The 144,179-nt window shown below is 41.0% G+C and overlaps 7 protein-coding genes and 1 pseudogene across 14 annotated transcripts; 2 read left to right on the top strand and 6 right to left on the bottom strand.

The window, feature by feature from the left end:
* Positions 1–71,433: 71,433 nt before the first annotated feature.
* On the top strand, positions 71,434–74,960 carry foxf1 (forkhead box F1). The gene is made up of 2 exons (XM_026999521.2): positions 71,434–72,736; positions 73,786–74,960. Exons 1-2 carry the CDS (start codon positions 71,755–71,757, stop codon positions 73,947–73,949), a joined length of 1,146 nt encoding a protein of 381 aa, XP_026855322.1. The 5' UTR covers positions 71,434–71,754; the 3' UTR covers positions 73,950–74,960.
* Positions 74,961–77,191: 2,231 nt separating this feature from the next.
* On the bottom strand, positions 77,192–81,126 carry mthfsd (methenyltetrahydrofolate synthetase domain containing). 2 transcript variants are annotated; one of them, XM_026999594.2, is made up of 8 exons: positions 80,949–81,126; positions 80,746–80,849; positions 80,539–80,652; positions 80,045–80,158; positions 79,815–79,905; positions 79,611–79,723; positions 79,031–79,156; positions 77,192–78,032 (listed from the first exon to the last, which is right to left on the bottom strand). In XM_026999594.2, exons 1-8 carry the CDS (start codon positions 80,974–80,976, stop codon positions 77,445–77,447), a joined length of 1,278 nt encoding a protein of 425 aa, XP_026855395.2. In that variant the 5' UTR covers positions 80,977–81,126; the 3' UTR covers positions 77,192–77,444. The 2 variants fall into 2 exon arrangements, with proteins under 2 accessions (XP_026855395.2, XP_026855394.2); XM_026999593.2 differs by lacking the exon at positions 80,539–80,652 and adding an exon at positions 80,383–80,496 and having other exon boundaries at positions 80,949–81,123.
* A 1,576-nt stretch (positions 81,127–82,702) lies between these two features.
* gas8 (growth arrest-specific 8) lies at positions 82,703–88,886 on the bottom strand. 2 transcript variants are annotated; one of them, XM_026999445.2, is made up of 11 exons: positions 88,736–88,886; positions 88,431–88,520; positions 88,049–88,246; positions 87,727–87,933; positions 87,553–87,607; positions 87,128–87,333; positions 86,693–86,860; positions 86,360–86,446; positions 85,970–86,179; positions 85,609–85,674; positions 82,703–83,065 (listed from the first exon to the last, which is right to left on the bottom strand). In XM_026999445.2, exons 1-11 carry the CDS (start codon positions 88,736–88,738, stop codon positions 82,916–82,918), a joined length of 1,440 nt encoding a protein of 479 aa, XP_026855246.2. In that variant the 5' UTR covers positions 88,739–88,886; the 3' UTR covers positions 82,703–82,915. The 2 variants fall into 2 exon arrangements, with proteins under 2 accessions (XP_026855246.2, XP_026855247.2); XM_026999446.2 differs by lacking the exon at positions 86,360–86,446.
* A 1,565-nt stretch (positions 88,887–90,451) lies between these two features.
* LOC113570876 (dysbindin domain-containing protein 1) lies at positions 90,452–106,825 on the top strand. 5 transcript variants are annotated; one of them, XM_026999571.2, is made up of 4 exons: positions 90,452–90,786; positions 94,003–94,146; positions 100,056–100,193; positions 105,780–106,825. In XM_026999571.2, exons 1-4 carry the CDS (start codon positions 90,756–90,758, stop codon positions 105,929–105,931), a joined length of 465 nt encoding a protein of 154 aa, XP_026855372.2. In that variant the 5' UTR covers positions 90,452–90,755; the 3' UTR covers positions 105,932–106,825. The 5 variants fall into 5 exon arrangements, with proteins under 5 accessions (XP_026855372.2, XP_026855371.2, XP_026855370.2 ...); XM_026999570.2 differs by having other exon boundaries at positions 90,454–90,786; positions 105,777–106,825; XM_026999569.2 differs by having other exon boundaries at positions 90,456–90,786; positions 94,000–94,146.
* A 1,224-nt stretch (positions 106,826–108,049) lies between these two features.
* LOC113570874 lies at positions 108,050–118,176 on the bottom strand (annotated as a pseudogene).
* A 194-nt stretch (positions 118,177–118,370) lies between these two features.
* def8 (differentially expressed in FDCP 8 homolog) lies at positions 118,371–127,746 on the bottom strand. 2 transcript variants are annotated; one of them, XM_026999566.2, is made up of 12 exons: positions 127,594–127,746; positions 126,382–126,501; positions 124,589–124,686; positions 124,012–124,161; positions 123,376–123,517; positions 122,465–122,629; positions 122,050–122,177; positions 121,663–121,776; positions 121,383–121,463; positions 120,524–120,664; positions 120,011–120,120; positions 118,371–119,636 (listed from the first exon to the last, which is right to left on the bottom strand). In XM_026999566.2, exons 2-12 carry the CDS (start codon positions 126,485–126,487, stop codon positions 119,555–119,557), a joined length of 1,317 nt encoding a protein of 438 aa, XP_026855367.2. In that variant the 5' UTR covers positions 126,488–126,501; positions 127,594–127,746; the 3' UTR covers positions 118,371–119,554. The 2 variants fall into 2 exon arrangements, with proteins under 2 accessions (XP_026855367.2, XP_035381630.1); XM_035525737.1 differs by lacking the exons at positions 126,382–126,501; positions 127,594–127,746 and adding an exon at positions 125,585–125,731.
* Positions 127,747–129,058: 1,312 nt separating this feature from the next.
* Positions 129,059–134,568, bottom strand: LOC113570868 (tubulin beta-3 chain). The gene is made up of 4 exons (XM_026999550.2): positions 134,380–134,568; positions 131,172–131,280; positions 130,770–130,880; positions 129,059–130,388 (listed from the first exon to the last, which is right to left on the bottom strand). Exons 1-4 carry the CDS (start codon positions 134,434–134,436, stop codon positions 129,313–129,315), a joined length of 1,353 nt encoding a protein of 450 aa, XP_026855351.1. The 5' UTR covers positions 134,437–134,568; the 3' UTR covers positions 129,059–129,312.
* Positions 134,569–142,503: 7,935 nt separating this feature from the next.
* mc1r (melanocortin 1 receptor) lies at positions 142,504–143,418 on the bottom strand. The gene has a single exon (XM_026999552.2). It carries the CDS (start codon positions 143,416–143,418, stop codon positions 142,504–142,506), a length of 915 nt encoding a protein of 304 aa, XP_026855353.2.
* Positions 143,419–144,179: the final 761 nt, after the last annotated feature.

Here is a 144,179-nt window from a genome sequence, read left to right as displayed (position 1 = left end):
TCTCTCCTCTCATTATCACACACGCCCTTCTCTCCTCTCACTATCACACACACTTCTCTCCTCTCATTATCACGCACGCCCTTCTCTCCTCTCACTATCACACACACTTCTCTCCTCTCAGTATCACACACACCCTTCTCTCCTCTCACTATCACTCGCCCTTCTCTCCTCTCACTATCACACACACCCTTCTCTCCTCTCACTATCACACACACTTCTCTCCTCTCACTGTCACATACGCCCTTCTCTCCTCTCACTATCACACACACTTCTCTCCTCTCACTATCACTCGCCCTTCTCTCCTCTCACTATCACACACACCCTTCTCTCCTCTCACTATCACACACACTTCTCTCCTCTCACTATCACACACACTTCTCTCCTCTCACTATCACTCGCCCTTCTCTCCTCTCACTGTCACGCACGCCCTTCTCTCCTCTCACTGTCATGCACACTTCTCTCCCCTCACTATCACACACGCCCTTCTCTCCTCTCACTATCACACACACTTCTCTCCTCTCACTATCACACACGCCCTTCTCTCCTCTCACTATCACACATGCCCTTCTCTCCTCTCACTATCACGCACGCCCTTCTCTCCTCTCAATATCACGCACGCCCTTCTCTCCTCTCACTATAACACACACTTCTCTCCTCTCACTATCACACACGCCCTTCTCTCCTCTCACTATCACACACACTTCTCTCCTCTCACTATCACACACACTTCTCTCCTCTCACTATCACACACGCCCCTCTCTCCTCTCACTATCACACACGCCCTTCTCTCCTCTCACTATCATGCACGCCCTTCTCTCCTCTCAGTATCACGCACGCCCTTCTCTCCTCTCACTATCACACACACTTCTCTCCTCTCACTATCACACACGCCCCTCTCTCCTCCCACTATCACACACGCCCTTCTCTCCTCTCACTATCACACATGCCCTTCTCTCCTCTCACTATCACACACTTCTCTCCTCTCACTATCACACACGCCCCTCTCTCCTCCCACTATCACACACGCCCTTCTCTCCTCTCACTATCACACACACTTCTCTCCTCTCACTATCACACACACTTCTCTCCTCTCACTATCACACACGCCCTTCTCTCCTCTCACTGTCACACACGCCCTTCTCTCCTCTCACTATCACGCACGCCCTTCTCTCCTCTCACTATCACACACACTTCTCTCCCCTCACTATCACACACGCCCTTCTCTCCTCTCACTATCACACACACTTCTCTCCTCTCACTATCACACGCCCTTCTCTCCTCTCACTATCACACACACACACTTGCTTCTATTTTCTCTCTAGCAACTTGAGAGTCTTCGCATGACTATTTTGCAAAAGCAATTTCACACAAAACACATGTCCACACTCATACCCACACACCTCACAAACACACACACACACACACACACACACACACACACACACACACACACACCCCTGGGCGAGATTGATGGACACCTCCTGCAGCCAGCCCCAGAGGGGAGCTCCCTGTAGGGTGCTGCATTGGCTCTGAGCCAGTGTCTCTCTGTCCCACAGTAACTGTAATTAGGCCTTGAGTATAACTGCATGAGTGTGTGCGTGTGTGCATGCACGCATGCGCGTGTGTGCGTGTGTGTGTGTGTGTGTGTGTGTTTCTGTTTGTGTGTGTGCCCATGAGTGTGAGTGTGAGCAAGAGTGTGTGTATGCAAGCATGTGTGTGTTGTGTGTGCGTTTCTGCACATTAGCCAAATGAGTCTTCATCCTCCTCGGGGGAGCTCCAGTTACAGTCGCGTCAGGGGCCAGACAAGCTGGGGATTCTTTCAACGAGCAAATTACAAGCAATTAGGGAACGAAAAAAAGGATAACATTGGAAAGGCAGGGAGGAGGTCCGGGGCAGGGGTGCGGGTTAAGAGGAGCAGGGGGAGGCTCCCGGGGCTGTGGGTGGGGGAGGAGAGGGGGAGGGTGTTACCGAGAGGCCAACCCTTACCAGTGCCCCTGTGTGCCATGGCAGCTCCTCTAGCTGTGAGTAACCTGCTCTGACCTCCGCCCAAGCCCCGAGGGCCCGTCCTTAGCCGGGCCGATGACCCCGGAGTAGACGCAGGCAGACTGTGATAAGCTAACAAGCGCCGCCATCCGAGAGGGGATTATTTAATGAGCTGGCCTCTTGGATCGTGCGATGGGGACTGAGATGGAGAGACTGCCGAGAGGGTGGACGTAAACACAGGCTTAGTCGAAAATGACACAGTGAGGCAACTCCAGTGATGGGATCAACTAGCCCTGACCACTAACGTCATGACAATGTTTTTGCTAGGTGGAGAAAGGACATAGCATGTGTACAGATCGGGGGTGGGGGGTGGGGAGGTATTTAGCCCAGGAAGGGGGTGGGGGTGAGGGGGTCAAATGTTCATGTGCTGTCGCTGTGTAATAACACCTACACACACACACACACTCACCACCACAGACCTATATACACAAACAACCGCAAGCACTCGAACGCAGTCACTCACATACCTTCAAACACACATGCAAGCACGAATATACAAACGCTCGCACAAATCACGCCCACGCCACAGTCACCGATTACACGCCCCCCCACTTGGCAGAGGGGTTTGCGTGCAAACCAACCCCAAGACAATCCATTTAACTCAGTTCATGTTTATCTACATTATTTCCACCGAGCTGCCACTCCTGTCAAATGAAGACTTTTAATGGCTGTCCTAATTCAGGCCTTTCTAATGAGGTCGCCCCGCGTGCTGAGCATTGGATGGTAAGTGGAGCGGGCTGAACCGCCACGCGCCTGCGCTCACCGCTGCACGCGACGCCTGGGTCTGGCTCGCTGCAGGAATCACAAGTCCGCACAAAGGGCAGAAAGAAAATCTGGCCTGTATGGACAATGTCCTGAACTTTCCCTCTAGAAGACATTTTAATGTTTAACCAGCCAAGAATAAATGCAGCAACCGTTCAGGAGCACTTCTCGGGGAAATGCATGCAGAAATGCATGAAAAAACATTCAATCACATTTCAAAAAGCAGATGAGAACATCCATTCTGGAGGAATTTCATATGCACATGCCACGCCTTTGGAAATAAATGGCCGTTTGGTTTTCAGTGACGTTGAGAAAATGTACTTGGAAGTATCATATTCGTTAGATAATAATCTATTAATGAGATCTGATGCATTCATTGCAAATCTAGTGCAATTTCTTATGCTGCACATACAAACACGATACAATATAACTCATTATCCACAACCAAAATAAATTCAATCCATGAGTGTGTGGTGTGAACTGAGGGGAAGTACACGTATGTGCATGTGTGTTGTGTGTGTAATCTCACTCTTTCTGGAAGAGATGGTGCTCTGTACAGCTGTGCATACACTGATCCCTGAGGAGCCAAGATCATAACTCCAGGGCTATCAAACTAATCACAACTTCATCACAAAATGGATTTTGTCAGAGCATGCCAAGTCCACTAGACCTGTCTGGGTAAGACACTACACAGCTGTGTTCTCTTACTTATGCACACTCGCTCTTTTACTCACACACACACACACACACACACACACACACACACACACACACACTCCTGCAGCCATGTGCATCACAAGAGAGTGGGGGGGGGGGGATGGTGAGACAGACAGAGTGAGAGAGAGAGAGAGAGAGAGAGAGAGAAAGAGAGAGAGAGAGAGAGAGCGAGTGAGACAGAGGGAGGGAGAGCATGGGGGGACCAGGCAGCTCAGGCCTGTTGGTCATAGGTCTGGTTTAGGTTAGCTCTCTGTGTCCTGTTCAATCTGACAGTGATGACATGACGGAGGCACCCCGGTGGCCTGGCCCACACCTCCGCTGAGCCACCTCCTCAGCTCCTGCTCCGGCGGGAATGGAGAATGTGGAGAATGCCTCCGGAGCTGCTGCAGACCCTTTGCCCGATGCCCCACGGACCAGCCCACTCAGGGAAGGACGATGGCGGGGAGGGGGAGCAAGGCTCTAGTGACAGCTCTAACACTCACCAGAGCCCCCCCGTCCACAACCAAGAATGGCACAGGCCACCCTCACTGCCAGAAGGTAGAGTTTATTTTTGTAGCTCCCGCACTCCCCGGCACTGGCTAAAGCAGACCACCGAGCATGGAAGCAGGGCTCTTTAACTCACCTCCCTCAGTCTGTCTCAGGTTCTCTCCTTCCACTGAAGAGATTTATTTGGCCAAAATGCTGGAAGGGGAAAAATGAAATTATAAAATTACCGGCACTTAGCTGAAGTAAACACTGAGCTGGTGTGGTTTAATCAAAAGTGGAAAGCTGTCCTATAGTGCCACTGTATTAGGTTTGAGATACGTGTATATGGACTGTTTTCAACTAAAGTGTGTATGCAAAAGTAGATTTAAAGTAAAGTTAGGAAATAAGTAACATAACTTTTTTTGGAAAAAAAAAAAAAATTAAACCCCCTATGACAGTTATGATAATTATAAGATAATTATAATAGAGTATTTGAGCAAAGGATAAACAGAAAAAAAATATTATTAACTCATAATTACATAGCAAAAAATATGCTAACAATGATTTTTACACTGTACACAGAGACTGTAATGAGATTAGTAGGATCTTGAGCTCAGTGTGTTTTTTGTGAGGATGTACAGAACACAAGCCCATCAAATGGCATCATCTAGATGTTAATAGTGATGTTATCAGGGCTTACCTGTGCGGGTGCAGGAAGGTTACTGCTTTACAGAACCCTGCTTAGTTCTGGTCAAAATTCCACCATGTATGTAATATCAGATGCCCCTTTATGGGTAGTGAAATTTCTCACGAGATCTTTATATCCAGTGTATCTCTATGTGACCCAGAGCCTCTGCAGTGCTAGATGGGTTTTATCTTAAAGCAGGATGGCTGCTCACTGTTCTATAAGCAGAACAGATCGACAGTCTGAGAGACTCAGACACACACAGACACATGCACGCATGCACAAAAATGCACTCGCTCACATGCACCCGCACGCAAACACATGCCCCCCCCACACACAAACACACACAGACACACACAAACACACAAATGTGCATGTGCACATGCATGTGCACCCCCCCCCCCCCACACACACACACACCAACACACAGATGGCATAAAAACATCAAAGTCATACTCATCAAGAGTGAAATAATGACCATTCGGATAATAATTGGTGCTGTAGCGTGGAACTACTCTATATGTGCTACATGTAAATGTATTAACACAGTAACTAAAATAACTAGCATTAAGCAATAAACTATCAACCATTCCTCCTCATACACAATCACACACAATAATATGCAATCATACGCAATCAGTTTCTCATTGGAGAAACCAAGAGAACCAAGAGTCGTGTTGATCGTGTTGTGGAACACCTTCAGATCATCAGAATTAAGGCTTTGTCAAATGACAAGGCATTTTAATACTAAGGGACTTTTTTTTTTTACATTGACACTGGTTGCTATGGCAACAATGAAGTTAGAAAAAATAATTTATATATACTCTCAGAACTTTAGAACCCCTTGAAATGAATGTAAACACAAATATTTTTTTGCAAAATAAACTGGTTCTTCCTACTACTAATTCAGAACCACTTGCATAAGCTTGCATAGCTAATGAAGGACCGCTGTCTGAAATGTTTCATATCTTTACATCTCTTACTCCAGTACACTGCAGTTACTCACCAAGAATCTTCTTATATATATATATATATATACATACATATATATATATATATATATATATATATATATATATATATATATATATATATATATAAAAACACACACACACAAACACACACACACACACAAACACATGCACAGGCTGTCAGGAGCATGCCCTGGCCTGAGATGCTTCAGCTCACAGTAGCTGTGGTTGTTCAGACCGTTATGGGGCCTTCCTGTCTAGACTGGGGGAGATAGGGTTAATGAAAATGCAGTCCTGTCCGCTTAACGCTGTCTGCAGAATCACTCCTCAGGTCGTTCAAACCAACCGACTGAACCGACGGTCGCACCTTAGAGACGCACATGCGTTCATGCATGCAAGCACACACACACACCCGTTACCCATCATCCCCCAAACACCTAGCAGCACCCTGACTTACACTGTGTCACTGTGGAATTTCAGCCCCCACTACCACCGGCCCTCTTCTGCAAGGGAGAAGCGTCATTTATGAGACGTCCCCGGAATAAATGGTGGTCAGCAGTTCAGCGCGTTGGCCCACGTTGCTCCGTAAATATAGATGACTGAGCCCAGCCACGGAGAAAATGTTCGAGTGTCTAACGCAGCGGCGGCTGCCGTTGCCAAGACAGCACCTGGACGGTGTTAATCACGCCCTAGCATAAACACGAAGAACATACGGCAGAGCTATTCACCTCCGCGCCACCACCCACCACCCCCCACCCCCCACCCCCAACATCCCTCACACAGCACCGCACCAAACCGCCTCACACATATGCACGCACACACAAATACAGAGACACTCACACACACACACACATGCGCGCACACACATCACAGGCTGCTCATCCAGACTATGTACTCCAGGAGAGTGTCTGTGAGCTGTAGGAACTGACAGTCGCGTCCAGCGAAGCTCAAACATGTCCGCAGACAACCAGATTTGTCGTTTTAACAGTGACAGTTACGTACCACGCAACTTCTGCTGCAATGACCAGTGTGTGTCCTCTGATTCTTCTCTTGCGGCAAAGTACCTGACAACATGTTGCGCAATATGTCACACTGCGCAGACTGACTATGTAAACATCACACGAGCAAGCGCACAGTCAGCAGCTGCCTAGCAACTAGAACAAATGCAGTCTCCCACCAGCAGTCATGAGCTACCCTGTAAAAAAATATGTTTTGTGTTAAAAAGCAGTACCCGGGTTGCCTTAAAATTTTCATTGCACTGAACCTCAAACTGTAAGCTAACACACTGTGTAACAGAATATTGTGTTATCTGAACATCAGTGAATCCAAGTTGGCTTGGACTTGGACATTTGTAAAGATGCTTTGTGACAACATCTGTTGTAAAACGCGCTATATAAATAAATTTGATTTGATTTGATTTGAAAATAGAAAAAGTTGCAATAAAAGGAAACAAACAAAAAAGTTAACAAAGCCTTGGCTTGTTTTTTTTTTTATGTGTGAGGAGAGAGTACTCCCCTTTGCTATGTCATAGCGTCCTGCACTAATTCGCAGTCCCGCCGGGCCCAGCACCACTTCAGACGCATTAGTGAGTTGCAGTTTATAGAGGTGGATGTGTGGCTCAGCAGGGGCTGAAGCGGACACTTAAAGCACAGCGCTGACATGGTGGGAAACAGCTCCACTCCAGAGAAGCTTCATTTAGCGCCTATTTATGGAGCAGCCTGTTCTTCCATTAGCGCTGTCATAACCTTTCAGCTCCGCTCCAAGAGCAAAACGAACTCAGACGTTGTTCAAAAAAATAAAATAAAATAATTGTCTAATTGCCCTTATTTGAAAGAAATGTGGTGTACTTGATTTCCGATCAATGAGGTGTTATTCCTATGTGCCATTCTTTCAACCCATCGAGTTCCGTTAATTAAATAGAAATTGGGTTTAACTAGAACACCAGCTGTGTTTCCGGGGAATCACAAGGCTGGGACATGGTTTGCTGGGGTTATACATCTACTTCTCTGTCTACGTATTGTGAAAACGCAGCTCTTCGTTTCATTTTCGGTTTGTTGTAAGCCGGATGTCAGCAGTGAGCTAACATCTAGCTCAGCTCTATTGTTTTGCTATCAAATCTCCTTTCCTTCCTCACTACCCTACCTAGAAGAGTTAAATTTACTGTCATGTTTTACACACACAATCCCCACCTCCCCTCTACATCTTCTTTCTCGTGAACCTTATTCTAACCTCCGGTGAGCAAAAACACTCTAAATCACTTTGGTGGCGTAAAGCCATCGGGCTTCTTATCTAGTCTAAAGATGGAAAAAGGCTAACGGATCATAATTACTGTCACTTTTCATAAGGTTAACCTTTCCTTTCCACGTTCTGAATAACTTAAAGACGGACCTGTTGGGAAGGCTTCAGCTGTTGCCTCTCCATCTCTGGAGGCGCGAGGAGTGTCACAGGGCAGCAGCTCAGGCTCCCGTCCCCTTCAAGTTTCCATGTTTTACCGCGAGGTGCCCGCGTTCCAAGACGCAGCACTGCAGCCGTCACGTAGGAATGAGACGGACTGTCTGTTTGTCCTCTCCCTCTAATGGAGAGACTCTACGAGCTTAATCATATTTGCGCACAATCATACCGAACATTCCAAAACGCAATTCCTCAGTACCAGCATGCACAAATGGACAAACATGAATTAGGTCTCTACTCTGTTATGGCATAAAAATATATCTAACAAAAGTAAACAATAGAGAGATAGACAAACATAGAGAAAGGCAGACAGAAAGACAAATAGAAAGATAGAATAAAGAAGTAGAACATTTAAAAATTGGATCTGTCGGATTCTATATATAATAATCTGTAAACTAGAAGCAGTCTCTACCTGCACTTGACAGGTGGACATTACAATATGAACTTTGTCCCAGCCAGTCAAATGTGACCCAGTATATTTCTCACCAGGACCCCTAGGTGCATTCCCAGAATTGTTTGGTTACACTTCTGTGGAACAAGCCTTCAATCTGGCAACCACTTCATCCCAGCCACAACCACAAGGAGGGTTGCCAGAGTTCTCAGAAAAAGGAGAACTTTTTTTGTTTTAAACAGACACTCACTGATAATCTTAGCCACCCCTTCATCGGCCAAAACTACCTGGATTGAGTAGCGGCTTGCCGCCAGCACGGGGGGACAGGAAATGCAGTGGCGAAGGGGCGGAGCATGTCGGACCGCCGAGGCCTGTCTCTGCTGCTCGGCTGCAGCCACAGTCCAGCCAACACGTCTCCTCCGACAGCTCATTATGACGCTCGCCAGGCCCTGCTGACTCCCGCCGCACTGAGACACATCCAAACGTGAGCAGGTCCCGATCTCATTTTCACACTGTTTTTCAAAGAGGACTAAATGCAGAGCTCACCGCATGACCTCATCCACACCTGGCATGCCTCTCCCTCTCTCTCTCTCTCTCTGTCTCTCTCTCTCTCCCTCCCCCTCTCACTCTCACACCCTCTCATGCTCTCTCTCACCCTCTTTCTCCCTCTCCCTCTCTCTGCCGGAAGGTGTACGAGGTGTTTACTGTGGCCCGGTGGGAGTCGGGGCAGAGGGCCGCTGTGCCGGCCCCTGCTCGGCCTCTTCCCGCCACCCACGAGTCTGCGAAACCTTCCCCCGCTCTGCAGTCACACGTTGATTAGCCCTCCAAACATTTGAACATTAAAGCCAAATCTGTATAAATCAAAGCAACATGTGAACTCCATGATTAGTGTCAAAAGTATTACCATGCCATTCACTCAGAGAGGAGAGTCATGCACATTGCTTTTCGTGTATCTCTGCAATAAGACTGACAGGCTTGGGAAAGAGGGGTCTTAAACTTTATCACTCAATGACTTTTTCCACCTTTTTTTTTCTTTGCAACTTCTATGAGGTGCTTACAATCAGTTGAGAAAATATTTGCCCAGCGTAAGAATATCCAGAGGAAATTTGGGGGCTGCATAACTATGCTCAAAGCAGAAGAGAGCAAAGCTCCCTGCCATAGCTGCTCACATCTTTACAAGAAGACCTCCCTGAAATGTCCAACCACTGTACCTGTAAAGACTTTACAAAAACACAGGTCAGACAGAGCAGTTGTGCACGGTAGGCGTTCCTGTCGCTCTTTGCACAGACGTTCTTGTGGGCTGGAAAAACATTTTCTTATGTCTTTAAAAGAAAAGCACAGGCCTTCTCACAACGGCTTCAGTGAGGATCATTCCGGAAGCGGGCACACCACGCACGGGGGCGAGGTCACGGCGACTGCACGATAGCACACACGGTTGATGTGTGTTTTCGTTGGACATAGATACCGCTTCTGCCTCGGTGTGAAACGGGAGTCAAGACTGCACTGGATTCTTAGCCAAGCTTCAACTCCAAGCTCACTCTACAGCCCACAACACGCCTCCCTGCAATGCCCCAAACAAGCCAATGCGAGGAAGAGGCGTGGCTACGTGGTGGGAGACTTGGGCCCACTGCTTTCTTGCCCCTGATTTTAATTGTCAGAAATTCTGAAGGGGGCAGATAAGTGTCCATCTACCAGTTTGATTCCTTGAGGCAAAGGGTTTGAGTCAAAAACGGAAGTGGATGATATGAGCACATTATCACACGGAAGGAAATGTTCAAGTCTTGAAGGATGGTGGTGATTGCCTGGTTACGCACCATACAGAGCAATTAACCCATTCTCAAAGCAGGGCCAACAGATAAGAGAACTGTGCTACTTATCATCCATACTCGCTATCAGATGTCATGCAATGGTCACAGCAACTGCGAGTGTACTTGCAAGTACAATGCTCAGGAAAGCTATGCTTGTAAGACTTGACGTCCATCATGAAACAAAGAAAGGTCTAGGGGCTAAGATAGGGAAGAGTTTCATACATTTGTGAAACCAAGGGAGCTGCATCTTCACCCAGTGATCACTTACACATGGCCGGTGTGAACTGCTGGGCCAGTGCATGTATTCAGAATGAGTGAGACTAGTGTCTGCACTTTACGCCAAGACTGAAAAACACCCAAATCTAACACTTGCATCGGCATGAAATGGCTCTTAACAGTCAGTTGAGCTTACAAATACACAACAGTGACTTGGCACAGTGGTTCCAGGCCTGCAGTTCCAGCAGTGTGAGGGAAAAGGCAGGTGTACGGGTGAACGTTACATCTGAGAGGAGATGAATGCGCTATATGTTACATACGTTTTTTTATTACTTATGCACAGCATCTAATAAGTTACAACTGCAGATCGACTGGTGCATTAAAGCCTTATACTTAGGCCTATAACAGTGAGTTCTTAGGACATTACGATTGTGAAAAGGCTGTAAAAATATATATGTTTTACATTGGTTTAATGAAGCAAGATGAGCCATTTTTTTCTTCACCATAATCAAGTTTGGAAGAAGCTGAAATCCCTGCACTGTAATTATAGCCAAGTACTATTCTTTCACTTGACACGTGGAAATACGACAAGCACACTGCAACCCTCTCACGTCTCCCCGTAGCACATGGCCCTGTGTGCTAGGAAGACCACCAAGCACTGAAATTGGCCTCTGTCTGTGAACCCCAGCACAGGTGTGGATGAAATGTTCCTGCGCGTGCACACAGGGAAAAGTGGACCGACTGTGGCTTGGCCCGGCCCTCCGTTTACACAGTTTCATTCAGGTCGACCTATAGTAGCCAAAGCCCGACCCAGAAACCAGCCTTTACTGTCAAAACACTTCACGTATGACTGAACTGAACATCCTGACCTTTCCCGCCCGACACCATCGTCCGCAGGAATTCTCTCCACACCACATGGTGCGTGGGAGCCTGGAGCCGACCCTGTGGCACCTCCATGCCAGCAGCTAGTTCAACAATGGTCTGGCACCAAGTTTCCATCCAGCGATGGTGTTTAATTGGACTCCATGGGCATAACAACGTCCATGACACCCTTATTTTTGCTAATGTGACAAACTCCAAAAATAGCATTCGTTAAAACTCTCCCAGCTTGGCAGAGAAATACCTTGACGATATTCTGTCCCACAAATGTAATGTTTACATTTAAAAAGTGGCTCATTCATATAAATTCACCCAGTAGGCACTGAGTTAGACTCTGGAACAGAACTGTCGTCTCACCGGACCTCCGCTTTACCAAAGTGACGCAACATTCCAGTCTTATTGACAAGTTTTTGTTGGTAATGGGCTGTGGAGGGTGGCACGCCGGGGTGGGAATGTGCACATGTGGGCAGCAGGCCTGAGCCAGAACCCCGTGCCTCCAGATCCATCCCTCCACAAACATACATGCAGACCTGCTGAGCCTGTGAGCCATCCACGCTCGTCCTGGTCTGCGCTGCAGTACAACGTGGAGAAACCCGAGCTCCCTCCACATGCATTCCTGAAACATGAACCTGTGTGTGGTGTGATTGTCCCTTGGGATTAGTTGGAGGTATGAGTTTAACTGATTCATTTTAGATGAAGGAAGATTAGCTATTAAATTAGCAGCTAGGTCAGTGTTCAAAGATGATACATGAATACACTCATAATAATCCAGAGAATTCTGTGGTTTGTGGTGTGGAAAGTTCTTATGAAGTCTCAGTAAGTGTATCTTTATAGGCAAAGTTCTGCTCTACAACACCAGCCTGCTGGCTGAGACAAGACAAATCCTGTCTCAATCTTTAATATCTTGCCCCTCATTATTCAGCCTTTGACTATATTCTGTTCACATAAATACATTGTGGTTCACTCCACATGTGGTTCAACTATAATCTAGTTAAGACAAGCACAAAAGATTCTAATTTAATCTGTTTCTCAATCTATTCTGGGGAATATTATGTAATTTTGGGTGTAGTTATCAAGAGTCAGTAGGAAAATACCAATGTAAGCAAACTATATATACACAAACATGCACACACACACTCACACACACACACACACACACACACACACAAATCCATGATTGCGGTTATAAACTCTATTCAAAACCATAAATTTCTGAATTCTGAGATCCAGCATTGCAGTGAATTAAAAATTGGACAATCACTGGCCAATTTACAGTGGCCCAATTCTTTAAAACGACTTAAAAACGACTTGAAATATTACAGTGTATCCCACCCTAGAGCACACGTTCCATAGAAGACAATAAACTGTGGTGGAGCAGAGGAGTTCAGGGTGGTGGAGTCTCACGTAAACCAGGCAGTCTGTCCAACCTCCTGCAGAGCTGAGCCCCAGCTCACTGGCCACTCACAGTTCCTCCTACCCAACCTGCCATGGTACCGCAACAGCGGACCAGCCATGTTTCCCAGACAGGGAGGCACTAAAACATCTCAATATAACTCCCGCTCCTCTCTATCCCTCTCTGAATCTCACGCAACCTCTTGTTCTCCTTACACTGCAGGATCCAGGCTGAGGATACAGGCAGGAGCTTTGGATGTCTCAGCTTCCTGCTATTCTATATGTGTCACCAGGCCTTTGCGCTGGAATTCCTATAGGAACGCCAGCGGGCACAGATCTGTCTGCGTCAAGAGCAAAGTAAAACTTCCATATACTGACCTCACCGGAGGAAAAAGTGACCAACCGCACAGTTGCCCCAAGTCTGCTGTAGATTCTGGCCCACAATTATAAGGCCTGACCGCATGACCACACAGTCTCTGTACTGGTCAAAGCATGGAAAAGGGCAGCTTGGGAGGTCTCTTACTGGAGGTGCACTTCCAATGACAGGATGTGTTTCCAGTTGCTGGGTTTTTTAACCCTGTAATCATCATAAGGACCAGATACAAGGAATGCACGCAAGAAAACTCCTGGCTTTGGGGCAAGCAATGAGAAAAATGTGACATAGCGCTGTTCACCAGATCACTTACTGAACCCATTTGCAGATGCAGGGCAAATGTTCCCTTTAGCTTTCCTCGCTAAGTTGCAGTGTAGATGCCCACAAGAAAAAACAGTGGAAGTTGTCAGGCTGTGATTTACAATCGCCATTTACAGAGCAAACAGTTATGCTCCCCTCGTGCGCTCACGGGACACAGGACACCAATGCACATTAATATGACCACAGCACGTGTTAAGCTGCCGGCCCTGCTATGGAAGCGTCGCCGTTTTCTTCTCCCCTCCTCGTCACAGCCCATAAACCATATCCAGTGATTAATGCATCAATCATTCCACATGAAAGCCTGGGAGCTGTTTTGCCCTGGCGCTGTCCGGAGGCCCGGCCTGTGGCTGAGTGACAGGAATATGGATGCTGTTGGTGGTAAATGAGCTCTAACGGTTCCTCGGGGTCTCGCCACACGGCCCGCCGGCACTGCTGCACCACTCCTGGACCACTGATAGAATTAAGGGGTCCTTGAACCATGCTGCTTGTGCTTCCTGAAGCAATTACCATGAAGCAGCGGGGCCACCTAGCCTGGCAGGACGCGTGTGTGTGGAGCGGCGGGGGATCCGGGGGGGTGTTTAAACAGAGCGGCGCGGGGTGCATCCCGCCACCCACGCTAGAGAGGCCTGGAGAAACAGAGCAGCTCCGTGCACACAGAGCTTTCACGCTCCTGTTTTCTGGGAGGGGTGGTGTTCTGCATTGTTTTGCTTCCCTTCTGAGTCGCCCATCACAGCCACAGTGGTGGGTGGGGGTTGGATATGTTTTCACAGACTGAGAGCCACTGAGAGCCATAAGGATTTACCGACTTGGCATGTACCAGGAGAAAATATTATATTGTAGACAGATGTCCCTCATCCTCCTAAGATGAGATCTGGGTCTTGTTACGTAGTGTAGAGAGGGACAGGTAGACAGTCTGACTAAAAGGATGAAACAAACTGAAAGTGCAGGATTTGTTTCAGAAATGTGGAAAACTTCATTACAGATTCAAGATTGAGCAGGACTCTTCAGATTCCCTGATTTTAGGCTTAACATATAGCTGAAATTGAACTGCATCAATTTTGTGGATACTGTAAAGCATTTGTACTTAGAACTGAGTTGTACTGAACAGTAATACAAGATTTCAGTTGTAGAGAATGCAGGAAGGACTACATTTTAATGACAAGCATCATGAATCCTAACTAGGATGGCAATGTAAAGTCCCCAGTCGCGTGTTATATAGATGCTTTATCCACAAATGAAATTGTGATTTTTATGAGGCTATCAAATTCATTTATCAGGATGAGTAAGTGAGCATTATAGCAGTGTTTATTTTTGGAGGGGTCTGCGTTAAATTTAATTAGCACAACATTCTCCCAAAATCATGCGAATTCCCAGCTGCCCTCAAGAGAAGGAAACGCTTGGAATTCTGCCCCAGGAAGGTCACTACTCTTCTGCGATGGGCTGCGGCACATACCAAGGTTAGGGTCAAAGGTCACAGGGACTAGTCATTCTGCAATGCCCTGGCGCCTGCCGGCACAGCCCTCAATTTGTAAAAGGCAAACTCCAACCTCGGAGGGCTTCCCTGGCAAAACAGAGGACTTAAACACAACCAGCTACCCCAAGGCCCCACAAGACTCTACATCCTGGCCCCAACTACCTAAATAAGAGGAATTACACCACTCCCATTCTGCTCTGTGAAAACACACTTTAATAAGAGAAATTATCTTACCGAAGGGTTAAGTCCAATCAACAGGCTAATAAAAGGAATTACCTTTGTTATGTGACAGGCCCAGCCAGCAAACCTTATTAAGAGGTATTAAGGGCAGGAGCAGCTCCACCCAGTTCTCCACTTCATTATTCCTGGATTTATGTGAGATCTTATGCCATGTGCAAGCAGTGCACTCCAGCGCTTAACACCCTTGACCCTGCCTGTAAATAAGGAAATTAATAAATAGGGAGCTAATCTGTAGGGGACAAAGGAGAAAACTGCAAACCAGTGTAAGTGAACCAGAAAAGACCACTGACTGTAAGGTCATCCTGAATCACAGGGAATTTTAAAGTTTTCTATTTTAAGCAGTAGAAAATGTCCAATATGCAAACTGAATACAAAACATGGGCCGGATTACAACAAATACATTGTAAATATATTAGCTCCTCTCTCATCTTTAAAACTACTCTCAGAAAATATCAAGGCCAAAAGTTAACTTTTAAACAAATTTCCTGCATATATTTCTCGCTTTCATTTGATCACATAACTCCCAGACATAAAATTTCAATTGATCTCTCACCATGTGCATAATAAATTTGGCTAAATTCATTATATACATGGTGAACTGGCTTTCATTTTTCATAATCAAGTTATCGTTTATAGCGACAATATATTTTTAAAATTTAATCCAGAATGTTGAATAATAATGGTAGAAGCAAATACTTCACCAATGGCTTCATCTATTTCCACAATGATTTTGAAATGCGAGGCAAAATGTAGACATGAGCAGGAAACTCTCATTTTTTTCTCTGTGGTGATTTTACTAGGATGTGAGAAGGCAGGATGTTCATATCTCAAAGCGCTCCAGAGATAAATCTATAGAGTACAACCTAGCCTAGCTGACATCTAGAGTTCAACAAATCTGGCTACACTTTAAAGGGGAAAAGTTATTACACTGGATTAATTTTGCTTTTTAAATTTCAGAATAAAAAGTCCAAATTAAAATGACAAATTAAAACCTTCAAAAGATTTAGTTATAATGTGTTAAACTTACTGTATAAAAAAAATTGTTTATCTAAAATTTTAACTATGAGGAAGAGAAGTAAGTAGTTAGTAAATTGATTTTCCAGAAAAAACCTTAAAGAGATTACATTGGCAATACAATAACATCTTATTTGGGAAAATACTATAACTCTAAAGTTATTACTTCATATGATTCAAAAGCAAAATATAATTTTCTACTCTACTGTATTAAAAAACTGAAATTCACTAATGTAGCAACAGAAAGAACACATTTCTGTAAAGTTGTAACAGCAGAAGACATCATAAAACTATGACATGAAATTTATAATAATTTTAAAATCAAATGAAGTGTATAATTTTAACCCTTAAGTTAACACTTAGAAAATAGCAATATTAATTTGAAAAATGTTTAACATGAACATAAATAAGAAATTTACTACTTAAGTTTCTGTATAACCAAATATTAATCCTCATGCTATACATGTTTGAACACAAGAAATGGTAAGCTGTTTGTGTAGTCTTTGGTCATTTCTCTGGTGCAGGGGAGGGGAGTGTGTGGTGGTTACATAAAATGCTTTTTATTCGAATAGATGACTACAAATTTTCTATGGCACTTTAATAAGCACAAATAAAGTCTGAATTTCAAAATTTCACTGGACACTTTTTGAACCTTAAATGATACTAAACTTAATAACATAAATAATACAAAACAAATAATTAAACAAAACAAAATAAAAAACAAAATCTAAAACATAAAATGAATGCAAAACACAATAACACATCTAAAAATCTAAATAAACTGATCCCCACATCTAACATTCTACTCGTAAGTTTTATGTGATTACAATCTGATTCTGATTCTGATTTTTTAGATATGCTTCTTCATCCCAAAGGTGTAACAATAATCTATTGTGCTGTACGTAAAACTATGAAGAAATTGATCAAGATAAAGTACTACAATCAGATCATGAGAAGATCTACGTGAAAAACCTTTTTTCAGTGGTTTTCCCAAGTGGTTCTGTTGCTGGGACACCACTTCCATTCTGCTTTGTTATATGTTTGAAAAACCCAATGAAAGATGGACAGATACACAGTCGAACAACATTGTCTTTCTGATCTCTGCACAGCATCACATCATTTTTTTTTTTTCCATGGAAGCCTTCCACAGACACACTGGCTACAGCTCAGTCCCAGACGGCAGTCTGTCTGTTCCCCTCTGAGAAACACAGTGTCCTGATTCTTATACTGGGTGTTAGCGAGCAATTATCACGACCAATGGGGCAAAGCCTTTGACATGGTAATTGCTGTTCAGAGCACACAGGGCCTGTGCACCCAAACCTGTGTCTCTCATTTAGCCGGAGAAAATCAGGCCGTTCAGGGGACGCGCAAATGTATGAGTCCCTGAGCCACCAGGGCCCCTCCAGTATCCTGATAAAAGCCGCTCCCTCGTGCCGTCCCTCCCCTCGGCTGGCGCTCTCGAATGGGCCGGGTCCCGGCCCTGATTTGGCCCAGCTGGAGGAAGCGAGTGATCAGAGCTGGGCTGGTGCAGACAGAGCTAAAGTAAACAGCCGTGGTGGCTGAGCAGGCAGTTAGCAGCCCTCGGACAGATGATCGGGGGGCCTGTGCGGACCACACACACAGGCATGCTCTCCCGGACCACACAAGGGCCCGGGAGGGTGGGAGCTCGGGGGGGGCCTACGCACGCAAACACACGCCCCATCGGCAGGGCACTCCTACGGGCAAAGGCTAGCCCTGGGTCAGGGCAGGGCCAGCTGAGAGAACGGGGTATTAACGATCTGGCATGGACCGTAAATGCCCCGTGCAGAGCAAAGCGCAGCCTCCAAGCCTCACGGGCTGACACACAAAGCTTTCTTTTTTCCTTCTTTTTTCTCACAGCACAAATAAACGTTCTCTTCCCATAATGCAAAGGGGTTGGGGTAAACACAAACAGGAAAGGCCTCGCCAAGGAGCCATATTCCGTCGCTCCCATCTCGGTGTGATGACTCCATGTCTGAAGCACTCGCTGCACTCCGAAATAACACCACGAAAAATGAGAGATAAAATATCTGCAACGGAATGTCCATGCACGGAGATCGGAGCCAGCGGGACCAGAGATAGAAGAGTGCCCGTGACACTGAAGCGAAAACCTCGTGTGTCCTGTGTATGATGAGAACGCAAGGGCAGAAGTGTGAGGCTACATCCAGCTTTCTCACACAGAACACACGTAAAGATTATCCTCGTCATATTCTTTTTTTCCCCGTTCGTACTTGCACACAAACACAGGCCTGGCTGAATGAGCGTCATGCGGGCCATTTGTCTTGGAGTTTATCTGGACAGTGTCAGGTTGACCTGAGGGGCAGACAGAGGAGTAATGTTCTCAATCATAATTACTCCCCCCATTGCCACCAATCACTCCATCTAGAGAGGTGAGAGAGATAGAGAGAGAAAGAAATGGAGAGAGGGAGAGAGATAGAAAGAAAGAGGGAGAGCGCGTCTGTACACTACTGGAGTCGGCACCTCCACAAAAGCTAAATTTATGCTTTATGCTAAGGTACCAAAAATGTGCAGAAACCCAGCAGCTGGCAATGACACGCATATACACACACATAGACACTCATGCACAGAGAGAGAGAGAGAGAAAGAACTTCTCAATTTTAAATTCCATGCATTTAAGATGAAATATGGATGTAGCCAAAGCCACACTTCACATTACACCTGACTTAAATAAATGGTATAACCGATTTATCTCACCCAGGTGCGAAATGGATTTAAGTGCTTATAAATAGCCTCATGGGGCAGAATATCCATCAAGGGTTTTTGTAACTGTCTAAGTCTCAGGATTGAGAAATATTATGTGCTGAGCTGTGAAGCAAAGCTGAAAAGGTTGAAGAGTACAAAGTTAAGATGGAAAGTCCTTAAAAAGTTAAGATGGAAAATCTTAAAAAAAAAACTCAAGACAGAAAGCTCTTTAAAAAAAACCAACCAGTGCTTTTATCTTGTAAAATGTGAATACAGACTACACCCCCTCCTCCACCTCTTTATCAGCGGTCAGGTTCAAGCTTTCGGCTCACAGGATTGCTGTCAGTTGTATAGTTTGAGGTGGCAGACTAGCAGTAACGCTGCTCTGCTGCGTTGGACAACACCCACTGCCATGCCGTGATTCACCATGCAACAAATAACGCGAAGTCAGCAGCGGTCCGGTGCTCAGAAACTGACCGTTGAAGAATGCTGCCAGTTTAGATGTTGAAGACTTTTATTATACTGACTGCCGGAGTATCAGAGACCGTGACTGAGTACTTTAGGGTCCGAGGACGGCAATTAAAAGCCGTGGTGATTTAGGGACTACACTGTCTGTGTCATGTGAGCGGCGACGAGTATATTTTTACTATGTTTGGGCTTTTCAAAGCGGGCTATACTGCTATAGAGACAGTGGATACCGAGATGGCTGGTTTAGTGCTACAGGGAGAAAAGGGACTCTGTGCTGAGGGCACTGGAAGAGAGCTGGTGTGCGCTAAGTGTGAGCCGAGGATGGTAGCACTTGTCTGGGTATTGGCAGGGTCAGGGTCCACTAGTGAAATATGCCTGAGAGGTGGAAAAAGAATAACACAGACTCTCCTTCCTGCAGTGCTCTGAGGGTGTCTGGGACCCTGCTGGGCGACACAAGGGTCACGACCCATCCAGGCAGGGAAGCTGGCTCTCACACACACACAGACATACACGGCATGGGAACTACAGAAAGGCTTGACAGACATGCATGTGCGCACACACACACGCACACACACTTACCAAGCACACCTGCACACGCACTGAAAAACTCATGTGAATCCTACATGTACCGTGACTGTACTGCCGGTGCAAAAAAGTGAAGCAAATGCATTTGTTTAAGAAAATAAGGCATGGCTTTCTTTTTCCTTCCATCCCTTTTGATTTTACAATATGATGTCAATTACAGTTTCAGTTCAGTTTTTAATGCCAATGCCTTAAGACATGCAATGGGTTTTACACAGGATGGTTCAAAGAAAACCTAACTGAAAATAGGAAATACTATGATGCATTAATGTACACTGCATATTAGACATAAGAATGAAAGTTCTCTAAAAATAACTCAGAAACAAAAGAAAAAGTATGTGAAGTCCGTCAATAAGTCTGTGATATTTTTTTTTGCTTTATAACAATTTAAATGCAATGACGGAAACAGCGCAGTCAATAATAATTTTATTGAGGATATAATAAACTTGTGAATATGTTTCCTTATAGGTGTCTAAATTTAAAGAATAAGGAAAATGTCTCTAAAATTATTAGATCAAACACTTAAAAATGGTAACGATTCATCTTATAATAGCAATATTATTCTATTGATGAAAACAATTAACCTTTACTTTCTACAAATTACGGCACTTACTAAATGAATTACAAAGCAAATGCCCTGTAACACATGCTGCAAATTAATTTTCAATAACAGACAAATACAGTGTATTATTGAAAATACAATTGCAGCACAAGTGACAGAACATTTGCTCAGTAATTCGTCTTCATGATTAGTGGCATGAATTAATTTATAGGAATTTTTTTCAAAACGGGCAATATAGATTTCGCGGTATTTAGCGGAAAATTGAGTGCTAGCAATAAGAGAATACAACGCGTTCGTCCTTCTTCAGACCTATAAATAACGTGCATCAATTACATCCCACTGGTAACTGAATAGAAAGGCTTGGGAATGGCTTCGCCTATTGTTTAATACCCGAGATTAATAAGCATCTATTTAGCGTTGCCATGGCAGTTGAAATAATGCAGTGTGACTCCCACGTCCTTTCCCTTGACCTCTTGCTCCGAGGACCGATCGGAGGTCCCTCCGCGGAAAGGACGGCCCACCTGGCAAGGAAGCAAAGCCGCAAGAGTGCGTCGCAATACAGGAAGCCTTAAGAGGACCGCGCCTCTAGTTTTTCATTTAAGGGTCTCCGCGAACGGAGACACTGAGCACGTGTTTCCTTAGACGGCGGGCGACAATGACCCAGACACCGACGCCCGCGCCAGGGTCAGACTGCAGCGCGATGCGTGTGACACTGGCCAGAGCCTTCGCCTGACCTTAGGCTGCAAGGCGGTCGCAAAGATTTAAGTGGTATTAAACGCAGCATTAACAAGAGTTTTGCTGGCTTCTGTGGTATGTTGGATTGATCCGTTTTGATTCTGGAATTTAGGCTATATAAAGTTCAGATTTTAAAACATGCTAAACGACAAATTTCGGTGCTCTCACTTCTCATCATTCGTTTATTTGTTGTATAATTGGTGATGTGCAAAAAAGACAAATCTTTTTTCTTTGCGATTAATAGAAGATGACGCACTTAAAAGAGATGCAACTTATTACACGAAAGAAATAACAACAACAATAATACGATTATTATTATTATTATTATTATTATTATTATTATTAATACTACCACTACTACTACTACTACTACTACTACTACTACTAAAAATAATAATAATAATAACAATTATTATTGCTGTGATTAATTCACTTATGAATAGATCATGTTTGTGAATCATTTTAACTTAATCATTTTTTTATAGAAAAAAACTATAAAAGCGTATGCCATTAGCTAGAAATATCATTATTGTATATTGATGGTGGGTTAGAATCTACCTCTGCGATACAAAAACAACACGTGAACAGAAAATCCAAGAAAGGTAAGACGGGAAGCCAGTGACTCACAGCTTTCCGCGTAACGGTATGCGCACTAGTGAGGAGAGAGGAAATGTGAGGCTAGCTTCCACAAAGGGCCTTACCATAGGCTACTTAAACCCTCAATACTAACGCCACTACTTCATCTACTACATTCACATACTTTACTCTTACCAACTCGAAATCATTTCCAACAATATGGTGCTACGTATTTCACAGATGTAAATTTGGAATGTGTATATTTGGTTGAGAAATATTTCTTTCAAATATGTTTGCGTTTTATCACTGTATTGTATTGCGCTTTAGAATAAGATACATAATATGCCCACAAATAATGTACTTTAGAGCTACAATATTAGGTTTATTATTAATATTAGGAGCATATTAGGTTAGTTTTCTAGTTCTAGAGTTAGCTATTCTAATAAGTCTGTAATATAATTTAACAAAGGCTGATCAAAACAGCATGAAATATTTCACTTAACAAAGACATTTAACTAATACACGCAGCATTCTTGTCTTAGAGTCCATGAAATTTAGGACAGCAACAGGCAGCCATGGGTAAACGACATTAGCAGAAGAAAGCAACATTTATGATATCCCGATGCACCATTACAAAGATGTACTTTCTCAACTACAGTCTAATCGCAAATAAACTACTGCACCTGTAGCAGTTTATATTACTGAGCCAACCAAATCTAAATAACTTAAAATAATTTCTGTACGGGCATAAACAATATGAGTCAAGGATGTGCCCATTGAAGCAGTTTCCCCTGGGGTATTTTGTATCATCCTTTCGGACAAAGGGACAGCATGCGCCAGATGCTAAATAAAAATATCCATTAACAGCAGTGTTACTCCCCATGTTATTATTGTCTCATCATTTCAAACAAATGTTTATTTTTTCAACGTTCCAACACAAAACCCGTTTAATAAAGAACCTATTTGGGGTAGAATACTGGAGTTTACAAATGTTGAAGAAAAACATCTATCTGATATTAATCTGCATTCATCTCGTCTAATTTGGACATACACGTGTATGGGACATACTCCTGTTTTGTGGGGGGTTTGTCTGTTTGTTTCTTGGTTGGTTTGTTTGTTTATAATAAATATTTTACCTGTACACTTTGAAATGAAATGTATGCTATTTTCAATTATTTTCCTGTTAACATTTAATTATGTAATGTACTAATTAGTTTCACTGTTAAATTAAATTGTTTAAAACAGCACAGATGTGGATAAAAAAACACGTTAAATAATTTCATATATTAAACCGAGCAGAGTTTTTCATAAACAATAGCTGTACTAGTTGTTTCTTACCCAATTAATCAAAGCAATCGCACAATTACCACACTAAAGACAAAGAAGGGTATTTTACAAACTGGTTAATTCTAAGATATGACCTGTCGTGCCTTTTACCATTTCAAAAACTTGTGACAAGCCACCTATCAGTTCGTAAACACGCTGTTGACACGCACACGCACATGCACACAAGCACACACACACACACACACACACACAGAGGGAGTGTGTGTGTGTGTGTGTGTATGTGAGTGTGTGAGTATGTGTGTGTGAGTGTGTGTGTGTGTATGAGTGTGTGTGTGTGTGTGTGAGTGTGTGTGTGTGAGTGTGTGTGTGTGTGTGTGTGTGTGTGTGTGAGTGTGTGTGAGTGTGTGACTTGCTGTTCTTCTTTAAGGCTCCTCCAGATGGCGTTAATCCTCTTCACGGGACTTCAAATTATGTTTGACGTCAGAAGAAACAGCCTATTTGAGCTCTGCTCACTTGAAGTTAGAGCAAACATGCCTCTGTCATTCTTAAAACACGGCTGAGTCTGTGCAGCTGAAGGGTGAGACGCCTCGACTGAACAGATACAGTGGGTTGTTTATTTTAACTGTAAAATGCAATACAAAATGGGGTACAATGCTTAACAATTATTACAGATGATAATAACTAAAACGACAAACATGTATACAACTTGTATTAAATAATTCTACAGGTAAACAAGCCCTATACACAATGGGCTATGAATTGCTTATTAAAAGATAGCTTAAAACATAGCAGACAGGTCAAAATCCACACTATTATAAAACAAAAGCCAATGGAGACAACACTATCTGAGTCAGACAGTGTTCAGTACAATGGAAAACCTTTTGCTTTGACGGTAATGTAAAAGTAGCTGAAAAAGACAGTAACAGTGCAACAAGCCAGACCATTTGCAGAATGTAGGCCAGCTGGCCAAGTCTCCATGACAGTGAACCCCTCAGCCTCCTCTAGTTCCCAGTGAGGGTTTCAGCTGGCCTGCAGCACAAGCTGAAAGAGAATATCCCAATTCTCTCGCCCGGCAGCAGATCAGAGCCCACACCTTCCGCCTTACACATCATCCCGTCCACATTTCAAACCCTAGAGTCATGTGTAATGTCAGCCCCTATAAATGGCCGATGACTATGACAATATACAGAAAGGATTTCCAAAGGGATCGTTTCTTATGGGCGAACTCGTCCATAGCAAATTCAAAAGCACTTCAAATTGTGAAAATAAAAAGGAGAAAGGGTTCCACAATACAACAAATATGCACTATCAAAGTTAGGCAACATATGACCTGTATCAGGACATGAAATCAGCACATATTCATTTTTTACATATTTGACCCCCTACTCTGTTTACTATCTTTGCCCCGCAGATAAGGCCAGCGACCGGTCATTTGGCAGAGCCACTCACCCTTTCACCCATGCCCTGCACTAAATAGGTTTAATTGATGCATTTGTCTGTCACCAGGCAACATGTGATTGGGCCAAGTGTGTCTCGTGAGACTCAGAGAGGCAGTGAGCTCCCGGTTCGGCTACACAGCGCTGGAACAGACCAACGCCGGATCGGATTACCACAAAATCCCTGCACCCTGTTAGAACCACATGGACAGTGCTTTCTCAAAAAAAAAAAAAGCATGAATTATTAATATATAATAAATATATATAATATGAAATGATCAATATATAATATGAATACGCAAAGGGCTGGTACTAAAATAGCACTGAACTTTTTCCAACTTACTAACACAGTTGTTTTTTAGCACTTGTTCAGCAAATAAAACCATATCCATCCAATCCATCTCCATATATAGCATTACACTGAAAGGCAGGAATTCCAGCTCTTTTACAGCATACTATAGGGGGGCCTGCGTTCTTGCTGCTGAGTAGTAAAACAGAGGGAATGGGTCACTGTTTTGGGGGGTTTTGAGTAGCACAAAGCAGGCCTCTGGTTGTTTACGAGGGAGGAAGTCTTCTGGCTGAGTGCACCGTCAGAGAAGATCGGGCCAATGAGAGTATCAGCAGGCAGGGAGCGTCCAATGCAGCAGGGTGCCCTGAAAGAACACTGCCCCGCCTCCGACACCCATCAGCAGGCAGGGAGAGACAGCAGAGAGCCCTTATCACCGCACTGCATGTCACTCACAAATCAGCCTGTCCACTGCCCAAGCCTCCCATCCTGGCCACACGTGCACACACTCACTTACTCATTCTCTCTCTTTCTCTCTCTCACACAGACACACACACACACACACACAAACACAAACACACACAAACAGAGTGTCCAGACATCACCCACGTGCGCAGACAAGGAGGATTAATAAACACTAGGAAGGGGTGCGCAGCTGTTAGTAAAACACACATGCACACACCCATGCACATACACACATGCACAAGCTTTTGCAGAAGAGAATTTATGGGATACTGCCTACATTCATTATATTTTAAGTAAATAAGACTTCTGAACTAATCTTAGTAAACTTAGTAAACTTCACCAAAAAAAAACAACTTAAATTAGATTAAAACATCTCTAAAGGATGTCAATCACCCATGCTGCCCATACTGATGTGTAGTCAGCTGAGATTAAGAGTGTAATGTTCCTGGTAAGTTAGCATTAGTTCTTAGTCTTGTCTCGTGGTTTGCTGCCTCTTCATTACTGAACTCACTGCCTCTCAGATCACACCAAACTGTGGGCAGCTCCCACAGCCTTCTGTGTGTTTTCACTCCATACATTACGACAAGATTTTAGATGGAACAAAGGCTGCATATCCTGCGCTCTATTTATTATTCATTCATCTATCTCTTCCCTTAATCAGCACGCACGCACGCACACACACGGCCGGACATGAGCGCTCTCTAAATGTAACCAGATCCCGCTGCTGCCAAGACCAGCACGTCAGATCTAAAGCATTCGTTGCAGAATAGCGTGTGAAATTATGACGAAAGAAAGGGGAAGTTGAATGAAGGGGCAGAGAAGAATAAAATGACACAGACAGTGTCAGTGTTTACATGTGCGGGCGCGCGCACGTGTGTGTCTGTGCGAGAGACGCACACATACTGTCTGGAACGGCGCACGTGCGCGCGTGTGCATCTTGGAGAACGTATGTGTCAGAGCTCAGCAGCAGCCAGGTTGGGAGCAAGGCTGGAACGAGAGCTCTGACCACTGGCACCAGGCTTACTCACAGCCAAGCTGTACACAAGGTGAATTCCGTCGTGTCGTAACTCATCCCTGGAGTCAGGTTTAAGAGCACTGTCCTGCTGAGCAATCCCTCCATTTCACAACTCCTGACACCACTACGCAGACCACCACTGGCCTCGAAGCCTCTGACCTCTGAGAGAGAAAGAGGACAGTGAGTGTGTGTGTGTGTGTGTGTGTGTGTGTGTGTGTGTGTGTGTGTGTGTGTGTGTGTGTGTGTGTGTGTGTGTGAGAGAGAGAGAGAGAGAGAGAGAGAGAGAGAGAGAGAGAGAGAGACTAAAAGTATGGGTGGGGGTAGTGATTAAAGCACCTTCTCTGACAGAGACCACCTGGTGCTCACTGCACAGACATGTCCCCTTACAGATGTACTGGAGTCTGATAAACCATGAGGCAGCCAAGGAAGCTCCAGCCCATAAAGGGAGCCCTTCATTCCATTAGCAACAAATGGGACATTGCCTGGCTAATTAAACAAGATACAAGCATTATGTTGTGAAGCAAGTCTAAGTTGAGCCATCGGTCTGGGTCAGACACACTATTGACAGCATGGTTGAATGGAACACTGATTGGACAAACGTACAGTAATACATGACACATGCAAGCACATTTCCAAAAACATTGTATATGTGACGTGTATTTGTACCATATGTATATGTAGAATTGTAAAATTTGTGTGTGTCTGTGTCTGTGTGTGTGGTATACAGGAGCCGGTACGGCGGGACAACCACAGAAACTTGACTCCACTTCCTGTGTCAGGAAGAGACTCAGCAATGACTCCAATAGTGTATGTATGTGTGTGTGTTTGTGTGTCTGTAATCTGTGTGAGTCTGGGAGTGTGTGCATGCTTAGACATTTTTTTTTTTTTTTTTATAGCACTTGTACACGTGGGTTCAGATGTCCATTTCATTGATGTGTAAAGTGTAAATATTTGAGGTGAAGTGGCTTCATGGAGAGCAAGAGTAAATTTGATTAACTCTCCACTTCCTCAGGGCTGCCCTCAGTCTGGCCACAGTGCATGAAGGGCCCTACTCCATATGCACTGAGCCGTCGACCAGTTAGAAACGCCTTAACAAAAAAACAAGTGCTGAGGCCAAATCAATGACAGCATCTGTGCAATCAACACATTCAGAGTTTATCTGCTTCAGTCTCCTCTTTATTTCGTGCCTTTACCACTCATTTCTCTATCGTGGCAATGGAGCTCAAGCAGTTCACTTGTCATGCAGCCCCTTTTGTAACTCACTCTGCTTTTAACAAGATGAGACCTGACGCTGTCAAACCCCAACAGTGGGCTTTTCGCAGGGCTGCAGGGAAAAAAAGCCCAGCAGTATGGATCTCATTCCTGAGGCCTGACCTTGCTGATTTCATTAGGACGCACCATGCTATTAACCTGCCTCAGTTTTCTTTCCCCCATGCAAGACAGCCACATTCCCATAATGCAGCACGGGGTATGGTTTCATGTGAGAAGCAGCCAAGCGCAAACCATTTCCCATTTCAACCACTTGCCTTAGTTATTATACATATTCACAATAAATACAATAAAGAATGTGGCCGCGCTCGGCTCTGGAAGGATTAGCTTTGGAAGCATGGCAGTGGAGCAGCTCTACTGTGCCAGGGTGCCATTTCCTTCACGGTACGGAGACTCATCTCAACTAAAAACAAAAATTTGATATCATACAGTAAATTTGCTGTCCAATTATCCACACCTCTCCTTGCAGGACAAGACTGCCTCTGGACAAACTGCTGGGCGTCATTCTGAGTTTTCAACATTTCCAAATCACATGAATGATTCTGCTCATTACAGGCACGCATACACTGATAGAGAGGGTTAGCTATTTAAAAAAAAAATTGCCTAATGTTCTAATCCAATGTGCACTGTTAAGTGGGTGACAGACCGCTCTAAATGGCTATATCGACACATTCGGAGCTCCCAAACCCAGAGACAGAGTGGTTTTTGTGTCCATGGCTGATTTAGGGTCATTTTGCCATTTTGTGTGAACATCCAACCACAGGTGGAAGGCAACACATTTTACCCTGCCAAGTGCTGGTTGGGGCAGGGGGGCGGTTGAGTAATTAAAAAAATCCTTGTACAAAGCTATACACTGTTCAAACTAAGCATACCTCAGTTAATGAGTTCACTCAGAGTGCCATCGAATGCCTACGAGAAAGGCGGGTTCAGTGAGGAGAGCTGTAATAAGTCACATCGTTTTGCCAAAGCCTGATGTCTTCAGAGCTCCAGAAAGACTGAAGACTCTGAGCGCAACGTGCTTGTGTTGAAACTGTGCACTTTGTTTCCATGGTATGTTTTGCTGACATGACTGCCATGACTCAGGGCATCAGTTTCAACCATCTACAAGAACGCAAACACAAATACGTGCATTCTAAAAGGAAAAAGAAAGACTCAGTCAACCCAGAGTGGAGTTCAACATAAACATATGCTAGTAGGGTAACACGTTCAATACTGCACAATGAGTTCTAGTTAATGGACTTCTAAAAAAAAAAAAAAACCCTCATCAATCCCTTAATGATGTTAGTTTCATTTTGATAAATGTAAATGAACAATAGCTTGTTTAGTCTAAAGAAGTGGCTCATTGCAACCGTTCAGTGCCTTGGAGTAGTGGCCACGGAGAACACAACATTAACTATGCAGTGTTTGCTTATGTCTGTGTGAGGTGACAGCACTACTGCCCGCCTGATCCTTGGGTTCGTCAGCAGTCCACTTCCAGCACACGATTTATGAAACCTTGCTTAAGTCAAAAGTTTCATTAAGCAAAGTCCAATTAATCACATGCTGGCTCTTGATGGAAAGTCTTAAGTATGGCAATGAAGTGAGTTACCCGCACAGTAGCTGCTTCTGCGAGGAGAGATTTCTAATTATTTTTTTCAAAATATTTCCACCTCCGTATCTGAACAGCAGAGTCATCAAGCAAATGACAGAATTCTGAAAGAAACCTCACTTTGTCTTAACCATGTTCATGTCACACGAAGAGAGCTTGTTCCCCCTTAATTTACCCAAAGAACAAAAATATAGTATCTTAAATCATGATTTAAGACAAAATGTCATGTTAGATAAAAATCCCCTTTAACAGCCACCATTTAGACTGATAACAGTCACTTGTGTTCAAAGCACCCCTTTGTAGATAATGAAATTATACTAAGAATCTGAAAACAATGCCAAAGGGGAAAGATTACTCTGTGGCCTCACAACTGGAGCTTTTAGAAAATTAAGTGTGTTCCCACCCGTTCATATCTTTATCTGCTGAGTCCTGCGACATATTAAGTCCAAAGCAGCTCAGTTTGGAGGCACGATGACGCGTGATACTTTGGCTGATAAGCGGTCATGGTCTCTCTCCCTCTCTCTCGCTCTCTCTCTCTCTTTCTCGCTCTCTCTCTCTCTCGCTCTCTCTCTCTCTCCCTCGCTCTCTCTCTCTCTCTCCCTCTTTCTCTCTCTCTCTCTCTCTCTCTCTCTCCCTCTTTCTCTCTCTCTCTCTCTCTCTCTCTCTCTCTCTCTCTCTCTCTCTCTCTCTCCCACTCTCTCTGTGTTAGGAGGAGGTTAGCTGCTGTGGTCTGCTCCCTGATTGCGGGTGCCGGGTTCTCCACATGAAAGCAGGTCTCCTCCTCAGGGAAGGGATTCCTGGCTACCCTGCAAATGAGGAGAAGAGGGAAACAAGAGAGTTAATACGGAGGGCGGGGTCTCAGTTCAACTCCCGGGCCCGTTCTGGCTCGCCTCCAAGCCCTGATCGGCTAACACGCTGCGGAGTGAGGACTGCTCCGACTCCCTTCTCCCCATGTTGGTCGTGTGCTTTTACTCCCCTCTGCTTTAATTGAGAAGACAAATGAATCTTTCAGTGCCCACTACAGCATTGCTATACATCAGTCATGACAATGTTAGCTTTATTAAGGAGGTCTTGTGCTGAGCTGAGCCATATGTTAGCCTCTGCCCCTCATATACGCACACCCTCACCTTCGTACTGCTTTAATAGCTAATGTAATTGCCTGCTGTTTTATTATTGAAGGTAATTTGGGCCCTAATAGAATTCATTCAGGATTGTTCTTGTCTTGCTAAGATCCTGCACAGACTTGAAAACATGTATCAGGAAGTAATTTTAAGAGTGCCATTGAATTATGTTTTAAATACCTACATCATCAATTATAAAATGCAATTATACTCCATGATAACTACATCTGATGATTATATTACATTAGATATCATTCACATTTAATAAAGGGGAAATAAACCATTGGACGCATAAACCTCTACCAACTGAATATCAAAAGAGAAATATATAAGTGAAAATGTCAGTCTGTGCTTTGTAATTTAAACACCTCAATTATGACCTTGGTATCTAAGAGCATACAAAATACCTTTTCTCACAATGCATAATATTTGCATTGGACTACCCCTTTGAAACACTTACTCCAAAGGCAGTAAGTACAAACATGTTTATTCTTAAGAGTACAAGACTCTTCTCGCTAGGTCTTAGCAGACGGGCGAAGAAGCTGCATCACAGGGTCATGCAGGTTTCTCCTCTTCAAAATTTGGAGAGTTCACACCTTTCTCTCCAGAGAAGCCATCCGGGTTCTTCTTCAGCAGGTTTTCCTGTGCATGCCAACACGTCCTTGGAACTGATCCAGAACGCTGCAGCATGGTTGGTGTTCCATCACACCCTCAAATTTCCCATGTCACGACACCATACTGTTCACTTCACTGTCTTCCTGTAGCTGCTCATATCAGGTTTAAAATGCTTCTCTACAAAGCCAAAAAATGTACCTGCTCCCTCTTCCCTGATGGCAATGGTCAAAACCAGATCTATACCATGAGCCCTACGAGCTTCAAGTGCAGCCCGGCTTGACCCCACCCCCAATATCTTTCAAGATTCATGGAAGACAAGCATCTAAACTCAGTGGGGGGGTGATGAACTTTCACTGTCCCTCTCCGTCTTCAAGCACAGATGGAAAGCTCATCTATTTGAAAAACACCTTAATTAAACCTAATCAGGCACTTTAAAGATCTTATATTTGCACGTATATTTGTCTCATTTAGCAGTTGCTCTTGAATCATTTTATAGCACTGTATTGTAGCTCTCATTCTTGGTTTCAGTCTCGGTTAAAGGTATTTTTGGACTCTAATCCCTTTGTGCTAGCTAAGGATACTATGAATACACAACTAACGCCCTTGTATATGTTGCTCTGGATAAGAGTGTCTGTTAAACACTGTAAATGTAAATGAGAGAGAGAAAGAGAGAGAGAGAGAGAGAGAGAGAGAAAGAGAGAGAGCTTTGATTGTACGGTCATCATGCTCTTGTCATGAACGCTTGGCCAGGAAAAGAATCAGTTTGGTCACTGACCCGAGTGTCTTCATTACTATAACATTTACTCCTGTGGCTAAATCTTTACTTGTCCTAATCACATAATAGCTGCTCTGTGGCTTTAAAACACAAAGAAACATGGATGATGCTATTTCAGAAATCAGCAACTTAAGAAAACCATACGATTTTAGAAATCTTGCTCTGTAACCAAGCTAGCTATTTACAGCACAGACCTTCATTAGAATATTCTCTCAGATGGTATGATCCACATACAGCATAATATCAGTCATGGTTTTAGCAGCTGTTATGTGTTTGTGAAGGGCTGCGGAAGAGGTCTTCTCCTGCAACCACTGTTTCTGGAGGCATAAGAAGCTAAGGTTTCCACAGTTTCCCAACCGTTCCTCTTTTTACATTATTAAGCAATGTCATAGTCGCCCACCTCTGGAGCACATACTCACAAACCTGCATTCACATCAGCTCCCAGTCAAGCTCACTGATCTGAGAGATTGCAGCAGGACAGACTTTTGAAAGTAGCAAACACGGCATGCTGCCATGTCTCGTGCATCATGCCAAAGAAAATCCCACTGAAGTTTAATCCTACGGAGACGGTCTCGTGACAGATTCTGGAAATTATATGAGGAGAGTCATGTGAATACCATAGCAGGACCAGGAGGTCAACATGCTAAAGAGAAACAGATATCCCAGTGTCACGGCACAGTTCTCTCCTTCGGTTCCTACAGACTCCTCCTCATGTTCGTGTGTGTGTGTGTGTCTATTGTCACGCCCCTACCTTGTTAATTGATCATGTGTCCCACCTGTCCTTAGTTATGTTCCTTGTTAGCACATGTAATCAAACCCCTGTTGTGCTGTTGTTTGGTGTCTGTGCATGACCCTGTGTATTATACATGTAACGCATCACGCTGAAGTTTGCAGGTTTTCATATTCACTAAGTTGTTGTGGTTTAGTGTGTTTTGTTCTGTTCGGGTTTTGGTTTCAGTTTTGTTCGTGTTGTTAATAAACACGTCCTTTGTCACAGAGACTTGCTTTGGCATCCCACTTCCTCGTCACGTCTCGTCACACCCAAGCTATGTGAGAAAGAATGGTATCATAAAATGGGGACAAAAAATGTAGCTTTGAACACTACATTTAAAAATACCAGTGTTACTTTTAGAATGTCTATTTATCACATCAAAGAATGGAAAAACTAAACTGAATAATTGCCGCTGTGTTCTCCGTATGTCTTTCGGTCACCTCTAATACTTCCTGATAGTGCAGCTTTTGCCCTAGAGAGCATGCTCATTGGAGCACAGCGTCATCGCTCCAACTGTCACTGTGCAGGCCGGATGCACCAGCACATTTCCAAAGGGCCAGAGATCTCCCAGTTCTCCCTAGAGGTCATTCCACTCCTCCTCATCATGCTCCTTCTCGCCCTCTCCACATCTCTCACTCCCATCAAGTCTCCCTAGTAGGCTTTCTCCTTCTCTGTCCCCTTTAGACTGTCTTCATTCACCTCCCTTTCTCTCTCTCTCTCTCTCTCTCTCTCTCTCTCTCTCGCTCACTCTCACACACACACACACACACACACTCACACACACACACACACACACACACACACACCCCTCCTCGTTCCTTTCCCTCTCTGCCTCCTTCCTGCATTCTGCAGGGGCTGTGACGCTGTTCTGTGCGTCGTGGGAAGCAGCAGTGGGATTTTTGGAGGAGCTTGTAAAGAGGCTGTGTCTGGTCATCTCTGCATCTCTGATCAGTCCAGCATGCCGATGTGCTGAGACAGACAAGGCCTCTCATGTGGGGCCAAGCTCCAGACATGTATGTATTTTTCGGGGAGTTTTTTCACTCACAGCAGCCTCCTAGCGACACATTTCCCTGAAAGCTTCTGAGCGTAGTATTCTCCAGAGTAGCACTATACACCCACTTCTTAGAGTTCCTTAGAGGTCGCAGAGACCGCTAAGTAAAACAGTACAGGCCTAATCAGACACAACTGCAGCATGGTACTGTGGGCAAACCCAGTGATTACGGTTAAGTTATAGCCAAATTTGGTCATGATAATCTACGACTTAGATCATTTTAAGGATCTAAAACAACTCTAGGTTGCAACATAAGGAGGGGCCAACAGTGGTGGGTATTAAGTGTTTCCAGTGCTCGCCCACCTCTCCAGGAGAACGCAGCTCAGCTGATGAAGACACATGGCAACATCTTTGAGAAAAGCCAGAAGGACACATGCTGAGCATTTCTCCTCCTCGAGAACCGAAGACTCCAGATACACTCCCAGAACCGAGGCCCCTGCTCATCTCTGCCCCTTTTCCCACTGTACCTCTAGGCTCTGGGAGGCTACAGAGCATGCTGACAGTAGCTCCTTTTAACGGTACAAAAACTTTGAGGATCAGGCTATTCCCAGCAGCCTGTGAACCAAGGCCAAGGCTTTTATCACGGGGCTCCAACAGCAGTGTGGAGCGTGCTCCCCGGAGGGAGAGCCGGAGGAAGTCGTAGGATGATAAAAATGGGCCATTAGAAGTCCTGCTCAGGCCCCTTGGGTTCATTAAACTCCCTTAATCTCACATATCAGGGCACTGGCCATCCCAAACCTTGCTTTGCCTCACATAGAGCCAGAGAGGAACCACAGTGTTCTTCCCCTAAAACTACACATTACTGTAGCCTTATTACCACTGCACTTCCTTTATGTTTGCTGAAATCCATTGTGGGGAAATTTTCCATGGGAGACAGTCAACTGGAACGTTTAGTGGTTAAAAAGGATTACTTTTTGTAGACTGGCAATTTTGTTTACAAAACATTCTCATATAAAATGAGCTTTATGATGCAACATGGCCTCCTAATGGTCTGAAACAAGGTACAATCACAAGAAACCAGGAATCAATTATAAAGGAACAGATTATATCGTTGAGCAAGTGATGAACATGTTTAACACATTATCCATCAGAAAAATACACACTGTAAAGCATTGCCTTAAGAGCTGATATGTAGGAGAGTGAGAAAAACACAGCAAAAACGAGTGAGAGATTAGGCACATAGATACCTAGTCCTAAAAATAACAATGCACTGATACCCTGACTACACCCAATAGTTAGAGAAGCATTAGTCCTCCTGGAGACACTGGGAAAAATGAGCAAGTGGCACTTGGACTGTCAGAGAAGGTAATTTAAATACCAGCCTGCCATTTTTTTAGTTTCTCTCTCTCTCTCTCTCTCTCTCTCTCTCTCTCTCTCTCTCTCTCTCTCTCTCTCTCTCTCTCTCTCTCTCTCTCTCTCTCTCTCCCACAAACACACATACACACACACACACACACACACACACACCATACATCCCATTTCTTTCTTTGTGGATATTGTTCTCTATTCACGTGTTATTTTATCTTTTTTTTTTTTTTTTTTTTTAACCAGAAATCCCCTCTGTGGGCAGGGAATAGCTACCAATCCCAGCAGCACTGAGGTAACTTGCTGATCTCCACCAGAGCTGCTCTTAGTCTCTGTCTGAACCCCCCCAGCCATGCGTGCTGAGTGGACCCCAACTGGGCTGAGTGTTTAATGACAAGGCTCTGACATTCCTGACGAGGGTCTGAGCGAAGGAACTAATTAGGAGTGTGTTCTCTGGATTGGCCTTATCCTCCCCACCCTCTTGGCCAATACATCAGGCCCTGGCTCAGGACGTGCCAGCTACCAGCCTTATCATGCAACACTCAGTAATATTGATAGGCCACAGCTCTGCTGTTGGCTCAGGTCAGCAAGAGGGCTGCAGAGAGGTGGTGGGGGGCAGAGGTCAAAGGTTGAGGTGGTGCTGGCAGCCTTCTGACACCCTCCTGCACTGAGATAAGAGGCACTGATAAGATGGATAAGATATATGACTAGACAAATAGTAGTTGTAGTAAACCTTACTGGTGCAGATTCTGTCTGTAAAGTAACAGTTTAATATCTGGCAGCATGTTAAATGCTACTCTGATTGAATGCGATAAGATTCCTTTTGATTATGCCTTTATACAGTCCATAAAACCAACATCTAGCAAAGACATTTTAGCAGTTTCTATTCACAAAAAAATCTGAACCCAAATATGAATATGAATAGTCTCTTTCACTGCAAAACAATTAGCAAAAAAAAAAAAAAAAAAAAACAACATTTGATTAAATTCTTGAAAATGGACTTTCATATGTGTCGGTCCAACAGGATCACAGCTTTAAGAATCAATGCACTGAACTTTCTCTCCCGAATAGCTAATGTGACTGTATGAGATGATGACTAAATGGAAGTTCCATACCGTACCATACAAGGAAACAGCTGTTGCGTTCACAGCATTTGGCAGAAACCTATCCAGCACCGCTTACATATTTATCAGGATGGCAGTGAGTGTGCACCCTGGGAATGATCCGGAAGGTCTCAGTTTTGGCTCACGCCATGCTCTACCTGCCTCTCAGGTGAGCCAAGAGGAGCACCAAGGCCTGCCGTTACCGCGGACTCCCCTGGAAGTATGCCTGTGGAGACTCCTCCTGTGTTACTGATGTGTGCGTAAACGCTGTATCAGTATGGGTGGAGCTACAGCAGGCATTCTGTATCTGGGGCCTGAGCGTCCAGCTCCAACTCTCCTATGTCCACCCACTCGTTTCTATGGAAACAAACATTCCTCATTCTTGAGCAATGTTCTTTGGACATCAAATGTCCACCAGTGCCAAGACAGAGGAGCTCAATTTACCCAAGCATGATTCTTAAACTAAAAGAACATTGTAAAACGCTCTCCTGCAAAGCACTGAATTAGATTTTTGACTGAGGCCTGCTGATACAGCCAGTATAGAATTCATAGTGACAGAGGAGGCTGAGACACTGAAGGGTATCACTCGGTAAGGTCAACTGTCACTCTGCATCCACACAAATCAAAAACACACACAAAACACCCACACGTGTACTCATGCTCTTTAAAGCTAGTGATCCTTCAAATTTACACAGCTGTGAGATAAGAACAAACCATGAACTTTAGAGAACAGCACAAAACGATATGAACTCCGGCCAAGCTGAGAAGGCTGCTTGCAGTTTGTCTGGCTTAAGGCAGTACAGGTAAGTACATCTGGAGAAGTGCTGCCATAAGGTGGTGAAAAGCACACACAGATTACAATGCAGTGAGTAATGCACTCTGAGTGCTCAACCCTCCCCTTCATCATCTCCCATCACCTGTGCTGTCAGCCAAGCCTGGGTATTAGACCTGCATTAAGGACAAATCCTTATCTGAACCCACAGCAAGCAGAAAAGTGCTAGCAATGTAAACAGTTCAACTCAGCCCATACACCCACACACACAAACACACACACCAAAAGCACCCACCAAATCATTAGCATTCTTTCCTCTCCTGTGGTATGAAAATTCACATTTTAAAGTATTCAAAAGTAAAGAAGCATACTTCTTTCTCTCTCTACCGTTGAGACACATTTCTCCAGGTCAGAGCAGTGCACCACTAAACAGAGGTCACATGGAAAGTTATTCTTTCATTCTAACATTCATGTATTTCTAGGACTGTACAGCGAGCAAATTAACTCCAAACATTCATGTTATATCCTTATGATCCAAACATGATATCCTTGGAGTGGAGACTAAACAATCAACACTCCTTGGTGGAGTTTGGTTATTGGTTATAGTGGATCCACCTGGAGAAGGTCTAAAGGGAATCAGGAAATCAACTGGTTACAACATTACGTAACACAGGTAAATGTGTTCCTAAATAAAAGACCCCAATAATCTCTCTCGATATACACTTAGCTAGTCAATCTTCAAAAGTTTATTCAGAGCAAAACTAATAAAAGATGAAAACCTGTTGTAAATGCAAACAGAAACACATGTAACACTTAAAAAATACGAATAAAGCACTCATCATGCAATGCCATGCAGACAATAAATATTACAGTAAAATATTTTTTTCTATATTATATTTCTTAAAAACAAATTGAGGAATAGCTAAAATAACCTTTAGAATCCAATGGAATTAATGTTATGATTTAAACATCTTTTTCTAACATAAACCAGTTTCACGTCCTGGAACTTCATAAGAATTTTGCTTGAACAGCTGATGAAGGGACCCTGTCCAAAACGGATTGTTTCTCTGGAAACCTTGTGGACAGTGAAATTTTTACTACCCCTGTTTCTACATGATGAATCGAATTCTTAAATAAAAAGTCACACTTGAGCAATGAAAGTATTTGTGTAGAGAAAAGAAGAAGTTCACTCTGAACACCCTGTTCTCTGGGTCTGTATGACCCGACACAGACACACTATTCTGAGCCTCAGCATAAAGCTTAGGCCTGATGAGAAACATTTGGACCCGGATAAAATGGGGAGGGACAGATGAAGAGAGGGAGGGAGCGAGAGAGGGAGACAGAGAGAGAGAGAGAGAGAGAGAGAGAGAGAGAGAGAGAAAGAGAGACAGAGAAAGAGGGGGAGAGAGAGAGAGAGAGAGAGAGAGAGAGAGAGAGAGAGAGAGAGAGAGAGAGAGTGGAACAGAACAGAAGATGGAAATGAAATACAAACACAGTTCACAAATGCATGAGACAGTGCTGCACCATCCAAAAGCAACAGGTTGATCCAGTAATATGTGAACCAGTGTCAGACATGAGTGAAGACAGGCCATAGAAAGTGAGGGGAGGGGGACAGCGTATGAAGGACAGACCGCCCAAGCTGGGTGTGCACAGTGTGTCCCTCTGTCAGGTCTCAGAGCACTCGGCAGGCCTTATAAGGCAGCAGAGGAGTTTAGCACTTGAGCACGGCAGCTGGGATTTCTGCTTAATGCAAACAGGATTACACTGCTCAACGTTTGGTAACGTGCTTGTACCCACACACACACACACACACACACACACACACACACACACACACACACACACACACACAGTTTACTAAAGCTGTAGCCTGCAAACAAAATGTCAAAACATACAAAAGCACAAACACACATGTAAGCTAGCATATATGTGTGCATACTTAGCAAATGTATATCAGTGAACAAATTATTAAGTATATTCACTTCAACACTTACATGCAAACACAAATGTAAACACGCACATGCACAAAAAGTGCATACTGACACACAGACACACACATTTACACACAAGCATGTGCACACCCACCTGAGAAAGAGAACTGGGAATCTCCTTCAAAATTCAACCTGGTGAAAAACCTCCCTGCCAGCACACCTAGCACATTTTCATGAAAGTTATGTTCAGCTTCCTAAAGTTTTAGTCATGTCTGATTGACAATATTTTCTCATTTAATAACTTTGTGATTTCTACTCTGTTTTCTCCCTTTTTCAACGTGACAAAAATATCTTTCTGTTCACCACTTGAAGCAACTTAATATCTGTGAATACATGTAACTAACAATTCCTTAACTCCTGAACTGTGAGAAGGATTCCAATATTACTGTCAAGTCCATTTGGGTCTTAAAAGCCCCCACATTAAAAAAAAAAAAAAAAATTATTCATTATAGGCAATGTTGAAAGGGGAAAATGTCTCTTAAAGCCTCATCATGTTCAGCTAGTCATTTACATGAAAGACTAAAACACACAGGCTCACTGCAGTAGTGGAAACCTCACATGTACAAATGGCATGTAGCAAGAAAACATACTTAATGACAGCTCAGATTTCCTCCCTCTCTCTCTCTCTCTCTCTTTCTCTCTCTCTCGTGTGTGTGTGTGTGTGTGTGTGTGAGAGAGAGAGAGAAAGAGAAACCTTAAAGAGCCCTGATTGTAGTTGCTAAAGAACTCTCTGCCCCATGTGTGTTCCACGTGTTACAGCCACATTCTTGCAAATATTTACGCCTAGTGTGAAACACTCTTGATCTCACCATATTGTTTATTTCCCACCACTTTTTTTCCAAAAATCTATTTTGTGTGATGTAGAGCAAGCCTCGCTTATGTCTACTCCGCTCAGGACTGACAGTGCAGGAAGAGAGAAAATGTCAGTTTCAAGGGTGGGGCTTGAGAAAGAAGAGGACGAGAAAGTATGAGCAAAAAGATGAGGAGGAAGCGAGGGAGGGGAAAAAAGAAGAAGAAGAGTCTTAAAGAGAAAAGTCTTTCCTTAGTTACAGTCAGACGCTGAGCTCCTCTAGCCAGGGATAGCCATAAAATATCATGCCACTCGACTGCAGGTTGCGCTCAGGGTCATTTGACGTCTGTTAAATAGCATGTTAAAGATAAACGGTGCTGTGCACAAACGGAATTTTATATTGCAAATAAATGCATATGCATAAAGCCCTTGTTGGGATCTCCCTGTGTAAAGCACAGGTTTTGTAACCGAGAACCTAGTTACAGTTTTTGCACTACATCATGTTTCCTGGGTTCTGCGGTCAAAAAGCACCTCACTGCAACAGATGTGATGCATCAATAATGACAACTATATATTCACCCACGAGAAGACATGGGGTCAGTTCTCTGGCACAGTCTGACCTATTGAAAGAAATCCCATACTAAGTAATGATGAGGGTAGGGTGACGTCTACCTTACTGGCGTTTAAAGATGTCTACAGGGAAACACTGTGATGAAGTGAGGGATGTGGCAGGTGTAGCAGTAGTCTTACAAAGGCACTATTAGTTTTTATACACTTTCATTTTCTTTGATGCCCTCTATTTAAGTGGTCACTAAAGCGTTTCTTCTATTTATTAGGCAATATTTTTTAAAAATTAAATGTATTCTCATGCATACTTTTAATTTTAAAAAACTGTTTTTCTCCACTGCCCTGAATTTCAGTGCTGGCGCTATACTTTCTACAAAATAAAAAATAATATAAAACACTATTGTAAGTATTTTTAAATGCCTACATGAATATGGTCTAAATTAAGCATATTTTAGCATTTAATGTAAAAGGTTGTACAAAATCAATAAGAAACTAAAATAACTTACACAAAGTTGATCACTAGGTAAGGAATATGTAATAAATATATTTTTCCATGTTATAGCATAGTCATTGGAATTATAGCAGGCATGGTGAGCCCCAGTGTCTGAGGGGGTGACATCACGATGACATCACACTCAACATGATGATGGTATCATCTGTTGGCCCAGCCCTGCTGAATGATGGCTCTCTAGATATAGGCTGTCCAGTACTAGTTCTATCAATCACTTTGTGGTGCATTTTTGAGTAATAGATTGTCAGTGTTTTGTACTACACACACATACCAGTATTCACAGTACTACAAAACAGTACTGTTAATAACCATGCGCAGCCATGACTAAGGGTATGACTAAGGGTAATTAAATTGGAGGAGACGCAGAACGTTAGAACATGTAAAAGGATACAAGGCTGGCCATGTATGTAATGAAAACCCGTGAGGCAATATTTTTCAGATCAGGTAGCCAAAATGGGGCATTTCCACATATCCACATGTTCCTTATTTTGTACCTTACTATGTGATAGGATAATCTTTCAGTGGTTTTGCAGCTTAGTTCTTGGATCCATGAGGACTGGCTTCATAAAGGAAGAGACAAAGGCTTCCTTTCATTCAGTGCAACACCAATGACCCTGATCACTTTCACAAATAATGACCATGCAAAAGGCTCTATGGCTCGTTTACAGCAGAAACGTATTCCAATACGGTTTCATCAGTGCTCGGTGTAAACTGGCAAGAAAAGTAAAGTACCCAACTGTCAAAGATTTATTAGTGATATATTTAAACAACACACTCTGTTTACTTATTTCTGATTATGAATTTTGAGTATGAAACTCTGATTCATAGGAACATAAAAATGAGTTAACTGAACAGTAAAAGATGTGGTAAACCACTTCACTGTGACAAACGGCTGGAGACTAGCAGAGGCACAAGTTGGAGTGGGACTCCCAGCAGAGGAGTCCTCCAGAGGGACCAAGCTGAGGATCACTCCCCACCCAGTCAGGTCACTGGATGCATGCTGAAGAGCATGCGTGTACTTGTATGCATATGTGTGTGTGTGAGAGACTGTGTGTGTGTGTGTGAGAGAGAGTGTGTGATTGAAAGGGGTGGAGGGGAATGGATAAGGAGCAGTGCTTGGGGCTGTGTTTACATGGAGCTGCCTCCCTATGGAAGGGAAGCAGACCACCGGGTCAGACCCCCCATGGAGGGGACAGCCAGAGAGAAAAAGCCCAGAAAAAGAGAAGGGCAGCCGGGCCACGTAGCAAAAACAGCACAATATTATACGTTAAGGGGAAAAGAACTGCCATCCTGTTTGAGACGTATCTATTACTATTGTTTGATGACTACATTGTGTGTGCAAAGTGAATTACCATGTATACACAGTAGTTGCGTATTTTGAATTGTTATTACACCATAGAGAGCATTGCTAGTAATATGTTCCATGATGATTTCTGGATTTGATGCAATGCACACTGAAATTAAATGAAATGTAATCAAGAATGATTGGTTCCAGGTGGCTGCTCCTAATATCCTGTTTCTACCATTTGCTTAGTCATGTGAACAGCCAGCCAGGAACACATTGCACAAATATCGCAAACCAGCTGAAACACAGACATGCACCATATGACTCCTTTTCACACCAAAAATACACTCACCAGCCATTTTATTAGAAACATATATTTTTTTCCAAACACCTTGTACAATTAAGGCCGGCATGCCATATAGTGCCATGTGCAAAGTTTGTTAGCCATTCTCCCACACTACATCAAGTGCAGTGGTCAATTCAGCCAAGTGATCACCATCTTGGCACCAGAAGTTGTTATTGTTGTTTAAAAACTTTTTTGTTGTTGTTATTACCTGTGGACATGTATTTAAATTACACATTTCTATTCATAACATAAATACACACATAAATGTTCATTTAAGTTCAGCAATGTTGCACCTCATTTGTTATTATTAAATTGTTGTATTTAATCAGATGCAAAAAAACAAAAAAAAACAAAAAACAAAACCAAAAACAAAAAACAAAAAACAACAATATAACCTAATCTAATTAGCCATCAGGCACCCTGCTCTTTAAATCAGCATCGGCTATTGAAAAACCCATATCAGTCATCCCCCAATCAGGGGTCAATGTATGACCTTAAGACTGCTGGATATTTTTGGCTAACAGACCACTCTGAACCCAGCAGTTACCAGACTCAGGTAAAACGTTTAGCAAAACCACTGTGACTGTTACACTAAAGGCTGGCCAGGAAGCCAGCAAGCATACCACCACATCTGTGTAACATGGTGGGAAAGAACTGGCTCACTTGCCTCTATTGATTATGTAGCTATTCTTTATTGATGATGTGACTATTGATGATCTGACCTCATCTAGATCAAAAGATATTATGTAGCACCTTTAACTGGAAAAACCGATTCACCCCGTGACGTTCTCCTGGCAACCTTTCACTGATCATGTAAAGACTAGGCAATAAATGTCCTCGCAATTCTTAGCTACTAAAACCGAACTACACCTATTGAATGATACTGATCACCAAGGTCTAAAGCTGCTTTGTATCTTGGTTAATATTTGCACTGCATACTGTTTGTACTGCATGTGTTTTACTGTATGTCTGAGTGCACCGATTTTGTACTGTTTTTGATTTAATATTTGAGACAATCTGTAGAACATGCTTGTTGTTTGTTGACGAAAAATAATGTTAAAAAAGAAAGAAAATTGCTGCGGTTTAATTCTGGAGTTGGAATGTTCTTGGCTGGTAAAGTCTCCTAACATGAACCTCACTGAGCATAGATTTATGCTCATAGGGAACACAACACACACACACACACACACACACACATATACACACACACACACACACACACACACACGCATACACACACGGATACACACACACACACGCACACGCACACACACACATACACACATACACACACATACACACACACACACACACACACACACACATACACGCACACGCGCACACACACACACACACATACACGCACACGCACACACACGCACGCACACACACACACACACACACACACACAGAGAGCACTAATAGAGAAAGAACGCGGTATCCAGTGATGGTTGCAGGCTACAGGTTTCAGGCAGTCATTAACTATAAAAGGTATGCAATCTAATACTAAACATGACAGTTTTATTTAGGATTATGTCATTTGCCCATTTAACCAGTGGAATTAAATCAGACATTCTGCTCTTTAACCTCAGTGTCATGGGTGTTAAAAAAAAAATTGAACTTTTCAAATACTTACAGACTGGACTGTGTGTTGGAGAGCGTTAATACAGTAAGTTAGTCTATTTACAAAAAGGTACAAACTTTGTCTTGAAGTACACATACACTCGAGGTACACTGTATACTCCATATATTTAATATTACATTGCATAACTTTGCACACTAGAAACACTAGAAACAAAATAAATTATTCCATTTCTCTGCTTGATGGTACAGCAGATAAGCCATAACCCCATTAAATAAATTATAATTCCAAAGCCATTTCATTTTATTTGCACTGTTTTCTAATATATGTTAATGGCAGCTGTCAAAATAGGCTATATTATTCTGCCTGGAGTCGGCACAATCTAGGCCTCGGACCATAAACCTGAGGTTGACCACAGCGCACTCAGAGATCATTTTTCACTGCACCTGACCTTGCAAGACAGCAATGAATGGCATGTTAAGCTTAAATAGAGAAAATCAGAATACAGCCCACTGAGAGGGCTCCTTGCCTAAGTCTCTCCACAACCATCATACTTGGCCTTCAGCAGGCTATGACCTCAAGACCTATGAGGACCAGATGGGACCAGACAGAACCCCTAAAAAAAGTGACATTCTGCGTGAGAGAGATGAGGACTAATGTTTGGGGGAGAGAGAGAGCGGGAGAGAGAGAGAGAGAGAGAGAGAGAGAGAGAGAGAAAAAGAGAGGATATGTTCTGTTTGCATGCCAGCACATGACATCAGAACACTCACAACCTCCATTAGTGTCTAATAAATGAGTGTCTAACGAGGTAGGCGTGGGCGAAGTAGATGGGATGGGGGTGGTCCTCACCTCCATCAACTCCATCAGGAACTCTTTCAGGAGGGGCACCGAAGGAGGAGACATGCTGGTCCTTGCAGCCCATTAGAAAAATCAGCCCCAAAACCTCTAAAAAACACACAGCCCAGAGAGGCCGAATCCCCCTGGTGTAAACAAAAGGTGGGTGGCAACCCCCAGAGCGGAGCCCTGACGGCAAGCTGCGGCAGTGATGAATTTGTGGAGTTATCTAATTTTCCACTGTTTTAATTAGAGGCCAGGCTCCATGAGGCCCGACAGCTGGCTTCTTTGTACTGACTCCTGCTAGCCTGACAGAGAAAAATGTCCATCGCCACTGCTGCCAAGCTCTGCTCCTGACCTGGGCCCAAGTCAGCTGCTGGGATCCATAAGCTGCGGTCTCCCTCCGAGCTGTCTTTTGCACATTTTCTTTCTTCTTCTTTTTTTCCCCTTTTTTTGGGTCGCTCATTCTTTCAGCAGTGGTTTCAAACATCCCCGAGACTCAAACAATACTTCATTCGCTTTCATTTTCCAAGTGTACTGGGACAGTCGGGGTGAGCCTCGTTAGCTGAGGTGCGATTAACTCGCAGCTCGGGCTAAGGGGTAGATGACGCACCGAGAGGCAGTAACGAGCTCGTCAAACCTAAAACGGGTGTCTCAGTCTCCAGTGTGCCTCCCACTTATGAGTCCCGTCATCTGAATGGTGCAGTACAACACTGCAGATTAGAGGTGAAATGAAACTGAAAGTGCAGAGAATAATGAGGGATGATTGAACAGCAGATGCTGGCATTGCCAGAGAGCAGAACTCTAGCGGGGAAACACCCGGATAGCCACAGAGAATTTTCTCAGAATCGTACCTAGGACGTTTGGCTGCTGCCTTTTCCTAATTCGTTATTTTCCGGATATTAAGTTACGGTGTATTGTTCTTTATTTTCTATTGGCTTTAAGTAATATTTATATTGTTGCCCCATTTTTGTAAAAAAAAAAAAAAAAAAAAAAAATCAAACATAAAAATTCATCAGCTTCTGCTCTCCCCTCTATAGCTCATTCACTGGACAAAGTTGTGATGTGTTATTATATACAACATAACTATGGATACTATGCAGACCAAACTGATTCCAGGTCAGGGTGGCTTATGTGATTCCCTCTACATCAGTGAGAAATGGGGGAAAATTCAATGTGAACATCACAGACGTATTTGTGATCTCTGTGCGTCTTTGAGAGGTATCTGCATAATGGGAAAAGAAAACAGGCTCTCTTACTAGGTAAACATTTAAATTACTTTTTAAAAATATATATATATATTCTACAATTTTATATAGCCCTAAGCTTTTAGAATGCGCTTTTGATGCTGAAAAACTGGACATCATAAATAAAGTCGGTATATTCTCTACACTGTTTGGGATGAGTTATCACACAACTGACAAGCAAATCACGTATTATCTATATATTATCTGGACAGGCCTATCAACCTAAAAACTGCTATTAATAAACCTAGGAAATACTTCACAAGAACAAGATTTTTGAAATAGTAAGTTTTGCCAAACTAAACTGCATTGTGCAATTTGATTGATTTTTCTGCACAAAAATTGGTAGAATTTCATCACAAAAAATTGAGATATTTATTATTTATTTATTTGATATGTATTGCAACAATAGAGATAGAAATGGACCTTAGATTAGTCTTGCCATCTTTAGGACAAGAATATAGTCATTAAATTATCCTATCAATTCTATGCATTTAAAAGCTAGATTTAAAAAAAAAATCCTATAATATAATCTAAAACAATTATGCACAATATTTAGAATTACACACATTGTGTACTCATACTGTACTCAAAACCAAATGTTGGTTCTTTAGTCACAACTCTCTTCTGTATTTCAATTTCATTTGTTTTCATCACATCCTGATTTGTCTCACATAAAGTTCAGTAAAGTTTGCTGACTGACAGGGCGCACTCACTCACTTTCCATTAGCTGCTGCTGCTCATTCTACAGCAATGTTGAGTTTTAAGAATATACCTCAGGTAAATTATTCCTTATACCCCATTTTAGGGTACAAAAAATACATGTAACTTAAAAATTAAATAATAATATAAGAGCAATAATAAATGCAAAAAAAAATGATACCACAAAGTAACAGAAAATTGCAGTATTGGTAACCTATCTTATGGATTATGTATCTCAGTACTAAGCACGTTTATATGGGCTCCATATCCCTTTACAGCAAGTTGTCATTCATTTAGGTACTTTTTCAACCTGTGCCCCAAAATTAATCCTTTAATTATTATTTTTTTTGCACTGACTGAACTGAAAATTCACATGATCTGATTTACTTGAGTTACAAAAAATGTTTACAACAAGCATATGCTTAGAGGTTTTATTCTTAATACATCTTTGAATAATAACAAAGAGCAAAGGGAGAGAGGGAGGGGGAGAGACAACTCTCCTCTCAGCTGTGCCCATGTGTCTGGAGGGAGCATGTCCTTTTAGAAAAATGGTTTCAGTTCAATTGGGAAAGATGGATTTTACTTCTTCTTTTAGGGAACAAGAAGTTTTAGAATGACAGGAAATGATCAGAAATGATCATCTATGTCTCAAATATCCCTAAAGAGGTGAGCACCTCCAAACACTGTAACTACTTCAGACAAGTTCCAGAGCACCCTATTACAAATATTTGACTTGAACCAGTTCAATCCAATTTTTTTACTTTTTTTGTGGAAAAAAGGCAGATGATAACTATACAGCTCTGACTACGCTATTATGCAATTTTAATTTATTTACTTTTCTCCCCTATTTTTAATTTTTGTTAATAAAAAATAAATTAACTAAACAGTTAATGGGGAAAGTAAAGGTAAAATACACACAGACTAATTATAAAACATTTATAAAACATTTATATACAGTTCAACAGAATTAATTGGGAAAACATTAATATAGAGTTAAAAAGAATGAAATAATGAAAGCATGCATAACATTCTATTAACCCTGTATACAAGTTAATGCTAACACTAACACAACAATAACAACAGTATTAACAATAAGTTAATAATAAACTATCAATACCAGTGTTCCCTTGGTGAAATAATTTTAATTGAACATAAGCTATAATTCATAAATCTATCATCTTTTAATATATTGATCAGTTTTCTTTTAACCTTTAACCAAACATTTAATTGTGCACTAAAGGAGCAATAGACACTTCACACAGTATGCACAAATTCATTTATGTCACACAACTGAAAACAGGACTACTATTTCATTAATGTGAGGTCAGGTTCGAAGTAAACTGGGCTGAGCTGCATTCAAAAAGCCATGATAAAGATTCTTCGGCGCTGTGGCAGCCCTAGGCAGGTGCTTTATGACCTGGGTAGCGTAATTAATGCTGCGTTGGGCCTTCACCTTGCACTGCCCTTCCTGTCTGGCCTGTCTCAGGAACTTGCCTTTCCTCTTCAACAGAATTACTGGACTTTTTCTATGGTCCAATGCCCTTCCAATTCCTCCTTATCACGGCTTCACATTGCATGAGCCAGCACCCCCTCATCCTCTCTCCTGACTCCCTCCCCTTATCGTTGGTGAAGGGGGGAGAATACCGCACGGTGCTTTGTCTGTCTCATTCCTCCCACACGCAGCACAGGCTGCCGCAGCTAACCGATGCCGACCTCCCAGGACTAACATGCTGAGAAAAATAAGAGCTACCAAGATATATGATGCTGTTCCACAACCCACATTTCACTATACTTATCTATCTTTCACACTTGGGCTCGTAGGTACACACACACACACACACACACACGCACGCGCACGCGCATCCACGCAGGCACGCACCCACCCTCCAACAAATTCTGAGCTTGTCTTGAGATGAACCATGGAATTCCACACAGTTGTATGTTATGAAAGGATTACTGATGAACGCTTTACACTGGGAGAAGTGCAGAGCCAGCAGCACACCCAGAGATGATGTCTTCATCCCTATCTGTGGTCTGAGACAGCACATATGGACTTCATCCACTATTCCCCGCTGCCATTTTGCTGCATGAGGCGATTGTTGAGACGCAACTGCAGAGGGGGTTCTTCGGGCTCTATAAATAGCTTACTGGACGCAGGGAGATTTGGGAGGGCGCGGGCCTAAGGGTGCTGCATTTAGGTCAGAACCAGCCCTCCATCTGCGTTCACGGGGACCCGAATGCCCTGGGGCTGCACAGGTGTTCCTGGCCGCTCCCCGTGGCGTGCAGAGCTCCAGGCATCTGTTTGTACACAGGAGGAGTTAGTGGCAGTGGGGAAAGGATGTTTAGTGTGAACTTGGCAGAGGTGCAGCCTAGGTTGCTCTCTACATGTTTATATTAAGCTAGAGTAATGAGGGAGAGAGGAAGGCCTCTGTCTACCTCTCCACCTCTCTCCCGCTCGCGCGCTCTCGCACTCGGCAACGTGGGCAGTCCGTGAGAGGAAAACATGTAAACAGAAATAAGTTAAATCTGTTCGAGTAAGTCAGTGGTTCCTAAAACCGTAAGGTCATGCACCCTTTCCACTCGGTGACAGAGACCGGGCACCCCATCGCCTATGACACTAACATTCACATTTCCATACATGGGGTCAGATTCGAAAACATCCCACATCAAAATCTATAACCCTGCACAAGTAAAAAGAGAGAGCAGATGAGCCAGAGTAATGCAGAATTAACATGAAAGCGAATCTGTGCGATGCCTTAAGCCAGATCAGAACAATGAACACAGCAACCATGTGGGCTAGTGCACAGAGGACGAGGGAGAGTTGTTTCTGACCAGCTGAAGACCCAGATAGCTGAGGTGCACCACAGTTTCGGAACCTCTGCTCTGGGGATAACCAAATACAAAGAAGATAGAGGGTAACATTTAAATATTGATTGCGGTGCATTTGTAGACATTTTTGACATACACAGAAGTGGCTGATACAAATGAGAAGAAAACCATCGCTGGTAAGATAGCAAGGCTTGGGGGAATGTACGTGGGAGAAGTAAGCTGAAGCCCAGACTAATTTCACCGCTTCTTTCCCCTTCTTTTCACTGTTCACATTCAGATTTTCCACATTTACCAGACCCCCACTTTGATTCTCGCACAAGGAATGCTAGGCGAGCAATTACAGAGGGAGAGAAAGCGAGAAAGACAGAGCACTCTTCGTGGGCGTCCTTCGTCCGCGTGCCATCATTTGAACTGATTTGGATTAATGCTTTAATTGGGAAACACATGCAGACCAAGAACATCTGCAGCCCATAGTGAAAGGACGAGAACAGGGCCAAAACAAACCTCCACAGAACCGCGCCTTCAAATCCCTCAGAGAATTCAGGGGCATTAAAATGCCCCGGCCGAGACGAGCGCGGGCTTAATGGCATAAGATTGGAAATACGCTACTGCAAGGCCCAAGCTTGTTTGTCCAACACTGCCACTGCCAGTTAAACTCGCGTGGTGTGCTGTGGCCGACTCGATGTCCACACAGCCGGGCCCACGTTGGCTTTCGTAGTACCGTTAGTGTCCACTCACACAAAGGGAAAGCAGCAGTGATCTCTGTTACATTCCCCTGCTGGAACGTGACCTTGTTAAAGGCACCAAGTATTAAAACTTTACAGTTGCTATAAGAATCAAGGGGGTCCATCTGGCTCTCTCTGTTTAGTCATGAAAGCACCCCCCCCCCCCCGCCCCCAAAGTATTTTTTTTAAGGCAAGTGAAAGGTCAAAGGTTATGTAAACATTGATTCTCAAGATAGCAGCCCTAGACAGCAGAACCTTTGGGTACTCACTAGAGCCCACCCCCCACCCCCGCCAAAAAAATTTAAACTAGCCAGAATGTTCACATTGCATAAGACACCAGTCAGGCCAGTTTACCTGCAGAGAATCTATACATCACAAACAGGGACATCTCACACGCTGACAAAAAGAGAAAAGGTGTTTTTTGTAAGATTTATTAACATTTTTCATCTTTATTTTCATTATGCTATGACTCTACCAACATCATGATGTTTACAAGTACATTTCCAAAGAGTAATCTAATCAATGTTATCCTCATAAATATAGATATTTGCGTCTCAAATTGATTTTGAATATGTCTCTAAAAAGCACTCAATATAGTCATCACTGTCTAGCAAACCCCCCCAAAAAATAATATCTGAGCAACAAATAGCAGTGAGTGCCCTGATAACAAAGACCATTAACACTCTGCTGTATTAATTACATTGTGCACAATTCATTCTACACATCAGCATTTATTAGAGGAAATACCATCCACCTAGCCCTATATATATATATATATATATATATATATATATATATATATATATATATATATATATATATATATATATATATATATATATATATATATATATATATATATATATATATATATATATTATACACCTAAATTATTAAACAATTATACCAAAACAACAATGTTGGTAACAAAACAAGCCAAACCTATCCTATGTGAAGTTTAGTTTTTCCTGCTCAGTTAGCCTTCATACTCTATTCAGTACTTACGTGGCATTTGGAAAAATAAACAGGCCACAAAAACAGTTTTTACAAACAACATGAGACTGCCCCAGAAACAACAGGAGTTATGGTTACAAATTCGATTAGTGGCTCACTTTGAAACTTTGCAAGTGAGATGCATTAATGTATACCCCCATAACAGAAGGATAAAAGGTGAATAACACACTAAAAAGTCAGTTTCATAACTGTCGACTCACCCCCGCCCCCTTATGGGGTAATACCTTGTAATGCCTGCCACCTCGGACAGCCTAATGACCATGAAAGATGACTGCTCAGTGTGTTTCTGTGACTTTCCTACCACCGCACCACAGCAAATCCTAAAGAGGGGATCTCGTAAAGCTTTAAACAGTGAGAGTGAGCAGTGTCTACAATCTGCACTGCTACTATCTCAAAGATGAGTTGTGCTTGTTCTTTAACACCTGGACTGCTTTACAAATCCTATTTGGCAGAATTGCTTAAACAGGAGAATGCTTCAGTGTGCTCACTCCTATCTCCAACACCAATGTAATAATATAAGCAAGTGAAACAAAAATAGACCTGCAAGAGAAAACACTGTTTCAGTGGACAGACCTGGCCCATGTTACCAAGCACCTTTGGCCGAGTGTGGCACAAGACATCTGGATCCCCCCCACACACACATGCGCACGCACGCACAAACACGCATGCACATGTGATGGAAGAAACAATTGGGTGGGTTTCTGTGAAATAATGCATACTCCGGCATTCTACCTGTGTGAATTATCTACCTCAAGAGACCCTTTAAAGACCCAAGTTCTGGTTTCATGTATGAGTGCAGCCCTGTTGGTGACTTTAATTCTTAAGTCTGACCTTCCTTATCATGTCTCCATAGTGCTCTCTGATACACATACAATGAGAAAAAGGAAAAGTGCAACTCCAGAAAAAGAGAGAGAGAGAGAATGTGTGAGAGCAACTCTCAGCTGTGTCCATGTGTCCATAAAGAGTGGGAAAGCATGGTAATCAGTAACAGGAGTAACAGGAGAGTCGGAGGAAAATGAGACCATCAAGGCTTGATGCTAAATGGCAGGCCAAGAAATCAGCCATCCTGGCACTGATTAATAGAGAAATCCTGAGCTTAGTCAGGATCCAAAATGTATTACATTTAACCTTGAAGGGTGGAGTGAGAGTGAGAGTGAGAGAGAGAGAGAGAGAGAGAGAGAGAAAGAAACCTATTGCTCTTGTAGTTGGAATGCCAAGCCTGCTAACGTGTTTCTCTGCATGCACGGTGTGTGTTCACATTTAGCACACTGAGCAAACAGGTCTGGTAACATACTTACATCACCCTATCAGATCAGCACACCAGCCTGCCACCTCACACCGCGTATCGCTCCCATTTTCTCTTCTCTTCTCTCCTCTCCTGCCCCCTCTTTCTCACACACGTCCCAAAGTCACTCTTGCACCTCACTCTTAATGCATGCATTGCACACATAGTGCATGCCCACGAGAGTCACTTCATAGCTTTGCGCATGCACTGTTGTCCTGGTCCTGGCTGTACCCGTTCTTCTCTAGGCATAAACAGCACACTAAGTTCTTAGTAGGTCCGCTAATCAAAAAATTTCATCACCCAGCAAAACTCTGTAAGTGGCGACTTACAGGCAGCCACCTCTGTGCCAGATGGAAATATATTTAGCAAACATGTCAAATCTTTTATCAAGTGGTTTACCCAACACAAGCCTTAAGAGCTGGCCAGAAAGGTCAATTACTCACAATTCTAACAAGACTTTTCCTATTTGTCAAAATAGTCATAATACAGCACAACCTCTAAACTTCAGTGAGTTTCTGACTCTACTAGCATAAAAAGACAAATTATTATTTTTTTTTTTTCGTTAGCTGAAAAAGTCAAAATTTTGATTCAAAATACATATGAGGTCTGGACCTTTCCTACAAGACAGAATATCAGAGGTAGGGTTCAAATATAATGTATACAGAACATAGATTTGGAGATGAAGTTACATTATATTAGATTTTACTATATACATATTAACATAAAGAAGAGTTCATCCTGCTGTATAAGTTAAGAGGAGGTTGAGAAAATATCCATAAAGAACTATGTATCTGCGGGCTCCCTCTGATCATTTTACACATTCTACAGGCTCTAAATCAGTATCCTCATCATACATCTTCTGAAAAGCAAAATGAGGAAAAATACTAGCATGTGGAAAGATTGGGGGCGGGTGAAATTATGGGTGTCAGAAAGTGGCAGAGAGAGGCAGTCCCTCTGTGCCAGTTTCCTGTCTAAAAATAATCTGCCAACATGGACCGAGGTAATAAGGTCACTGGTGCCAGTTTAGGAAAATGAAGTCCACTTAAAGGATAGCCCACAGCAAACAACCCACTTTAAAGTTTTCAACTGTCACTGTTTACTCTGTAGCAGCTGCTTGAAAAGGAATTCTAATAAAATAATGAATAGGAATATAAGATCAAATTAAAAGTGCATTTTCTAAAGACTGCGCAATAAACATGGTGTCATAGTCAGAAAGATGGATGTGGTGGAAAAAATGTCTGAGAAATGTATTACAACTTCACTTCCAAAACTGAGTACCTTACAACTGTATTTTGGAAATGTCAACTGATATCCATGACTTATATCGAAATTTCAGCCAGCAAAGAAGCTAATCTGATCATTTCATAGTCATATATTTAAATATGACTTCAACTAACTTAATTTAGTGATGATACAGCCAAGATGTTTAAACATCATTGGCTAAAAGAATGAGAAAAACATGGCAAGTGAGCACTAGGGCTGCATGAGTTTGTTAAGGCTTATCATGGATATGGTTCGTTTGCATAATAAATTTAACCTGAACTGTAGCTCTGAGAATCGCGACAAAGCTGAGGTTTTTCTATGGGCACTCTGCTGAAGAACAGCATTCACTTAAAGCAAAGCGCATAATCTTTTTGGTCAGAAAAATGCCTGCCAGTCTTTAACCATGTTATATTAAATGTTCCCGAATACATTTGAATAAATTATGACACATTTGACAATCACAATATAAATGACAGTAATTGAAGTATAAACAGAATACAATTATTTTGTCTAGATCATGTAGTCCTTCTGAGCAGGGCCTCTGTTCTTTATCAAAAATGTGGAAAGAAGGAATGGGAGTTTTAACTGTCTTCCTGGAGAAAACAGTAGCAGTAAGTGGAAGGACAGAGGCCCTCCAGCATCAAGACCAAATCTTGGGTGCCCTGTATGGGACTGAAGCCTGCCCACCTCGTCTCTGGCCTGAAGTCAGGTCCCATTTGCTTTTCTATGTGGTTAAGACATATTAAGACTGAATGAAGCGGTCTCGTGAAGCTCTCATATCAATCTTTGCATGCATGTACACAGTACCACCAACAGTATAAATTGCGTTGTTGATGTTTGAAGGCATACTGACTCAGGTGTTTATCTCTGCTTGTTGCGATTACTGCGATCTCTGACCTCAGACCTGTTTATGTTCAAAATTAGACAACAGGAGGAGAGTGGGAATAATGAACGTGGAGCAAGCCGTGGAAGGGTAAACAAAATAGAACTCCATTAAAATGCTCAGGCGAAAGGCAAAGAGAAGATGAGTCATTGCACAGCTATTTCCCTACCAGCAGGCTCACCAGTGTGTGGACACGCACACACACCCCTTTGACTTAAACACAAGGAAAAGAGAGTAGCAGTTGGCTCCAGACAAGGAATTAAAATGTGGCTGGATCAAATACAAACATGCTCAAATATGAGCCCTCATCCATTCTTCTTCTCCCTTTCCTTCATAGGCACACATACACACACACACACACACACACACACACACACGCGTACAAAAGGCTCCCCTTTCTCCACTCTCAAATGCCGTTTCCTCAGTTGGGAGTACACTACATACGGATCGAGCAGTCTGGTGAGCCATGTGAGTCTCTGGTGAGCCATGTGTGGGGTCTCGCGTGCAGCGCTCGCTCTGCTTACTGATTTTCTAGCAAGAAGCGGGAATATTGTCCAGGGTTTATTCTGCAGCGCTCGCCAACACACTGCTCGGCCTCCTCCGGTTTCACCTCAGAATCGTTTGCCTGCTTCTCTCTGAAAGCGGCCGCAAGCGGAAGGTTAACCTCGAGAGGCTTTTTGAATGACAGCAATGTGAACAAAACCACTTATACCCAGTTACTACCAACACAAATACATAACCACACACGCAGTTTCTCACACACACCCACACCATTAATCATAAATTAATCAAGAATTAGCTGTAATGAAATTCGTAATCTGCCCTTATAATATAGAAATTTTCTTTCCTTCTCCTACACAACGCTTCACAAACAAAAGACAGACACACACAGACACATTTTATTAGTGAGATGTTATATTAGGAAGAACTGTACATCCAGGCAGAGAACGCTGGGAGGTTGAAGGTCTGATGTCTGTCTAATGAAAGCCTGTGTTTTGGCATGCAGGCATATGCGGATGTGCAAGGTTTTGATTTAGGAGATCGTGCAAACATCACTCTGATGCAGCCCACGACCTACAATACAGTTGAACAAAGATGCTTCTTGTGCATATTTTAAAACCAGTCTCTTCGCCACTCATCAATTCAGCCTAAAATTGCCACTGCGCTATTATCATATCTTAAACTTTGCTATTATTTGTTCAATGTGCATGGAGTGCTCCCGAAGGGCAAATGCTACAATTATTTTATGGGGTTTTGTGGTTCTTTTTGTTTTTTTACCATTTCACCGTGATTTGCCAAAAATACCTGCAATGCCAATGTGTTCAGATATAATTATGACAATGGAATATACACAATAATACTGAAAGATAGTGGTCCAGTTATTACCCTCTTAGGGCAGACATGAAAGCACACAAAAGAAAACAGTGGCTGGCTACAGAGCTGAAAGAACCTGCTGAAAAATGTGAGGAGGTGCCTCAGATATCAGGAGCCAGGAATAATACTGTTCAGCCCAATGAGAGCGAAAAAAAATCTCATATTCATACATCACACTTCAGAGACCCAGCAGCCACTGTGGGTTAGATGTCTCTCCACACACGTCACTCTGAGAGGGTGCCGAAATTGGACAGGAGCGCCGAGGAGTGAAACACCACCCATGCTTGGCTGTAATTAAACAGAATAATAAAATTCCACTGATTTACAGTCCCATAACATATTTTATTACAGTTCCTAATTCAGTTTGACACACCAGGTTGCGCTGTACATCGCAGCATGTTTGGAAGCTAACTTTGAAGGTAGGACCGAAATTCTCATGTCCTTTGAAAGAAACTGCTTCTGAATCCAGAAACAGTAACACTGCATAATTGACGTATGTGTGGGCAGAATTAGGAACATCCTAGACTGGTCATTTGGAAATAATTTGACAAGAAAAAGGTCAGAGCCACCTGGCACACGCAGCTTGCAGACCGCAAATGGACATGCTAACATACTTACTCACGCACTATAGCGAGTCGGCCTCGAAGGCTAATCACCGTAATTAGCCTGAGAGAACAGAAAACACCAGACAGTGTGAATCACCTCCGGAATGGCAAACCCCTGCAGTACTAACCACACACACACACACACACACACACACACACACACACACACACACACACACACACACACACACACACAGGCCATCAGGTAGGGTGCCAACTCAAACAGGTCAGCGGCACCATGCCTGCTTACCCAGCCTTTAACAGAGCCCTCCTCTAGACCATGACTTCTTCGCAATTAGCTTCTGGCCGTGCCATCCATGATCCCACAAAAGCCGCATATCCCTGTGAGGAACCAACTCAATTTTTAAAAAAAGCTGTCGTCTCCCTCCCCTCATCCCTCAAAACCATGGTCAGCCAGGCTGGGTGGAGAGCTTTTTTTTTTTCCTTTCACTAATTCTTCATGACCTGCATTGCAAGGTGCATCAGAGGACGTAGTAATAATCTGGACGGACACAAAAAGGAGAACAAAGCAGGTGAATGCATGTTAACGAAAGGAGGGAAGGTTTCTAAATACATTGTTTTAAAGTGTTTAGTTGAGGCAGAATGAGGCAAATCAGGATTTTCTTACAATTACTATTCTTATGCGCAATGTGATACTGTGACTCAAGCCAGTGGAAAAGATTCATTGCTGGATGCTAAGGCGGCATTTAATATATTCATTTAGTGAATAGTACTAACACAGCTTTGTCATAAGCACGATAAGAAAAATGTCTCAACAATGACACAATGTCTTAAACAGTTTTATCTATCTGCATAATAAATTTGATAAAAACCTGACATTTCATATGAACACAGGGAACTCGCACCCTTCACAGATTCTCACATCTCAGAAGTTGGCCCTGATTACAGCTGAACTATACGAACATAGCCAGCACGCCTCAGTGTGTATCCCTACCCTTTTTAGATCTCTGAACCACACAGGTGCTCACTGTTACACGCAGACAAGCCAAGTATGATGGCACGGTCCCATACATTTTCCCACAGCCATTCTGGAATATTGTCCTAACACGTACAATAACGGAGATTCAGCCGCGTTTGTGTAGAAACGACTTGCGCCCCACCAATGGCTCTGCCAGACATACCCCTCTCCGTCTGCATCTGTGTGAGTCAGTGTTTATGTGCCAGTGCCAGCAGCAGTAGGGCATGCTGCTGTCCGTGTGTTGTAGGTGGGCTAGGATGGAGGCAGAACAATACCAATCAAGACCAATTACATTTCCAGTGAAAGGGGCTTTTTCAAAATTTGCTTCAAATCAAAGGCTGTGTCAAAGGACGACATAGGCACTGCCTGGATAAATTACAGAGCGTACAGCCCACAACCACTTTTATTTATTTACTTTTTCCTTATTTATTCTTTTTTTTTTTTCCCCTCATACCAACCATTTTCATGAGAGTAAAGCTACGTAGCCAAAGAGGAGGGAAAACAGGCTACCTTCCCTTAGAACTGTTAGATAAGCACGTGTAAGTCATGTGTAGATTTCGTACGCCAATCTAACAAATTGAATTTTAAATATCATTATATTTATGGTGCATACAAAGTGAACAATTTAACCCCAGAGATGTAGCCTAGGTGTTTGTGAAGATTAGGTTGTTCGTCTGGAGGGTTATCTGTTCACTTTCATAACATGCTAGCAGACGCGTTCTTTTAACTTTATAAAAACAATGTTGTAGCCATAATAAATAAGGTTACCGAGAACCGCAAGGACAACCCTGAACAGAGAAGGCTTTCCCCACACAGCTGTGTAATTGGTGAATCTCGCCATTTCTGACCATTCTGAAATGTCAGGGCTATCGCACCCATAGCTTGCCTATGCGTAACACAATGGTGTGGCCTGGAGACGTATTTGTTCATTGTTCGTTTTACTTACGGTTTTTGTGGTAGAACAACAGCAAGGATTTCAAAACATTATGAATAGTTGGGATAGGCCTAGTTACCTAGCGTTACATTTAGCCTACTTTAGCTCACATGAAACAGGGCAGGCAGGTAGGTGTCACCTAGGCTTCTTAAATAGCCTATAACAAAAAATGTGTCTAACCAGTCTTCAGATTTTCTGTGGCAATTTTTTATTTTATTTTTCAAATTTATGCCAATTAACCTACAAGTTAATGGGTTACTGCGATGAACTGAAATAACCTAATCTAATTCAGGTAGTTCTCTAGACAATTTTTGCAACTAGCTACTATAGTTTGTGGATGAGTTACATCACGTGGATTTAGTTTGGCCTACTTGTTGGTTAGAACAAAGAAGATAGACTAGACTATCCGACTAGACTATGCATGTCTTGTGAAATGCTTTTAACAATGTAAATATTTAGTATGAATTCACTGTGTAATTGTATACTGCTTCATCAGTTCCGTTATTTTTTTAATTTAGTTGGCTCCATCATCTTAATTAATCTTATTTCGACATACTAACTGGAAATAGTTCAGGAAGGGAGTAAACCTACTGTCTACAGCCTACAGTCACAGGGATTATCTGGTTCTGATTTGTATACTTAGGCCTAATACTAAAACGTGTGGTTTTATGATCTATGCCTACAGATAATTACTTCATAAGCTTCTCTAGACTGGTTTCCCACTTTATGCTGACTTTGTTGCTGTCTAATCACGTTTATAACATTTGGCCTACTTGACTATTTTTTAAAATTCAAAACCTAAAAGATTAACATCTAAAACATTACAATGTAATTCGTGTTTAGCTCACACTGAGAGGAAGTAACCACCGTGCAACATTTGACTTGGTGTATTACTGTAATTAATACACTGTGAGGGGTTTATTCCCCATACTTACATATAAACCATATGTTGGCTGATTAATTTCCCTATCAAATTGACCATAAAGAAATGTGCTTGAGCTTTTAAAACCATCATTGCAGCCCTAATACTTGGTCCATTAACAGATCTCCATCCATTGCCTGAGTCAGTCCCCAGACGTGGAGTAGGAGATCCATGAGCTGTGCCACAGCTCCGTCAGCCTCTGCACCACCCGCTGTCCATGTCAGCATGCTGTGTTTACCTCAGCTCTGTGGTACAGCAGAATAGCCTCAGTCTACATCCTGTTAGGCTACAACCGATCCTAGCTGGGAGAGATTTGTGTGGTGTCTCACGTTAGGACTTTCACTGAAAACATTTTCACATTATTGAGAAAGCATGTTTGGATTTTTTTCTGAATAGTTTCTTTACTCTGTTTATTGATGGGTTTAGTGTTGATTTTATTTATTAGTCATCAAATAAAATCCTCAATCAATTTGGGATTTAGTAATCATTGTTACTAAAGCAAGAATTTTTTTTATTTTTTTTTTACTTTTGTGACAGAACATTTTTCAAGTGTTGTTAATTCTTATGACTGCCCTTAAGCTCCACCCCAGAGGTATGGATGTGAAGTTGGTTTGTGTTGGTTTGGGTGATTATGTTGCCTGTTTTGCTGTCATAGCTTGGAGATCCTGGTCAGTTGCACAAGCAACATGCAACATAAATCTTCACAGATCTTATCTATGGGTCACTTTTACCCAACAAGACACAGAATACAAATATAAACTTTTTTTACCACATATATAAAAAAGAATGACTTCCAGAAAATAAACAGTGTCCAGTGGCCTTTAATTTGAGTTTAATCTCAGACCGTTTGCCTGAATTAAGGAGTTTGAGGAGCTACTGCGGCACACTCTGATTGCTTAATAATATGGTGATAAGCAAAGCCATCAATCAAGCGCCAAGGCAGACTTTACAATTCAGCAGAAACAGCCCAAAATAAGAGCTGCTGCCTCTTTCATTGCGTGAGTGCGTTAGTTACAAAGAGGGGTGTTAGGCTGTGTTCTCTAGTCAGCTCCTCCACTGCATCTTCAAACAAAGAAGGAGCAAACAAGACCAACTGTAAAATGCCTGTGCATATTTATTTAGAAAGACTAACTAAGGCTCTCATTCAACACTTATACAATAACAGTTGTCTAAGGCAGGAAGGACATTGCATTTTAATCACAGACATGGGCCACTGTGGCTGACTTGTTTTAGTCACTGGAGTACTGCATCTTACCCAAGAGCTAAATTTGAAGGGCCTGAGAACATGGATTGCTTTGAGAGGGGCCAGGAGCGTAAGAGCATCTTATGTTGGCAGTAGAAGAGTGCACGTTATGCAAAGCTGTTCTGTGATTAGTGTAAAGTAAAAAAGACAACAGCTGAAATTTCAGTCACGTTAACGGGGGGAAGATCTGTATCTTTATTAGGAGAAATCATAATCTGAACAGATTACATTACCATGGAAAACATGATTATATAATATTACAATACATAGCCAAAATTTTTTAATTACATTTCAAAGCTTAGTACAAATGTTTTATTTATAGTACAACTTTTTAATGTGGTGTCAATGGAATATTAACATTAATAAGTAAGTTTTATATTTTCACTCTTGTTTTCTCTCTCTCTCTCTCTCTCTCTCTCTCTCTCTCTCACTCTCTCACTCTCTCGCACTCTCTCACTCACTTTAGCAGGTCATAACTCTTTTCCTTCCTTGCGTGACTCTGTAATGTAAACACACTTGGGGGTATGACTCATCACTATTTATCCAGTCAATCACAAGATATAAACACATGTTGGGGTCAAGGGTCAATGCCCTGAAGCATGTCCTGATACTGTAACCTCATGCGGTACCTCACATACCTGCGCTTTCTTCATTCTGACATCCCACATCAGCTTCATAAAGTATATCTGGCTCATCCAACACCAATGTTCTCATTGTCCAACCTAATAAAACAACAAATTAACAAAAAAAGAGAGAAGAGTTTAATTCAAATAATTAATGCCCATCACCAGCCTCTTAGTGCAACTCAAGCCAGACAGCCCTGCATTAATTAAATGTATCCTTCCCAGCAGAGCAGCAAGCTTATTTATAAGTAATGAATCCCTATTTACGAGAGTGTGCCAAGTTGTCATTTCTAGCTATTGCCATTTTTTACGGTGCCGAAGGAATTTTGCACAAGGCAGTGATCAGCACATTGCCCAACACTGAGCACCGTTTTATAAGAGCTGGTGGTAGCAGTGGTGGAAAGGGGAGGGAGGTGCTTCCCGAGTGGAGCAGATCTGAAGAGAGGCCAAACATAATCCAGCATCAATCCTGGCCCTGTCACAGAGCACTCTCCTAGCTTTTCCAACACCATTGTTATAGAGCAGGCCAACGGAAAGAGGCCTGGAGCAGGTGGAAATAAAAAGCCCTTTGACGGGTTCAGGCTAAGATTCCTCGTGTGTTCCTTGTGACATTTACACAAACCCCAGGGACCAGGCGCAGGCTGTCGACACGTCTGGAGACACACGTGTGTGTTTGCCTGCATACACGCACGCACACACACACCCACACACACACACACACACACAAACACACACACACACATGCAGGAGTCATACAGACTAACACTCATCCTGGCCAATGAACCTGTAATTCATTCCTCATTAGATCCAAAACTACATGGTTCCATTTCTTCATTGCACATATAGGACATAAAGGACATAATCTGTTATAGTTGTGCTATGAAATGGACAACTGGACAATATACAGACATCTTCACAACCATCAAAGCAACAAAGTCATTTCAAGTTCAAGTTGGTTAGTTTCCCATTTAATGAGCTCTCCTATGGAAATACAGTGAGATAAGTAATGTGACATAGCCCTAAAAACAAAGGCCACTACATGTTCTTCAAAGGGCAATTCAGAAAGCAGTCTTGTGAACAAACAGTTTAACAGTTTGGCTGATGGTGCCTAAACAACATACTAGCTCACATATATAAAAGTGAAGAGCTCTTTGTTGACTTGGAGTGATATTTATTGCATTTAGCAAGGGTGTGTTCCAAAAATCTTTGGATGAGCTTAGATGCTGCTTTTTCTCCCTTTAATCTGTGGAAATGGTTATGACTTGCTCCTTGATGTCTTGCCCTCTTTCCTCTTCTCTGGGAGCAGAGCTCCGCACCTTGGCGTGCATTGTGTCATATGATGCCAGTTTGGTCTGATGCATCACTGGGACCTCCCTCTAAGCAGGAAATGCTTCCAGACCCTTTTCCCACCCTAGCCTTCCGCTGTCGAGAGCAGGCATTCGAGGCCAAGTTACCATTCCAAGCAATTCCTCAATTTATGATTTCCAACCACTACATGGCTATAGGTTTCCACCGACAAAATGGATATGCCTTGGGTTTCAGTGCTATAGAACCTGTACTGCTATCATGTTGTGTGTTGCCAAGCCTTATTTGTAAGAGCTGGGATGCATACCAGAATAAGAAAATTACACCACACTTCCTGGAAGGCGTTTGTTACCCACTGCAGAATGTAGATCTCCTGCACTTCCCTAATCTCCCTTATGTTCAACCTGCATTTTTCTATAGGTGGCTCCCCTAGCTGGTTTAAAAATAGCTGAGCCAAGCTGGAAAGGAAAACCTTTTTTGGAACTGAAAACAATCATTGCATAACAGTATCTTCTATTGTTGTTAACTGCTTGGGAATTCTTAATTGCTTTTTCCAAGTCGCCACTCAGCAGGAAAACCCTCCTTTGGCAGAGGAGCAGGGACAAGCCACTGGATTATATAAATACAGAACACATGCAAAGCGAGTTCCTGCTCTGACCAAATCACTATGACTCAAATCAATCTAACCTGCACCAAGTGCGTAGGTTTCTTGGCCTCTCTTACCCCTTTGAAGTCTTGTTGGTCAGTTGGTGTTTCTATGACTACGTTCACACAGCAGGTTTTACTTCATGTGTGACACAGCTGCGTTAACTGTGTGGTAGTGTGAACAATAAAAAACACATTCAATATGACATTTTCAACTCCAATTTTGGACACTTTAATATGAAATCCGATGCGTGTCCGACGCGTGCCAATGCAGTCTGAACAGTCAGATCGGAATTCATACGACTTTTATGTCAGTCCAACTCCACTTTTGTCATAATTTCGCGAAAGAAAAGATAAATGACAACAGTGAAGGGGGGGGAGGGGGAGGGGGGTTTGGTGAAGGGATAGTGTGGTACCAAACCTTATAACAAAATGAGTAGGCACCTAGCAGAACCGCTCTGACTTCTCAGAGATTTAAGACAAAACGTGCCAGTGAAGCATTGTTCTTTTGCTCATGTGAGTCCGTGTAGGAGTGTGATCTATTCCAACTAATGTCGGATAGGATATATGTCCCATTAAATACTGTAAGCAGTCCAACAAAAAATTGGATTGGATCAGAAAATCATATTTAGGCCACTTTTACCTGCTCTTTGAACATAGCCTTAGTGAATGGTTCGTAATGAGGTGCTGTGGCTAATCTTGTGGAGGCCTGAGAGGACAACACTACAGTTCTCTCAGCTAGTCTCCTAACTGCTTCGGAGCACAGCAGCCCTGCTCGACTTGGCCATACACACACACTGGTGCTCTGCAGTGTCTGAAACAGAGAAACGTCCATTTGATGGTGGTTTCTCTGGTATTGTCGCTCCATCTTTTCTGTTCACGCCTCTCAGGTGTCATTAGTACATAAGTCACATAAGAGCCAGGCATTGAAATTGCTGATGGGAGTACACGAACATCACCACTCACTGTTTTTTATCTTTTGTTCACAGCCCAAAGAAAAAGTTTACTAAAAGTATTACAAATTTAACAAAAACGATTTCAGAAATACTTTAGTTCAGGTTTCTAAAAGAAGCTGCAGGCATGAACTTGACCAGCCTGTAGGTAAACTTAAAAAATATTACTGATTGGTGTTTTGAAATCCGTATGTAATGTCACTAAACTGGCAGATTTTAAAAAGAGTTAGCTCCTGTTTAATGAGATGGTTTCTTCTTAATTTATCAATTAACTACTACAAAACACTCTTAAAAATGAATGTAACCAATAAACAAATGTTACTTTATGTGCATTTAAAAGGTTACATTTGTATAAATTCTTTTTTACAATAGGGGGAGGATACTTTTCAAGTCAAGCTTATTGAAAAAAAATTAAATGAGTATTATTTTTGTGGCGAGTTCAAGTGTTGAATTTGGAATAACCTCATAACTTGGGTAGCACAGGAATAGCTTATATCTTTAGATAGATAGATGAAAGCAATATGTTGTAAGTACATTTAAGATTTTTACACTGACTTCTGTAGGCTGTGCTCTAGCCAGTACATGCCACACATAAGACCAGGTAAGATTTAATCTGGCATCACTTCACAAGCGATAGAACAAAACCACGTATGTTTAATAAATTAATTGAAACGCAGCCTATTTTAAGTTGTGTTCGACTTATAATGCAAGTTAAACAGCTTTAGCCTATATGCTGTGGATTTGTACGTATTTACCTGATTAGCCTTATGTTTGTATTTTAAATTACATTCTTATTTGCGCATTCGGTTTCAACAAATCTTAAAGCTAAGACTGTTCTTTTCCAAAGCCTGTTTATTAGTAATATTCTGGGAACTGTCAACTCCTCATCATGCGTGTCCTTCAGAACGCGCTGCGGATCCTATCAAGAATTAATTTTAAATGGGGATTTGGTTTAAATTTACTTTACAGACATAAAAAGTAGAAAATCCTTATTTATAAATATACCAATAGACTATACAAGCTACCTTAATTTAATTTCATAAGCAGCTTCAATTTCATAGATTTTAACACTATAACACTATAAACCTAAATCGCTTAGGTGACAAATATGGTATCACTCGGCGAGAATGGTATCCACATTTTATAAATATGTACCACACGTATACTATTTTACTATCGTCTAATTGACAACAATTCATGAGGATTTTAAGATTTTTGGAACATTTCTGTTAAAGTGAAGGTGAAGCACTTTCCTCAGTGCCAAAAACTAAAGGAACAGGATCAAGTGGGAAAAGATCATATTAACCTCACAATGAAGAGAGATTTTGAAGGTTTAACCGATCCCGGAGCTTCGTTGAAAAAGGAATAACTACGAGGCAAATTAAAAGGTAGAGGTCATTCCACTCATGTTTCTGGATATTTTTTATGAAGAAGTCTCTTTGAGTAAAATACATGGAATGCAGCTTTTTATGCTCATTGCAACGTATTTACGCATAATTGATGTTTATTAAACCATTCTTTATTGAACTATCAACCATGGTTTTAGCCTTAAATTCCGTAAATCAAATAACCCACAACCCTAATTTATCTATCTATCTATCTATCTATCTATCTATCTATCTATCTATCTATCTATCTATCTATCTATCTATCTATCTATCTATCTATCTATCTATCTATCTATCTATCTATCTATCTATATCTATATCTATCTATATATATATCTATCTATATATATATATATATATATATATATATATATATATATATATATATATATATATATATATATATATATATATATATATATATATATATATATATATATATATATATATATCACACACACACACACACTGCGCGATAGTTTACTACTTTACTGCATACACTTTAGGTATAGGTTTGTGGTTCAAAGAAACCTAAATTATTCAGCAAATTAATCTAGGTTATTATACGAAACGCAAACTACTGGACTTACAAGATATGCGTACGTAGTCTAGAGACAAATAGAAAATTTTAATAAATATATTACAATTGGAACAGGTAGTCTTGTATTGTCTAAATTATTAAAATAAATTGTTGAAATTGTTAAAATAAAATACTTGGGAGACAGCGAGGATTTCTGGGAGTCTGTCCCACGAGGACAAATCTCGGCATACGTATCAGAGGGACACGAGGTCATCTTTGCTCTTGAGTCTCCGTTTATGTTTTAGCGTAACATTGAAATGATCAATGACCCTGTCATTCACTTAAGACCACCCCGAAGAATTCTCAGCCTCTTGTACTATCGTGCATTCTAAAACACTTCATTACACAACAGAAATTTGTCCGTGTGAGAAAAAAAAGATGCTTAAAAAGAAGAGTTGCAAGCCCTGAAATGATATATTGTACTGCACAAAAGTTAAAGACTATCGCACAAAAATTATATTTCCATGCTCAATCGATAACCAATTCAAAGGACATTATCTACCTATATAATTTACGCATTTTTTTATTATACTCTATTAATTTGTATTACATTAAATTGTTATATATCAATATATACTGGGCTATTAGTCAATCATTATAATTACCTCTATACTACAATATTAAATATGAATGTGTTGACGTCATGAAACGATCTATGAGAGCATGAGGCTATTAAAAATATGACGCATTCTAAATGAGATATAGTGCAGAAATCGCCGCCCTTCGCTGATTCTCTGCCAAACTGCTTTGAAAGTCCAATGGCAAGTTTTTCGCCAAGTGAATTAAAAAGTCATCCAGGGTGATTCGCGAGCTGTTGATTGCACAAATGGGTGGGGCCCACAGTTCAAATCAATCCAGCCGCCCCAATGAGCGCAATCAGCGTTCCGCATGTAATCCCATCCTTTTTCATTCACATAAACACCCCCTTGAACGAAAATATACACGGCCACCTACTATGCAAGTGAAAGTGATGAGGACCGGGTAGTCACTCCAACCCCATACTGATTTCAATTAAATGGCAGTGCAGTTCAAACCCCTGAGTGAGAAGTACTTAGGTAATGTAGGTTATTAAGAAACATTTCTGAGAAAACAATGCGGGGTTTTTTTCGATACTGTGAAGAATGTTCTGGCTAAAATAACATGACGCATGATGGCCCAGCGTGCATTGTTTTTGAGTCATATTGAGCAAAGATGTCATCGAATACTACATTCAATATTATTTACATAGCCTTACATATACTTTGAATTATCTACATATCTTGCATTTATGCTTATGTACGTTGTTTAAAAGGTGTGAGCCTAAATCAGTTCAAATTAGCCCCATGGGATTCTCTATACAGAAGCATCAATAGCTCAACAATAGATCAACAGTTAGTTAGTTTCATAGCACGAAAATGATGTCGTGCGGCCTAATACCGCCTTTTCACTTTGCTGGCGAACATACAGTAAATACTACATTATCATCTTGGTAGTCCTGCATTCATATCCTTTGTAGAGTTCGATTAGTTTAACATAAATAATAAATGTCCTGCCTTATGCTGAACCTAAATTACGATTGTTTCAGCAATTTGTAAGCTTCACCACCACGATAAACAGCAAAGAACTTGTAGACTTACATACAGCCACTCGTTTGATTGATAAGTATGTCAGGGGACTTTTCAAACAATTCCATTGCACCCTTTTGGTGAACCTCTCGTACTCCCATTCGAGTGCATGAGAGTGACCTCTCCACTTCGTGACAATTCATTTTTTACAGAAATAGTTTAATATCTCTTATATTTAATTTCGTGTAAAAGTGGGTTTCGACGACAGTTTCTCTATAGCAAGCACACATTTTACAATAGATTTTGAATAAATTAGCACTTTCACTCTTTGCTTCAGTTTACGTATGTTTATGTATTTAGTTTGGTAACTTGTTCTGGCAAATTGTGTATTTTGCACCATGTATGATTCTTACTGTATCTCATATAATTAAATCATATATCCATGGTAGACAATAAGCGTCAATCTCTACCAAAATTAGGACTGCCCGTGTGTTGCCAGACTGTCAGAGATGGAAAGAGGACTAGGCTATATGAATGCTGATTTTTGTAATACTCTCAGTGGTTCAGTTCAGAGTAGCATATATTGTATTTTCCTTCATGTTGCGATGCATTGACTTGCACAGTGCTTTGATTTCTTTATGTTCTGGGTCTAGCGTACCTTTTCCTGATATCAGCTCGTTTTAGTTCAACCTGCCATAGTCACAGGTGATATGGAGAACATTTGAACAAGATATTGGCTTCACAGATACACACACAAAATCTTAAGGTGATTTACTTGGATGCTATTGAAGTAAATAGCATCAGACAAAAAAATGCACCATTTGTCTGCCACGTAGACAGATAGGCAGTTAAACGACAGATAGACAGGTCTGTTAATAATGATTAGGTCATGCAATATGACAACACTGGCTATTATAACAATTATATAAACTTTCCCTTAAAATATTGCTTAAAATACTAGAACTTATTTACAGACCTAAAGGGCATTTAGGGATTATCTTCGAGTAAAAAAATCCCGTGCGCAATATGTTTTTATAAAAAACGCAGCATCTCTTAAACTCATTTTTTTCTTTCAAAATAAATTCGACATTAATATACAAACTTGAGAAGTCAGTATTATTTACGCGATTTGTCTTGCTACAGAATCAGTTTCTTGTTAAGAACTGGCTTTCGTGAGAGACAATTTTGTAAAATTATAAGGACATTTTTCGCTAATATAACACGTTGCTCAGCATGTATGCAATACAACGGCGCAAGCATAGGGACGAGGCGATCCTGTACATAACGACGAGGTGATCCTGTACATGCCGTCAGATATTTAGCTGGAGGACGTCATGGAAAATGTGCGCCCACGAGAGTAAAGTGGACCCAAGTAACAGACTCGGAAGGTTGCTAAAGTCGAAAAACACAAATTAAAAGAAACGCTAATTGTACTTTTTACCAAAATGCATACATTCACATAGGCATACTAAATGTCAAACAAAAAAACAAAAAAAACAAAAAACAAACAAAAAAAACCCCCTAACCCTAACCCTAACCCTACACTGAGTAAATCTCCGAATATTAAAACGTAAATCATGGTAAAATAACTGCTAGACATCAGTATTCTTTCTCCAGTCGACTGAATTTGCGTTGCACAGCCCCCTCTTAAAATAGGTAAACGTTTGAGGATGTGTTATCCTCGGAAATAAGGTTTGAGAAGGCATGTCAAAGATGGCCTCCCGCGTTAAAAGAGTGTGAAAGAGGGGCACGCCGGTATGAGAACGCGCTTGAGGCTGCTGAAATGAAGGCTATCGGAATGAAGTCATCAACGTTAATTAAATGCAGTGGAAAGAAACGACTGGCGCTCGCCTCTCCCTTTGGCATGTTGGGTGGTCCGCTGCGCTGATAAATGTATGGGCCTCTTTCGAGCGAGTGCCTTATGTCGATGTAAGTCCGGCTAAAACAATACTTTCCCATGTGTAAGTATTGTCGGATTGTAACTTAATTGGATTTCAGACCCGGTCACAACAGCGGATACGTTAGCCCTACCTAAGCCAGCATCTCGGTTACTTCTGAGAGTTGTATATTTTTATTTAACCTTCCCGGGTCACATATGTCATGCAAAATGTGGCAAAAAATCGGTATCGAACATTTACTACCCGAAAGCAAACATAATTAGTAGTTGATGACGTGTGGAATACAACTCTGTTTACTGCTATATTAACATATAGGCTATAATATTAATATTGCACCATTATCGTATGGTTAGCAGTAAGTTGACTTCCGATGCATATAAATCCAGGCAGAATCCGGGAGCAAGATAAAAAACATGTTCTGGCGAAATTCATGCCAGTATGAAACGGTGAGCCCTGAGGAAAAAGCGAAACAGGCTACCAAGCTACTCTCGTGCAGCGGACTGCCAAGCTGTCTGAGGCTGACACCAGAGGCTCTCGCGTACTCTCCGGAGAGCAATGGTCTGTTTTAAAACCGCAGTTATTACAGCACTAAATGTTCTCACATATGCCGTTCAGAAATGGTCAGCTCTCTGCCTGGAAATCTGAATATTTTCGGTTAATGCGAAATATTGACCTTTTTCATTAAGTACCTAATGCACGTGTGCTCGTTGATTTTAGCCCTGAATACCGGAAAATATAAAACATATATGAGTTGATATTATTATAAGATCCGATCATTTTTGCCGGGCGTTTATTTTTAATTGCTTTCTATTTTACCTTTACACTGCATCAGTATGTTTGGAGAGCTCTAAATGCAAACGAATTACCATTTACGGTTAGAGAACTCCAAGCATGAAAGTAATTAAAATTCTGCATGAGAGTAACCATTAGCAAATCGAATACACTAAAATATGAGTCGGTGTCCGAATTCATGTAACAAGTAAAACTGACATGTCTTCACTCACCGATGACTGATGGATGAAAATGCAGCCTTCATGCGCGTTCCTATAACCAAGTTCCAATCTAGAGGCTATACTGAGCCTCTGTCTGAAAGGAAGTCTTTATGAATGAAAACGGCAAGAAAATCTCTATACATTTAGCTTGAAGTTTCAGAAATACATTGCTCTGCATAAAACCGACACATTGTATCAGAATGGGTATTAGCAGCTCTTGTGGGGCTTTTGCTTGATTTTTTATTTAAAGAAGGCCAGGGAAAATGTTTACATTTTGCAGTATAAACATCCTGCCCATGTTCCTGTCTGTCTTAAAAAGAAATCGGGACCCTGCGCTACAATGGTTTAGGTTAAGGATTTTTTTCTTTTGAAAGTGCATTTCTGAGATTGCTTTTGTTGTAAAATAAAAATAAAAATAAAAAATCTCCCAGTAACGCGCATACCATTTAGCCTTTTTTCCCTGTGCGAGGTCCTATACTGACGACGTGTAACAAACCTGTGGATTATGGCATTACGGAACAGAATGTTTTACTAATTTTAAGAAGACAATCAAAAGAAGTAAAAAGATAAGGATAATTATAAAGTATTGATGGTATCATTGCTAATTGTTTACGCCTAATAAAATCAGTAACAATAACCTGGTCAACTAATCGATGTAAACTTCATGTGAACTCTGTGACACGCTATAAGCTATTAAATCAGGCAATTAGATATATTTTAGCTTCTAACAGTAAAAATGTTTTACGTAGATAGAGCCGGCTGCCAGATGTTTTTCGCAGCCCACCCCAGCGGAGCTGGGTGGGCGGGGAATGGGCGGGCCGGTATGCGCTTCTGACGTCCCGACGGTCAAGAGCTTGCGAGGCGCTGATGGCAACAGATAAGTAAAGGGCGATCTCCTAAGGACGAAGGAGAACAGAAGGACTGAAGCCGAAAGAAGCTCCCTTTGGTCTCGGGCTCTTTTTAATTGTGGACAGTACTATCATAGGAATTGCCCAAAAGTTGGACAGTGCAGTTACGCACACGAGAGTGTCTACACGGTGATTTCTCTTTTTTTTTTTTTTTTTTTTTTCTTGGCGTGTAGATTTTTGTGAAGCTGTACTGGGTCATGATACAAGCGGGCTGATCATAGAACTCCGAAGTTTCTACGCTCTCGCTAAAAACCAGCTTTGCAGTGGGGATTTTTAGAAGCGTTTGGTGTCGCGCAAAGATCTAATGACGGCCGAGGTACAGCAGCCATCAGTGCAGACCCCTGCCCAAAGCAGTCCGATGTCTGCGCCTGAAAAACCACACGGTCAGTCGTCGGTGATGGAGACGGCTTCCTCGACCACTAAAACCAAGAAGACAAATGCTGGAATTCGTCGTCCCGAAAAACCGCCGTATTCTTACATTGCCCTCATAGTAATGGCCATACAAAGCTCGCCTACGAAACGACTAACTCTCAGTGAGATATATCAGTTTCTCCAGAGCCGCTTTCCGTTTTTCAGGGGCTCCTACCAAGGCTGGAAAAATTCCGTGCGTCACAACTTGTCTTTGAACGAGTGTTTCATTAAGCTGCCCAAGGGTCTTGGGAGACCAGGAAAGGGCCATTACTGGACCATCGACCCCGCCAGTGAGTTCATGTTCGAGGAGGGTTCTTTTCGTAGGAGACCGCGAGGATTCAGGCGTAAATGTCAGGCACTAAAGCCTTCAATGTACAGTATGATGAACGGACTTGGATTCAATCATCTGCCCGAGTCCTATAACTTCCAGGGGAGCGGCGGAGGACTATCTTGTCCTCCAAACAGTTTATCTTTAGAGAGCGGCATTGGAATGATGAATGGACATTTAGCCAGCAACATGGATGGAATGGGGTTGGCAGGACATTCCATGTCGCATCTATCAGCAAACAGTGGACATTCCTACATGGGGAACTGTACAGGCTCCTCAGGTAGCGAGTACCCCCACCATGACAACTCCGCGTCACCACTCCTGACCAGTGGCGGAGTAATGGAACCACATCCCGTTTACTCAAGCACAACATCGGCATGGGCTCCTGCGCCTTCTGCCTCTCTTAATAACGGAGCATCTTACATCAAACAGCAACCGTTATCTCCATGCAACCCTGGAGCAAATCCTTTGCAACCCAGCTTACCAACACACTCTTTGGACCAGTCATATCTACATCAGAATGGGCACAGCACTACCGACCTACAAGGTAACTGTTTGAAAAAAAAACCTCCGATAATGTAGGGTTATTAATTTAAGATACTATATAAATTTGCACTATTCAATACGAACATTACATTTGTTACATGTGTGTTACAACGGTATTCAAATGCAGTCTTTCTAAAAACCAGCATTTTCAAAGAAGTAGAAAGAAGCCATCCTTAAAGCACCCAGTTGGCGTAAAACCCAATTTCATTCTAAAATGGTGTTCTTTAGGTAACAAAAATATTTTGCTTATAATATTATATTAGTAAGTAGGCTACTTGACCTCTCGTCCTCGTTAAACCGGACAACGGCAAACAATAATCAGGGCTTGAACCCCGACTGTTTTCTTTCTAAATTCCGTGAGATGGTTTGTGACTGCAGGCAGACGATGTCTCTTCTGGGACTCGTGTTTAAAACTGTGCCAGTCCAGAGGCTATGACAACAAGCGCGCGCGGGGAGCCTGTGTCCTGTGGGATTCGCATGCAAGCGGTCCACTGTCAATTAAGAGTTATCTCACCCTCGAGTCAACTCGCCAGAGCTTTACTCCCCACAAGTGGTAACAAGCGACACGATCGGCTGAACAAAATAGATATTGATCATTAAATGCTCTATGAAACTCGTGCCTTTCAATATAACAATAAACATAGAATATATGTAAAACAAATAAGTTGATATGTTGCCATTACGCTGTGGTCTAAATTTAGGTTAAAAATAAATCGAAGTCGCTCTAAGTTAATAATTGTTGGCTTTGACCTCTGTCCCTAACCATTGAAACATTTAATTATCACCTGCTAATAACAATAACAATAATAATAAAAAGTAACATTATTATTATTGTTATTATTATTATTATTATTATTATTATTATTATTAGTTGCTGTTGTTTTTAATCTAAATAAAATTGAATTATTTCTTATAATTCCTTAAATTTGAATACGGAACAGATGCGCTTATGAGGCCTATAATCCTCCAAACATGGTTAAGTAAGTATGTGAGTTTGAACCATCAGAATGCCTTTTAATAATAAAGGTGGTTTATGTGTTCTCCCTAAAGGTATTCCACGGTACCACTCCCAGTCCCCAAGCATGTGTGACAGGAAGGAATTTGTCTTCTCTTTCAACGCCATGACATCGTCAACTATGCATTCTCCTGGAAGTGGTTCTTATTATCATCATCAACAAGTCGCGTATCAGGACATCAAACCTTGCGTGATGTGACAGCACTGGTAATAAAGAAATGACAATTCAACACTGATAAAAAGCCACTGATCCCTTCGGCGGCTGTGGGGTTCCGGGAAGAACTCAGGCCTAAAGGAGCACAGCGGGGCTGAAGTGAGGACGCTAGAAAAATACATGGAGGTTAAAATTCTAAATTCAGTTCCCGAACGATGGAAACAATGATGACAAACTCGGTACAAGTACATTACAAGAGAGAGTCGGGTACCTAAATCTTGACTGGTGTTTTCCTGGCACAAATAGCCTACGGTGATGAATCTAAAATTTATCAACGCTATTCCAAGTGCAAAAACTATTCCAAGTGCAAAAATGTATGTACAGAGTAAATTAGAAACAAACTATTGTGCATCTCAACTCCCAACAGCCGCTTGGTACTAACTCTGCTGGCGGATGACTACCACTTGAGAGTATGTGACTGTCCTCAAAGATACAACAGTAGTACATACACGTTGTCACTAAGGGAACTAGAATTGTTTTTCAGTGAAAATTGTATTGTGTATTTTTAATATTATTTTCATTCAGGACGAGTTGTTGGTTGTCTGAGCACAGTCAATTTAAAGTTTGGTTAATTAGTGTAAGTCTTTAAAATCCATTAGACTATCATAAGTAAGGAAAATTAAGGCACTTTTAAACGTTAAAGCGCAACTTATTTATTCTGTTTATATTTTGATTGTACAATTATAGCCATAGTATTGAACGCTTTATTGGCAATATTTGCCCAGACGCTGTCTTATTCAGTGTAAACAGAAAATGAAGGTTAAATGTAAGCACTGTTATTTTTTATGTTTGGTGTTAATGTTTGTATATCCGTATTGACACGAGTCATTTTCCAGCACTGTAAAATGTATATGGTGTAGTTAATATCTTTTAGTAGGCTTCTTTTCCTGTTTTGATGTCTTTAGACATTAGGTTATATACGCACGATTTGTATAAAATTGTATAAAACCAGTAATGGCATGCAGTTTGAATTAAACTGTTCAAAACGTTCATACACATCAGATTTACCAAAGTACTCATTTTTTGAACGCGATTCAGTGGATTTGAGTGCGTCGGTAAAAACGTCGATGAGAGAGGAGAGCATTTGTACGCTGCAAACACATTTTTAAATAATCGCTTCCAATTTCAAAGTCAAAAATCGTGTGTTCATAAATTAGGAATTCAAAGTTATTACTATTATTATCATAGTCGTTATTGTTGTGCTGTAGTATTATTACTTTATTAATAGCAATGTTAGTATTATTATAAGGTGGTGAATTTGCATGTTTTCTCCGTGATCTGCTGCATGTTTCTGGTGTGTAAAGCAAGTAGAATTAGGACACAATACGTCCTATCTAAATAACCCTCTCGATGCACGCCACATTTCTAAAGGATTGCTTTTTCGGCAATAACGTGACATTTGAATTGGATCCATTTAACTGATCCAATGCTCGCACTCTTATTATAGGATACAGGTCCGCTGTTCCAGCCACTATGCTCTCTTTTATTTCAGTAATGATTGCAGATGCTCTGTCTTGGGCTGAGAGACGTAGACATGACAATTCGTCAGCATGTAGATTATAAAATCAAATTATTTATATCACGAGAAACGTACTCTGCTGATGCTTTCTTGCTATTCTGCGATGTGTTTTTCACTTGCACTCATGAGCTTGGACGAAACAGTTAAAATTCAGCCAAACGTTTGCATATGATTCATTTTCTCAGTTATATGGTCAGTTTATTAGTTTGACGTTTAGACATAAGACAGCACGGAAAATGTCAGAACTGCAACATAGGCCATCAACAGTATTGAGAGCGTATACGAGTGTGAGTATTGTGCACCACCTAATGGCTACATGTTAGAGGTGCTGAATAAAACATTGTAGCAGTCATAGTAGTAGTTTTAAGATAGTACTACTAGCCGCAATAGTAGTCAGGGTATTAGGCTAATTGTAATAGTAGTATTAGAAATGATAGCGGTGATAGTAGTAGTAATAATAATAATAATAATAATAATAATAATAATAATAATAATAATAATATGAAGCTAAATAAGAAGTTATACAAATCAATTAAAGTAAGCCTTTGACATTTGTATAAGAGAAAACCATCAAATGTATAGATTACGCTACCTATTGCCAGAACTGAGTGAAGAAGAAATAATCACTTGTTAGTGTCGTTAACCGAATGTATGACTGTTGGGCACATGATTCGATTGCATGCCGCGCTGTAACAGTACATTTCTCCGGTCTCAACCCACAGCAGCCGTAGGGCTACAAAACAGCTGTCTGATCATAGAAGAATAAAAGCCACATGGGCTCAGGAGGCATGTTGGACTCATATTCGACAAGCGACGTGACAAAACACGCTGCAAGGCGGCCAGCTTTCGTCCAGCTGGGAAGGAGAACCACGACGCTTCAACGCAACGAGCGTGCTTAGTGTAGGACCTGCCCCGGTATCCTGTCCCTGCGTTATCTTTGCCATTAACATGCACTGAACCCGATGATATGAGTTTCATGTGGGCTGTGTTAACCGGGGCGGCGGATCCGCGTTGCGTTCTGGTCTATAACCACACATTAATTGGCCGATGAAGTTAAAACAAAACAAAACAAAAAACTTCTGCGATTCGCAGCTGTTAGTCACGGGCTTGTGCAGTCTAATTTGCCTGACGAAGACATGCGTTTTAGCTCACTCTTCAGCTGTGGGAAACAACACAGCAAGGGCCACGTCCTGAAAAGGGATCGCAGGCCGCACACTGAAATAAGTCTCAAAACGGTAGGCTTGCATAAAACCACCGAGATAAACTTAATACTTGTAGAGACTGATTGTCGTTGAGCAGGAATCTCTCATCAGTTTTGAAAGCATCACAGACATGTGATGGACTCGCAAATGAGGCTGGACATATCAAAAGCCCCAATTTGCTTATCCGTTAAAAATGCTTTACTAATGCGCTCACAGCGGTACTTTGTTAAATTAAACCCAAGTTACTCAACCAACGGTATTAATATTATTAATAATAATAATAATAATAATAATAATAATAATAATAATAACAATAATAAAATACATGTAGAAAGCACAGGCAGCTTTTCTATTCCATAATGGATGTCATTTCCCCCTTGAAAACCCCTAAAAGAGCCTTGCACAGTTTAAAGTGACTGGAATGGGTCACATAAGAAATCAGCCTTAAGACGCACTTCAAAAAAGCAAATATGATATCCTTAAAATGAACTCATCAACAGAACAGATTAATAATCTATCTTTTATTTGGTACTGTGCATTCCATTAACCCTTTTATCGTAAATACTCTTTATACATTACAAGGATCACAAATGTAACAAAGATAAACTTATGACTAGTCTAAAAACAATTCAATGACAACTCATTGAGTCATGAGAATGTAATTTCCCAGAGAGATGATTTCTATTTCTGAATAATTACCTTACAGAATTTTTTTTTTCTACAAAAGAAATCTTCCATCCTTTTTTCTGGACCTTTGCCCTACCATCCCCCAACATTTGGGACAGTGTTGCTGACAGTGCAATTAGTGGTTCGTTTGGCTTCCATGTCCCTGGGTCTCTGCGGCGTCCATCCAGCTCTGCGGCCCCTGGCTCGCTCAGCCTGCAGGGCGTGGCCGTTGATGGAGAGGCCCTGCAGGGCAGCCAGGGCGCGGTCCGCTGCTGGTTCGTTGCTGTAGTCCAGGAAGGCGCTTTGCCTCGGTCCCTGCCAGGTGAGCCTAAAGGGCATGGCGTGACGCTCCCTCAGCAGGCGTTTCAGCTCTCCAACACGCAGTCCTGCTGGGATACCTCCCAGGTACAGCGTGCCTATGGGCCCCTGAGGATGGTTACATTCCACACCACCACCCTCAAGCCTCTCACCTCCGTCACCCGCTGTTCCATCGCACGTGTATTCTGGCTTTTGTTTGGGCTCATGCCTGAAGCCAGGTTTTGGGTGCCTGGGGTGAGGCGCATCCCGCACAATCTGACCTTCGCCAGGGAACGACTTCAATGTGACCTTCTTACCAGCCTTCTGTTCCAGGACTTGCAGTCTTTTCAGGATGGGAATTTTCTCCAGCATCTCTGTATCCAACTACAGACATAATGATTATAATGTTTGCAGGATTGAGGCAATGGGCCAGTTGATGTTGTATTTAGTAAAGTTAATGGTCAAAGGACTTGCTGTGTGCTAGCATATTGTAAAATCCTCATGAAAAATGCATGTATTTCACTTACTAAAATGTCACATTCCTACTCCAGTTTACTTTTGATTTCACATTAAATCAAAAGGTATTATCAAAACAGCACAGACAGATGGTATTAGCATCATAAAATGCAGTAGATAACAGCAACAGCATATTTTAGGAAGTGAGGCAGGAGCTGTTATAAACTCTGATAATCATGCAATAACTCATCTTTATCAGCAGGGATATTTTACTTCCCCCACAGTTATAATAAGACATCTTTTCAGATCTCCAGGGGAAATCTGCTAGGGTCAAAGCCAGATTTTCACAGGATATACATGTTCTATTGTTTCTACGGCGACCTGCAGACCTTCCCCTCATCCATGAGGCACAAACTACCACAAATGCCAGAAGTTCAGAAACATGCCCTTCTTTATTCCCCGAGGGTTCAGACTCTGGCTGACTAAGGTGGCTCGAAGCCACTGTGGAAAACAGACATAGCCACTAATTCACTTGGGCAACAACCACCATAACCAGACTGTTGCCATATAGGGACATACAAAAAATTACATTTAACTTGAACACACAAAAACAAAGCGATAAAACAAGGAAGAATTTGACCACATGGTGCCGTGAGCACAATGCAAGTTATAGCATTATTGGGAACGCCACATTACTTCTGGGAAGAACCAAAAAAAAAGTCAAAATTATAGTGAGCATAACATTTCAGTGAGTGTAACATCATAATAATTCAACTTGTTGCTTCTGTTCCTTATTTCATTAGTTAACAGCAGCTTTAAATATATCTGACCAGCAGCTTTAAAAATATCTGACCATAACAGCTTACATATATGAGTAACAGCAGTCAATATGAACTCTTGGTAAGAGTCCAGGTACTTTTAGTTACCTTGGACCAAATGATGCCCCCTGGCTTAGGGTGGTTACAATCAGTTTTGATAATCCTGGTTGGAGTGAGGATGTAGTCCACTGTGAGGTCATGACTTTCAATCAGCTCCTCGGGAATGTTCACAACCTGTTGGAGGGCAACCAGGTGGGTAAGAATTGTCTTCAATAACAGTGGCCTGAAGCATACTTTAATATATAAGATATATAAGATTAAGATACAATAACAAATGAAAGTCAAGCAAGGTGAAGCATTCTGGATGAGCTGCCACAGATATATAGGGAATATCTACAATTTTAACATTTTTTCACACAATACTCACAAGTACAAAATTAAACACTGTGCTGACATAGCAAACAAAAAAAACAGAAATAAATACAATAAATTTCATATTGCTTTAATAGCACTTGATTGTAACTATCTGCAGTATAATGTTCCAATATTTCTATAAAACATGTAAATGTATACATAAACCGACATGTAATGCTGAGTGCTATACACTAAATATAAACAGCTAGTTAAATTCCTTACATTATGCAGTCCCTTACAGTAAAGGTATTGTAAACCGGCTAAAGGGTCTGACCTGGCAATCATGAACAATAGTCACAACCACTGTGGACTCATTAACTGCTCCCATTGCTGCCATCATGCCATATTCCATATCAGCAAATCCTTCCCCTTTGCCAATTCTGTAACCTAGCAGGGTGGACAATTCAGCATCGATTTTTATAAAATAGAAAAGATAACATAACGGTAATGTCTTTTCATGAATGAGGGACAAGTTTACCCTTTTCAGATACAGCCACAGATCCAACCACCACTAGATCCACTTGAACTTTTGCATCTAAACCAATTGGGACACTGAAGTCCTTAACCCCCTGGACAAACACCGAGTGGGACAATAATTTGACATTTCCTCAACAGGAGTATTTACATTTCACCCATATAAATACAGAAGTTAAACTATCAGAAAGTGATAAATGGTAGATGTGTGTATGGTGTATGTTTATAAATGACCCGAGAGGTGGAGCACACTCGTAGGTCCTCTTTGGTTGGGCTTTGAGGGGGAACAATTTTGTTAAAGAGTCCAGTACGTAGTCGAGGCGTTGGGACAAGCAACACTTTTCTAGCCTGAAATCAAAATGCAGCATTGATATTTTAGCCAAAACCGGACTGTTTCTCTTTTCTTTTTTTTTTACTGTGATGGTTCATAAAACATAGCAATAAGGACAAATTTCTGCAGTGCATGTGACATTCACTAGGAATCTAAAAATCATACTCATTATGAAGAATATAACTATTTTTATCCACAAAAATCTATCACATGTACAACTAAGCAAAAGTGACAAAGGTACCTGCAGGGAAGCTAACCGAGCTCCCTCCAGTGGTTTATCTGGATCCACTTTGACTTCACTGGTTTTTCTGAAGACATCTAAAGTTACTATCTTATTGCAGGCCCCTTCTGCCCCCTGAAGAGGAAAAAAAAAGGTGCTGAGAAGCAGGTCACTTACTTTCAGAGTGTCAAAGCGCGCTTGCTCCTGTGGTCTGTCTGGGTTCACTTTGACCACCCTGCTGGACATGAATTCCTGCAGGACCAGGAGTCTGCTGCAGCCCTGCACGGCCGTCTGTCAGCGCCGAGAGCACACGTCCATGTGAACAGCGCTCAGTCTGACAACACAGCTAACAGTCGCATTTCATGCCAAGTCGAACGGCGCTACCTTAAAATTGGGAATCCTGTGGTGAACCGGTCGTGGAAAATTCGCCAGATTTTTCGCCTCGATGTAATCCCACACCCTTTGGCGAATGTCCCATTTCGTCGCCCCTTATCCAATAACCAAACGCACAAAAATAAACGGTTACAGGTCAGAGCCTGGTTTGAGAAACATTCAAAGTGTATTATGCTCAGCACTCTTCCGCTTACCTTGATTAATAATAATAGAATGTTCCATAGTTCAATACGGGAATATTTAAAACATCCACTAATTTTAGACAGATTAAACAATGACGAAATGCAGACCAAAGTCATGCACTAAATGTAGGTGTCCATAAACTCACGATAACAGCCGATGCTAGCTTGTCAAAATAAAGGCCAGTTCATTCTACGGTGTCCTTAAAAGTTCAAATCTCGTTGTACTGTTGTATACATACTGTTGAAGTGTGAAGCTTTATGCTTTGTTTGTTGTATGCTAACTACTCAGTTGTAAGATAACGATATCAAACAAAATCCGAAAAAGTCAGACATCATTGGAACATATTTAAATGTTAAAAATGTTACAAAATTAAAAAAATATATTATTTAAACATTTATTAAATGCTTGTTATTTTGTAATTATTAAAATAATTATTTCGACATGAAAGAGATATTACGATTTTTTTGTCTGTTTGTTTACATGCGTGTAACCTAAAACATCTTTCCAGGAGGGGGCGCCAAACACAAAGCCAGCTTTACTTTCTCTTGTATGGAAGTGATTGGTCATCAGACAATTTACCATGATCACCCGGACACTACGATAATTAAAGACAAGATTTATTTTATGTTAATTGTAATATTGAGCCCGTTCAGCCTCGGTTGTTTTTAAAGTGCTACACAGATAAATGCCTTGCCTTGCTATAGATGAAATGATGGGCTGCTGTATGACTACGTAATATATCAGTCTAACTACTGTGAGGAATACATTAATAAATATTAATTTACATTTGCACAAAATATACGTTGCTGAAATGCTTAGTACGACCTTTTAGTTAAATTCCTCTTGATGAATGCCAGCTTCTTTCCTTCTCTCTATTAATTTTCCAAGGCAGGGGAATTCACAATGAGAGCACAAACAGATTTATATTTATGGCATTCAGCTGACACTTTTATCCAAAGCAACTTACAGTTCTAACAACTGGAGCAATTGAGGGTTAAGGGCTTTGCTGAGGAGCCCAATAGTAGCAACTTGCCAGGGGTGGGGCTTGAACCAGTAACCTTTTAATTATAAGTTAAGGACCTTATTAACCACTAACTACCACTGCTCCAAATAGAGAAATAAAGCAAAGGGAGTGACCGTTATTTAACCTTTTCTTAAAATATAAAGTGCCGTAAATATTATCCGTTCACATGCACTTATTAGCAGGTACCAGTAAATTAAGTAACATGAGCCTTCTGTGGATGTTTTTTAACCATATGCAGTACAATTAAACTAAGCAAATTAAGAGGAGTTCAATCTTTGGAGCAAATTATGGTAATATGAGTTTTCTAAATGTGATGACATTCCTTAAAAGCTATTCTGATGGATTAAATTTGACTTTATCAAATATCAAAAAACAAGTTAGAATTTCTGAAAGTTCATACAATTACTTCTGTCAGTGCTGCGACTGTAAGCACAATAAAATGAGATGCTGGCATGCAAGCAGCTCCACTTTTCCTCCTTTGCTGTGTGTGGTGTGCATTTAGTGTTTTGCTCTGTATTTGGGATCTGGAATCCATTAGGAGAATGTACTCTCACTAAACCTCTCCCCCAGATCTTGATTTTGCATACAGCCTTTTGTGTAGGATATAAACCCCTTTTATTTTTTATGCTGTTTTGGCAAAACCGGTAAATAGAGAACTTTGTGCACTAATTTTATTGTCAACATTCTCTAGGCATTTGCAAGATTATCTACATCATAGGTTATAAATGTAAGACAAAGGCATTCAGACTACAGACTTTTTATTACATATTTTCTCCTCTCCCACCAAAAAATCCTTTCTGAGACCTTTATTTAGATTGTTATAGAAGTCCTCCAGAGGAAGAAAAAGAAATCTTAGAATAAATAAAAGACAAAAAAGATGTGTACAAACACTGTGATATGTTGGGTGATGTGAAAGTGTCTCTGAATAAGAGTGAAGAGGTCAAGGCAGTCCAGTTAGAGGGGGGCAGACACGAGGCCTGCAGGGCCCTGGCCCAGAGTCTGCCCTGCCACGCTGCTCTCCAGGGGCTTGAAGCCCAGTTCTTCCACAGGGATGCCAAAGGCCTTTAGTTTGGCCTCATATGTCCTCAACAAGTCATTGTGAGCCTTTGGGATAAAACAGGTTATTTGGACATCAATGTATATGAAAACCTTCAGACAATCCAGGTTTTGTAGTAATGAAACCACACATAAACCTGTTAATGAAGGACCTCATACCCTATTAATTACCTGGCCATTACAAATGGGAGTTCAAATAGAATAATTATAGTATAACTGGGTGTCCTCAAGAGTGAGTCAAGGCTTTTGAGTGCTTTTCTGATAAAACATTAACTATATTTAACATTTAATAAATTAAAAAACATCTAATTGCATTGTTATGATATAAATTATGATATAAATTAAATACAAGTATGTTCCTTTTTTTATACTATTTTGATTTAAAAAGCATGAAGAATATTCTTGAACCTTATGAAAACATAAAATGATATAAAATAACATATATGCACCATAAGTAACCCCCATGATGTGGATATATCAATATTTGGTCTTAATTTAATCTGTATTTATAGATAAAAGTGATGCAACTGAACAAAAATAATGTAAAACTGGTTTTGGAACCATTTGTTCAACCAAAAATGAACAGAAATACAAGTAAGTACACCCTTGGATCTTATAGCTGGTTTTACCCATTTGGAAACAACTTCAAGTAGGCATTTTTTTTATAACTGTCTACCAGCCTCTTTCATCAACTGGGTGAAAATTTGGCCCATTCCTCTATGCATAAATCTTTCATCTGTGAGCTGACAGGTTTCTTACACATACGACAGTATCTTGATGGGATTTTAAATCAGGGTGGTGACATGGCCATTCCAGAACCCTCCATTTCTTTCTTTTTAACTATTCCTTGGTGGATTTAGTGGAATGTTTAGGGTCATTGTCACTTTACAAGGTTCACTTTCGATTGAGTTTCAATTTTCTGACAAATGGCCTCCCATTATGTTCAAGCACCCTCCAGTACAAAGATTTCATAGTGCTTTCTCTGATGGGGAGCTGCCCAGGCCCTGATGCAGCAGAGCACCCCTAAACCATAACATTCCACCACCTTGCTTTACAATAATCAGGTTCTTTTGGTCAAATGCTATCTTGGATTTTCTCCAATCGTCTTCTTTTGCTTTTATTCAGTCCTGGACTCAGTTTGTCCCAAGCACACTGTTAAAGAAGTCCTGGTCTTTGTTTTAGGAGTTATTTTAGCATACAGCAATCTGATCACTTGCTGGAGCAGCCTGGCCTAGACAAGTTGGCTGTTGTTTGAAATTTTCTCCTATATATGTGATTTTCTGGATAGTGGAATCATTGATTTCCAGTTGTTTGGAGATCTGCCACTTCTACACCAATAGGCATCTATAATCTTTCTGAAGGCCTCAGACAGTTCCTTTGATCTAGGTATGGTGATACCACACACCAACAACAAAGAGCAAACCAAATTAAGTATTTGAGGTTAAAATAAGACTGGTCCCTCCAATAATTACAGAATCTTCTAACGCGATGGTCATCAACCAGTTGATCACAACTGACAGGCCAATCTCCCAGATCTACCATGTCAATCATATCTGCCATATGAGTGATAAAACTGCAGCATTTTTCACATTTATCATTGCTCCGTCCCTCGATATCAGCACTTATTACCTAGTAGAGCTATTCAGTAGAGTTATTACACATATCTCAAATAGAGTGTTTCACTCTCCCTACAAATTTGACTCAAGAAAAAATGGTTTGGGATGGGCCATCAAAAAGACAGCAATATACAACTTTCACTTGGCGTGGGAGAATGAGGTTTTACTCACCATGGTTAAGGACCGAATTATTTGTGTTATAGCCTGTGGAGTGTAGATTTGTCCAGAAGAGCTAAATTAGAGTACCATTACTCAACAATGCATCCGATGTTTAAGGGTACTTATCCAACAAGTTCAGTTTGATCAAAGAAGTTAAAGAGATGAAAGGTTCACTAAACGCTCAAAATCCCCCACCTTTTTTTCTTACCAGATCGCTAGAAACTGGGAAAAAAATACAACTTTTTGTATTACTCACTCAAAGCACAAACATATCAAAAGGTTCACAGATAGAGAAAAGACAAAGGCAGCCACTGCTGCCTCCTGATTCAGGGAGGCTATAGGGACGTGAAGGGAGGCTATAGGGACGTGAAGGGAGGCTATAGGGACGTGAAGGGAGGCTATAGGGACGTGAAGGGAGGCTATAGGGACGTGAAGGTTTTTTTAACGTATCTTACGTCTACAATTTAGATATTTTGTTCACATTTCCAAAGGAAGTCTTATTTTTAAAAAGACTGGTGACTACTTTTCTACTCATTTGCACCGGATCTGAGACACCCATTTTGATTTTATGTATTTGATGTAGCAGAGGTGTACCTTCTTTTTCCACGCAAAATATTGCATTTATGTTCATTTAAATTATATAATGCACTACAAAAATGTAAATGTTTCATGATACTTGTTATATCACCTTTATCTACCAATATTGTTGAAATGAAGATCAGATATATTTATGTTGAATTATTTTGAAAATCCAAAAATCATGTTGAAAGTCCACAACAGTGTAATGTCAAAGCTTTGAGTTGATGTTGAACATACCTTACAAACACGAGCTAGTTCATACTGTAGATCTTTGATAGCAATGTTTTTAGAATCCAACACTTCCTATAAGCAAAAATCAAAAACAGTTCTTCAAAACTCAAATGAGAACTATAATTCTCTCCTCTAACCCAATGGAACCCCAAAAGAATTTCTAGGAATTACAATGTGTAAATTGTATTTTCATTGGATTTCTTATCAGAGAAAAATCTGCTAAAAACTCACTGCTTTTGCTAAGCTCATTTGTAGCACTAATGCAAATTTCATCTATATGTCTCCATAAGAATTTATAATCATGGCTGTGGCTTAGTTCACGCACGATTTGTTTCAGATTCACTCAGGTTTGACTAAGCTGTTGTACCTCAAGCTTGTGAGTGATGACGTTGAGGGCAGAGTGGTCCAAGTTGGAGGCAGAGAGAACCTCATTGAGCTGAGCTTCTTTCTTTTCCAGCGTGTCCGTAAGCACATTCAGCTTTCTCTCAAGAAGCAGATTCTTAAAGCCACTCTTTTGCTGCACCTCCTGGATGGCCTTGGTGAACTTCTGGTACAGTTCATCACGCTCTAGCTGCACCTACGGAACAGGAAATGGCAGTGGACAATCTGAGCAACACACCACGTTAGTCAAGTTTCGGTGAAGCTGACACGTTAATAAAATAACACAAAAGCACAATGACATGTTCCCTGTATAAAAGTGCCAACTAAAAGAACACCAAAATAACGGCACCCATTTCCTGTCAGTGCTCCCGCTCACCTTACTAAATCTCTGCTCAAGTACTTCATGCTCCCATTTCAGGTCTTTTAACTCTTTTTCTGCCACCTTGAGACGTGCTTTGGTTCCCTGACAAAGTGTGTAATGGGCTCATTTAGAAGTTGTATAAAAATGATGACTGTTTTGCCTTCAAGTCCAGAATTAATTGCAAACCTGCTAGACATGCAATATCAATAATTTTTTTTTTTTGTAAAACCTTAAAGTCAAAATTATCATGCAAATATGGAACAACAGAATAATAACAAATGCAGGCATGAAACAGTAATAGTGCTCCAGAGTAAATCTAAAAGAGCCTGTAAAGGTTCTTGCGCATACGGCCAGAGAGGCCTTGTCCTTCTTGTAGTTGGCAAGCTGCCTCTGGAGCTCTGCTACATCATCAGTAGCCTTCTGCAGGGGCTCCGTCAGACGTTTGTTCTGCTGCAGCACCTCAGCCATCTCCTTCTCCAGCCTCTCCTCCTTCCTCTTCATTTCCTCTACTTGCTCCTGCACAGAACCAGAGGGATGGGGAGGGGAGAGCAATCATGAGTCAAGGAGAAAGACATCAGAGAGAAGTGCGAAGCTAGAGAGAACTGAATGGGTGATGGGTTATTATGGCTAACCAAGAAAAAAAAAAATCTGAATACCACAGTACCATGTCAGACAAATTAAATGCTGCTGGACACGTTATTTAAAGCTGACTTGTGAATCAAGCGAGTAAATCTATGTCATATAAGCTTAACCAGCAGTAAAGGATAATTCTTATTACTGTACCTTAAGTGAGCTGATGAGGGCTAGGTTGTTAAGAGTGATATCGTTGTAATAGTTCTTAATATCACTGAAAGCTTTTTCATGGTTTTTCATCACTGTGTTTATCTGAGTGTTCTTCCTTTCCTCTATTTCATGGATTTCAGTCTTGCGCCTCAAGTCTTGCTCCTGACGCTGTGACTGCATTTTTTTCTCATATTTTGCCTCTATTTCTGCAGGACAAGATCAGCATATTTTCTGTGCAAGAGCTGCATAATATAGTCCACATTTCCACATCCAACTCACATTTTTAACTAAAATCATTGGGGTAAAATAACTAAAATCACAGCAAAATGTTAAAATACAATAAGTTATCACATAATGCAGAAATAAATTGAACATTAGGTTTCACAAAATCTCATATAATCAGAGACAGGCACTATTAAGTGTACCTTGTACTTGTCTCTCAAAGTCATTCCTCAGCTTGGTAATTTGCTCATCACGTTTCTGTTAAAAGAAAAGATATTGGTTAACATGACAAAACCATCATTAAAAGACAAAATTCTATTAATGGAGAATGTCAATGGTCATGGGGTGCTAGGAAGCAAACATAATCTTGCACACACCATCTTAAGGCTCTTGATTAGATTCTCATTGGAGAGCTCCTGTTCTTTGATGTCCACTTTCAGATTGCGCATGCCTTTCCGCAGTTCCATCTCCAGTTCAGCTTGCTCTTTTTGCATGAGTTTGGTGGCAACCACTCCTTCAGTCTTCAACTCTACAATGCTGTTTTGGTGCTCATATAGCAAGTGTTTCACCTTCTGTTTGTACACCTGGAAAATAATACACCAAATAAGAGATCTGTCCAGTTAGGAAGGACCTTGCAGGACAATTCAGAGCCACTTCAGTATGTAGCCACAGATTAACGCTCATCATTTGTCCTGATACCTTGATCTCGACTTGATGTCTCTCTTCAGCTTCTTCCATTTCTCTATCCCTGTTCCGTAGATCAGCTTTCTTTTCCTCCAGTTGTCTTTTGGTGATCTCCCAGAAAGTGTGGATCTTATCCCTTTCTAGCTGGAAATAGTTACGCTCTTCTCTCTCTCTGTCCAGCTCCTCACGCAGCCGGACAATGTGCTCCTCCAGCTAATGAAGACGTTTCAACAATGGATCATAACGTGGCATACTAAGCAAATCAACTTTGGCTTACAAAAAAAATGTAAATATAGCAAGCTAGCTACCTCGGTGAATGTTCAGTGATGACCGCTACGTTTAGAGGAATTACTTTACTATCAAGATAGACGATTAGACACAAACGGTAGCTACTTACCTGCTCCTTTGTCATTTCTTCTGTAGAAAGGCCATCGACCACTGTAGGGCTCTTACCCTTGGCAGCCTTTGCGCCCTTCTTTTTTGGAGGCTGAAATATTATAGGTTGAACGTTACTAATCCGTCTTACATTTATCTAGCCTACCTAATTAGATAGCATGAAGTAGGCTTTATTGGCTATCACTAAGCAGTAACCTAGTTAGGTTAACACTAGCTAACCTGGGGTAGGTTAACTGACGCTTGTTATTAAGCTAAAAACGAACACGCTAGCTAGCTAGCATTATCTAAAGTTATATTCATACTTACCATGTTTTTGCTATAGTTAAAATCAGAAATAAAGTTAAAACATATGAAGAAACCACCTACATAACCTATAAGCGTTAAAAATAAATAACTAAATAGGTTAGCTAGGTTAACCAGCTAGTCAGTTCACGTTATCATAAACTGAGATTCTGGTCGCTTGTACACAATATAGCGTCATGGCAACGAAAGCTCAAATATCGCGATACGAGAATTTAAAATCTTGGCAAGAGCTGAGTAACGCAGATTCGCAATAAAAATTTATTGACTCGAAAAAAAGTTACATTATGCATTGTATTATATTGTGCATTAGCTTGTGTGTGCGGATAGATCTGCACAAAGTTTGTTAGACATTCAATCTGATTATTTGTCGAGCCTTTCATTGCCTAAATACATACTATTAGTTAAAGCAGAATGTAACACTGTAACGTAAAACATGAAAAAGAAAACAAGGATAATTAAGACTCCACTGCAAACCAGATTAGCTTTCCATATTTCATTTATAGGCTAAATGTAGTTCGGACTGTCCCCTAGAGGGCAGCTGGAGCCTGTTACTTAGGCTAGTAGGCCTACAATACCTTGAACAATAGAACAATTGCTCCTCTCTTTGTTGATACAAACGTTTCGTATTGTCTTTAGGGCTTACTAGGCACTGTTAAGAGTTTGCCCTTTCCTTTGTAATTACAGACTTTATATCATATAAATGATAAGGATAAGAGGCTAAGAGTTAAAGGTCTGAGGATCTTGGGAATATACAGCTGTGAAACTACTGACCAGCGCTGGGTCTCCCAAAAGGTGTGTAACACAAAGATAATGTTAAATGGTAGTGCAGCTATTACTCTGAACACTCTCTCTGGTTCTCATTTGATGATACTGCCCTTGCAATGCTTTTCAGAAATATGGCTCAGATCACTGAAAATGAAAAATAAATAAATAAATAAAATCTATTTAGAATTTAGAGATAGATATTTCATTGGCAGGTGAAAATAATGTCAACAAACTTTTGCATTGGAAATCAAATATTAATATTTAAATCAATATGAATATTTGAATCAAACATAAATATTTGAGCCATTTGATGTGTTTACTGTGAAACACTGGAAAATAACAATTTGGGTTATCACTGAGGCCTCGGAGGTATTTTGCCTTAGGCTATCTTTTTGCCAACCAAACATAGTCTTGAACAAACAATGTTGGCTGTTTGGCACAATATGCTTGATATGAGCATCCCTATGAATAAGACATTGACCAGTGAAAGTTGGATATATGTAACATAGCATGCCATGAGCTATATTTGCAAGATAGATATCAGGAATTTTAATATGCAAAATAACTTGTTGGCACAGAGATTTCAGGCTACTTGTCATTTTGAAGAGAGTTTGGATTGTCACGCTATAAGGTTTTATGATGATTTGTTTCTCAGTGTGTTGAATGTTACTCAAGTCAAATGTCTCCCCCAAACACAGTTTCACTCCTTTAATACCATCCCACTATTCTAGTACTCAACATATATCCAACACATCTCTGTCCTTTTGAGCCCTCCATGCTCTGCTCAGTCTGGGCACTCAGCCAGTATACACTACATGCTTTTTTCATGTGTGTTTTTCCCTTTTACACCCTTTGTCTCTAGATCTGTTTGCATTCTGCATTCTGCATCAGTTACTATGCACAGCCTACAGAGCAAAGCGGCTACATGATTTGCGGAGTTATCTAGCTCTACCCCTCTCACTCCCCAACTCCCTCCCTCTTCTCGCTGTCACACTCTCCCTCGCTCCCTCTCTTTCTTTGGCAGTGTGGGGGCTCCGATCGCTGAATGACTGGGAGTGTGGTGGAAAGGAGGACCAGCAGGCGTACAGGAGGGGGAGAAAAACGAAGCAGACAAGAGCGTTCCATGCTCATGCTCTGGTGCAAGTCAATGCTCATGCTCTCTCTTTGTCTCTTTGTTTCCTTCTAACCGTATGTACTCTGAGTGCTTCACACCCATGTCGCTGCTGTAGACAGCAGCTTCAGACTCGTGGCTTGCTGGATGGAGGCACAGGGAGGGGCAGGTAGCCCAGGTAAGGACCCTCTCTCCTCCTGACTCATAATGTCTGCTGGATCTTTGCTGAACTTGCTGTCTCTGATGGGTCAAAGGTATAAATAATTGACATTTAGAATTTTGTGTACTCTGGAGCAGATGACTATTTCCTATATTTGTGGGATCTATTTTTAGAATGAGTAGAGGTAAAACTGTGTCAGAAAAGAGAAGATGTAACAATTTTTGCCAGCTTCTCTCACTGCTAGAGAATTTTTCTAGGACATTTGAGATTTCACTGCAACTAGCAATTAGTAGCATCAACACCAAGTGCATTTCTTTAATTAGCAGTGTCATTTGTTTCAGCGGTCTAGTGCCTTGTACAGAATAAAAGCTCTGTCTGACTTGGTTCAATGTCGTGTATTTCTTATCACAGTTTAAAAAATACCTGTTTGAAAATGAACAACAATGAAAACTCTGAAAGTAGTTACATTTTATTGAGTGCTGTTAACCTTGTGTAAAGTGTTGTTTTGGAAGCAGTTACCAAGCTGACAGTGGCCAGTAGGAGGGCTGTTTCAGGGTCAGTCATGCATGAACTTCTGTGGGTCATACAACTGTTTACTTCTGTTTAAAAGGGAACCCTGTCTCAGCCCATTTTACTGTAGCCCACAGTGAATCACAGTGAAGCTAACGCAGATCATATTATTGTGGAGTGCAGAGATTGCCTGAGGCACTAATCCAATCTGACTGTGCAATTTTCTGAGAGGCTGGTAGGGGGAACACATGGAAACAGGTGAAGTCCAAGATTTAATCTTACTGCGCTGCCTTTTTAAATACTCAATGCAGTTTAAGAATAGTCTGCCTTTTTTGTGGGATCATTCAAGTGGACATTGACAAAGTATTTATTATTTTATGGGTTACTACAAATACCTAAACATTTTGAATTGATAGTGCAAAGGATAACAAATCAAATGGGAGTGGAGTTACCTGAGAGACACTCTGTGTATGTAGATTATACATGTAAATCGATACATGTAATAGATGCTGAAAGGTTCCTAAATAATTCTTATTTTTGAATATTAATTTTAAAATGTGAATTGCATCATCTGTGCTCAGCAAGGTCAGTAGAGTGCTCATAAAAAGCTGATATCTGTCTGTAAAGCATCCTTGAGTCTGAAAAAGGCACTATACAAATATAACAACAACAACTACTACTACTACTACTACTACTACTACTACTACTACTACTAATAATAATAATAATAATTATTATTATTATTATTATTATTCAAAAATAACTATTATTATAGTTATTATGGCCTTTAGTGATTGGGATCTGTATACACATCCGCTGTTACATGGAAATTGTAAGACACTGGGATATAAAGCTGAGTTTGGGTGTGGTAAAGACAGAAAGTAAGACCAAGGCCTGCAGAACTATTATTATGGCCCATGAAATTAAACTGTCGGTGAATAGAGTTAGAACAGTGGGGGTGTAAGAACAACATAAAAAGTCATGTGACAAGCACCATGCTAGCAATATGTGATTTTCATATGAAATGTAAAATTTTATATTACTGTTAGTGTTTAAACTCAGCAACAACAAAGGCAAATTTTATATTTAGGCTCCATATGGTAATAACTGCTTACCATGATTTTCGAAAAATAATAGTAATGATGTCAAATTCTCAATAATATTATGTAGTCTGTCTAAAACCATTTTAATAATAACAGTGATGAAAAATATGTATCATTGTTAGAATCCTTTTGAAAGCTACTGCCTTATATGCACGGGTCAGGTAGTGAAGAGTTCTGACTGCCACTTAATCAGAAGACTACAGTGAGGCCCAACTGTCTCAGCTTGTTTTTATTACACCACAAAACAGATCGATCGGGCTGTAGCAGGTCTCAGATCCAGGCTGAAATTGGAATCCATCTTGTTTTATCTGCTCTGGCTCTGTCCTCGGGTCAGCAGTGCTTGTCTTCTGCGCTGAACACAAGATTCATAGTGAGGCATTAGTTTACTCCTGTGAGGGGACTAAAGTCCCTGCTCAAGATTTTAGATATATTTTGCAGCATATAAACTTTAGATATTGGGCCACCCTATATTTAGGATTCCAAGGTGTTTTTGCATGTATGTATCGTTTACAGATCTTTCCAACGAATGGGTGATGAGGCTGTGTGTCAGTGCATCATAGAGACATTAAATACATGCTAATGGACACAAGCTCCCCTGGGAAGAGAGAGTGAGGCCTGTCCAGGCCTCAGGCTGCAGCGAGCGTGCTTTGGACATGCCTGCCCTACACCTCATCTCTAAAGCTCAGTGCAGCAAAACCGCAGAGGTGGTGACAGTTTAGCAGAGAGAGAGAGAGAGAGAGAGAGAGAGAGAGAGAGAGAGAGAGAGAGAGAGAGAGAGAGAGAGAGAGAGAGAGAGAGAGAGAGAGAGAGAGAGAGAGAGAGAGAGAGAGAGAGAGAGAGAGAGAGAGAGAGAGAGAGAGAGAGAGAGAGAGAGAGAGAGAAGGACAATAGAGAAAGAATAACCCAGTGAATTTAACATTTTAGCACTTGTATATCATATATTGTATTCCACCATATTTCATATCATATTTTACATTTTGCTATTGATTAAATGTGGAACTGTAAAAGGACCAGCCTCCCCATAATTCCTGGTAAAGCAGTATAGCTGTATATCTTGCCTAATTAATAAGGCACAAGTTGTGTAAAAAGGTTCCGTGCCAACCTCAATGGTGGAGTAATATTGTATTCAAGGGATCAAGGAGATATGTGATGCAATGATTCAGGGATTATTAATAAACATTCTGTTTTGGTTTTTGAAGGATAATACATGAAAAGAGGATAGCCTCAGAAAGAGAATAGAGATTAAATTAGCCTCAGAAAGAGAATAGAGATTAAATTCTTAAATCGCCCTCCAGCAAAGAATCTGATAGATGCAAGTAACTTATCATGCACAAAAATAAGAGAAGGATTTCTTCTATTAAAACTCAAAGAGTCTTTAACGTCTCTACTCGCTGACACACAGTAGAGAAGGTAGATGTCAAGTAATATTTTAGGTTTCAAAGCCATAATATTACCATATCCTTTCTTGCATACAAATATTTTCCTTTCACCAATGTACCATTACTTTTTTACTATATGTAAATGCATAAAGCCATATAATTATAGTGATACCTTCTAGTTGCTGTACACTAGTTGCAGGAAAATTAAGAATTCCCTGATGATTTGTATGATTCTATAGCAGATCCCAACATAGATGTTCAGAAACTGCTGAAGCCCTCCAGTTCAGGAGAACTCTCCAAAGAGCCATCCCATCATCCCACGGGCGAGGAGGACGGCTTCACTCCTGGACACATCTCAGGCCTGCTGCATGTTGCTGAGAAAAGACGTGAGTGCAAGGGTAAAAATTGGATACAAGGAGGTTTTGTCATGTTGACTTAATGCACATCTTCGCCCTGGTGGATAACAAAAGCCAAACAAGAAATTCATCCGAAGCTGGTCAAATAGGAAATGAAGCAGAGATTCATACTAGTAGTGACTTAGTTTACTACTGTAGGACTGAATCATAATAGATGTTGGAAATTTAAAAATCCCTCAGATTATTAGTGCCTTTATGATCACACAAACTTAATTTTTGCATCAAAATTAGTCTTAGACTATATTGTACTGTCAATGGAATACTCTGACAATCTCTATTTTTCCAGGAGTTGGTCTAATCTGTGTCTAAACAATCTGGTCAAAGGATTTTTTACTGGAAAAGTGAAAAAAAAAGCTCTTTAAGGATGGGTCTCACTAAATAAAGACCAATTATAGTTTAATATTTGTTTAAATGTTTTCCTGCTTGGCAAAATGCAAACATCTACATCAAGACAGATGCTGGGCAAGGAGTCTCTCATTCCAGTAACCAGCTGGAAGTACATTGAATTTTCATGGTTTAACAAGACAAATAAGCAATATTAGAAACACATTTGAACAAGAGCAAACGTGCTATTGCACACTGGAATCCTTGAGTCCAGATGTATGGCTTTATCAGTTACATCAGTGCCTTCCAAAATCCCCTGCGGCTTTACTTAAGAAAGGTATAAGAGAAGAGTTGGTGAGTGGGGCATTCATTAAAGCTAGGCCCAGCTGGGCGGGATTAATCTGAGAAAGAGCCAATGGGCAGCTCTCCTCCCTCCCTCACTGAGCCAGAGGGGCTTGCCTTAAGGCATTGCAGGCTCAAGACAAATTTGTACTCACTGTCCACTATCACTTGTTCCCCATGCCCAGGGCTAAAAAGGGTCCATTGTGTGTACCCAGAAGAAGCACACTCTTTCTCTCTGATACAGAGACCAAAGGAGTGGCTCTTACAAGGCAGCCTTTATCCACTGAGTCTCATAACACACATTCAGGCTAGTAGAGCAAAGCACCCACTGTCTGGTCTCACCCATGACAGACCGGTACCAGCACCTGCCATGTACTGAGGGGGAAGGGGTGCAAAAGAGAAGCCCAGATTTCTCAAAGATTCTATTCTTTAATGTATTTAAACCAGATCTAATGTCAATTTTAACCAAATTCTTTTCAAATTTACCACCAGTATGTGAGTAGCCGAATCTTCAACAGCAACTGAAGCCTGCACAGAAAAGTAGTTTCTATTCAATAATAATAACAAAACCTCTTGACTTCTATGCAGCTCAATACATTGCTAATCATAATTGCAATATTGGCCTAATCAGCAATATGTTGTGAACATCCTAATCAATCATAAACATTCTAGATGAATCTTGGGAGACCAAAAAGCACAAATAATATTGGTTAAAATAATGCAGTTTTTAACACAGGCCTGTCTTTAACCATGTCATGCAATCACAGTATGTAACAATATAGTAGCAGTGGGGTATTTTGGTGCAACCCTACGACAAGTTTATTGAGGTTTATATAACATGTTGTACTGGTATTTACTACAAATAAAATGAGCAATGATACATACAGTGTGTTAATAACTTAGATGAAGTTGCAAAGTGTTCATTTAAAGTAATTTTAAATTGCATATATTTGCTTTCCATTACCCGAACGTGCGGTTTTCACTGGTTTTCAGAACCAGGTGTGCTGGGGAGACTGAGTATTGGAACTGATGCACCCTCTTTTGTGGGACCGTTTTTGATCTGCAAATGATCACTCAGGTCTGCTTGGCGGCCCCTCACTAACTCGTCCTCTGCCTCCTTTCCTGACTACTGACTGGCTGCTCCTCTGCAGGGTACTGTGGTGTAAAGTTACAGCCAGCGACTCCCAGTGAGCCAACCAAAGCCTAGCCAGCCGGGCACAGTACTCTCCCTGTAGGAGTCTACTCCCCCACACTCCCCCTTTATTTTCCCCATCTTCTCTGTCTCATTAGCAGTATATACTCCAAAGCTGCATGCCTTAAACAGCTCCTTTCTGTCTGAAGCAGACTTGCACAGAGGCCGTGAGGTTGCGTAAGAGGATGCGCAACAGCAGTGCTTTTCACTGAGGCAGACAGCTGTTTTGTCATAACAGAAGAGAAAATGCACAAACAGAGCACAAGAGAATCAAATTACTGTCTGCAAAAAGAAAATATATTCTTACATCCAAGATTTGTCAAAATGGTGCACATCTTAAATATATGTAAAAAAATGAAAAAATAAAAAAATAAAAAAATACATTTTGGAGTAGCAAAGAAGAGACTACTAAGATACTGAAAAGATGTCTCTAACAGGTACAGTAGTAAAGGTATGCAAATTTTGTCAACTTCAGCCTGTCTAAAAGTTCTTATTTACTAACAGAGAAAACCACAAGGCATGGCTCACAAAGAGGTGTGTGAGCAATGTGAGCTCACATTCAAACAAATGTGCACTCTTTTGTTCTGTTTTTACTAATAATTTTCTGGGAGCAGCCTCCATTCCCCACAGACCTTTGCTGGGAGGTAAAATGTGTTACTGATCAATTATTCAAGGAGAGGCAGCAGTGGGTGGAAAGGGGTGGGGGGCTTGCTGTGAAATAAAATAAACACTTGGGTGAAAAAAAAAAGCAATATCGTTTTTAAATGTGTAAGATAAGAAATAATACTCTCTTTAAACCTAGTTTTAAAATGCAATTCACGGGCTACGTTTTTATTCTTCGTTCTTGTCTGGTCTTGTCTTGATCTTTTTGTTGCTCCTCTTCCCACTGTTCTTCCTCTCAGGGAGGCTTAGTGAGAGACAGCCGTGGGCGGGTCTCCTGGGAGATCTCATCTAAGGGGTGTATCTCTCTCTCTTGCTTTTTCTCTGTGCACACACATACATGCACGCACGCACAGGCACCCCCTGCACACAAAGGTGTAGACCAATATGAGGAGTCTCTGCTTCCACATTCTAAGAATTCCCTGTTCCTAAAGTGTAAACACTGTGAAATGATTACTGTGTTGTTAGATGGTAAAAGCACAGGCATGATCTCTGAGCTAAGGGTTTGTGTCTCCTGCAGGCTATCAGATATCAGATATGCTTGTGTTGCAGGTTATGTTTATTGCATGGGTCAGGGACACTTCGCCGTTTTAGTTGAATCTGACAATAAAGAAACATTACTTAAAATATCACGTTACAGTAATGGATATCTACTTCTCATTGATTTTTAGGCTAACATAAATGTTGCTGAAATGTCTTCATTTAGATGTGATAAAACCAGGAGCTCTCTCCTCTCTCTGCGTCTCTCGCCATGGTCCCATACATGTTCAACCATGTTCAACCATGAGTTTTACATTACTACTACTGCTCAGTGTAGCCTGATCGCCTTTTAAAAGTGTGGCTGGAAAAAAAAAAAAAGAACACCTTGATCCTCAGCTGACATGGCTGCTAAGTTCCTACAATGTCATAACCACAATGGGGAATTCGTTAAATACAGAACTACAGCACTGATGAGGCAACAGGACCAGGTCGCTAGCAGATGACCGAATATGGCCTGTCTGACTCCTTCTCATTTTCATATTTATTACCATAATGGCAATCTGCCCCGAGGTCTGCCTGGCAGCCAGCTACTCTCCAGTGTCATCTAATCAAATAGCTAGACCTTGACTGGGCCAGACGCCTCATGCAGAATGTTTTGTTGCTAGCTTATATATGTATATATGCGCATGTTACTGGATGCAGGCGGGTCCCTCAGCAACAAAAAGGCTGCATGAAAGGCCGTGACCCCTTTTCAATCTCTGATTCCAGGGGGTGAACAATTATTAGGATACCTCAGACAACGGTGACCTGTCGCCGTCCTCCTGTATTTACCCATGCACAGCTGAAAAGCTCCTTATAAGGCTTTAAAGTATATTATGCAGAAAGGAGCTCACCTACTGTGCTGTACAACGGTGGCAAGGACAACAATGAAAAGCCTCCCATTTGATGCTTTGAAGATTTAGCTGCAACCACTAGAAGTGTAATGGCCTGTGTAATGGACTGTTTATGTCAGTATAGTCTCCCTGCTCTGGAAATGTTATTTCATGATGACCAACCTGCTGTCGGCGCTGTTCTCGTGTGATCAAATGTTTTTTTTTAATTTAAATCACTCTTAGCAGAATCGCTGTTATATAGTCTTTTTGATTGAATTAAGATAGCAAATTTTATCAAAGAAAAGATTTGTTGCCCTTTTTTTATCATCTCAATCAAGAAATGTTTTTATTTGCATTACATGTGAGTTGGATTTATGGTGTGTTAAAGTCCTGGACACTGCTCAAACTCTTTTGTTCTAGGAATTCTTTTAACACTGCCCCTCTCTTATAGAATCATTTTGTCTTGTTTAAAGGGTCATTGATTTTTAATCAATGCTACCGCTATATTTAACAGAGCCATGCTGAGCGGGATAAGCCTTCAGCGCAGTAATAGATGAGTCCAGAAATAAAGGCTCTCATTCAACCTTTGACTACAACAGGCAAAAGAGAAGAGCCTTATTAATAACGAAATATGCCTTTCATAGGATTCATAGGAAATATGCTTTTCATAGGATATAGCACACATGCCTCACAGTGAAAAGCATTCCAGAGCTATTCCAAAGGAACAAACAAAGGGCAATAAAGACATACATCTACATCTGTGTTTTCTCTCTAATTAGGCTACACTGCTCTTCTGGGCATCCAGTGCTCATATACAAAGTGTGTCCTATGAATGCAGTTTCAAAGTCCAGTAAACGACTCATTTATCTTGCCAGAATTTCTCCCCTTCTCATGTAAAATGGGCCATACTTACTTTATGAAGAGCTTGCATAAGCTTTATTCTAAACAGTCAGAAAACGTTTGCCCCTCCTACACACTCTGCATTCCTGCTTGCTCGCCTTCTTTGAGTCTGACCAGCCCAGCTAGCTAGCGAGTGAAAGTCTTAGCCAAATATACATATCCATATGCGTAATTTTTATACATATGGAACAATATACTATAGTGATTCACTTGGAATAACAGACGCTATACAGTCTTTAATTTGATTTTATTGAACACACTGACTCACTCATATTTGGGCATCTCAATAATGAGTTAACTCTAAATGTACTAAAACATTAAAACCTTCCATTTTTAACTTTGCTAAATGCTTAACAAACTTTATGATACAAACATTTTTAATATTTCATTCCCTGGTTCTTGAAATCACACACAAACATAAGCAAAATGAACAGAGTAAAAGAAGATTGAAAATGCATTAAAAACAGCCCATTTACACAGTATATAGTACATGACCCCGCTCAGATGGGCTGACTCTATAGTTGGCTGCAAGCATGATGCGTCTCTTTGGCTACTATCACTGTTCAGCTCTTTGCGGACCAGCCTGTTGAGGTGTAGGTGTGGCATGACAGAAGGAGACCAGCCAGGAGAACAGAGACGAGTCAGCCTCGATATGAGTCAGTAAAAGAGCAAGAGGAAGGAGGGACAGCAGGAGAGTGTGGGAGAGGCACAGAAGAAAAGGTGGGAAGAGCCAGACATGTTTGGATGCAAGTCATCCTCCAAAAAAGCAACAGCTAACACTTTAAAACCTTCCCCGCTTAATGAAGTGTATAACAAAAGAATGATTCGTCATATAGCCGGGAGCAGAGCGGAGCGGAGTATTGTCCTGATTAACCATCACCAGACACCCAGCTTGGGTGTCGTGCTCTTCAGTGCCCAGAGCCATACTTTAATGATTTGGGAGATGCTGTTTCAGACTAAACATAAAAAAAGAACGAGCATATTTCAAAATCTGTTTAAAAACGATTTGCCTATTTCACCTCCATTTTAGAAAAACAAACTTTACTAAGAGCATGCATCTGAGTGCCAGGGACCATTTTCTAATCTGCAGCGGCTGTGGATTTTTGCAGAGCCCTTGAGCAGTGTGTCCTCCCTGGAGGTACACTTTGATCTTCTGGATCTGACGGAGCTCACGGACATGTCTGACCAGGAGCTGGCTGAAGTCTTCGTTGATTCAGATGAAGAGAACCACAATGAGTCATTTGCAGGTGAGTGTGAGTCTCTCTCTGCATGCTGCTCCCAAGCTTTCTACCAAACAGGAAACTTCATCTGTGGGTAACACTAACAGATGTTTGGGAGGACAATCAAAGTTTAAAAAAAAATAATTAGCAGTGTCTGCAAGGTGACTAATGACTAATGTCATTCATTTGATTTAAGAGAATACTGAGAAATCAAAGTGAGATCTGCTTTTAGACATAAAAATACAAAGGGAAAATCTTCATGTGTGCAGAACATTTGATGGACACAGGTTTGAGTGGTCAGTGCTACAGTAGCCGTATGGACCCTGGCTGTGATCTGTAGTTAGTGTGTTAGGTAGGCATTTAGACCACAAGGTCTTCACTTCAGACACCAGAGGCGGACTGTTTATAAACAAAGCACTATCCTAACTATGGCACAAAGATTTCATAATCTCCATCGGTAATCACCTGTAAATTAGACAGTAGTAGTCAGATCATCCATACAGCACTAAATTTCCATGGTATTAATTTTCTAGGGTAGAAGAAAATGGCAAACATCGGTTGCTCTACCCCAGCCAAGGATTAATGATGTTAAGATCAGTCTATATCTTTTATATTAAAACAGATTAAAATTAATCCAATTATCTGATCAGGATGGAAAGTATCTTTGTTAAAGGCACTTTTGTTATTGGATTTGTAAGATTTGTATTTTCTTAATTACTGTAAAATAATATTCTCAACTTCTCAGCTAATTTTTCTATTAACTATTGACTACTTCCCTTCAAAATATTACAGCTACTTTTTGTCAGCATTTCACTGACAGAACAGTTTATGAAAATCACAGTTTCACTGATCACTATCACACATTAACTTTAGAATCAAATTTGATAATCCATTTTAGACCAGATACAATATGAGCTTGTAGAGCAGGAAAAAAAAAATCACATCTAACAGAAAATTGCTTATTTTATCTTAAGTAACAGCAAACCACTTGATATCAAATTCAAGTCTAACTTCTTATAAAAGGACATGTTACACCTAGCAAAAAAGAAGCAAAATGCCTCTGCCAGGAACTATAAAGCATTGTCTAATTTTAAACAATAAGATGAGCTTACTACTCAAGACTTCTATATCAGGGCCTGGTGCCAGGACCCTAAGAAATGTCCTAGGAGCTATAAAAAGTCAAATACTTCCCATGTCATTGAGCAAAGTCACTCAGTATCACTATGAGAGAATGTAGCCACACACTCCCCACTTTTCACAGGCAGTATTGGATTGCATATAAACAGCGCAGAGAATAGCTCTTTGTCCAGTACAGTGTGTGATTGTATGTGAGAATATGTAGTCAAATGTGTGTCACTCCAGTGGCACTGTGTGTGTCTTGACACACACTGCTGTCACGCGATTTCACCCTGGCTCCCTCTGGCTTCCGATTCAGTGTCAAGTGCCACCCCTTAATCATCGCTTCTTTTAATAGACTTACTATTAGAGGAAAAACACTGTTTGTAAACCTGTGTAGTGCACACTGAACTGTACAAAACGAATTATTACCCTGAGCAATATGGTTAGCATACATTAGGATTACATGCATATGACTTTATTTAAAAGTTATGTACCCCCAGCTGCCTTAACTACAAGTGGTGCCATCTACACTAGTGCCCAAAATGGCCATAAAAGCTACTGTTGTGTGCAACCAGACAGAAAATCTAAAACTCCCATAGGCTGCTACATGCAGTTTGCTTGCTACTGATAGTGAACTTATTCTACTTATTCTATGTAACCTGTTTGTAGTAGAGAAATGAGCACCATTCTGCACTACTGGTGATAAATGGAAGTGGCATTGGTGGCCTGGGATGGTGATGGAGGGGCATATAATGGGAAAAAGCAGACTGACAGACACATTTACAGTACTGGGGGCTCTTTGAGATGGGATTTTAATCTCACTTAGTTATACAGTATGCTCAAACCCCCATTAGCCATGCATCTCTTCTCAGCCTCTGGCAACTCTCCAACATTAGCATAGCATTAGCATATATTGGGCAATATAATGAGATACTGAGGTACACTATATATTTTTATGCACCTTTCTAAAACGCGACAATCATCGTGGTACTAATTGAGCTGCAGTATTTTTGGGCTCGGTAGTCCAGTGCAAAGTGCCTTTCCTAAAGAGTCAAGTTTGCATGTTGCACTTGGTGCATTCCTTCTCATTGCCCTGTGAGTTATGGTCACCATTAGCCATCTGGGAGTCCTGGCACTATCTGCATTCCTCTCTATTCATCTCCGTGCATAAACCCAAGCCCTTTCCCTGCAGACTAAACAAAGGACTTTGCACTAATGCACCATGTTTCCTTACTCCACAAGAGGCCAGATGTGTCCATAATGAGGCTGTTCAAATGTGCCTGCTCCTGCCTGCACAGGTGCCCCAGCAGAACTATGGGAGAAGGAATTGGAGGTGGAGGCAGGCTGTGAAAGCCAAAGCCACCTCCTCACGGGCAGCCTAGCGCTTCACATGATGTTTCAGAACAGTGACAGTCTGGCAGGTCATTGTCTAATCTGTTGTTTGGTAAATGGCCATTTTTTTTGCATGTTTTATTTGGGGTGACTATGGCTAATGTTTTTAGTGGAGAGACTGAGAGAGTCTAAAGGAAAACTGCAGGCTTCTTGCAGCTCAGCTTCTCTCGGCAGGACATGTATGAGGCAGTGGTCCAGATTCGGGACCAGAACACTGTGGATGGGTGTGAGTGTGACCTTGTCTAGGACACACCACACACAGAGCCATGTGCAACCACACCAACCCTCCAGCCGAGCACCGCCGGCCTCAAGCTGTTCAGCAGCTGTTTAGCTCTTCCATCTATCTGAGCTTGCTACTTTATACTGGCCTTATATACCTGATTGCCCAACACTGTACTTCCATGCATATGACTTTTCTTTGAAGGAAAAAAAATTTTCACCTGCATATACCACACCTTTACTTGTACCACATCACCCTGATATTGTGAATTAAAACAAATCAGAAAGTATAACTATTCAGGCTTGCTTCAAAGTGTGGTGGTCAGACATTGGAGAGTAGGTGCTCTCAGGCCTTATCCAAATTCTACTGCACTTCACATTAAATCTGTACTGACACCAATGAGGAACTCATGGTAGCTGGAATCTAGACTGGTGTGAACGAATGTTTTCCTTGTGCCAGCCATGTCCCTTATACTCAGCTTAAGTCTCAGATCTCAGCCAAGTGAGTTCAGCTGTTGTTACACATCTGTTGAATTTCGGTAGCGACAAACCATCTTATCATCAGCATCTAAAGAGCAATCAGGGTTGTTCTTGATGGCTGCCAGATCCTCAGCAGAAATCCTTCCTCGCACGCTTGAGGTGGAGCTGAAGGCTGTTTGGCAGATACAGGCAGGGCAGAGGAGACCATTCGCATTCCACCGTGCTTCTGGTGTGAATCAGGGGCAGAGGGACTCAGTAGGCTCTTTCCAGGAACCCCCCCCCCCCCATGCATCATTCCTTCACAGTTTCTCTTTAGTTTTCTTTCTTCCTCACGTTCTTCCATTTGGGTTGTCACAATAAATGTTACACGAATTTAGATCTAGCGCTCTATTTGAGTAAACTTTGCTTTAAAAATGTTGAGAAATATTAATGCTTGTAATGCAACAACTAAATAAACAAGCAAATAAAAATTAAATCATTTGAAAAATAATCAAAATTTGTATTTTAAATATAGCACTAATTAGCACTAATATGGCACTAATTCTGTCGCAAGTGACCTTCAAGCTTGCAAATGCTGACATGTCCTGCATAATTCTGAATGACTGCTGAGGAATTCAGAGTGCATGCTGATGTATAGCTGCAGAAGGGATAGGAAGAGGCAAAGAGGAGAAAAAAGTAAGAGGTTGACTCTCTGTATGAGACCTGGCCACTCCCACATCCATATTTATTAGATGTCAAATATCACAAGAGCAGAGTGTACTTGAAACTGGGCTGATTTGAATTCAACGCGTTGTCTGATCAACCGTCACCTGCCCAAGAATTCAACAGTATGAAAGCCTGAGATGAAAGAATATGTTACTCTCAAATCTTTTCCTAAGAAAACACAATAAACACATAAGCTTGTATTTCTATGTATTATGTTAGCATCTTTTAGGAAAGTAGTGCTGACTGTGTGAAACACAGTTTTTATTAACAGCCAGGTTTTATCCCATAAACTTCACCAAAATCAATAGCTTGGTGATGTTCTGGCTGCCAGAGTATGGCCTATGACAAAGAAATACAGCATTATGTAATTACATGGTGATTTATAGCACCATTCACTTAGAGTTTATTGGTGTGGTTTTTTTTGTTTTTTTAATTTTAGTTACAAAACGCAGCTGAACCCAGTTGGCATGCTTTGCAGTTACATTAGTCAAATTGCATTTGTATGGGGTCACTTTCTTCTGCTTCACTATGAATGAACACTAGAAATAGAACTGAATTTAGACCAGTCTTTGGTTAAAAGAATATACAGAAGCTTATCACTGAAATCATTTTCAAGTCTGAGACTGAGATTTCCCCAGTACACAGTGCCATCTTATGGTTACAAAATGCCACAACCTTTCCATTGCAAATAGGAGCCGTAGCTCAGCTGATAGAATGATGGCAGTGGGAAATAATTAAAAATTAGTTGTAATAAATAGGAATTAGGGATAATAAACACAACAGAGTACAGTCAACCAAAAACGTGCCACAATCCTTGCAGTCTGAAGTGTTACATACAAAGTATTGACCTCGATACCCTTGTAACATTGTTCACTTTGACAGAACACATCCCTAAATTTATAGAGTTTAATATTCTAAGAGGAGTTTGGTATCCAGAGGCTGGAGCACTCTTGGTCAAAGGAGAAAGTGGCACAAAAAAGAATAAACTTCCAGCAGTTTACTTTTACTTGTCCAGTCACACGCTCACCATTACTTTGCCACAACACTTCCAATGTTTGCTCTTCATCTTATGACCATTAAAGAAACCCCATTCATAAAGCAGAAAGACAATAGTCAGATATGAGAATCATTTCTATAAATCTCAAACTTTATACTACTGGAATGAAACACTGCAATATAATCAAATAAGTGCATGATTTGCAACTACTGGAATATAAAAGTTTAATTTTAAATTTAGAGCATCTTACACCATCATATTTTTAGGCACAAAGTCACAAATAATCTAGGAACTCACTAAAGAAGGAGCACAGTTTTTCTGTTTCACCAAACACACTGACATGTGGCAGACTTCAGAAACAACTAACTGAGTGAAGAAACTGAAATAGAAAAGTCACAAAAAACAGAAAGACAGTAGAAGAATGTGTGGGTGAGAAAAAGAGAGAGAGTGAAAAAAATTTTCCTGACATGCATGAACTGTAGAAATCTTTCCCTCAGAAGAGCTGACAGGTGCTTTCTCCCCATCTGCAGTCCTCAAATAACCAGGCTGTGACAGACAGATCAGTCGTGTGTGTAGTATTAGGAAGAGACCTGGAGCCTGGCACTCCCCTCCCACATCCCTTCAAACAGAGACAGTACAAAGGTGAGATTGGAGCTGGAACACAAGCCCTCTGACCTCTGACTGCATGTGTGTGTTAGCAGGCCACCGCAGCCACCACCCACCTCTGCAGAGGGGCGGCTACATGCGCTCTCCCTCCTGGACACGGTGCGGCAAGGCTGAGCAGCAGCGCGACAGGAAGCACCACAGCGACTCGGAGAGCACCCAAAGCTACCGCACGCCCAAGCAGCCCTGAGAGCACTACTCCGCACTAGGATGGATCAAACAGACCCGAGAAACACACCCAACACTTCTGCCTGATATCAGGGACACACGCACACACACACACACGCACACGCACACACACACGCACACACACACACGCACGCACACACACACACGCACACACACACACACACACACACACACACAGCTGCATTTGAATAATATAGAGCCACGGTGCAAAAGACACTAACATGTGCTCCCACTCGATATCTGTTATGTGGAGAAGAACTGTCATGTAGGCACTAGTGGAGCAATACAGACTCATACATGTCTCTCCATATCCATATTGTTAGACATTTTACTTCTCAAGGGCTTCCTGTCAATTGGACTCTATGGAGATGAGTTTGGAAGGCCTCTCTGATTTATAGAGAATTCAGTCCAAAAGATAATCTGGAATATAGAGCTCTATATGATGCAATGAGAGAGAAGCACTGAGTAAACGAGAGGAAAGTACAGACGAATAGAGCTGGGATGCTGCAGCATAGGTCTTCTGGGTTGGAAGAGCAGGTCAAAAGTTGACTGCCATGTAATTTGTTGCCTTTAAAAGTAACAAGGTAAACTGTCATAGATTATAGACTGTGAAAGGGAATGCAAGAACACACTATTAGCAAGGCAGAGGAGCTATTAGAGTGGTCCCTCAAGAGCGGTAAGACACACCCACATCCATGCCCAAGATTTTCAACAAACCTTTTTTTAACCAACACTGCATACTCCATAAATAGTAGTTGTTCAAAAACAAATGTAAAGTGAAATGGTTACAAAAATACTAGTTTCCAGTGACTGAAATTGTCCATGAAAATGTTCTGTGATGTAACGTTTTATTTAATTTGCTTTTTAATTAAAAGCCCTTTTAATTTCAGCCCTACACAATGAGAGTCATGTAAGTGGAGCTATTCTTTAGTTAAGGTCTTACCAATAACAGGTTTTAGGATTTCTTTTATAAAGGGATATTTCAGTATAAAGGCTTTTTGACAGCCTAGCCAATACCAGGGGAGAAAAACACTGTGCAAAACACTGAACTAATAAACATTACATAAGGTTAGCAAAGAAACAACGTTTGGCTTAACAAGATAAACTAAGCTGTTTTCACATTAGTACAGGGGACTCTTTACACTGACCTGAAACAATGCAGTATGTATTATGTTAATCTCTCTAGTACATAATACAGAGCCCATACAACAGTGCCTACTGATTACAACCAGCTAACCATTACAATGCAGCAAGCAGCATTTAAGTACTTGGAATAAATCTGGGAAGTACATTATAAGTTGGATAAATGTATAAACAACAGACAGGGAAAAAAAACCCACAATTCCATAACCCCAAGGGGCAAAACAGTTTCAAGCACAGGCCACAGCAGACACACATTTGTCAAGCCTGCCACCAGCACTACTCTTGAATACCGTGCTTAAGCAGGATATTTCCATATGTAACCATTCATGTACAAGACAATAAGAGATCAACTCTGATATGTTATACAGATGGATACAAAGCACAGGCACATATATTTGTAAATGTGTTTCATATCGCTCACATAAACACTGTCACAACGAACAGTGTCAACTTTACACATTAATGTCGTCTATGACCCACATTAAGGACCCCTATGACAACAAAGTCTGAACTTTATGTTGCTACCCAAACTAAAATAGATGGTCCTTATAGTATTTTATGCTGAATTCAAATGTTTTTAGAATATTTCCATCACATATGGTTTTTAAAAGGATAGGGCAATAAGGTTTTACATTAATTATATATTATTCATAAATTAGATTGTTATTGCACTTAAAATGTGTACACATGTACTTGTAAAATGTAGAATATATGATTTTTGCTTATATTTGGATTCTGGAACGTTCCTCTTCAGTGTCCAGCAGTAGTCTGACAGAGGGGATCTACTTTCCTGTATTATATATAATGACATCAGTATACTGGAACAAAAGCACTATGGATGATAGAGAAACTCTGAAAACATATTTGGATTCAGCATAACAAATATATTTTTTGCAGGAAGAAAAAAATCATCATTGTCCAGTGTAATCAGTGTATTTCACATCTGTGAAGGCCAAAGGAAAATAATGAAACTTCATGCCTTAAAATGTGTTTATTGCATGCTTTTAAATGGTCAGTAACATTTTCTAAATGCATGGCATTTGCATTTTCACATTTCCATGTACTGTATTTGAAACGGGTAATTCCACACAAAATACTGTTCTACAAAGCCATAACAACCTGCAAAGTCCAATTGTCTTGATAAAAAAGTCCTATATTCAGTCCTTAGAGTAAAAGTGTTGCTTTTTTGTATATAATTCCTTAAAGCAAATGTAATGCTCTCATAAAAACTCTTCCCATGTCTGCAATGTCCTAAAAGAATTAAATCATCAATTGCAGTTGATGATTCTGAGGCTTATAGGAAATAAGCATGAAATACATCAGTAGAAACTGATTCTATAAGATTAAAGATAGCATCAAGTGCCTGAGTGCCGCAGTGAGGTAGAGACATCTTGTTTTCAGGATTCCTGAGAGAAACACACAGGAAATGGCTGAAGGTGGGGTGACCATTTGTACATTTACAGGAACAAGCACTTTCTAAATTTGTCTGTACAGGACCAGAGAGGCTCTCAGTTCACACTCTGCAACAGGTATCATCACCATTCATGCCTGAGATGACTGAATTACCATTGCGCAGGAAATGTGTCTTCCTGCAAAAACAAGACCTGAGACCACATTCCAACACTGACTCCTTAGTTCTGCAAATTTCATTGTTAAATGGGGAATTTAAAAAACAATGCAATATATAAATTGATTTAACTGTATAAAGGAGGAGACAATGTCATATTAGTGAAATAAAGGCATCATAAAGACTCAGCTTTAACAGTACCACCACAAATCACAGGCACCTCCTTTAGCCTTAGGGCAACAGAAGAGTAGGCATTTGCTGATGGCTGAGGAAGAAGACCAACCAATATTGACCTGGAAACAGAAAACTGTTTTGACCAACTAATAAGCAACCCTCATTGATTAAAATTGCATTCATGTAACAAAACAAAAAGGTCACCTATAATAAAAAAGACAGTAACTAAGAAACAGTTATGTTACATATACTTTTCCATCAAATTATATTCAAGCTGTTTCAAAACTGATGTCCAGAGCAGTGATTTCATCACAGTGCTTTAAGCTTTTTTGGTTGATGAGAAAATGTCACCTTAAAGAATTCTACCTGTATGTTCTTAACTTGCCTGAATTGTAACACTTGCCTTGAATAACAAGGTTTAACCAATCATATGAGTGAAAATGTATTTTAAAAAAACAAACTGCCTAGATCATCAAGCACCACAAGACTGAAAAGTAAAACATGCCAACTAGTCTATTGTTCAGAATTATTCACATTTTTCCATCCACAGGGTGGCTGGTTAAAACACATTGACATATTTGGATGGGCAGGCATCCTACCACTTGAATACCACAATCTTTGGATTCCAGCCCTCCCCCTCCAGTTGTTGATATGGTAGAGCAGGTTTTTGGGCCTTTACAGATCTCCAGCAGGTCTACAGGTACAGAGGGTGAGTCCTCTGCAGTGAGGGGTCTTCCTGCTGCAGACCATCCCCACCCTGGTTCCAGCCCTTCAGGCCCTCAGGCAGGCTAGTGTCTTCTTCAAGACTCCCAGTTCCTTCCACAGACTCCTCATATGTAGACTTCTCTTCAAAGGGCCTTGGGCCTAAAAGTTCCATCATGTCTGCTTTTTCCAGAACCTCCTTCTCCAAAAGACGCTTCCCCACCTATGAGTTGAATGAGGTGAATTTAGGTAGAATGCACCCGCAACTGATTGCACAATGGGCAGGGGGCAGTGATAGCTCAGTGGTTAAGGTACTTGACATCTAATTGGAAGGTTGCTGGTTCAAGCCCCATTACTGCCAAGTTGCCACTGTTGGGCCTCTGAGCAAGGCACTTAACCCTCAATTGCTCAAGTTGTACTCTGTCATAATTGTAAGTCCCTTTGCATAAAAGCATCAGATAAATGGATGAATTTTATATACATCTTTCATTACATACAATGATATGGACACAACTGCTCTAGATCAGAATGGCCCATGTAGGCATATATTTAAAACACACCTTGCATTTACGATTTTGTTCGCCAATATCTTTTCTGCCATGGTGTCCTTACCTGGTTGACCAGCTCTCGCTTCTCTGTGATGAGCTGGTGGGTGCGCTCCATGGCCTGGCTGATGAGAGAGCGCACTTCCTGATCTACAAGCTGAGCAGTGGCCTCGCTGTAGGGCTTCTCCACAACCAGCACACCCCTGCTGTGCAGCATCAAATGCCATCTGGCCCACAGAGTCACTCATTCCAAACGTGAACTACTACAATAAACAAAAAAACTCAAGGTTTTACATTGTTGTGCAAAAGAAACCAAGAAAATGCAAATGGAATGGGGAGGCAGGGTAAACAATAGGGCTACCTGAGCGTAAGCAGACTGCGTGACTTTTCTCAGGTCATTCCTGGGCGCCCCGTGGTGACCTGCCCAAAAAACACCTGCTCTGCCACACGCCCACCCAGCATCATACACATCCTGTCAAACAGCTGCTCCTGCGTGAACAAGTGTTGCTCTCTGGGCATGTACTGGCATAGCCCAGGCCTTTACTGCGTGGAATGATGACACCTGCAACAGCAAAGAGTAAGAACACAACATTCACACCAAATGAATCGCGAACCAGGTCTTTCCAGGTCTTTCCTGTCATGGAATAAATACCTTCATTCCTTTCAAGTCTTATCCAACAATATTTCTTGTGCAATGGTATTCAAACATGATCTGAATTAAACCTTCAGAAATTTAACCTCCCCCTTTGTTCTTAATGACAAATTAAGACAGAGTGTTTGATACGACAGTGTCTGTGTTTACCTTCAGGAGTGGGTCTGCATGCTCCAGAAACCAGCCGACCACAGCGTGGCCGGCCTCATGGTATGCCATGGTGGTTTTCTCTGTACGCTGCAGCACCTGGGTTTTCTTCTCAAGCCCACCGTTCACCCTCTCGACAGCCTGCTCAAAATGTGTGGAGCACACTGCCTGACTGAGGTGACGTGCTGCTATGAGTGCTGCTTCATTGCACACGCTGGCAATATCAGCTCCTGTAGAGAGGTGTTTATGCTGGTAAACAAAGCCGAGGTGGTCACACTCGCCAAAGTTCAATGGTTCAGTCAAGTGGAAATGTATTGACCCATTTTAAAAAGCTAATTAGAGCCCATTGTAGTCAAGACACAATGCTCCAAGATTTCTGACTGTAGTAATAGAGGCTCAAAATTTTTCTTCTCAAAGTTTGAGCAGCAAATTAATTTCAATATACAAAAGTAATGTGATGGTGAATCAGCTTTCATGCACCAAGGAGATGAAGAGAAGCTCTCTGTATTACTTTCAGCGAGCAAAAACACATTTTCCGTCATGTGTCAACCACTCGATGACATAAGAAGTTGTGCTAATGATGGTCATTTAAATGTACACATAAATACTTAGCTGACCTTATAACCTCCCAAACACTGATAAAATGAAAGTCAAAGTGATACAAATATATAGGTGGTCTACTTAAAATTCAAATGTAAAACAAAAATGAAATTGCATGGCTGGGAAAAAAACCTAGGCATTGTTTTCTTACCAGTGAAGCCAGGTGTGAGAGTAGCCAGTTTTCTGGCTAAGGTATCTTCAACCAAGCTTGAATCCAACTTCAGTGGCCGCAAGTGCACTTTAAAGATGGATGCCCTGCCTTTTATATCAGGATATCCTGTATTCAAAAAAGAACAAGAAAGGAAAGAAAAAAAAAAAAAAGTGATTTTATACCACCCAGATGATTTGGACATGCAATTCCACCAAATCTCGCAAGAGCTGCTCCGTTTACATAACCTCTCCAAGAATAGCAGCTGCACTTTCAGCATCTCCAAAGCCCTTCCTCTAATTCCTCACACTATTTTCCACATCACATATAGGAACGCTGCATTGTGCCAGCTATACTAAACGGGAGGCAAAGAGCTCTGCAATAACAGATTAATCACTTACAACACCACAACAGCATTCCCATATAACACTGACAGCGGTTGACATAACACAGCTGCGCTGCACTGTGCTACAGCATGCTCTTTAATTCAACTGTCTGTATAAAGAGGTGTGACATTTATTCTGTGGGGTTAAAAGTTGATTTTGCCTTTAGAGTCAAACATGTCTGCAATAGAACTAGAAAAGTCCAAACTATGAAAAAAGTCATACCAATATGGATTTGCCTGTCAAACCTTCCAGGTCTCAGAAGTGCCGGATCTAAAACATCCACACGGTTGGTGGCGGCCAGCACCACCACATTAGTGCTACTGTTGAAGCCTTGCAGTGGAGAACAAACACACTTAGGTAACAGACATCCAACTGAAAAGGTTTAACAATAAGTGACTAGGATCTCACACACACACACACACACACACACACACACACAAAGACATGCAAGGTCTGACACATCTACACTCTCTGGAATTCTCTCACCACCACAAGGGTAGGGACTGTGCATGAAGGTACTTCTCAGAAGTTTAAACTTACCATCCAGTTCCACCAGAAGCTGGTTGAGCGTGTTCTCCTGCTCACTCTGCCCACCAAAGTGCCCTGTGCCTCTCTTTCTGCCCACTGCATCAATTTCATCAATAAAGAGAATGCAGGGGGCATGCTTCCTGGCCATGGTAAACATGTCCCTCACCTGCAACATTTACCAGTCAGGTTAAAATTGGGATGTCAGTGAAGACAAATGAATGACCATATATCTTAGGTGTTTCTATGCCAAAACAGTGATAAGCTTGTGCCAGTTATAAGAAAAATGGTGGCAGTCATGGAAACTGGCATACTAGAAAATTATATAGGACAGCTAAACCAAGTTATCCCTGGTGCTCCGATGTCATCACTCCACGATGTCAGATTTCTCACCCGGGCTGCTCCCACACCGACAAACATCTCGAGAAAACTCTGAGCCATTGACGGTAATGAATGGAACTCCAGCCTCTCCAGCAGTAGCTTTGGCGAGCAGGGTCTTCTTTCCTGGTTCCAGGTGGGCCTGTAAACACTGCACCCTATAATAACATTATTACAAACAATCAAGGGAAAAGGAGCAAATCTTAGAACAAACCTTGGTGAATTTGATCCAGGTAAGCCTGATACATCCTTATATGTCTTTGGTTCCAAGCATTAGCAGTTTCTTTTATCTTACAATTTTGCTTTTTTCGTTAACTGAAGAGAATAGCCAACATAACACAATACCACATTACCTTTGGAATTTTGGCACCCAAGTTCCTGATACTGTTTGGGGTTCTTCAGGAAGTTAACAAACTCCAAGACCTCACACCTTGGCTTCCTCACACCCAGCAACATCCTTGAACTTGACGTTGGTATTGCCCTTTGAGGAGCTTGGCTGTGGACTCACACATGCTAAATAGATTTCTCCTATCCGCCGGCCTTCCTGCCACTGGACCCTGCCTTAGGCCGGAGAGGAACAAGCACACCAACAAAGTAGCTGGAAGTATGGCCAGTAGGAATGACCTGGTGAAAAAGGGGGAAAGTGTAAAACTCTTATTTATTTTAAAATAGTAAGGCAGCAAGCAAGAAAGTCTATCATGTGACTGTAACTAAAGAAAATCTAGCTAGAATAAGAGTTCGCTGGCCTCAGTGGGCCTACGTACAAATTAATAAAATTAAAAGCAAGTTGTGCAGACTCCTTAAAATCTATGATTTGGTTAATAGAATGGCAAATGTAAACATCTCAAGAAACTCTGTAGTCAAAATATCAAAACTGATTGAAAGTGAGCTCTACAGACACTTCAGCCTGGTTTCAACAGGCCAAATCATATGCAGTGCATGGAAATGTTAACTCTTGTGTACTCACCCATCAATCTGAGTTCTGTACATCACTGGTAGCTTGTTGGGCGCTTTCAAACCAAGCTCTCGCTCTGCCTGCTCCAAGTTTCTCTCAAATGTGTCCACAGTACCAATGCTGAACCACACATAATCCTGCAAAGAAAGGCACAGTACAGGCTTATGACAACATAATGCATATGGACAATAATGGAACCTAACTTTTCTGGTTTTGAAACTGCTCCGAAAAATCAGATAAGTGTTTTCACTAGAAATGGAAACAAAGAAGGAGGTAGTGAAGTTACATACAGTTTGTATACATTTTCCACACCCTCTCTCATCAAACCACTCACCACTTCTGACGTGCTTACCCCCTGGGCAAGGTAGCACTCTCACATACTGTTTGTTAACAACCTCAAGGCGTTCAACCTGCAGGCAAAAGAGCATTCATATTACAATATTATAATAAACCTCCACAAAAGATGTGGTCAAAATACTCTGATTACAGCATTTCTCAAACAGCTATAAACATGTTCTTCTGATTAACATGTTGATCTTCACTAGTTACAGTGTGAAAATTGTGTGGGTACTACAGCACTAAGCAATGGAAGCAAACCTCTCTCACTAGATTTGAAATTTAATAGCCTAGTTACTTAACATTCAGACCTTCTTTATAGTTTTTGCCAGTTGGATTATAATGTAATTAAGATCAGGGGTAGCAGTGGTGTTGGAGATTTAAGGAGGTAAAGTGTTATAGTGCTGTAAAAAATGGTATGTCACAAAGCATGGCCCACTCTTCGTTGTAAACCATGAATTGTTAACCTTAAAAGTACCATATAGTTCATTTAAAGTTAGAACAATTTTAGTATAATACATTTCAAAGCAAACTTTCAAACCTCAGCTAACTACTCTGCGTAAATAAAGAAAGCGTCGCTGTCAAATGGACAGTTGTGTGTAACCTGACTGACGATGTGGGTATGATCGGAGACAGATCCGACTGCTTATTCTTTGTATCCCGGATGTTTAATTAGATTTCTTTAAACTCGAATTTTAGCTGAATTTGGTCTATTGAATTTCATCAACTTGAATATATATGTCATTAGAATTATTTGAATGAACAAATTCTGAATTTGTAAATATTGAAAAATTCAGCTGAAAATGAATTACTGAAAAATTCCTGAGTTGAATTCAGAGGCAAACAATTTCTATAAAAATAACTTCTATTAAAATCAAATTACTGCTAGGAATGCAAAGGCTTTTACATTTCAAAATCTGGCCAGACAGATTTGCTTCCATACAAGTGTACAGATCTAAATATTTTGAAGTTCAGGTGTAAACAGCAAATTCTCTTACCAGTCCTTTAGCGAGGTAGTAATTAACAAAGTCCCTCCAAGAAATCTCTTTTCCTGTCTCCCTCAAGTGTAAATAACAGAAAGCTGTGAACATTCCAGCTCCTGCAATGATGACGTTCTTGAAGTCTTTCACATCCCATAAGAAGTCTCCCTAACACACAATTAAAAAGGGGAGTGGGTGTAAATTATATACAGCTCTTAGCTGTATCATTCAAAAACAGTTCAACCTGCAGGCATGCGGGAAGATGTTTTAAGTCGGGGGAGGGGAGGGTTGGGAGGGGGTATGGCATTTCCAGCAGGGTGCAAGTGAGAAACCCTAGATGCAGGCTATAAAAATAGAATAAAACAGACACTAGCCAAATACCTAGAACTGTAAATGTAATCTCAGTAAAAGAAGAGAAAACAACAATATCTCAGCAATGCAACTGTGCAAAAAAAAAAGTTTGCTAATTTGCAAAAAGCAACTATGAAGGTATACGGACGTCAACGTGTTTATTTTATTTTGTTCAAACAGAAATGTGTTTAATGTGAAAAGAAGTCACTGAGTGCGTTTCATGTGATAAGAAGTCACCGAGTGTTTCATGTGATAAGAAGTCTCAGAGTGCGTTTCATGTGATAAGAAGTCACCGAGTGCGTTTCATGTGATAAGAAGTTTCAGAGTGCGTTTCATATGATAAGAAGTCTCAGAGTGCGTTTCATGTGATAAGAAGTCACCGAGTGCGTTTCATGTGATAAGAAGTTTCAGAGTGCGTTTCATGTGATAAGAAGTCACTGAGTGTTTCATGTGATAAGAAGTCACCGAGTGCGTTTCATGTGATAAGAAGTTTCAGAGTGCGTTTCATGTGATAAGAAGTCACTGAGTGTTTCATGTGATAAGAAGTCACTGAGTGTTTCATGTGATAAGAAATCACTGAGTGTGTTTCATGTGATAAGAAATCACTGAGTGTGTTTCATGTGATAAGAAGTCACTGAGTGTGTTTCATGTGATAAGAAGTCACTGAGTGTGTTTCATGTCAGACGTATTCTGACTGATTCGTGAAATTTCACTGCAGAACTCCATAAAAATGTTTAGCCTAAGCAGTGGAATATTTGGAAGCAACACATTTGTAGGTGTTTGTACTTTTTGCGAGCAAAAGTAGAAATAAAAATGATAGATTATTACTTTTAATAAGCAAATTAAATTTTTGGTTTTACAATACATCTTTTTTTTCAATGCTTCTCTGCATTTTTGTTAACTTTATTTACTGCTTCTAACATGTCGCGACCCCTAGGCTGGCCGCCATAAGCTATATACAATCAGTGCATGAAGCCCTGCAATGTTGTTGTTTCTATCATTGGAACATTGTTTACACTCGTACCAGCACAATACCAATTATTCCTCCACTACCGTGTCTGTTACCGCTCTGTTTAGAACGGCCTGCCATCCAAATACATGGTCAGCAGTGGTCCTGTGATCAAAAACTGAAGTGATCTCCCTCAACTATCAAAGAAAATACTTTTTCCACCCTTCAGACCATTCCGTGATTAGAGTGACTAAATACATTTATTTATAATTTAGTTTCATGCTGATTTTTTATAATAAAAATCGACTTATTGTCTTAAGTGAGCTATTGTGATTCTATTAAAAATACATTTAAAAGTTACTTTCAGTATGCGGGACCACCACCTGCCATCTTCCTTTTTACCAGCCTCATCTCCAGCTCTTCCTCTCCTGCTTGCTCCACCTTCATTTCCTTGGGGCTGCGGTTCTCTGGATCTCACTGTTGAAGAAGGGCACCGGTATGCATCAGACAGCAAACGTTATAGCCGCATGAAAAACTGATGGCTGCAGAAAACCTACCCCTGGGTTCAGCAGCGGATCCTTTTACCTCAGCAGCGCCCTCACGCTTAGGAAAGAACTTTTCAAATCCTGAAAGAGTGCAAATACATTTTGTAGACATGGGTTTTACAGTAAAATTGCCTACAATAAAATTCATGTCGCGAGGTTGACTGAACAAAGGTACTGAATCCCCACCACTCCTGAATTGTGTATCAGGAGGGGTGAGGATCATTATACTAACATGAGAATTACCTTTTGGAGGTTTCCCTGAAAAGACACTTAAATGTGGTAGCAATTTTCCATTTGATTCCAATTTTAATTTCACTTGATGCAAAGAGAAACCCTGCAAAGACAAGTTTAACAAAGTGTAAACCAAAATCTGATACCTAATTTATGTGAGCTCTTTTCATCGATAAGGTGATAACGCCATGCTGATAAAATCAACAAAACATAAACATCTTAGAAGCGATGTAATAAACATTACACGGCAATGAGCATAACAGCGACACACACTTGATTGAACTGTGAAATAATGTTCCTCGGCAAACTCGGAGTGTTAGCTGCAGATGTTACTCAAAATCGGAGGCAAATGCATTGTAGTGGACCGTGGGTAAAAGAAAACCGAAAACTGCTTACCCTGGCAGTAGCACCGCTGCCGTATTTCAGCGCTGCGGCTATGATACTGGTACCCACACAGTACCGTGTTTTCCAGTTTTGCGTCCGTAACTTAAAACATCCCAGAGACGAATAAAACAGGCGCAAAATCCGAAGCATTCTGCAGCTGCAAAAGTTTCCTCGCAACCACTAGGAAACAGGCTGGGAGCCGTAGCCTATTTATGGATTTAGTAAACAACTTGGCCTATGCCGTCTCGACGTAAACAAGCGTACTGCATTGCTACATACTCAATCGATTACTTACCAGACATGACTATTTATTGTATAAAACTATTAAAAAACAACAACTACAAATTGGATATACATGGTAATATTATGTGCTCTCCATTACATAGGTTATCTTTTCCAGCAGAAAGCAAAACAACGACAATGTGACGTTTAAGGAACACCAGCTATGATTGGCTTACGAGCTTCGACGTTATCACAAAATAAAGCGAACACGCACGTCGAGGTTTCTTAACACTTCACAATTGCGTTTTCTCATCTTCAGCCCACCAACACGAAGTATCGCCTACATGAGTCATGAGCATGTTTACTTGTACCTGGGTGCATTTTAAGCCAAGGTTTCAATTTAAATTTGACGTTTACATATGTCCTCAAAGGTAGTGTAATTTATTTGAATGCTTTAAAAATAAATACTCAAAGTTGATGACTCCTACAACTTTTGAAACAAATTATTACAGTTCAAACATTTTGAAGTTAGCAGTATTTATTTTGAGAGGATTTTTTTCAGCTTTATTTGTAGATGTAACAGTGTATCTATTAGGACAAACAGCCAATAATTATAATTTACTTACATCTGCTGGTCCTCATCGATATAATCAACATTACACTTTACAGATGTAATGTAACTTCACAACACTTGACACTGCATGGTCTCTTGTATAGTTATTACAGCCATGACAATAAAAACATGCTGAAACATAACACAGCATAATTATATATTATTTTAGAACAAATAATTAGAGTGCATAAACAATGTCCATTCTGAGGGGTCCTAGCCTCAAAATAAAAGCGTAATATGGAAAATGTCAAGACGTACAGACATAATTTTTGTCTATAGGCCCCATTACTACTTTTGAACATCTTCCTTTATCATCTGATATAGGATACCCTTATCTGATAATGATAACCTTAGTGCTTTATTTTCAGATTAACTTGCATAATATTTAGTCTCCAAATGACTTTGCCAAATATGGCAACATATCTTTAAATAAAACCCAGCATTATTTTTCAGTCATCTGAGATTATGTTAAATAATTTTGGTCTGACAATGAGAGAATATGAAAGGGTAAGCCTTTGAAGAAAAACTCTTTAGCTTTGATCTCATATTTGCATCATTTAACAGGATTCAAATGTCCCCACAGACACACAGTAGCCCAATAACTACAATGCAGGGGTAAAAAATGGTGTGTCTGTGAAATACACTATAAACTGCCTTTAACTATGAAGCAGACTTATAAGTAAGGCTATGCTGTGTGGCAGTTTTATGGCCAATTAGCTTTTAACCTTTGAACTTTTTCAAAAGTTTATAACATTCAGTCTTAGAAATGCAGTAGTTGTTGTATATGTCGCATATGTGCAATTGAGGCCTAGAGAACTGTATGTTAAACTACTGAAAGTCAACATCCACAACAAAACCTCATTCAGTGCCTTTTACCCCTTAAGATGACAACTGTACTGTAGTGTAGGAAAATGAAGATGCAAACATGGCACAAAACTGACGAGAATAAGACAAAATACACAGGAAAGTAGGGTATACAGAAAAGCCAGTCATGCCCTAGTCATGTGGTGAAAGCCGGCTCACAATGTCAGCTTTAGCCCTGGGTCTAGTGCTGTCACAGTGACGAGCTGAACTGCTAATAGCCTGCTGTTCTACAACTCCACCTCCTCCTGCTTACGCTCAGTCATCCTTGCACACCGCGGACAAGTTGTAGAGTTGTCATAGTAGCAGTCCCTGAGCAAAACAATGTCAACAAACATATGTTAGGCTGTATTACAAATGACATTCACTGTTTATTTTTATGGGACCTAGATGATGCCAATAGACATCAACAAACCAATGTGAGATTAATTTCAAGTAATATGCATATTAATGATATGAAATGAGACATTAGGATTGAATGGATTACCATTTTGTATATTTAGTGCTCAATAAAATGAAAACGTCACATCCATTCCATATGGTAAATACGTATTTAAATACACTGGAGGCAACTGTGGAAAAGTTCAATCGTAAAACTGCACAGAAATCAAACTCAGTATTGCAGTTGCTGCTCATTCAAAGGCAGGCTTTCAGTTGAAGATGCAAAAGTTTTATAATCCTCTGACCTGTGGAAAACGGCAGAGCAGTCCTGACATACAGAGGTGTGGCTGTCAAACGGGAAGAGAATGTCCCCCTCCTTACAGAGCTCACACACAAAGCCTTTGGCCTGGCATCTCTGGTTGAGAGAATGAAAAACAGCTTAGGAAAATAATAAGGTGATGATAAAACCTTAGAGGGCGTTTTGCTTGATGGGCATTTAGGCATTTAAATTGACGTAGGCCATGTGCAGTTTTGCAAGGTAAACAGTTTATTGTACAACCTTGTAAAGTAATCCATTACTAAGTAATTAATTACACAAAAGTTCAGAATAGCTTGATATTGCATATAATAGTATAGGTTTTAGAAAAATTATTAAAGTTGAATTCTCCAAATCAAATGTGTTTCAATTATTCTCAGTAATTGAAAAACAAAGAAACAAACTATTCTACAGGACAGGGTATGATTAATGCAAATTTTAATAATTGTAAACCAGTTCCATTGTTTCTCCTCTAGTTTAGTTTATCCGGCTTGCTGCTTACCTCACAGTCCAGTTTAATGTGCTTGGCAAAGGTGGTGTGAATCTCAGTGAGAGAGCAGCTGAGGCGACCACTGGAGATGTCAATCAGGTCCTGGAGACTGTACATGTCATCGTTCTCCACAAAGTGCTGCCGATCCTGTAGCTGTGCCAGACACATGTAAACAGAATACTGAATCACACTGCCCAGTCAAGCTGTGCAGAGCATGGAGGCAATACGTTGTGTTGAAACGTTAGGCACGTGAATAAAAAGTCCATTCTCTACTTCCACAAAAAAGTGCTTTTTCTCCTTTTTTCAGTTTAGGTCAATTCTTTTGGTTCCTTCTGTTAGCACACAATGAGCAAATAATGTAATGTAAAACAGACAATGAGCAAAGGGAGTGGGACTCATCAGGGAGCAAGCATTCACCATCTTGTTTGTTGTTCTCTTTAAAGATAAACACCAATTCTCGATGTCAGGATATCAATACAAAATAGTGTTTAAGCAAACTCTTATTTGCTACTCAAATGTCTGAGGTAATACCCCTCAGTCAAACAAACATCTGAATGACTCCACTGGAAACAACAAAAATACTTATGTTACAATGTTGATTTTTTTACACAACCACAAATGTCGTGGATTCCATCTGCATGTAACCCATGTGTTTTGTCATAGTGCATTTTTTCATGGCACCAAAGGATGGTGCTACTGCTGCATGATCACACAGCACAGATCGCTCCCACTCAGTAACGCTGTCTGTTTTAACAGTCTCATTGTAACATATTCCTTTTCTCTTTATACATGTTCTGATATGTAACCAATTTAGCATCACTACAGTGAGACAGACATCTTTTTTTTTGCCAAAGCCCCTGACAGCCCGCACCTGTAACAGCAGTCTGGCTTCCATGGCTTCCTTACAGGTGATGAAATAGGGCTTCATCAGCAAAATGTCTTGACGCAGCTTCTACAAATGGGAAGAGAAAATGCATCACAGAAATGTCCGAAGCAATCAGTCTGGATTTGTTCATAAGTCTGGATTGGTTCACACACTAGACTCAGTACCGAGATCAGGAGTCAATATTTCCATAGATCACGAAGACATAAAGGAGCCTCGTGACTCCTATGTACTTTATTCACTTGGCAGAGCAGTGCCAAAACCTTACCCTGATTTCCACCAGTTCCTCCACAAAGTTAAAGAGCAGTGGGTTTATCTCCTTTAGCTTGAGCACAGGCCGGGAGATCATCAGAGCCAGGTATCGCATGGACGAGCGACACACCTGGACATAGCAAAGCATGTCAGTCTCACACCAGAGGACTCAAAACATACAGAAACTTCAATGGGGTTTGACCTACAGTTCAGTTCAGCATTTCCCAAAAAAATATTAACACAGTTCTGCACATATGAAAAATTAGTTCAGTTCTTAAATAGCTTGCAGATATTCCATATCAAAATTGACAATCATTAGTCAGACCAGGAACAAATGTGGCCACAAAGTCCATCTAGAGGGGGAAATGTTTTAAATCATGAGGCTTTTCAGTATGCACTACACCTTCTTGGGCTCAAACTCCCAATTGTGGATGACACGAGCAGGAATTATGGCAGTGTCATTCCAGTGGCAGCTGCTGCAGTAGTACTGCCCAGTGTAGTCACACTGCCTCGCCTCACTAGGGACGCCCCCTACAGGACAAAGGGCATCATCATGCCATACAGAACATCAACACTTAGATCTTTGACAAGACAGCAGTTTCAAGGAACATGGCTAAAAGAAGCTCTGTAGTAAAGGTACCTAAATAAATAAATGTAAAAAATAAGTATACTGAATCTGTTAGAAAAAAGGTTCATCTCAATATAAAAGGTGGTTACCAACTAGCTTACTAAGTCCTGCATAAAGCCATCATGGACACATGACTAAACACCCCGTTTACATCCCCACCCTTTGAGCCATCTATATGGCAAACACTCACTGAGTGAGACCGGCGATCTGCACTCGGTACATCTATAGTCCTGTTTGTCCAGACCGACCTCAGGGCAGATGCTCAGCTCATACTCCGACTGGTGACTCACCTTGGACCTCACACAAGGCTTAGTGATGAGGTTCATGCACTTACTATGGCAACGGTAGTAGCACCCTGAGTGGAACAAGTATAAAAAGTTAAATTATTTGAGGTGAAATGCAGATCAAGTTTTATGAAATAAATATTACCCAAAGCTTTAAGCCTTAATGCCAGGCAACAAAATCTTCCAATCTAATTTTCTGACTACATCTAAGAAAGTCCTAACCAAGGGGTAAAATACAGTCAGAGTCACAAAATGGAGGATGGAACACAAATGGACAACTGCTGCCCTGAGACCACTGCTTGGGGAGAAAAAGGAACAAGAATGTTCCAGTGCTCTGCATGCAGTATAAAGTAATTCCTTTACAACTCTTCTATAGTTCCCCTGTGAACATTTATGGCAAAGGGTTCTAGCAGCAAGTAAATGCACCTTTGAAACCACAGAAATAAACACTGTTGGGGGGAGAAAAACCCTTCCTGATCCATTGTCTTCCCTGTTCCTTCCCTGCTCTCCATGAGGCAATGCGATAACGACTTAAGTTACATGCAACCTATTGTTGAAAATAATTATAAATCCCATAGAAAGCATTCTTAGAATTTGCTGAATTCCTTTCTCATTATTCACAGTATTTAATACAACTTGTCATCAGAATAAAAAGAAACAGATCGTAACTGAACTTACTAAAAACTGAAGGACTAAAATAAACAAAAATACCAAACACCCTACATGTTACAGCTAAGCTGGTGATATGGTGTGTTCCTATCTACATCTGGCCTCCACCTTCAGTTCAGAGGCATGCAGGGTGATGGAGTGAACCAACCTGTGCAGGTGTACCAGGTCTGAATAAGACCCCAGATGATGGTGCTGCACTTGTCACAGGTCTGTTTAACACTCTTGCTCTTCTCCTTGGAGAAGCGATGCTCCAGAAGGATGCGCAGGTTGGGCTCATCCTCTTCTGGGTCCTGTAGGACAACAGACATCAGAACCTCAGAGTTATGGCACAAAGGTTTTTCTAACAGCCAGCATCTCAGACAGCCTAGAGCAATTAGTGATTGCTAGTATGTTATTCATATTTGAGACATTAAATATGCTTCAGCACAGGAAGAAAAAAAAATAGTCAAAAGTTTAAATTTATGTTTGTCCATGCACTTGTTTCTAATAAAATCTTCAAAAAAATGTTAAAATAGATTAGGGCCAAAGCCAAGAGCAAAGAAAAACAACAGCATTGTTTTCAGCTTCACATGCTAATCTTCTTCTGTTAAGCTGCTAAAAAGGAAAGGTGAAAAGCAAAACAATCAAAAATGTTCTACACACAGGATTGTCATCATCACCTTAAACCAAGGGCAAGTGACGTCAACACCATAAATACATGCTTCAAAAGACAAGCAAAATGATTCACACATTTGCAAAGACTTACTAACAGATGAACACCCTATCCTGCTCAGTCTGGTCTTACCTTCAGCTCCTGTAGTTTGAGTCGCAGGTGGATTAGTTTGACCACAGTGTCCTTCTGTCTCTCAGAGTGCTCTGGTAGCTCTAGGATCAGTCTCTTACACTCCTCTATCGCCTGCTTCAGCTGCTCTATGTCTGATGCCACAAAAGAACCCTGCAAGCACATGCATACACACCCACACCCACTTGTAAATTACTGTTTTTTTTTATATGCAACATGACACTAAAGCGTTCAAATGCAGACATGTTGTATATCTAACAAGAAGAGCCCAATCGTGGGCAAAATCAGAAAACATAACACCCGATTTTACATTTATAAGAGAGAACTGTAAAACATCACACCTATAAAAATGGACAATTACTCTCACTTTTATCCAAAACACATACAAAAAAGAAAACAAAAGAAAACACACTATATCCTTTTAGTAATCTTGCACTTAGCAAAAGTATTAACTGTGCAAGAGGTGTTATAAGCTCAAACATGAGTGGTTTTTAAAAAGCAGAACTAGAATGGCACCCTTTGGAAAGTACTGTCTGAGACCACGATGAGTCAGTCAGCACGAATGTGTTCTAGTACTTACCACGGGTCGAGAGAAATGGTCCTCAGCCAGCCCCAGGTCCATGGCTCGGTCAGAGCTCTGGCTTTTTGGCTCACCAGAGAATAGCTCCGGCCTTACCTCTGAGGAGACAGCACAGTGATTTAGCGTTGTGGTTCGCCCCCCACACTGGCTAATTCTCTCCTAATTTTTTTTTTTGCTCGGGTAATCCATGCCAGCTGCATAAGCACCCTCCTTTCAAATGCAATGAGCTACATGCAGTGACTTCCACTGAAAACTAAAACAAGGTATAACGTTCAGCAACATGACTTTACATAATGATTAACCTCGACAAGAATGAAATAGTTTGTTTTGTGGGTGTTTTTCAAGGGGTTATTTAGCTCTGCTGAGGCTAAAAGCTGAAAGGAATGATAGGGAGATCTCTTAAGAGTTAAGTGCATGATAAACATAATTAAGCCATAAAAGCAAACAAACCAGGAAGTGACAGAACATCTATATCTGCAGGAAAATATTAATTGTGCAATAAGCTTCAAAAGTCCAACGGAGAGCAGAATATCCTGAAATGGGGTCCAGAAAGCATTCAGGCATTTTAGATTGGAGCCTAGTGAAGGTCTAATTTGCAAATTCCTCCACTCAGATAAACAACATAAGTGGCTGAATCTTTTTCTTATAATTGATTAACCTTATAATTAGGCAAACAAGCACTGAGTGTTGACCTAACTGAAAACCAAACTCAATTTGGTGATTTAACCCACACTAACCCTTTAACTATAAAAAGCAACAAATTTTTGGTCCAAACAGATGACTGAATGACCTAAGCCTAAATGCAAGCATGAACAGGTGCAGAAGAACTGCAAAAATTAACTGAACACTGGGAGAAATGACACTATTTTATAAAGTAAAGTACTTAAAGATTTGGGACAGTTATTTTGTCAAAGCCAGCCTTTGCAACAATCCAAAACACAGCATAAAAAAAACCCATAAAAGTGGAGAATCAATAGGTGTAAGGTGATTTCATACCTGCATAGATGTCACAGCACAACATGCTTTAAAATTTCCAGAATCTTTCTGCACCTGAGATGTAACCAACTAGCAATTCCAGTTAATTTAGCAAAGTGTGGTTTGCACTCAGTCTGTATGGCTGTATAAAGGCATCCAACTAACCGCAATGAAAAGTATTGCAAAAGGAAGTACTACTGTTCCTGTTTCAGTCATGTTGTTCCAATTTCATTTCACTCTCCTCTACTCTTCGCTCACATGAAGCAAACTTTTATACATTTTAATTTTTTATGTTAGAATCTTTGTCAGTTTCAGTCACAGTAGTTGATGCACTAATATTGCACACGGGTGCCTGTTAAAACTTTTGGGGAAAAAAGTGTGTACTCATTTTATAAATAATAACAGGCACTTTTTTACATCATACTATTTTAAGGAATTTGCTATAAAGAAATATAGGAAATAATAGGAAATACATTTCCTATTTACTTTAAACAATGTGCTCTTTATTTGCTTTAAAAGGACAAAACACATTTAATCTTGTCTCTTGAAGAAGCTTCAATGTAGTTAGCTAGCGTTCCTTTTTTCAGTAGCCTGCATTATAGCTAACTACTTTTTTTTTTTATGAGAGCAGCGTAGCTGGAACTTTACTACTTTGAACTACAAGCAACTTAGAGCTTGAAAAGCTATTGTTTCAAAGTAGCTTTCCCAACACTAGTGTAAATGACCATCACCATCTCAGCTGCATAGACTGTCCTGTACCACTGTGTAGTCCACTACCAGACACCCCTTCCCTTCCCACAAGTCCCAGGGGCACTCACCAAGCTTTGGTGTATCTTTTCTGTCTGTGGTCCCATCATTTTCTCCCCTGTCAAATGGGTTGACATGACCCTGACGAAAGCGGGCAAGCCTCTCATCGTATTCCATATCGCCCGTCACACCTTTAGGGGACACCAAATCAATAATAAATACAGCCTAGTCTTTGAGACATGGGCACACTTTAGTCGTTTCGTGTTGGCTTTATAACCAGCACATCGGGTTTGAAGAGAAACAATGACTCTTGAGACATGGAAATGAACAAGGTCCACTTTAAATTGGGGGTCTTTACATTGCATGAAACATACAGCAATCACAACCCATCTTATAGTCTCCCCATTTAATGCCCATCAAAAGAATCACCCTTTTTGGTTCTCTTTAACGTTGCTGTTGCTTTACTAATGCTATGCCGTCTTTCTGACTATCGTCTTGCTTCAAGGCGTAGAACATAACCTACATGACATACTTCAGACCACAAGCTTTTTCTTTTCTCTCTTTGGTGTTGAAATATAAAGCCAAAACAACATCTTGTTGGAGACGACGAAGATTGTCAAGATACAATTAGTCACAAACGTATTAATAAAAACGCATATTTTAAAAATATAGTATATATTATAGTTGGGTGGTAAAGCAACGTACGAAATTGCTTTTGTAAACCAAGTTAAAAGTCTGTCACCATAATGGTTTTCCTCACCCAGTTTCTGTCCATATGACAACAGGATACGTGTTTAACTAGCACTAAAAGCAAAGCATCTCACTTGTCAGCTTGCCAGCTACGTAGCTAATATTATCGAAAGAAACAACAGTAAAGAAGACTAAAATACACGTACCTCCATGCGAAACAAGGTAATTTTAGTCTAACATCAAACACAGGCATAGAAACAAACTGACAGCACCCCGAGACCATAGCTAACGCTAGCTATAACTATAGCATTAAATAACATTAAAGCTCGCTAGTCTGCTAATGTCAACAAACCGTGCAAAGGCATATGGCTAGCTAGATATTGTTAGGTGCAAAAAGAAAATCTCCCCATAACAGGCAGGTGTTCAGTGAGGTGTTTATCTGTTTGCACTAGCTACCATTACCTTGCATATCTAACCCAACTGGCTAGCTAGCTACGGTTAGCCTCCTCCAACATCTTTTACCATAGGCAGCCAGCTACATTTCTATATCTAGCCAATTGTTTAAGCTGTTGCTCGTCTAAACTACTACTTACCTCATATTGACTTAACACCAACAATAATTTAAGGACATCGTTCGGGCAGCACTGAGCATTATTTAGTGTTCGATTTCCATGTTTACACTAGGACGACCAGGCGTGTCAGTCGATGTTTTCTTTTAGGACTGACTTTTCCTGTCGCTTAGCTATCTGGAGGCAAGCCATGTATTCCTTTTGGGTTTGTATACAGCGGTCTCTAGTGTGCAGAGAAGGAACTTGGAGTAAAACGAAAATTCTAATAAATTCAGCGTATATTCATTGATGAAAAATATATTTAGCTTTTTTTCTTTAAATGTCTTGCTATTTATACTGGTTAATAAAGTCCCACTAACTAAACAGGTTATAACATTAAACAGACTGCCATCACCTTAATTACAACAACACACTGTAAGGGGGCCAACATAGTCTTTACAAACTACTGTGTGTTCATTACAAACTACTATGTGTCTATGGCAATACACTCTGATATACTCTGATGCACTTGTTTCTATATTCTAAACGGCTCTACAGTTATGCAGATCTGAATTGTTTAACAGCCATTGTTCTTTATTACAGGAAATGAGTCCAGTAGTGTGACTCAGAGGCTGGTTGCCTAATTAACCTTTTAGTATCCTGAGTGCTGCAATCAGTTTATGAGATACACTGAATCCTAAATGATGCATGGCAGGCACTAAGGTAGAAAAACAGCACTCAGGATATCAATATAAACTGGTGAGTTCTGCGTGGCGGAGAACAAGCCAGCTGTGGGGTTTTAAATGTGATTGTACTGCTAGGGCATGGCACATTACATTCAGGGATGTGATCGGTGCTACAAGTAGAAGTAATTTGCAAAGGCCACAATTTACTGTGTGAGAAAAAGTATTTGTAAACTCTTTTTTTTTGTACAAGAACTGGAACAGGATATAAAGAATTAAGATATGTGCATTAAACCAAGTTAGTTAAGGGAACTGCATCTCATAAGGTTTCAGAAGGGTTAGTGTGCTTATCAAAGCCTGCTCTGTTTGGGTATCTACTTTGTAGGCTGTGCAAAATGCAGTGACATCAGCATGTGATCTTTCTAACTGGTCCACTTTGTCAGTGCTGAAGGAGAGCATGGAAGGGCTCTCTTGAGAAAGCACTCAATCTTCTTGCTGTGTTTTTCATTTACCCTGGGCCTGAAGTGTGCTTCCACCTCAAGGGACAACAGTTAAATTTAAACACCATCTGGGTCATCTCTACATGGCACATTCATGCAGTGGAGTCCTCAATCACTGAAATTCTGCATTATCTTTATTAATATCAGTAAGACAGACCCTCTGTTGTGGCTCTATAACAATTCAGAGCAGGTAATTTAGAGCAAAAATATTGCATTATGTTCCATGGACTTTCTATGTGCATCAAATTTCAGATTGGTTTGGAGTCATAGTGAAACGATTCTATGGCGACACTTGTTAGAAGAATTTCACAACTAATTGCACTAAAATACACTTGAAACATTTGTTTATTTAAGATTAGTCAGTGGACAGCAACAAATACAGTATTATAAAGAAGGTGTCATGGAACAGTAAAGGGAACTACTGTTTCAACTGGCACGAATGGCTAACATGAAGGTTAAACTACAAGAGAGAGAAGTGAGAGTTTAGATTAAGATACTTTAGCCAGGAGCACACTCAGAAATGTGTTCTGGTGTAGAGCAGTTGATGTATATGGGGATGGAGTTTGCTACTTCTGGAGTGTTTACTTTTGGACCTGGGCCTCTGACTCCTCATCATCATCCTCGTACATCTCTCCCTCCTCCTCAGCCGTGGCGTCCTGGTACTGCTGGTACTCGGACACCAGATCGTTCATGTTGCTCTCGGCCTCGGTGAACTCCATCTCGTCCATGCCCTCGCCCGTGTACCAGTGGAGGAAAGCCTTGCGGCGGAACATGGCGGTGAACTGCTCAGAGATACGTTTGAACAGCTCCTGGATAGCTGTACTGTTGCCGATGAAGGTGGAGGACATCTTGAGGCCCCTGGGAGGGATGTCGCAGACGGCCACCTTAACATTGTTGGGGATCCACTCCACAAAGTAGCTGCTGTTCTTGCTCTGGATGGCCAACATCTGCTCATCCACCTCCTTCATGGACATGCGGCCACGGAACACCGTCGCCACGGTGAGGTAGCGACCGTGACGCGGGTCGCAGGCGGCCATCATATTCTTGGCATCAAACATCTGCTGTGTGAGCTCGGGCACAGTCAGTGCTCGGTACTGCTGGCTGCCACGTGCCGTCAGAGGAGCAAAGCCAGGCATGAAGAAGTGCAGGCGGGGGAAAGGCACCATGTTGACAGCCAGCTTGCGCAGGTCAGCGTTAAGCTGGCCCGGGAAGCGCAGAGAGGTCGTGACTCCGCTCATGGTGGCCGACACCAGGTGATTGAGGTCACCGTAGGTTGGCGTGGCCAGCTTGAGGGTGCGGAAGCAGATATCGTAGAGGGCTTCATTGTCTATGCAGTAGGTCTCGTCCGTGTTCTCCACCAGCTGGTGGATGGACAAAGTGGCATTGTAGGGCTCCACCACTGTGTCAGACACTTTGGGGGAAGGCACCACGCTGAAGGTGTTCATGATGCGGTCGGGATACTCCTCCCTCACTTTGCTGATGAGCAGCGTGCCCATGCCTGAGCCTGTGCCTCCACCCAGTGAGTGGGTGAGCTGGAAGCCCTGGAGGCAGTCACAGTTCTCACACTCCTTTCTCACCACATCCAGCACTGAGTCCACCAGCTCTGCTCCCTCTGTGTAATGCCCTTTGGCCCAGTTGTTTCCCGCTCCACTCTGACCTAAAAGCAAACAAGCCCACTTACTATCTGTAAAAAAATGTTCCTTTTGGCATATATGTTCCACAAGTAATATAGTCATTATCAAAATACAAAGAATTATTTATGGACATTTTAAAGTCCAGTTCTGGGGCTCCACTGCCTTGCACAGTTCAATTTTTCTATGTAATAGCACACTTGGTTCAGCCTATTGGTTCATTGTTAAACTCTTCATGAGTTCAACCAGGTATGCTATGGCAAGGCAAAGAGGTTCCAGGACAAGAATGGAAGATGCATGATTTTTCTGTAATAGAATACATTAAGCAGTGTATGTCCACATGTAACCACTAGAGGGCATAATATTTAGGTATTTTAGTTGAGTAAATGTTTACACCCTTTACTGACCAAAAATGAAGTTATCAGGTCTAAAAAGATGGCCAAAGGCTCCAGATCGAACACTATCCATGGTGCCAGGCTCCAGATCCACTAGAATGGCTCTAGGAACATATTTAGAGGCTGGGAAGAGATCAAATAAATGGCAATTAATTGGCAGATGGTCTTCAAATTAGTAAACAGTAAAGCATTGTCTGTTCAAAGATACAGTGACACTGACAGATGTGATATTCTACAGTTCTATCTAGTGGTCCCTCTTCTTTATTTTTGTAAAATTCTTTCACATTTTTTCTTGGTTGTTAATGAGAAGGAAAAAAAATAACCTTTATGTAGTAATAAAGTGTAGCTTTCCCTGCATAACAACACTAGAGTCTTTCTGATATCTGTCTAAAGGGAGAGCTCATTCTGACTCACAGGAAGCCTCATTGTAGTAGACGCTGATCCTCTCCAGCTGGAGGTCTGAGTCACCCACGTAGTTTCCAGTGGGGTCGATGCCATGTTCATCACTGATCACCTCCCAGAACTGTAGTGCATGAAATTACAAATTCAGCTTGCCACAAAACCGCGTTTCACTTTTCATTAATGCCACAAAGTCTGAGGGTGCTGTAATTAATCAATTATTCTTGAGGTTTGTCAAGCAACAGATTGTATTACAAGATGGACAGATTTTATGTCTTCTCCTCTGAGTGTGGTCTGACCATGCACCACTGGCAGCTTGGCATAAGTTTTGTACAAGTATCACAAATGCAGATATAAGTAAAGTTACTGTGCATCTACAACGACTCAACAAAAGTAAATTGAGTAAATTGTGATTTGATTATGACTTGGAAGTTCATAGAACAAAGACAAAATATATTTCCTCACTGGCTCATTATAAGTGTGTGGGATCATGCTATGTGTTTCAAGAGTTAAGAGTTAAGCAGTAAATAATCTATTCTCCATACAGTGTCTTTGATGTGGGGTCTGACCTGGATAGTGCAATGTGCTATCTGAAGTTTAATGATTTAACTAAAATCTAACTTCCATTATAATGTAACAGTGTCTTTATGGTAAAAGCTATGAACCACAGCTGGAAAGCAATACAATGGTCTTGACCAATAGGCCCATTACACTGTGGAAATCCCCTCATGGAAGGCTGTGCAGTTGATATTTAGCACATTTGCATGAGATGTTTTCACTCAAAATATGAGAAAGAAAAAAAAAAGATTTACACAAATTTGATCAAAAAATGAGCTGCCTGCCAAGTGTGTCAGTGACAATGAGGACAAGCTAGTTTATTGTTGTCCCCCATTCATGTCTGTGTGTGCGTGTGTGTGTGTGTGTGTGTGTGTGTGTGTGTGTGTGAGAGAGAGAGAGAGAGAGAGAGAGTACAAGAAAGCAAGAAATCCAATCCGAGAAATAAATTGTCATTTGTCAAGTTGCAAAGGAAAATTAAAAAAGAAACTTTATTCAAAGGAGGAAAACCCTGCAATGTCTGTTTTTTGCTGGCCTATGACCTTTCTATGGCTCCACCCCCTCTTTCTCCCCCCATCCAGACAATTCCCTTTATTCTAAAGAATTGTTTTGTCCAACCAAGATGCCGCCTGCCATCTAAATAGGTAATTAGGGATCTCCAAATCATAGGCCTTCTTAAATGTGACGTATTAATTTGTTTGACATTTAGAGAGAGAATGAGAGAGAGAGAGAGAGAGAGAATAAAATTGCTATAGTTAAATACTTGAACATCGTTCCAAAATAAAGCAATAGGAACATTTCATATTTTCAATCATCTATACAATAAAACCTCAATATCCTTTAAAAAAAAGAAAAAGAAAAAGAAATGAATAAATTAAAAAGTGATAGAACTGTCTTGTGCTAATGGACCCTTCAACAATAACCAAATCCCAATCAGAACACATTTGTCTGTTTGGGAAACACCTGCATCTCTCACAGAGGCAGATTAACGATGCGCCAGATGTTACCTAGTGGTGAGCCCTCTCCAGCTATCCTACTCTGATGCAGACAGCATGAGCTCACTGCATGATGTCAGCGACTCTGCTCCCCAAGCCTCCCTACCCCCGCCCTCCACCCAACCAACCCCCAAAGTCTCTCAGACAGAAGGTGCTGACATATGCCATATACAGGATATGATCGCCCCATCTCTGTTCTGAATTAGAAGACGGAGTTCTGTGGTGTTGTAATGGAAAGGCCATGCAGATTTATGGTGCAAAGTCTTGATTATCTACTGCACTGTTACTCCCTGTGCTCAGAACAAGATTTTGGAATATAGTTTTCATTTATTAATGTGGACAATAAAACAGCATATTATCTGAATACGTTTCTCTTTGAACCGGGACAACACGAAACATTTAAAAACTGTAGGGCTTACATCACATGGTATCTGCGAATGGAAGAGTAGACTTCACAGTTTAAGATTTCATCTTATAAAATACACAAAATGTCAGATGAAATAAGAATTCAGGCAGGAAAGGTAATGTAAAATATTGGTTAAGTCTGTATAATGTGTTCCTTTGTACAAAATGAATCATTAAGCAGGCAATGAAAGCGCATATGACAAGAAGAGTATCTGCTGCAGTACTACAGAACCGTGACAAAGCAGCTGGCCTGATACAGGCCTATCAAGCTTGATTATTCACTTCGGATCTGGAACAAGCTTGTACACATAATGATTATGGAGAACTGTGAAATTAAGATGAAATTAAATTGGCTATTGGCAGTGTAATAAAAGCAAATCCATAATAAAAAAGACTGCATTAAAAAAAACATCTCGATGCTACTGCAACAACTGTAACTGAAAAACAGGCTACGCGTAAAAACCGCCTAGTTTCACATGAGTATGCGATTTATTAGACTACTCAAACGTTCCGAACATGACACAGATTTTCCTGGTCATTACGTGATGTGATTCGCTTAAAATTCCCACTTGGCTGCTGAATCGGCCCGCTGATGCTTGCTGTGAGGAGAGATGTGGAATTAGGCATCTTTAACGGCAGCTGCTTGCGCAGCAATGAAATGAGACTGTGTCTTTGTTCGGGGCTCCGCAGTCTTGCAGACAGAACGGAACAACTCTGCTGCTTGAGAACACGCCTAGCCACACGACATATACGACTTCTGACATTATAGGTGCTACAATCTTTTCCACTTTTTTCACCTTTCAGCATATCTCTTATTTTATATACACTTTCCTTTCTTGGTAGTAATTAATTTCTAATGGCGCTTATGCCAGCTGTTGCGCTTTGACAAACTGCTGATTTATGCAGCCTAGTGGGGATGAAAATGCTGATCTAAACATTCATTATGGGCGAAAGCTAACGGGCGTTGTCACATCTTTCATGTTTTGTTCTGCCACTTTAATGGACTGATCATTTTATATGTGTTGCACAAAATCAATTCTACCGCACACTGATAAAAACCCGCATATTGTGTTTGCAATACCTAAATTGATGTTTTGTTTTGTTTTGTTTTGTTTTGTTTTTTTCCCAGCAATTCCTATGAGTCTTCCTAATAGCATACTGTGACATCCAAAATATACATAGGGTTCTCGAACTTATGCACAGATTCATTTAGTATGAATACGCAGGAAGTCGATATAATACATATATCATTTTCAGAGCAACATTACCTTGGCTCCAATTTGATTGCCACATTGGCCGGCTTGAATATGAACAATCTCTCGCATCCTGTCTCTTTGGAGGGCGTGCAGGTCCTGCGAGCTTCCGTGAAGGGCGTGTGTCTCCTCAAAATCGCCGGCAGAAGGCTCAGCCAGAGATGACTGTGCTTTTTATACCCCTAACGCCGCTTCGCTGCACAGAGAAAGGCAAACTCATTTTCCGCCGGTCCGTGACGTCAGGTTCCGGACAGTCGCGCGATTCCGGCCAATAAGAAGCACCCGAGGAAAAGGCCGAACAAGATAGGCAACATCAGCACCATTGATGAATCTAAATCTCTTTTAAAGAGATTTACCGATGTAGATGAATAATCGTTCATCAGTATTAAGTATTTAAAGGCTTATAGCTTAACTGAATTGAAAATTGAAATGTCTGACGTTTAAAAGAAAACATTCATCTTGGTTTATTATATATACATATATATATATATATATATATATATATATATATATATATATATATATATATATATATATATATATATATATATATATATATATAATGTGCTAAGCTAATTGTTCTTTCAGAGGCATGACTGGACTGACACACAAAGGAGTGCCAAATATGTAAATATATGCAAGACTTTTAATACTGTTAGAAACTTTATAGTCTTCTATTTTAAAAGTTGGTAATTGTTGGGTTCAGGGCTGTCTACATTAGGCTGTAATTTCCTCCAGCATCCTACTCTTCCTACACAGGGCTGAATTCATGTTGAAAGACCTTATCTCAGTACTTCTCACTCCTCCTGTTTGGTCCAACTTGGACTCGGAAAGGAGGAAACCGTGACTCAGGACAATAGGTACAAGTTCTGAAATACTGCAGGGATAGCCTGGAGAAACATCCCTGACTCATTCTGACCCCACCCACATGAAGTACATATTTTGCTTTGAGTAGGATCTGATATCAAATTCTTGAAATTCTAGGACAAGTAACAAAGAAAAGAAAGAATTCAATGGAACAAACAAGCAACAAACAAACAAAAGAAAAGAAAGAAAAAAGTCTATTGTATTTTTTTAAATTTTTTTTGCAAAAGAAAACAGTACACACTCATGTGCTGACTTTTGCTCAAAGCATGATGCATTGATTTCTGAACTGCAGGCCAGGGGGACAGATGCAACTGAAAGCATAATTGAACAGCTCTCTTTGAGGCACTGAACAGACAGATGGTGCCAGACAAGGACATCCAGAGGGAGGAATAGCCCAGAGGGTGGAATTGTAGAAACATTCTCAAATGTAGAGTGTCTTCTCTACTTACATATATCTATAATGTGCTTCCTTTTTTGATATACCTTCTCTGGCACGTGGCAGAGTGCAATCATTGACTCATGAGACTGTAGCGAGATGACCAGGATGGGCCTGCAGATGGCTGCTCAGCTGAAGGCCCTACCACTCCCTATTGTCTGCAGCACAACGAGAGCCAAATGCAAACTTATCAACCACAGCAGACACAAGTTCTGTTATATGCATTTTACAACATTTTAACTTACAAGTGATTATTGACAACTTTTAAGAAAACATGCAGATGCTGAATGAGACTTTTGCCATATTTTTTTTTTTTTCAGTCTGTACAGTTGCAAAGATAGTAAGAAGGCCTCCAATAAGTTGAACCCTGACCTCAAAATCAGTATTTAAGGTACTGTATTTAAGAATTTGGACTGAATGTGTTTGGCAAGAAATACATTTTAAATATCACAAGATAACTGTTATAAAGCTCATTTAAAAAGATGTGCTATTAATTTTGCAGCCTGGGAAGCCTACACTATGAAACAGTGCTGTGGTGTTATTAAATAAATGTTAAGTACTTACAGAAGGAAGCAAATTACAGAAGTGCAAATTCATTATGCCAGTTAAAAAAATAATTTAAAAAAGGAGTTGGGAAAAACCCCAACTGATATGAACCACAGCACTCCCTAATGAAATTATGTGCATATATAGAGCATCTCCTGGCTTTTTTATGGTAAACTATAGTACACTCTAGTGGCCAAGGGATGCTGAAGCACCTTGTTCCCTGACCAATGTGGTAAAAGTAAAAAGAATTGCAAGAAATTGGACATCAAGAGCTTGCCATATAAGGTATTACCATATAATCATTGTCAGGTGAGAAGGACAGAGATGGAGCCAAAAGCAGGTTTGGTAAAACCAAGGTTTTAATAGGTAACCAAAAAGGGCAATATAAAAACTTAGTCAGAAACAGGCAGTGGTCAAAGCCAGAAAACCAGGCAGACAAAACGTGGTAAACCATAATCCAGACAAATAAAGACAAATGCCAGAATATAAAAACCACACAGATAAGCAACAATGGCTTGGTACGGGACAATTCCACCCCCACTCCAAAAAAAAAGGGTCAGAGCTGGCCAAGGTGGAGGGTTCAGTTGCGAGGAAAACCCTGTGGACAAGGAATGGGTTTGGCCAGGTAAGCTCTGTGGAAATCCAGGTGCAAGGAGGGGTCCAGGATATCCTTGCAAGGGACTCAGCAGCGTTAATCAGGAAAATAACTCCCCCAATCCACCAGGTGCCAGGATGGTGCCACTAAAGATCTCCAGAGGAGGAGGAGAAACGTCATTGAAGTTGATTCTCCTCTCTATCAGGAAGGGACCAGGGTAGCAGCGCTTCATCTTGCCGCACAGCTCCAGGTGCAGGTCACGGATCTGGCTCTCCATCTGCCTCCTAGGCAATAAGAGGGAGGAGAAACACAAAACTGATTGGCTTGCATCTTAAACCATCTGATGGACCTTTCCAGGGTTTTTTGGCATTTTCTCAAAGCCTCTTGCTGGCCTTTCATCCAGGCAAACCATCCTTAGTATAACTTCATCACCCTGATGTATGTCTATTGCATCAAATATAGTAACATGTCTAAGAACACCAATGGTCTGCCTTTCAAAGAATTTTATGAAAGGCAGAAAAACCCAGCAGAAAATCATAGACCAATACTAAGCTATGTCAACCGTTGTACCTCAAGGGTCACAGGATCAGTAAATGTACACAAACATCCTAAACATCCTGAAGCTTTGCATAAAATAGCTAGTGGGCCATAGTCAGTCCAGAAATGTTACTGAAGCAGAGCAATAAGTATAATTTATGGAGGCTCATGTTGCTTACTTGGAATGAAGCCTCACTGAAAACAAAACTAAACTGCCTGCCATGTCCAGTCAAATACTTAACAGAGAATTGGAGCTGGCAGAATAATATAAAAATTCTCAGTATACCAAAGGTTATGGAGGCAGAGGAGCCCTCTGAATTTTTCAAGACTTGACTATTAACTACACTTAGCCTAACAAATAACTAACATTGCATAAAAGTTGATTGTGCTCATTATGTGCTGGCACCGAAGACAGATCATCCACAGCTGGCATATTTTCAAGTTTCACAACTGTGTAGATAAGCTGACAGTTATTGCACTGTATCATCATAATATCGCAGGATGTTCTTAATGCTGTTAGAAGTGCCATGTCTTCAGTGCAGTTTGTCAACGTATCAACAAGAAGATTCACTTTGTAATATGTTTTCTTTCCAAGCTTATCTTGCGGAACCTGAGGGTTGAATAATCCTTTGATTGCATTGAGGATGTTTCACAATATTAAACACATTAGCCTGATTGTGTGCAAGCAGTGCAATGAGTTGACTGAACCATGTCACTTTTCCCTATGTTGGTGGGCACCCAGCCGATTGACAGGATATTTCCATATTTTTTCTCAATTTTTGCTGGACTAAACTTTCATCTATTTTTAAACGGACCCAAGTATAGATCTGTGTTTGCCTCTGTTTGGTTCAAATGATCATATGACAAGTGCAACTGCACTGCAAAGTGCAACTGATAACATGAGTTTGCTTTCTGTTGGAATGGAGCGATGATGTAGAGACATCAGAGTGAATAATTCCTGTAGTGCATGCTACAAGTGGGAGTGATATGGAGATTTTTTTCTTCATTTTTTTCTTTTGCTTTTCTACCAGAGCGATGAACTCTTTTAGTGTCACATACCCTAGTAGTACCCATAGGGTGTTTCAGAATCTATTGTTTTGTTTTTTAATGTTCTTGTCTTTCCTACCATTTGAAACCGATGTAGCTGGAGAGGTTCTGGTGGGTAGGGAGTTCTCAGTTTGTTCTAAATGACTACACTATTATTCATTTTCAGTTGTCTTATAGGTAACCAAGCAAGGAGCATGTTGTTAATGTAATAACTCATAATGACCGTGATGAAATCGATGGAGATATGCGACCAGGGGTGTTTGGCGATCATCAGGAGGAGCTTACCAGCCGGCAGGGTCCTGAGGGTCTCGGAGCGTGCATATGCTGAAAGGGAGGAGTGAACCCAAGTGATCAGTCTTTCACAAAAGGTGGGCAGGACAGCCAAGGGCAGCCTTAAGGGTGTCTAAGGCCTTCTCAGCCTGGGGATTCCAGGCTAGTTTTTTTTGGGCTTGCCCTTGAGTGAGGCAGCGAAAGGAGCAGTGACTGCGCTGAAGTTCCTAATAAACTCTCTACAGAAGTTAGCAAATCTGAGGAAATGTAGTTCATTGGTGAAAATGGGCCTGGGCCAGTTCTGCACAGCATCCACCTTCTTGTTCTCCATTTTTACACTTGTGGGGCTGATGACGTACCCCAGACATGTTGTGGATTACACACCTCTGCTTTCACAGAGAGGTTGTTCTCAAGCAACTTCCTCGGGACTGCAGCATGGGCTAAGCGCTCATGAAACATGGGGGAGCATATCAGTATATCATTGATGTGCATGATGACAAAATGGCCTGACATATCCCTGAGGGCATCATTGATAAACAACTGGAACACATTAGTTCATCCATAACCTGATACTCAGTGTCCAGATGCAGTAATGAAGGCCAGTTCCCCTCTCCCCTTCCCGATTTTCAATAAGTTATAGGTCTCGTGGTCAAGCTTAATGAAATAGCAGGCACCCCTGAGGTCTGAGGGAACTAAAGACAGAGGGGTACTTGACAGTGACGTCACTGAGGCCCCAGTAGCCAATGCAAGGGCGGAGACCACTGTCTTTCTTGGCCACAAAGAAGAAGCCAGAGGCAGCTGGGGGATTGGATTACCTGATATAGCCCTGCACCAATGCCTCAGTAAGGTAATGCTCCATTGCTCTGTGTTAAGTGAGTGACAGTGGGTAAGTACAGGACCTGGAAGGAATGCTGTTCTTTATCGAAGCAGTCATATTGATGGTGGGGAGGCAGAGCAGTTGCTCACCCCTTAATAAAAATGTGTAAAAGGTCAGAATATTGTTCAGGCATGGCAGAGGTGCCTACTGAGTCAGGGCTCTCAACTGAGGTAATGGCAATAGTAAGACAGGGCCGATACAATCGTTTATACAGTGCTGAGAACACCGAGGGAATTACAGAGACCTCCCAGGAGATCAGAGGGTTGTGTTTATGTAACCAGGCGATACCAAAATCTGGAAGATGATGTGCAGTGATAACCAAGTATAAACAAATCTCCTCCCAGTGAGTCGCACTTCATTGGAGATTGATGGGCAGTGTTCTGTGTATGATGTGTCCAGAGCCCAAGGGCTTTCTGTCCAGGGGCCAGACTCTCAAGCTGGGCTGGATGGGGATGACAGCCAGATTCAGGCAATCGACCAGGCCAGCAGTGATAAAATTGCTGGCAGCTCCAGAGTGAATCAGTGCTGGAACAACAAATACATTGTTGCATTGTTGCAGAGGATCTCAGTGTCTAGCAGAAAAGGATGAGACGTGATGAAGTGAGGATGTACTCACCTCAGTGGCGTGCAAGGTAACCTCAGAATGTCTCCCAGAACCAGCAGCATTACACTTACTGAATGAACAGAGCACTCGTGGAGCTGATGACCAGGTTAACACAATAGAGACAAAGACCCTGTCATTTACCTTGTCTCTCCATCCAACTAAGAGCAAAGGGAAAGACTGAGATGTGGATCGTGAGGACCTGCTTGTCTCCCGGAGCAGATTATACACACAAATTGAGAGAGAAATTAGTTATTTCGGGGACATGGATTCATCTCTGCATGCAAGCTCAGTGACAAGCTCTGACCACAGTCCTTTACAATAGGCCACAAGAAAGGCTGAGCTGTTCCAGTCACAAAAATTACAATTTATGAATAGAGTGACAGGAAGTGCAAGAATTGTGGTAGCCCTACCTAATTTTACATTCCATGTACAAAATTGACAGAGTAAGAATGGTTTGAAGAAATGAATATAGATTATGGACATTATGGTGAAAACAAGACAACAGTGAAGTAGTGCAAAACCTAAAGGTGATTTGTGGATGCAGTACCAGGGCTTAACACATATGTGCTTCATTATTTTATGTGAAGTAAGTCATATTTCTACAGTATGAACCTCATTAAAATTTTGATGTTGGTTATAGTCCTGTTCAGGGCTACATAGCAGCTACTGATTCATCTCTTTCTAAGGAGGTACAGTACAGACTGTAGATTCCACACTTAACTAAGGGTAACTAAGAGAAGAGTTCTAAGAATTCTTCTGTTACACTCTCTTTAGAGTAGACACAGATAGATCACATTGTAGCCATCAATGGAAAAAACTGCAGTCAGAGAAACTGAATGGACATAATCAAAGTTAGATTCATCTCAGCATTTACAGTCCCTGGGGTCATATGACTGTTTGCCCAGTAGAGCCATATGCCAAACTGAAACAAATGTTAGTTGTTAAACTTGAAGCATTTATTTATTGAATTACATTCCAGTTACCAAGTCTTCCCAAAATAACCCATCTGCCTAAAGGGCTACTTCAGAATACACAGCCAGAAGGTATATTAACATGTAGGATAAGGAAAGATATTTTTCTCTTCTTGCAAAATCATTGAATAATGTTTGAGCTAAACATATTTCTGGATCTTCTCACATTTTTGTAGTTTAGTGTTATCATTGAAAATATTGTTTTATGCACCATTAAAATGGGATTTGAAGGCTAAATATACTGTAAGGACTGTAATGACTGCAAGGGATTTAATCTGGGGTGAAATACATTTTTTGTTTCCCTATAGTGGACATGTGCATTCAGCAAGATTTATCCACAGTACTGACATACTTCACAGACACATGCTAACTTCACACATTATTAATAGGATATTCACCTATCGATAACGTATACTCCTAGTGTCGTCCTGTAATGGGATGAAAGCAGATGTAAAAGAAGACCGTTCATATTTCTAAATCAAATCAAATGAATTAGCACATGCCTTAACTAATGTCCAGACAAAAATAGGCGAGTTGCTATTAACAAAGCTAATTTGATACCAAATACAGATTTCAGGTTTCCAGGGCAAAACTTATCTCGTCACATAAATGCAGGCTTCAGCTGTCTAAACCAACCACGGATACAATAGAAATTGTTATTTACAGTCTGGATTCCAGTGCTGGATTTCTATACGAATTATAGGAAAATATATTCACGCGAAACAGACCCCTATAAGACTATTGTTAACTTTTCATAAAGGTTGAATGAAATCAAAGTATTATATTAACACAGTGATTCCTGGTACACAAATACGTGATTACTACAACATGGATGTTATTTTGCATTTGTATTTCAAAGTTACTTTACATAAAATATCCAGGGCTGGGTTTCCCAATAGTAAAACAAAGCTCATCTTTAAACGGTAAAGCAACTGAACATTCTCTCTCACTTAAAATGAGCTTAACACTACGATGATTTTGGGAAACGGGGGACTCAGTACCAAACAGACCTTATCTTGAAGGGGGTCACACAATGAATACAAATCATTTGGTTTGATCAAAGTTAGCAGGATATTAAACCATGTATATATACCATGTATATAACTGCAGGGATGTACCATATAGTAACTGCAGAAATCTTTGAGGTATTAAAAAGATTATATTGATTATTGCCGATAATTATAAAGTAATAAGTCTTCTGTAAATACACTGTTGACCAGACACTGACAAATGTCAAAATTTAAATTTTATAATGAAATCCAAGTCATGCAAAATAAGTCCTGCTGGCAGGTGTGAGGTCTGTAACAACATTCATATTTCAAATGTCTACATGCGAAGTCCAATGCTTCTGGTGATTCCATGTTGAAAACCTTTGAAATGCTTCTTAAGTTATATGACGAAGCAACATGAGCAAAAAACGAGTTCCTTAAGTGTTTTGCGTAGTTCCTGACTCCGATATGCATAAATCAGAGGATCTATAAGAGAGTTACATATAATAAGAATCAAAAAAATGTTAAAATGGCTGAAGTAGTAGCTGCAATAAGAGCTCGTGGGACATGTCAAGATAAGGATGAGATGGAGAAAGAACGGGCCCCAACAAATAATGAAAACCCCAAGGAGAATTGTTATTGTAATTGCTCCTTTCATGCTTGTGGCCTGGCGCCGACCTTTGTGGAGAGCCATAATGTGCCTTGAGTGCACATGCGCTAAATTGAACATGTGCAGATATAGCACAGCCGTGAAAACAAGTGTAAGGCCAAAAAATGTCACAAGGCAGGCGATGGCAGCGTTGTAGGTATGGTAAACGATAAACAGGGAGCTAGAGCTGATGCTAACCATCCAAACAGCCACAATGATAGAAACGGCACGTCGCGTTGTCATTATGCTATGGTAACGTAGTGCGTAAAATATAGTGATGTACCGGTCAGCGGCGATGGTACACAGGAAGGACAAAGAAGACACCACAGATGTGCAGATCATTATGTCTATGACGTTATCCAAGTGTTGCAACATTTTGGCTGTTACTATTAGCAGCCTGTGCTCCGTCAGCAGCATGAACATGGTCTCCGCCACATTGCCAACGCTCACCAGCAAGTCGGACACTGCCAAGCAACAGATAAAATAATACATAGGACAATGCAGATTTCTGTTTTTGATGATAGCAGCTACTACCAAGACGTTTTCCACGAGGCTGATCAAGCCCAGCATCAAAAATAACTCCTGCGGAATCATAATCTGGTCAATCCCCGTCGTGTTCATTTCGCTAGGGGTCATATTGAAGGTGACATTGTGGGCGTCATACATGTTCAACGGGTTGGGTTCCTGGTTAATGAGAAAATCTTGGTGTAGGGTGTCATTCATCGTCTGGAAAGGGCCTTTTACTGTCCCTTTGATCTCGGAGGTAGCGGTGTTTCCTTTAAAACTGTAACATATGGAGTCAGAATTAATACATTAATGGGGTGGACGGGGTTCAGCATCACAATAAAGTACTTAGCACGCACGCACGCACGCACACACACACACACGTAGTATATAGGCCTATTTATATATATATAGATTTGAGAGTGTAGTTATTTTTTCTTTGAGATGTTTCCTAACATTTGCTGCCATAGGAACACCTGGTAATACAAACAGATAGGCCCATGTCTTTAATGCAATTACCATCAGCAATAAAATTCCTTGCTACTGGAAACAACATATCCTTTATGGTCCGGTGTTCCACAAAACGATCAGCAAGCCATCTCTAGTTTCTCCATTGTAAATAGGACAAAGTCAACAGATCACTTCAGTTTCTGTGGTTTTACTATTCATAGATGTGAGTTTTACTAAAATGAATAACTTTTTACATTCTATAAACTACTGACAACAATTCCAAAATAAAAATAAATATTGTCATTTAGAGCATTTATTTGCAGAAAATGACAACTGGTCAAAATAGCAAAAAAAGAAAACAAGAAAGAAAACAAGTTCAACGTATACAATTTTGAACAATACAATGTTAATACTTTTTTTTTAACTTAGAAAGAGTTCAGTAATCAATATCAGATGTAATAACCTCCACCATC

The sequence above is a fragment of the Electrophorus electricus genome, chromosome 4, assembly GCF_013358815.1.
Source record: "Electrophorus electricus isolate fEleEle1 chromosome 4, fEleEle1.pri, whole genome shotgun sequence".
Classification (NCBI taxonomy): domain Eukaryota; kingdom Metazoa; phylum Chordata; class Actinopteri; order Gymnotiformes; family Gymnotidae; genus Electrophorus; species Electrophorus electricus.
The sequence above is the reverse complement of the archived record's forward strand: the minus strand, read 5'-3'. Positions and strand labels throughout refer to the sequence as shown.

Bases quoted from the DNA above. Each gene is read 5' to 3' on its own strand.
- foxf1 (XM_026999521.2), top strand. From the start codon at position 71,755: ATGACGGCCGAGGTACAGCAGCCATCAGTGCAGACCCCTGCCCAAAGC. The intron at 72,737-73,785 runs GTAACTGTTTGA...TTCTCCCTAAAG, and splicing joins CAGCACTACCGACCTACAAG to GTATTCCACGGTACCACTCC.
- mthfsd (XM_026999594.2), bottom strand. From the start codon at position 80,976: ATGGAACATTCTATTATTATTAATCAAG. The intron at 80,653-80,745 runs GTAGCGCCGTTC...CGGCGCTGACAG, and splicing joins ACAGGATTCCCAATTTTAAG to ACGGCCGTGCAGGGCTGCAG. The intron at 79,157-79,610 runs GTCAGACCCTTT...GCCCTCCAACAG, and splicing joins CTATTGTTCATGATTGCCAG to GTTGTGAACATTCCCGAGGA.
- gas8 (XM_026999445.2), bottom strand. The intron at 87,934-88,048 runs GTATCAGGACAA...ATTATTTTCCAG, and splicing joins GACATCAAGTCGAGATCAAG to GTGTACAAACAGAAGGTGAA. The intron at 87,334-87,552 runs GTACACTTAATA...CTTGTCCTGCAG, and splicing joins CTTTGAGAGACAAGTACAAG to AAATAGAGGCAAAATATGAG.
- LOC113570876 (XM_026999567.2), top strand. From the start codon at position 90,756: ATGGAGGCACAGGGAGGGGCAGGTAGCCCAG. The intron at 90,787-93,999 runs GTAAGGACCCTC...ATGATTCTATAG, and splicing joins GGGAGGGGCAGGTAGCCCAG to CAGATCCCAACATAGATGTT. The intron at 100,194-105,776 runs GTGAGTGTGAGT...TGTGTGTGTTAG, and splicing joins CCACAATGAGTCATTTGCAG to CAGGCCACCGCAGCCACCAC.
- def8 (XM_026999566.2), bottom strand. From the start codon at position 126,487: ATGGAATACGATGAGAGGCTTGCCCGCTTTCGTCAGGGTCATGTCAAC. The intron at 123,518-124,011 runs GTAAGACCAGAC...GTTGTCCTACAG, and splicing joins TCAAACTACAGGAGCTGAAG to GACCCAGAAGAGGATGAGCC. The intron at 120,121-120,523 runs GTAAGCAGCAAG...TCTCTCAACCAG, and splicing joins ACATTAAACTGGACTGTGAG to AGATGCCAGGCCAAAGGCTT.
- LOC113570868 (XM_026999550.2), bottom strand. From the start codon at position 134,436: ATGCGAGAGATTGTTCATATTCAAGCCGGCCAATGTGGCAATCAAATT. The intron at 131,281-134,379 runs GTAATGTTGCTC...CATGCACTACAG, and splicing joins GCAATCAAATTGGAGCCAAG to TTCTGGGAGGTGATCAGTGA. The intron at 130,881-131,171 runs GTGAGTCAGAAT...ATCTCTTCCCAG, and splicing joins CTACTACAATGAGGCTTCCT to CCTCTAAATATGTTCCTAGA.
- mc1r (XM_026999552.2), bottom strand. From the start codon at position 143,418: ATGTATGACGCCCACAATGTCACCTTCAATATGACCCCTAGCGAAATG.